This window comes from Elephas maximus, chromosome 2 (genome assembly GCF_024166365.1).
Source record: "Elephas maximus indicus isolate mEleMax1 chromosome 2, mEleMax1 primary haplotype, whole genome shotgun sequence".
Lineage (NCBI taxonomy): Eukaryota > Metazoa > Chordata > Mammalia > Proboscidea > Elephantidae > Elephas > Elephas maximus.
The window spans coordinates 148423928-148568106 of record NC_064820.1 but is presented as its reverse complement, the minus strand read 5'-3'; the positions used below and the strand labels follow the sequence as shown (position 1 = coordinate 148568106).

At 44.7% G+C, this 144179-nt stretch overlaps 2 protein-coding genes across 2 annotated transcripts; one reads left to right on the top strand and one right to left on the bottom strand.

Annotated features, from left to right (window-relative positions):
* Positions 1 to 2106: 2106 nt before the first annotated feature.
* IL9 (interleukin 9) lies at positions 2107 to 5969 on the top strand. The gene is made up of 5 exons (XM_049858489.1): positions 2107 to 2220; positions 2343 to 2378; positions 2464 to 2496; positions 4160 to 4291; positions 5859 to 5969. The coding sequence occupies exons 1-5, from the start codon at positions 2107 to 2109 to the stop codon at positions 5967 to 5969; spliced, it is 426 nt and encodes a 141-aa protein (XP_049714446.1).
* A 17993-nt stretch (positions 5970 to 23962) lies between these two features.
* On the bottom strand, positions 23963 to 94833 carry SLC25A48 (solute carrier family 25 member 48). The gene is made up of 7 exons (XM_049858486.1): positions 94762 to 94833; positions 91013 to 91056; positions 81248 to 81319; positions 66984 to 67242; positions 34755 to 35012; positions 31247 to 31380; positions 23963 to 24085 (listed from the first exon to the last, which is right to left on the bottom strand). Exons 1-7 carry the CDS (start codon positions 94805 to 94807, stop codon positions 23963 to 23965), a joined length of 936 nt encoding a protein of 311 aa, XP_049714443.1. The 5' UTR covers positions 94808 to 94833.
* Positions 94834 to 144179: the final 49346 nt, after the last annotated feature.

The following is a 144179-nucleotide window of genomic DNA, read 5'->3' as shown; positions in this document are numbered from 1 at the left end:
AGGGTTCTCTATCAGCAAGAAATGGGCATAGATCTTGGGCTCTGTGGTAGAATGTGTTTGCCATAGTCTGGGAATCTACTGAGTCTTCTCCTCAGTGCTTGTGCAGAAGTCAGAGGTGCTGGATAATTTTGGGAATTTAGCAACAAGCCAGTTTCTCTTTTCCCTGACCCAAGACACCACTGCCCTCACCCAGCCCACAACAGTGCAGTCAAACACTGCTAATTCATTCTTTCTCCTAAGGAACAACAGGCAATGAAAAATAGTTTCACCAGACTTGTACCTCGAACCAAAACCAAACCCGTTGCTGTCGAGTCAATTCCAACTCATAGTAACCCTATAGGAAAGAGTAGAACTGTCCCACAGAGTTTCCAAGGAGTGCCTGGTGGATTCGAACTCTCAACCTTTTGGTTAGCAGCCGTAGCTCTTAACCACTATACCACCAAGGTTTCCGATTTGTACCTAGCGGTGAGAAAATCATATGAGCTTGTCCCTATTGGCTACTATAGCTCAAAGTGCTAAGATAAGGAACCCTCACCTTTTCTGTCTCGAGTGTATAGATGCATTTTCTCACCTGTATATACCTCCAAATATGTACCCTACAATCTAGATTTGAAAACTTATAAAATCCCAGTTTACATTTATCTTCCTTACTATTTCAAAAACAACTTCAAAGTAATCCTTTAATTCAATAAACTTTTAGTGGGAGCACACTATGCCCCAGGCCCATTCCTAAGTGGTGAGAATATAGGTATAAACTTTACGCACAGGATCCCACACTCATGGAGGTATATTCTGGTGGGAGAAGTGGACAAAAAGACTCAGAGAAGGGAGGCAGGGGGACTAAGTGCCAGACCTGAGACCCAGACTTCTGGGGTTGAATTCAGGTTCTGCTGCTTCTTGGCTGTGGGGCTTTGTGTAAATTATTTTCCTGTCTGTGCCTTAATCCCTCGTCCACAAAATGAAGATAATAATAGCGCTGGGTATTGTTATCAGGGCTATATCACTGAGATCTCTTACTGGTCTGTAGTGATAAACACAGCCCCGTTAAAGGGCTGAGATGCTAAGATACGGAGAGTGCTTTCAAAGGTAAAAAGAGGATGAGAAGTAGTACCTACCTCAAATGGTGGTTGTGCAGATTACATGGGATAATTCACATAAAGTGCTTAGACTGTAGTAAGTGCTCAATGAATGTTAGCTCTTACCCTACTGCAAGCACTGAGCTTTCACTTGATATCGCACCAAAAAAAAAAAAAAAAAAACCCAGTGCCATCAAGTCGATTCTGATCCTATAGGACAGGGTAGAACTGCCCCACAGAGTTTCCAAGGAGCGCCTGGCGGATTTGAACTTTCAACCCTTTGGTTAGCAGCCATAGCACCGAACCATTAAGCCACCAGGGTTTCACACACAGTGCTCCATAAATTCTAGTGGTCCTAAGGGATCCTCGAGGCTACTTGAACAGGCACCATTGCTGCCCTCCGAGTGCTTACAGTTGAAAATTTCCTCCTTCAGCGACTTGTACAAAAGACTTCTTCACGGATGCATTTATGTGAGTTGGGGAATGTGGTCCCAGGCATGAAAGACATCTTTAAGACTTGGGGATAAAGAAGAGTAGTTCTGAGGTTACAATTACCGAGAGAGAAAGCTGACAAAGAGCTATCCTGCAGCATCACTTGTCACCCTCACCCCCCAGCCCTCCCCTTCATGTGAGCGCCCACGACTGGCTATTATATCAGCATTTCCAATAATGTCAAGGGGGAAAATACAGACCTAGGCTTTCATGGAAAATATTCTAACTTTCACAATCAGAATCCCTGCCTTAAAAAAAAGTATGGTTTTAAGATCTTTAACTTTTCCTGCAGCATGTCAGTATTTTTTGAAGAGTATCTTTTCTGAGGAATGATATTTCCCACCACAGTGTAACACTGTCTTTGTCAAGTGACTCAGCTTGATTTTTTTTTTTTCATTATCAAGTGGCCCAAACTTACAGAGAAAAAGTGGGCTCTTGGTATCAGTTTGATGTCAGGGTTTTTCCATGTTTGGAAAGGAGCTTTAAATATGGCTTGATTCAAAGGTGCCTGCAGGTCGACTTCTAACCTCTTGTAAAGATGCTGCTGTCCACTCTTCTGGCTTCTACCCTGTTCCTCTGCTCCATGGCTGGGAAGACGTGTTTCAGCTCGTGGGGGACCAAGGATGTCAACTACCTCATCCAAAAGCTGCAGGTAGGTTTTGGAGGTGGGTGTGGACAGGGGTAGACAGCTACTGAAAATTTAAGTGAAATATAGGAGGATGAAAAAACTTATCACCCACTGTGGTTTCTTGTCTCTTTGTCCATCCACCTTAGGAACATCCACCTTCCAAATGCGAGTGCAGCGGCAATGTGAGTAAATCCTCTTTTAAGAACTTTCCCAACTAATTTTCATTTTTACTCCTGGAATCTTCACACTGAAAATTCTCTCTTGCAGGTGACTGATTGTTTGTGCCTTCCCATCCCTTCTGTAAGTAGAGTAAAAGAATAAAACCTTCATCTCGTTTTCAAGTAAAAATGAATTGCTTTATTCTCTCTTTTAAGTAAGAAACTGTTCATTTTAGTTGTGACAGACTAATATTCTCTTTTAAAGCCAAAAAACCAAAACCCAAACCCAGTGCGGTCCAGTCGATTCTGACTCATAGAGACTCTAGAGGACAGCGTAGCACTGCCCCACAGAGTTGCCAAGGAGCGCCTGGCGGATTCCAACTGCTGACCCTTTGGTTAGCAGCTGTAGCACTTAACCACTATGCCACCAGGGTTTCCCTTTTAAAGCCAGGCTCCTGAAATTCTAGACTACAAAAAGTTTCTCTGCCCCTATAGAAATTTGAACATTTTTTAATGTTTTAAAAAGAAGCTTGGCTATCTTTTTAGATTAGTGGCATGTGCAAAATTAAATCAAACGGGAATGAAGACAGAAATTGTATAACTCATACAGCTTTCTGACCGATTTGCCAATAGCTCCAGGGTTGTGAGACAAGGTAAATAAATTGACGCCACTTAATCTTTCATCCGGCACAAACTATGACTTCCCCTGAAGGCCTGTCTACTTTCAGCCTCCCTCTTTCCCTCCCTCCCTCCATTCCTTCCTTCCCTCTTTCTTTCTCTCCTTCCCTTCTCTCTTCCTACCTCCCTCTCTTCCTAGATAATTTAGGGTTTTTTTATTGCTGTGCTCAGAATCCCTGGTGGCGTAATGGTTAAGCACTATGACTGCTAACCAAAAGGTCAGCAGTTCAAATCCATCAGTTACTCCTTGGAAACTCTATGGGGCAGTTCTACTCTGTCCTATAGGGTTGCTAGGAGTTGGAATTGACTCTACGACAACAGGTTTGGTTTGGTTTTGGTTATTGCTGTGCTTTGGGAAGATAGAGTTTCTGAGATTGTGGGTGGAGGGGAAGAGAACAGGGCTCTGAGAGGGGAACTCCCCACTTTGACAGAGAAAAACGGGAGCAAAAAGGTTCTGATTCTGTTGTTCTTAATTCAAATGCCACATAGACAGATGGACAGATGGAGGAACGTGGTTAGTGTAAGGAAAAGCCACTTATCCAATTCATAGTGCTTGACTTCCTCAAACAAGGCCAGGGATGATCTGAGCTTCTCACCCCAGCTGAGGTCAGACGTCATACCCATCACGGTCCATCCATGAGATGAGTATACGATGCCTTCTGAGGAGGAAGCACACATTTATATCCTACCCCCAGCCTCCTTGGTTTATAGTCCAAGATTTTAGCTGCTGCTCGAACACTGGCTGTGTTCAACTGGCGCACCTCATCAGGCTGGTGTGAAAAGGCTGCTCCTGTCTCTGTATTTTCAAATCCACTATGACAGGACTTAGAACTTGGGAGCATCAGTTGAAAAGGAGACTCAGAGCTGGCTATTTCCAGAACCCACAGGCCTCATGTTCCCTGGATGGAATATTCAAGAAACCTTCTTCAGGGAGTGTCACTGTGGAAAACTGCCTCATCTTAAAATATTGAAGATCATTTCCTAGAATGGCAAGGGGTCTGTCTAAAAATAATGCAAGTTTGGGTTACAATGGTTCAATTAAAATAGTTTCTGAAATCATCCTCTTTGTGATTCCTTCTCAAAGCCTGTTCTCTCAATGTTTCTTTTCACAATTTCTTATTTACCAGGACGACTGCACCACACCGTGCTTCCAGGAGGGGCTGTCCCAGCTGACCGACGAAACAGTGCAAAGCGAATTCACACTGAGTTTCAACCGGGTGAAAAAAACGGTCGAAGACTTGCAGAGGAAAAACTGCCGAGTGAGTTTATTCTTCTATGTGATTTGCTGTGGTTAGTGATTTTAAAGTGAATGTTGCCATCAGTTCTATTTGAATGACAAAGGTTGATATGGTTGGAATTGGTAGTTCAAGATTGATAAGGGATGTCTAAGAAATTTAATCAGAATCAACTAGAGTTAAAGTGAGATCTGCCTCCAGAGAGCCCATTGTTTCTTCAGGTTTAAAAAGGCTTTTAAAAGTATGCTCACACCTATGTGGCCACCTATGTGCTCTCCACTTATGGAATAATGAAAGAATTCACCCTAACTGCCATTAGAAGCTAAGGTCTAGAGAATCCAGGGCTACAGCTCCATAATACTAAACTATTCTAGAGATTCAGTTTGGTTACTGAATGGATGTTGTAGCCTGTAAATTAAAGGGGATCTCTTTTTGGTTGGCTAAGGAGGTGTCATACATGGTGTTGCCATTAGTTGGAATCTACTCAGTGACAACTGGTCTTTAAGAAGCTACATAAAGAGAAATGGTTTTTAAGAAACCGTGTAAAGAGATCACAGGTGGAAGCTTGCCACTTGCCCTAAATGTCCACCAGATGTTCTTCTAGTCTTTAGAGCAAGTATTTGATCAGCGCTGACTCTGGTTGGGGGAGTGGGCCCCGTGGACCTTTTCTCAGCACTGGGCTTCCTTGAGTATTATATTAGCATTTCTACCTGAGACCAGCTCAACAGCCCTTACCTTAGCTGTTTAGCAGCATGGTGAGTAGTGAACGTTATCTTTATTGTGTTTCTACCACCAATAGCCTTCAGTTCTAAGTGTTTAATATATACAGTGAAACCTGTGAGAGCTGCAACTCAACCGGACTATCTTGTTTTTCTGGGTCTCGTAAGTTTTCTGCCTTTGACAGGGTGCCGTCTTACCACTTTTCTATGGCCATCAATGGAAAACATTTGAGTTTTCTTTCTCTGTCAGGTTTCCATCTTACACAGGTTCTGGCTTTCACACATTTTACTGTACTGTTTCATTGAGTACCTAGCTTAGGCGACATCATTAGGTTTATCACCCTCACTTTATAAAGGAGGAAATTGAGGCTCAGTGAGGTAAAATGATTTGCCTGAGGCCACATACTTAACAAGTGGGCAGAGCTGAGATTTAAACCCGGATTGGGCCTATGTGACCCTAAAGTCTCCATTCTTAGCTGTTATGCTATAGATGGGCTTGGAAGGAGAACCAAAAAAGGCAATGATACAATGTTAGGCTCCAAGGACTTCCAAGGAAAGGTTTCCTCTAATGGAGAGATTTAGGACGACTTGACAGGTATCTAAGTGTGTGTGTGTGTGTGTGTGTGTGTGTGTGTATGTGTGTATGAACAGACCCACAAAGTCAACCACCTGCACTGTCTGCACAAAATGCTAGCCCTGGACCATCCGTTTGTTCTAGGTCTCCACTTCCCTGCCTGTCCATCCCGTTTCCCACCAACACCCTCCACACCCCACCGGGCTGTGGCCAGGGTGGTTCCTGGGGCTGCTGGGTTGAGTACTGCTGGGTTGTAATGTTTTAGTTACCCTGTCATTGTCAACTTTTATTCCCACAGACTTTTTCCTGTGAACAGCCATGCAACCAAACCACAACAGGCAACACGCTGACATTTCTAAAGCGTCTCCTGGATACTTTCCAGAAAGAATACGGGAGAGGCAGAGTATGAAGATGCAATATTATTTATTCTATTTATTGAATTTAAAATGCCACCTCTTTAAGCTGTTGCAATTTTAAAAACAAAATAAACTACTCTAAATCAAAACCAGTTGTAATAATTTGTTTAAAGTTTTATGATTTATTTTGGAATAAATATACACAAAAAAAAAGAAAGCTGGTCTTTAGATTTTTTTTTTTCTTACTGTCTAAAAAAAGAAAGCTACAAATTTGGTCAATGGGCAGAATGGGTCAAGGATTTCTACAATTATAATAAGACCCTTTATCCTACATACAGATGTGAAGGCCTGCAGCACAGGTTGTAGGGTTCACAGTTATGAAGGGTATATACGGGGTTCTGGGTGGTGCGAACCAAAAGGTTGGTGGTTTGAACCCATCCACCAGTGCCACAGAAGAAAGGCCTGGTAATCTGCTTCCATAAAGATTATAGCCAAGAAAATCCTGTGGAGCACAGCTCTACTCTGAAGCACATGGGGTCATCGTGAGTTGCAATCGACTCGACAGCAATAGGTTTGGTTTTGGTTGTAGGGGTACCCTAAGAGCTGCTGCTAGGGGAGGCTGTGAGCAGGTCTGAGACCTTGCTCTCTGTGGGTGCTGGGGAGGGAGGCACAGGACTGGTGAGGGGTTGGAGTCCTGAGAAACCAACCATGCACCTGACATGGGAGCAGGCAGCACTTTGGTAAATCCAGGAGTTGGGAGATTAGACTACTCAACAAGGCGGACATGTTCAAAGTTAAGAGGAAAGTACTTGAAGCTAAACCAGGAGCAGTGGCCTGGAATAGACCAGTTGGGGTCATAGTACAAAGCAGAGAAACCCTGGGATCAAACACAGTCATCTATTCCCCTGACATGTTCCACTAGTATACACACATGCCGGGCCCAGTGACAACTGAGGGACTGACCCTAAGGGATCCTTGAACTAGGCTGTCTGGGTGGCGTACTGTGGCTGCAGCTATCCATCTCACCTTAATCCTGCAACCTGCTGCCCAGTACTTCTGGCTTCTTTTCCAGAACACTTCTTACCTTCTAAGATTCTCTCTCTTTTTTTAACGTATCATGCTTATTGTACGTTTCCCCTTGCTCAAATACCAGCTCTCCAAGGGCAGAGAACTTAGGCATCCTAAGTGCTTATATAGCAGCTGGCCGTACAAATAGCGTCTGAATGAATAAAGGCCTTTGAAATGCAACAGTGAAGTACAAACTAGTGTCTAGGTCAGGAGTGTGCGCCCCTGGAGGAGAGACAGTACCCAGAACACATTACAGGATCTCAGAAAAGGGAGGTCCTTACAAATACCTCAAGGCAGGCCTGGCCACTTGGAAGGGGGCAGACTGCCCACAACCACTCTGTTCAGCCTCCCTGGCTCTGCGTGATGGACAGGTGCAAGCAGGGTTGAGGTTAGGGTTGAGTGGTCTGACAACAGAATAGCCCACTTCCACGACCTGTGGGCGAAAAGGCTTGGGAACAGTGTCTGCTGTTATAGGATAAGGTCTACTGAGGAGAAAGCTACTGGGGAAGAGTATTTCATTTTTAGGTACTGTCAAAATGAGAATTGTTCCCTTGCCTTGTGGGCTAGGTTGTACTTGGATACTTTTGACAACAATAATATGGAAAGTTCATAACACGAAGAGACAGAGTCTCTCAAATGGCTTTGCTTGGCTTTTATTTTCTATCAGTTACAACATCAAGCAATATCTGGGTGTCACTTGCACTACAAGCAGTTCTTGGCCAAAGGTGGGATTCTCTGATGACCTAAATAACCCTGGTCCCTGCGGTCATGTGCCCCCTTAAGCTTTGCCCACCATCAGCCAACAAACCCTCTCCAGCATAGGGCTGGTGGAGACAGAGTTTTTGCAAAAGAGTCCCAGGTCAGGGAGTGTTTTATTATCTTCTCTGGTACAGAAATTGTGGGTCCACAGTGAAATCCAATCATATTTTCTAAAGCCTTAGTTGGGACAGAAGAGCAAATTTCTCAGTTATTTATTTATAGAGACATATATACCAAAGAGCAACAAACTGGATTTCTAAGTCAAGGGATTCCAGTTGTTACCTTTGTTCCCCTTCGATGCTGAAGGCTATCAGGCATCTTGGCATGGGACACAGACCTAAGACAGATAGTCACAGTGTGCTGGCCCGTCTGCTACCTAGGAGAAACATAAAACATTATAAGGTAGTGATGGGTAGGTGCATGGGTCGGGGGCACAGGTTCAGCCAAGGAGGTTTTCTGAGCTTCTCTCAGACAGTGGGTGTTATGGATTGAGTTGTGTTGAAATATTGAAATATGTATTGGAATCTCAACCCCTATACCAGTGGATGAAATCCTATATGGAAATAGGATTGTCTTTGTTATGTTAATGATATATCAGTGTAGGGTGAGTCCTAAACCTAATGACTTCTGCATTAGAACAGAACAGATTAGACAGAGACAAGCAAGAACCAACAGGGGAAAGGTAGATGTCATATGAAGACATACAAGAAACAGGAACACCGGGGCTACAGAAGCTGCAAGAAACAAGGATCTTTCCCCAGAACCAACAGAGAAAGAGCCTTCCCCTATAGCTAGTGCCGGGAATTCAGACTTCTAGGCTCCTGAACTGTGAAAAAATAAGTTGCTGTTCTTTAAAGCCACTTAGGAAATTTCTATTTTAGCAGCACTAGGAAACTAAGAAAAGTGGGTATGAGCTTCATGTTTCAACTGAATATATATACTAATTTACATACTATATATATACTAATCTATTTATACTAATGTGTATATATATATATATATGTGTGTACTAATATATATATGGAGCCCTGGTGGTGCAGTGATTAAGCATTCGGCTGCTAACCAAAATGTTGGCAATTCGAATCCACCAGACTCTCCTTGGAAACACTATGGGGCAGCTGTGCTCTGTTCCATAGGGTCGCTATGAGTCAGAATAGACTCAACAGAAACAGGTTTTTTTTCTTTTAAATATATATATATATTCTTATATATACACTAATATACATATAACCCAGAAAAAAACACAAAAAAACCAAACCCGTTGCTGTCAAGTTGATTCCGATTCATCGCGACCCTATAGGACAGAGTAGGACTGCCCTATAGGGTTTCCAAAGAGTGGTTGGTGGATTAGAACTGCGGACCTTTTGGTTAGCAGACTAACTCTTAACCGTTGCACCACCAGGGCTGTAATATACCCAATAAAAAAAATACATATTAGTATTATATATATTATATTAACCCAGTACATGTATATTGGAGCCCTGGTGGTATAATGGTTAAGCGTTCTGCTGCTAACCAAAAGGTCCGCAGTTCTAATCCATCAGCTGCTCCTTGGAAACACTGGGGGGCAGCCAGAATCTGTCCTTGCTGTGATCTCAGGTTAGCATTGCTGACGTGGGTGTCTTTGAAGCTGCTGGTGGTAAACCACGTTGAGTAACACAATGCAGCTCTGTGTCTGGGGCCACTCATTCAGAAAACCCAGTCAGAGGAGAGGAGACATGAGGACTGCCACGTGACCGTCTGTCAGGGAGTTGCAGAAGGTTCTGTCCCTCCTGAGAGATGTCCAGGGTGGGGAACCAAACAGTGCCTTTGGGAGAGTTTTTCCACTACTTGGAAAACTACGGAAACTAGATGAGTCAGAATCGACTTGACGGCAAGAGACCATAGGGCACTGAACACAGTATTCCAGGTGTGGGTGTCTTGCCTGGCTCTCTAGCTGAATTCCCACTGACAAGGTGCTTTCCTCCCCAGCACCTACTACTACATATGTGTGATAAACAGCAGGTGCTGAGGAAAAGGTATATCAAATAATGAAATATGACTGATGCTAATTGATGTGTGTACTAAACATAATCTTATTTCATCCCACTAATAACTCTAGGAGATAGTATCACTATGACCTCTGTTTTATAGATAAAGAAACCAAGGCTCAGAAAGGTTACACGCATTCTCCAGGATCCCCCAGTTGGTAGGAGTTAGAGCAGGGATTCAACCCTGGCTCTATCTGATTCTAAACCCTGTGCCCTCTCCAGTCTGCTCTTCTTTTATTCTGTTTCAATCAAGTGTGTAACTAATGACCTAAGGCCAGACGAGCTGTGGCTTGACATCAAGGACAAAAAAATGTAAAAAAAAGCAAGACATCATTGAAAAGATTGGAAAGAAAGAAAAGGCCAAAACTGAAGTCAGAAGAGACTCTGAAGCTTGCTCTTGAATGTAGAGTAGCTAAAGTGAATGCAAGAAATGATGAAGTAAAAGAGCTGAACAGACCTGCATTAACAAAGCAGCATCTCTCTAACTCAGGCCCCACCTACAAAATGTGGGGGAGGGGCACTCTCTCCCAAAGGCACTGTTTGGTTCCCCACCCTGGACATCTCTCAGGAGGGACAGAACCTTCTGCAACTCCCTAACAGACGGTCACGTGGCAGTCCTCATGTCTCCTCTCCTCTGACTGGGTTTTCTGAATGAGTGGCCCCAGACACAGAGCTGCATTGTGTTACTCAATGTGGTTTACCACCAGCAGCATCAAAAGACACCCACGTCAGCAGTGCTAACCTGAGATCACAGCAAGGACAGATTCTGATGGCTGATGATGGTTTCAGAACACAACTGGGAACACAACCCACTGCCACAGAAGATAGGCAGAGAAATGAGCCATGTGACTCAGCACCACAGATTAGCTACCAGCGTAGCTGGGTGGTTTCCCTCAACTTTTCTGCAAAAGTTGTATAACCCTCAGTGTACACCCCTGCAGACCAGCTCAAAGGAAGAATCCAGGGGCCTGAGGTAAGGTAGCTATTATTACTCTCCTTGCTATGCTGGCAGAGTTGAGATTTATCAAGAAGGCAACCTGGAAAAAGGGGAAGGATTCACATTTATTGAGTTTCGCTTTGTTCCAGGCACTCTGCTAAACATGTTTTGCAGAATAATTTAATTGGATCCTCACACCAACCCCATGAGATAGGCATATAATTATTCCCAGTGCACAGATGAGGAAACCTCAGCCTGGAGAGGTTACAAAACTGGCCCCAGGGCACAAGCTCACAAATGGTAGAGCCAGGTAACTGACACTAGAGCCACACTCTTAATCTGGTGAACAGAAGGTGGCAGCTCTCAGACTGTTCATTGATAGTCTATAGGGATCACTATGAGTTGAAATTGACTCGATGGGAATGGGTTTTTTTTTTAGTATAGCAATACAATTGATTTTTATATATTGATCTTGTCTCCTGAAGCCTTGGTGAACTCATTTATCGGTTCTAATAGATTTTTTTAATGGATTCCTTAGGATTTCCTATATACAAAATCATGCCATTTGCAAAATACAGATAGTTTTACTTCTCTCTTTCTAATCTGGATGCCTTTTATTTCCTTTTTCTTGCCTAATTGCCCTGGCTAGAACCTCCAGTAATTTGCTGAATGGAAGTGATGAAAACAGACATCCTTACCTGGACCCTGACCTCAAGGGAGAGCTTTCAGTCTTACACCATTAAGTCTGATGTTGAGGAATTTCCCTGCCATTCCTAGCTTGTTGAGTGTTCGTATCATGAAAGGTACTGAATTTCGTCAAATGATTTTTCTGTATCTATTGAGTTGATCATACTTTTTTTCCTTTATTCATTAATTTAGTAGTGAGTTTTTTTTTTTTTTTTTAGAGGTTAATGCTGCTTGGCTTTTGAATTTCCAAAAGGAGAGCTTCCAGCTGTAGGGATGGGAGGTAAAAGCTCTTTGAGCCATGGAAGAGAAGCCAGTGAGGAGAGGATGGCAGCAGGGGCTGGTGAGTGAATGCCCTGGAGAAGCTGCCCCGCCTGATCTCCAGCTGAGCCTTAGGGGTGGAGGGGCTGGTGGCAAGATTCCATAGTAGGGTTGAGGGCCTCTGAATGGAGGGCACCAGGGCCTCATGTCCTGTGTTATGCCTTGTAGATAACAATTCCCTGCCATCCAACACAAGGGGTGGAGTAGGGAGGACACCCTGATGTCCCTAGGAAGATGGCCTAAGGCAGCCCACTTAGCAGTTCCAATGGAAAAACAAAGAATTTTCCCACAGGGTGGAGAGGAATGTGGATGTGTCATGGGGCACTGGAAGTCCAGAGCAACCTCAGAGTTGGTGGATATGGCGCACATGGACCATATGGCCAGGGACCACATAGGAATGAAGATGCTCTGCAGAAGCCCCTATGGAGGGAAGGCCATGTCCCAGGACTAGAGAGGAAGACCTCCACGACAAGACAGAGATCTCCCCAGAGCCAGAAGCTCATATCCTAACCCCCTAGAATGTAAAGTCACTCCAGAGGATTGGGGAGAATGGGAAAATTTGGAACTGACTGGATTTAACTTGGAACTTCTGAGTTTTACCCTAAATTGGCAAAATTACTTTTTATGCCTTCAGGTAGAATGGAGGCTTGAAAGAAAACTAAATTTAGTTAGAAAAAAAAGAAGAATTCATTTATTTTTTGCACACCTGAGGATGTGGTTAAACTCATGCAACAAACGTAAATTAAGTTTCAGCACCGGCCAGGTGCTGGAGCCAGAAAAATTGTGCGCAAATCACAGTTGCTGGCCTCAGAGAGTCCACAGGTGGGGGCAGGAAGAGAGAGACACCTGATCTTCACTCAGGGAGGCAGGAGGCCCAAAAGGAGACGGGTACTTGTGACTAGCTGGGGTGACCGAGTCCAGAGCACGCTAGCCCCTCCCACTCTCAGTCAGAGGACAGAACCAACATTTCTCTGGATGTTTTTCGGGCTCCCTGGTCCTCACGGGCTGGACTCCCCTGCTGGACTGTTTCCTGGAAGCCACTCTGATGTCAGCTTGGCAGAGAGAAGCATTGGGGCTCAGAACCCTGGAGAGTTAAATCGATGACTCTCAGGCACCCCGGGCCTCTGGAGGGTCATGTCAGCATTCGCATTCACCCCTTCCCAAACAAGCCTATCTGATGCCCACTGGGAGGCTCAGTGGTTTCTCCATGCAGAGATAAGGCCCAGGAAAGACCGCAGCAGCCATCTTCGTCCACTCCCCACAAACTTGCAAACAACCCAAACTCACAGAGAGGGATGCGGAAACCAAAAAAACCATACAGTGTCCCCCCTTCCTCCAATTCGTATGTTTTGCAATTTACAGTTTATGGAATCTATGGAAGCCCTGGAAGGTATGCAGGGGAAGCCCAGGGTGGCCATTGTACAGATGAGGAAACAGGCCCAGCAGGACAGCAGCTGACCAAGATCACGCAGGTTGCCGATGGCAGAGCTGAGGCTGGAACCCAAGGTGAAGTTCTCCTTCGTCTGAGGTTCTTTTCTCCCACAGAGAAGGAAATGGACAACATAAAGAGATAAGGTGTAACCCAGGAAACAGGAAGAGAAATATCACTGGTTCCAGATGTTCTCATCACTGAGGCCAATGTCACCAACTGCCAGAACAGGCACCCTAGGGGCTTAGCTGACCTCTGCTGCCACCAAATGGCGATTCTGTAGCTTATCAGCCAAAAGGCTGTTCTCAATAACCTTTAACCCATTGCCATAGAGTCAATTCTGGACTCCATAGGACACAGTAGAACTGCCCCATAGGGTTTCCAAGGAGTAGCTAGTGGATCCACTGCTGATCTTTTGGTTAGCAGTCGAACGCTTTTAACCACTGCCCTACCAGGGCCTTTAGATGATGGATTTTTTTTTTCTTGTAGAGTAGTGGTTCTCCAAGGGAGAACCATAGGCCAAAACTATTTTTGTGTAACACTGAGACATTATTTGCCTTTTCACTCTCATTTTATCATGCAGTCACAGCGGAATTTTTCAATGGTTGCTATAGGGTCGCTATGAGTCAGAATCGGCTCCATGGCACACAAAAACATACAACAAGTGAGAGCACAATGGATTGAAAACAGGAGTAGGTTTGGGAATCTGGTTGTCATCTATTAAGTCAGAGATTTGAAAAAATGTAAAACAATGTCATTCTTTTTTTTTTTTTTTTAATAAAATTGCTTGAACTGCTAAAAAACCAGGCTTAAAGACCCATACTCAGACCATAGCCAAGATAACATACGAAGCCATTGCAGAACTGACTGCTTGCCTCGCTCATGCTACCTGCCCTGCACTCTGGACACCTGTGCTAGCCTGCTGCCCCTGTTGACCCATAAACTGGACGTGGGTGCCACTGCCACCACCTCCAGAAGATATTCCACTGCTTCTAGTTCCTTGTATTATTGATTCTTGATTCAAATTACAGGGTGGCTGTATCTGATTGGGCAAACAGAGAGCACAGGCCGTTACCATAAACACAAGGAAAATTGAAAAAAAAAAGCATATCCCAAATTATATCCTGTACTGAACACCACACTGTGCTTCTCAAATTCTCTTTCAGTACTAAAATGAATATTCCCCCAGCTTCTGAGAATGATGCCAGCTAATGTCCCTGATAGCCCTCACTGTCAGCCCTCTTGAGATATTGCCCTCAACTGACAATAGCAGGCTGGCCCAATATCATAACCCCTCTCTAGGGACAAGTTAAAGAGCCCTGATGGCACAGTATTTAAGTGCTCAGCTGCTAGCCAAAAGGTCAGTAGTTTAATCCTACCAGCTGCTCCATAGGATAAAGATGTGGTAACATACTTGCATAAACACTGCAGCCTTGGAAACCCTAAGGGGCAGTTCTACTGTGTCAAATAGAGTCGCTCTGAGTTGGAAATGACTCAATTGCAAACAATAACAAGGGGCAAGTTGAATCCAATGACTGGAGTGTTGAAGGGATGGAACAGCCCAGCTTCCTTGGCCCAAATCAAGGCAACTCTGAAGGGCCATGTAAGTTCCATGAGCCAAGTTTAGTTCCAGCTAAAACTTTTTTTTTTTTAATTGTACTTTAGATGAAGGTTTACAGAACAAACTAGCTTCTCATTAAATAATAGTGCACATATTGCCTTGTGACATTGGTTAACAACCCCACGACATGTCAACACTCTCCTTGGGTTCTTTATTACCAGCTTTCCTGTCACCTCCTGCCTTTTAGTGCTTGCCCCTGGGCTGGTGTGCCCCTTTAGTCTCATTTTGTTTTATGGGCCTATCTAATCTTTGGCTGAAGGGAGAACCTCAGAAGTGACTTCAGTACTGAGCTAAAAGTGTGTCTGGGGGGCATACTCTTGGGGTTTACCCCCATCTCTGTCAGGCCAGTAAGTCTGTTTATTTTTTGTAAGTTAGAATTTTGTTCTACATTTTTCTCCAGCTCTGTCTGAGACTGTCTATTGTGATTCCTGTCAGAGAAGTCAACGGTGGTAGCCAGGCACCATCTGGTTGTGCTGGACTCAGTCTGTTGGAGGCTGTAGTAGATGTGGTCCATTAGTTCTTTGGGCCAATATTTCCCTTGTATCTTTGGTTTTCTTCATTCTCCCTTGCTCCTGAAGGGGTGAAACCATGGACTATCTTAGATGGCTGCTCACAAGCTTTTAAGACCCCAGATGCTACTCACCAAAGTAGATTGTAGAACATTTTCTTTATAAACTATGTTACGCCAATAGACTATGTTATGACCCGAGATCATGATCCCCAAAGCCCTCAGCCTAGTAATTTGGTCCCTCAGGGAGTTTGGATGTGTCTATGGAGCTTCCATGACCTTGTCTTGGACAAGTTGTGCTGGCTTCCCCAGTATTGTGTACTGTCTTACCCTTAACCAAAGTTACCACTTATCTATTACAATGCCATTCTTTTTGATAATTTTTTGCTTGGAAAAAAGTTTCCTAAGAATATGTTGTTTAAGTAAACATGTATGGGTTTATTCCTATATCTTAAATGAATAAATATTTTTCAAAATTCTCTGTTTTAAATTCTGGTAAATGATGATAGGTATGAACCACAGAAACAAAAGTTCTTTGGGGCCCTCAATAATTTTTAAGCACGTAAAGGAGTCCTGAGACCAAGGAATTTGAGATCCGCTATATTGTGGATTAGGAAACCCTGGTGGCATAGTGGTTAAGTGCTACGGCTGCTAACCAAATGGTCAGCAGTTCGAATCCGCCAGGCACTCCTTGGAAACTCTATGGGGCAGTTCTACTCTGTTCTATAGGGTCGCTATGAGTCGGAATCGACTCGACGGCACTTGGGGGTGGGGAGGATTGTAGATTAACATTACTGCTGTTCTTTACACCATCCCCAGTAAGACAGGCAGGATGGATCTGAGGCCATCCAACACCAGGATACAGACACCAAAACTAATACTTGGCTTGGAATTCTGCTCTGTTTTCAGACTTTCTTAAAAATTTAGTTCCGTTTGTTTAAAGACATTCCTTTTGGTGACACGGAAATCATTGTCAGATATTCACAGTACCAGGCACAGAATCAGACTCAACACATATGAATGAGAGAGAGGCTACAATATGTTAATCGAGAATTATCTATTCTCCAGATTATTTTCTCCAGAAAAGCCCAAGAGAAAGCAGGGACCATTGCTGGCTGACCCCTCCAAGCTATTGGCTACAAAGTGAGATTTGTATGGGTTGGGGTAAAGTTTCTTTATTAAGTTGGATTATTTTCTTTTCCAGATCAGGTGCTCTTGAAAGATATTTTAGTATTTTAGTAACCTAGTGCCGTCGTAACAGCCTTACCACATACCACAAGTGGGTGGCTTTAAAGACTAGAGATATATTTTCTCACAGTTCAGGAGGCTAGAAGCTTGAATTCAGGGCATGGCTCTAGGAGAAGGCCCTTCCTTGTCGGTAGCCACATGAGGCCCTTGACACTCCCTGGTGTTCCTCAGTTCTGTCTTTCCCCTGTGTGTGTCTCTGGGTCTGCTGTCTTTATAATCAGAAGTGATGAGGTTTAGGATCCACTCTGCTCTGGTATGACCGCATTAACATAATAAAAACCCTCTATTTCCCAACAGTGTCTCACTTACATGTTCAGGGATTAGGATTTCAACACATATTTTGGGGAAACACAACTCATTCCATAACAGAGGGATGAAGAAAGTGAGCTGGAGGTGTGTATGACCAGCATGGGGGAGGGGGCAAGCAGGGCAGGGCAGACGAATGTTGGTCTCTCAGAGGCTTGCTGAAGTTCAGCAGCAAAGTAGAGCCAGCCAAGAGCCTAGAAAGCAAGTGTCCAACATGGAACCCCAGCTCTGAAAAACAATGTTGTTTATTAAAAAAAATTATAAGAACGATATATGCTCACTGTAAAAGAATTGAAACACTATCCATCATCCCCTGCCATCCATTCCGACTCGTAGTGACCCTATAGGACAGAGTAGGACTGTCCATATGGTTCCCATGGCTGTAATCTTTGCGGAAGCAGACTGCCACATCTTCCTCCTGTGGGGTGGCTGGTGGGTTCCAAAGGTGAATTGTCCGTTGGCAGCCAAGCACTTTAACCGCTGCACCACCAGAGCTCCTTTTTGAAACACTACGGTGGTGCACAAAAAAACCATCATCATCGAAGTAGAAATTGAGAGCCTTCCCTCAATTCCACAGCTCAGAAGTAGCCACTATTAACAGTTTGGTGTGTACTCTTCCAGACTATTTTCAGTGCCTATATAACTTTTTTTTATATATAACTATTCATATATAAAAATGGGTGCCTATATAATACATATGAAAGAAAGAAAACAAACAGCATGCATTTTATTCTGTAACTTCCTTTTTTCACTTAATATATTGCTGACAATATATTTCACTGACAATATGTGTAGATCTACCTCCTTCTTTTTAGTAGCTGCACGATACTGTTTTAGAGGATGGATGATGCACCTCCATTTATATAACCCCTTCTTCTGTTGCTGGGCATTTACAGAGTGTCTAATTTTTCGTTATTAGAAACAATTGTCGACTGACATTGTTATGCCTCTGTTTGTACCCACTCCTTCATGCTTCCTTTATTGCAAACACTGTCCATGATTGCTGCTGACCAGGCTCTGAAGATGAGAAGATTCAGTCTTGGCACAGGTGGGCCCTGGCACGTGAGAGCGAGATATGCAGTAGTGACTGTAGCACAAGGTGGGACATAGTGCCATACAAGTATATGGGTGAAAGGACGTGGGAGTTGCCGGGGAGAGAGGGAGACCCAGGGAAGTGGAGGCTGGAGCATTTGAGTTGGGCCTTGGATAACAGGGAGTGCTCCCATTCCTAGAGATGGGAGTGAGGGTGTCCAGGCTAAAGAGAAGCATGGAGGAAGGAAAGCCTGGAGGGTATTAGGCAGGCAGCAACTGGCCCAGTGTGGTCTGTTCAATCACTCAGTCTTTCCTTCAACAAACACTTGAGTGCCCATTCTGCTCCAGGCACTTTGTTTGGCCCTGGATGGGATGAGATAAAACAGTTGGAGCACAGGGATCCTGGAATGGAGCAATAGGAGATGAATGGGAATGGGTAGCTCTGGGAATGGGTAGCTCTGGGAAGGGCAGCTGTGATGTGGAATATGGAGGTTTGAGACTCCACACTTATGTGTCCCAATGACTTTGTTTTGTACACTGCCAAATGGGCATCACCAGTGTGGCTGGTGATATTCCTGGGATGGACAGCAGGGAGCAGTGTAGCCTCTGGAAGATTGTCTAGTGGAATTGGTGGCCCAAATCCTCAGCAGGAGCTCAGGTATGTTGAAGCCTCAATCTCCTCATTTGTAAATTGGGGCCAGCACTGCTCCCCTCTTACTTCCTCCTATTATCAAGAGACCCTGGGAGGAGTCTGACACTTGAATAAAGCTGTAGTTGGGTCTCAGTCTCTCATCAGAAGCAGCCTGTAGAAGACCCCAGCAGGCCTCGCGAACACAACAGGACTTCCTGACAAACTGGGCAACCCAGACCAGCACCGGTATAATGGCCTAGTTGAGGCAGGCTTAAGAAATACATTCTAGGACCTTGGGTTTATCAGGAATGCCTAGGCCCCAGTGAACACCTCTTCCCTGCATCTGCAGTGCCAGCCCAGTGATGCTGGAGTGGGCAAGCAGACCCCCTCTCCTGTGGCAAACACCAGAATGGAAGCTGTCCCCGACACCTTGGGCATTACCTGCTCATAGTAGGTGCTCAGCAAAAGTTTGAAGCCTGAATGAATGAATGAATGTCCCCTGCTGGAGGGATGGAGAGCTTGGATGGCAGCCTGCAGAGATGCCTGGAGACCCTGTAGAGCCAGGGGCTGTGCAGGAGAAGGATCTCCAAGGAGGGCATAGCGGAAGGCATGTATGTATAAAATACATAGGTTTTTTTTTTTTTTTTTTTTTATAGGGTCTTTCTTCAAGGAAGGACCATTTTGCTACAGTTACAGGATTTAAACTGATGAGAATGAATGTGTTCACCTTCTTTGTGCTAGGACAGTGCTTTGTCTTCGTGCGGTGCCTGTCAGAGGAGAGGATTTTCAGACATGCCCCAAGTCACTCATGCAGGAGGGAAAGAAACCAAGGAAGACCCTTTCAAGGGAAAAAAAATAATAATTTGAGGACATTTCCCCCTCCCAGGTGTTAAGCCAGAGATGGCAAATAGCTTTACCTTAAATGCCGATTCTGACTGGCCTTGGTGGCTGTCCAAGCACTATGCTGGGAAGGACTTGGAAGCTACTTTCAGCTCATCAGGGCAGGGTTCTATGATTGATTAGGGAAGATTGTTGTAGGCACAGCATTGGAAGTGACATCACAGCCACAGGCCACATAGCAGCAAAATAACAATGTGCTCCCCACACAGTTTCAGTGAGAAATGAAATCAGAATAATGCAGTCATTCTGGAAATGAGACTATGGACAAAAATTACCATTATTATTTGCTTTGAAAATAAGGCCCAGAGAAGGCCTGCACCACCCATAGCTCAGTGCCCTGTTCCTGGGAAGGGAGAGCTCCTATAAGGTGTTCTCTCCCTTGCAGGTTTTTTCAAGCATTAGGCCCTCTCCTGCCTACCTTACGCATCTGGGAAAAAAGATAAGACTGCCTTCCTTAGTTCTCCTGCCCATCTGTGGGGAGAGGATTTCCATCTGAGCTGGCAATGTCCACATAGGTCTGAGAAGTACGAATGAAGGAGACAGACAACTGTCTTTCGGAAGCCTGGAAGAAGCATCTGGTACAGAAAAACCCTGAAGAAGTCCTCAGCATTTTTATTTGGAAACTTAGAGACAAGTCCAGCTCATCCAGTGAACTTCTGTAAGTTGCAATGGTCACGGGGCAGGGTCTATTTTACCCGCTTTCCCCAGGGTGCAAGTCCAGATCTAAACTAGGTGGTGACCCAACACTGCTCCACTCTCACTCCTAAGGGCAGCAGCTCATTGGCCCCTGCCAGGGCAGAGTCTGGGGGTGGGGGGCAGAGCCCGGGGGTGGGGGGCAGAGTCCGGGGATGGGGGGCAGAGTCCGGGGGTGGGGGACAGAGTCTGGGGATGGGGGGCAGAGTCCGGGGGTGGGGAGCAGAGTCTGGGGGGGCCTTCACCAGCAGAGGTAGCCCCTCCTTCCCTTCAGTGGCTTCACCACCTCTGGTTCTGGAGACACTGTCAGCATCAACATATCAGAGGAACGGGATTCTGGTCAGGTGACATCAGCCCTGGGAAAAAGGAGGAAAGATAAGGACTTCATCTGACTGGGGTTATGGGTCAGCAAGATGATGGTGCAAGCAACCAGTTTGGTGCCTGTTTTTGTGAAGCAGCAATGGGCAGATTATCTCCATGACTGCAAACTGGCTAGGGGCTGTGAGGGTTGTCTGTGGTTATTTAAACATGTTTTTTTTAGAAAAATAGTCTAGAAAGAATATATCTTCTGTCCTTGGAAATGAATGTTCCTGAAATTGAAAGTAGGCCAATGAGGTCTGCAGGATGAATGTCGCAGGGGAGGACAGTTCAACATAACACCAGGAAGGTTCTGGGGCAGGGGGTCCTGGTGGACCGGGAGGGATGGTGCAGCTGGATTCATAGGCCTCCGACAAGCCTGAAAGCTGACCCCTGGCTTCTCTTCTACCACCAAAGGCTGTCTCCTCGGATTGCCTAATTCTGGTTTCCCCATGCAAACAGATAAAACTGACTACAACCACAAAATGATAACTTTCTGTGATGTTTACCGGGTTTTGAATAGCCCTCGGGTCACTAACATGTGCAGCCTGGGAGAAAACCAGTTAGTAGATGAATGATAAGAAGCGTTCTTCCTCCACAGGGCTCTGTGTTGCTGAGGGAGAGCTCTGTACTGGGTATTGGAAGGACTGGATCTTCTATTCTCTGCAGGCACTTGGAAACGATTTCCAAGTAATCCCCACCACAGGCTGCCTGAGGCTCTTGAGATAGTCACCCTCCACTACTTCTTAGGAAATATAAGGCTCACGAGTTCTCTAATACGCTTCATCTCACTGTTTTCAGTCTGGACTTTTCAAAGAGTACAAGTTACTGCTGCTCGGCACATGACCTGCCCAAAGTCTCAGAGCCACTGGGTAAATTCAAGTCCAGGATGTGCTACGAAGCCTTGAGGCTCTGGGGTTAGAGCAAAGGTTGAATGCCTTGGGGAAGGTTTGTTCAAGATGAGGGTCCAGAAAACTCTCCAGAGCCTCTTTCCTCTCCCACCCAGCAGGGACCAGCCTCCTCCCCGACCCAGCAGAGGACAGGGAGATGGACATCTGCATCCCTTGCACAAGAGTGCTTTCAGAAGAAAAACCACTCCAACGGGACTGATCACTGCTCTCACAGACCAAATCTAGGACATTGGCTTACTAGAAACTTCCTCCTTCCTCCTGAAGTAGCGAATCACTGCCTGATCAGTGCCCAGCCACTGCTGGGACAGCGAAGTCTGGGCATCAAAATGATCTTGTAGATTTCATGACATGTAAGAATGGTCCTGAGCTATTAAATGACAGAAATGGGCTATTAAACATTGTGTAATGTTATTGTTGTTAGGTGCTGTCCAGTTGGGTCTGACTCATATCGACCCTATATCTACGACAGAACGGAACATGGCCCAGTCCTGCGCCATCCTCACAATTGTTGCTATGTTTGAGTCCATTATTGCAGCCTTTGTGTCAACTGTTGAGGGTCTTTCTCTTTTTCACTGTCTACTTTACCAAGCATGATGTCCTTCTCCAGGGACTCGTCCCTCCTGATCACATGTTCAAAGTATTTGAGATGAAGTCTCACCATCCTCACTTCTAAGGAGTATTCTGGCTGTACTTCTCCAAAGACAGACTTGTTCGTCTTCTAGCAGTCTGTGGTATATTCAGTATTCTTCGCCAACAGCATAATTTAAAGGCCTCAATTCGTCTTCGTCTTCTAATTCATCGTACAGTTTTCACATGCATATAAGGCGCTTACGTAATGTAGGATCCCATTTTGGGGATATACATAAACAACACTCAGAAAAATAACAAGGTATTGGGATTATAAGTATTTTTATTTTGTTCTGTTTATTTGTATCTTCTATTTTTTCTACAATAAAAATGCACTGATTTTATTATAGGAACTTTAAAAGAATTATTTTATCCGTTAAAAGGGGGGAGTGGCTGATATCTGAGCACAGCTTTAAGAACAAGTAACTTCTCTCCCCTGCCCTGGACATAACCCTAATACACTAACTCTTCACCCAAAATGTTTAGATTATGCAAAATGTGTTGTTTTCCTTTTCTTTTTATAAGAAAGGGCAAAAAGTGAGAAAAGGTGTGAAAGTTGGAGCTTTAGAAAAAAGTTAAACACTTGTTATTTAAAGTAAACTGTTAGGGCCTGTCCTGGGCTTGCTCAGGTCAGCCTGATTGACCGTGCCGTCTCCGGACATCTATCTTCTATGCTCTCTGTGAATTCCAGAGGAACTCTGCTGCCCACAAATGGTCTGCCAGCCCAGAGGGAAGGAAGTGGTGAGGTTTTTAGATATCCTGAGGAAGGTGGGTATGGACCCAAAAATTTGAGGGAGAATTTGCAGTACCAAGGTGGAAGCAAAATGGTTTCTTGGTTGACTAGAAAGTTTAGTGACACCCTAGTTTGTTGTCTGAGCTTTGTAGGCAACTAGTTTGAGGCCAGAGAAGGAGACACCAGGGAGAAGAAGCAAGAGGAGGGGGAGAAGGATCCAAGGGGCTATTGGAGGTTGATCATCCATCCATGCCCCAATGTTTCTGAGTGGCCATGTATGGGCCAGGCTCTGTGGTAGGCACCTGGGATACAAAGGTGAGAAAAGTCATTGCAGCTCTCCTGGAACTCTCACACTGGCTGGGAGTGAGGAGGGTAATCAGGCAGGTGTAATGCAGTGTGATGTGGGAGGGTATGAAAACGGGCTGTGGGAGGGAGCCTACAGCAGGTGCGATTCATTCCAGCTGAGACATCAGGGAAGGGTTCCTGGAGGAAGAGACTTCTAAGCCAAGGCATGTATGATAAAGAGGAGTTGGTGATGCCAGGGGCAATGGGAGGAGGAGGGAGAAGAGGGTGTCAGGCAGACACAACAGCATGAGCAAAGCCCTAGACATAAGAGAGAAGATGATATGTTTAGGGCAGTGGTGAGAAATGAGGCCGATGCTTTATCTGGAGGGCAAAAGGGAACCATGGAGGGAGTTTGAGCAAGGAAGTCGCTTGATCAGATTTCTGCTTTTAGAAGATCTCCCAGACTGCAGTGATCTTTCTGCAGAGAGCAAGGAAAAAGATGTAGGAGGCAGGGAATGATGGCAGAGACCTCCCTCCAAGGCTTTGGGCACCTGTTGGTGGCTCTCAGACTCGGGCTCTGATGCCCCGTGTGAGCACTGGGTGGGCACCCTGGCTCGAGTCCTCACTTCTGAGCCTTGGTCATTGAATTTGTACGGTGAAGCTAAAAGCACTTTTCTCCAAGAGCTGTTAAAGCTTCTGCGTGGGAAAACAGGAGCTTGTGCTAAACAGGTCAGTTTTGTGCCGGCTCAATTACTGAACGTCTAGTACCTTGACCATCACAGGTGGGCATTTTAGAAGTGCTTTCTGATGACCACAAGGGTGGCAATTTTAGCTTAAAACTAATACAGATTAGACAAAAATGAGACAGAGGTAGATTTCAGAGAGTCAAAACGTTTTTAAGACAAAGAAAAGAGTTTGAAGCCGTGGAAGCCCCAGTGGCTGGGAGGGAAGCACACTGACCTGGGCTTACGGGTCTGTCACTGTGTGGTCCCCGCGGATTGCCTGCAGCGAGAGCTCATAGCCAAGGAACATGGCCGCACTCATGGGGAAACCCCGAACAGCGTTCACGGTGATGCCCCTGAAAAACACCTTTGCACAGGAGGCCAGATTATTACAGGGGACTGGCCCTCACTCTCTGTGGGGCCACCTCTGCAGGGTGGAAGAGGCTGGGAGGCTGCCCCACCCCCGGCCCGTCTCAGGCCGGATCCCCAGAGCTCAAAGGACCTGTTCAGGTGGGGACTACACCCCATTTGACTCCTTCCCTGACCCATGTCATGTCTGATAGCTCTTTTTCTCCCAGACTCTGGCGCTCTATCCTCTGCTATAGGCAAACAGTTGAATCCTGCTCCCTCTCTGTCACTCTCATACACACACACACACACACACACACACACACAAAATTCTCTGGACTGTGGAGGTCCTAACTCTCCACTCCACTCACTCTGCAATGACGGACAGAACACTAGCCATGACCAGCCACTGTCACAGCTGCTTCAAAGTAGCAGCATGGGGAAGAACTCGGGCAGTGCTTATGACTCTGCAGACACCGAGCTAAGGTACAGCTTTGCCATCTAGTAGCCATGTTACTTGGGCAAGTTTCAAACACTATAGACCTCAATTTTCCAAACTGTAAAATGGGGATAATGATAGTGTTTACCTGATAAGATTTTTGAGGGAATAAATGAGATGATGCTTTTAAAGCACCTACACGGTCCCTGGCATGCCGCAAGCATCATGAACTCTTAATGTTCACCATCATCATCATTATCATCATCAAAGTCAATACAATATTTTTACACAAATAATGCACACGCTGTACATTTTTTTGCCAACTTCGTACCACCCCGTGAGGTATTTTCATAAGCATACTATGCTAATTTATGTACAAAAAAAAAAAAACCAAACCCGTTGCCATCGAGTCGATGCCAACTTATAGTGACCCTATAGGACAGAGAACTGCCCCATAGGGTTTCCAAGGAGCGGAGCGCCTGGTGGGTTCAAACTGCTGACCTTTTGGTTAACAGCTGAACTCTTAACCACTATGCCACTAGCAACATGTAAAAAAATTGATACAGTGTGCTTACAAAAATACTTGGGGCAGGGGAGGTGCAGCTGGCAAACAAACGTTATTTACATAAAAATATGGTAGTCCAGACTAGGACTCAACCCTGGTTATTAGTATGAGTACTGAGGAGTAGTGGCCTGCCTCTATGAACAGCTAAACCCTGCCTTTAATGCTACCAGAGCCTACATTTTTCTTCCGTCCTCTAGGAATAAGATGCTTCCCAATTCTTCCCAGGATCTTCCTTTCCTCCCTGCTCGGTGCTAGGAGCACACTGACAAATGTGCTATGTGGTTCTTGCCCTCGTGCAGTTCATAACCTACCAGGGGAGGGAAAAAAAAAAAAAACCAAACTCACTGCCGTCGAGTCGATTCCGACACATAGCGACCCTATAGGACAGAGTAGAACTGCCCCATAGAGTTTCCAAGGAGTGCCTGGCGGATTCAAACTGCCGACCCTTTGGTTAGCAGCCGTAGCACTTAACTACTACGCCGGGGGAAGCCCACTATAAAGAATTACACTAAGATCCAGAAAGTGACGAGAACAGAGAAGAGCTTTGGGAGGGGCTGGGAAGGGCTGTCCTACAATGTATTCTCTGGGGAGAAATACAAAGCTAAAGGCAAGTCCCCACTCAAGCACAAATGACCCAAGGACTGTCAGACATGAGATATAAACCTGTTACCTGACTCCTGTGTAATTTACTAAGTTTAAGACATAGAACAAGAGCTGTGATTTTAAAGCAGTAGACATCCAGCCCTTTGCCTGTCCCCAATTTCCCAGCCGGTGGCCACTGTGGGGTTTGGGCAGTGGTTGGCTGGAGTCATCAGCCATGACATCAGGTGACCTCTCTTTAGGGAGGTGGCTTCACCTTGAGACACTGTGGCAGACTTGAAGATGCCAGTTAAACAGGAAGGGGGTTCTTGGTGGAACCTGGGGGGTACCTTGGCTCCAGGGCACAGAGCTGATGAACTAGGGCCCCAGAGGTGAACTGAATGGCTCAGCCAAATCCTGGAGCCATTTAGGCAGAGCTCGAGAAGGATCCTTGTAACATCAGCACCCCTCTCTTAATGTCTAACTGTTCTGGAATTCCACAGGTTCACCCAGGGTAACTGAATAACAGCGAGGAACTGGGTCAGTCTCCGAGAGGAAAATTCCATGGGGGTGCCCATAGAGGCTACCTGTGGGCTTGGGCTTGGTGCCGCTCCAGGAGGCAGAGCCAGGCAGGACCTCCCTGGGAGTGTGAGTCTCTGGGCCCTGCAGGAGCCCTGGGCCATTTCAAGCCGGGAGACACGCCTGCCCTCCAGCAGCTGCAGCCAGGCCCAAAGAAGGCAAACAAAGTGCAGACAGGCTGCCTATTACCCTGCACCATCAGGACACAAAACCACCAGACCAAAGCTCTTCCTAAAGGCTCAATGACTCCCCAGCACCAAGGTCACATCCACACCCCTTCACTGGCCTGCCAGGCCCAGCACCTGGTGGTTCTGCGCCATCTCTAGGCTGCCTTTTCCACCTGACACACTGGGCAGGCTAAAGGTCTGTCATTCCTCTACGGCACCTGCTCTCTCTGACTGGGAGGTCCCTCCAGCCTGGAATGCCTCCCAAATCTGACCGGAGGATTCTGGTAGCCTTCCATGCCACCCCAAGTGGGATATGGCCTATCACCTCTGAACACTCTCATCATAGCTCTTCCCACTCTGTCCTCCGATCGCCCGGGGCTTATCTGTCTCCCTGTTAATCACAGTGGTCAGTTCAGGGAGAGAGGGTGGTCTGCAGGGTTTGCCTGGGAATCCTCAGCACCCAGCACGGTGCATGGCCCAGAGCAGACCCTTCCTAAACATTCATTAAATGAATCAATGGGTGGATGGTTGAGCAGATGAATGACTGAACTCCCAGACACGAAGAAGGAGCAGTCTCTGAGCTAAAAGATACAGTCCAGAGGTGGAGGGGAGATTCCTGGAGGTGGGAGAAGGTTTTGACCCTCAAGGGGCTGAACCATAGGGGGGCTGACCCAGGTGCCTCAGGAAGCTTGTCTACCTGCAAATGTTCCTCTAGGTCCCTTCTTAGAGTCATTCAATCTCATTCTCTCATCAGATGCTCCTTCACAACAGTCACCACTGTAAAGCTTAAAGGACACCACTGCCTCTCCTCCGGACTCCTTATATGATAACTCTCCCAAGTATGGCCCATTGCCCATGTGGTCCGAGAGGACCCTCATGGTGGGCCCAGAATGGATCCACAACTACCAGGCCTTCCTTCTGTGTTTATGCAGGAATGGGCCACAAGTCCGTGGACTCTCAGTTACTGTTAGACTAAAGACGGCTCTACTGGCAATCGTGGAGCCCTGGTGGCACAGTGGCTAAGAACTCGGCCGCTAACCAAAAGGTTGGCAGTTTGAATCCACCAGCCACTCCTTGGAAACACTATGGGACAGTTCTACTCTGTCCTATCGGGTTGCTATGAGTCGGAATCAACTCAACGGCAACTGATCTTTTACAGAGAATCACGAAATGTGTTACAAAGAGTTATTAAAATTGGGCACCATTTTCATTATTTTATTCCTTTTCAATTCTTTATGATCACTAGGTTCTTCCATACGAAAGTCGAACAGGTTGGGTAATGAGAGACTCAGGGTTTCTTGCCCTGCCTCGATGAGCCACAAGAAAAAATGTTTAAGAATGGGTGCTCTTTTAAGCCAGAGCCCAATCCAACTGGGACCTGGCGCCATCCCCTGGAAGCTGGGAAAAGGCACTTCTCTTGCTGCAGCTGAAATATGCCTTCGAGAAAATCCAATTTTCCAGGATTGTATTTATTTATTTATTTTTCTTGTTACTATCTATGCTTATGGGTCCCTGGATAGCACAAACGGTGTGTGCTTGACTACTAGACTAAGGGCTGATAGTTTGAACCCACCCAGAGGCCCCAAGGAAAAAAGACCAGGTGATCTGCTTCTGTAAAGATTATAGTCAAGAAAACTCTATGGAGCAGTTTTACTTTGTAACACGTGGAGTCACCATGAGTTGGAATGACTCAGCAGCAAGGGATTATCTATGCTGATATGCACTCGTACATACAAACATACATACATCTACATACCCACATATATGTGCTTCCACACGCTGACAGTATTTTTGAAATATGCCACAACAAACTCCTAACAGTGGCTAGATTTGAGGACAGGAATGAAGACCTCAGGAAGGGCACTCAGACAGTACAGCCTCTTGTACCTTTTGAAGCTTTCCACGTTCATTTTTTGCCTACTTTTTAAACTAAATAATAATTTTTTTTTTTTAATTTAGAACCATCTGGTGAATGAGGTGGCCAATCAAGCCGAGCATTATACTATCTCTGCTTAAAACTTGCCACTGAATATTCACTGCAGATCCAACACCATTGACATTAAGACACTGATCATCTGGCCTCAGCTTCCTTCTAGGACTTTGTTTTTTACAGAGTACAGTAGCTTTGGGAGGAAATAACATCAGCAATATATATTTGCCTCTACAGGCTTTTTAGGATTATGACACATTAGTTCTTTGGAAAACCAACAAAAACATCTCAAATAAAAACAGCACATCACAGTGTGAACCTCTCTTTTCTGTCCCTCTGGATTTGTTGGCTGAATCGCAAACTGTGCTTCTGCTCAAAAAAAAAAAAAAAAGAAAAGGACAATTGAGGCTGTACACTTCTGCCAAAGCAGCTCTTATAAAAAGAAGAAAAAAATTAAATAAGAAGAATGAAAAAAACTCTAAGTTTATCCATCCTTAAAATATAAAGACAGGAATGAAATTCTCTCTTTATCATGTTGTTTTATACTAAACAATCTCATTCCCCAACCTCTCTTCATAAGACGTGATGGCCAAGTCCTCATCTTCATCCTGGGGCACAATCAGTGTCGCACTTAGTGAGTGGTAAGCAAAGGTAAATGACATTCCAGCTGTGAGCTGATCAGGGCAGAGACTTCCATCTCCCTTACTGTGCCCTCTATATTTCTACTAATGTGGCCTGGGGACTAGGTCCCACTGTTGGTTCTTTAGCGTGTGAGCTTCATGAGAGCATGGACTTTGCCTCTTTTATTCACTGCTGTGTCCCCAGCTCCTACAGCCATGCCTAGCACATGCCAGGTGCTCTAAAAATAAGCATTTGTTCAATTAACGTTGAACTTGTGAGAACTAAAGCCCTCAGGCATTTTTCTCCCAGGAACCATTGTGAAATCAGATGGCCCCATACTCTACAGGGCAACTGATTATTTAATACTAAGGCAGGACTATGCATTGACTTCTTGTAATTCTGCCCTTTATATCTGGCCTTTGATCTACCTTTGGGGGTCATTTGGGGGTCTTTCAAACAGCAAATTCACTATTTTCCTCAATAATGGGTTATCTAAAACTGGATCTTTCCCCAAGTTGGAGGGAGAAGTAAAACAGGAGAGAAGTAAGACAAGGCCTCATGGCACCTTCCCTAGCAAGAGGTGAAGAGGCAGGTGGTGTGTAAAAGTGCCAGGAGGGGTGGGTACAGGAAAAGAGCAGTGGAGGGGATGGGTTCTGGGGACAGGAGGTGGAGAACTGTGCTCGGCCTTGAAGGATGGGTAGAGTTTATCTGGTAGAGCTGGGGCGAGGGAGCCATGTGAGAAAAGGCTCAGAGCTCAGCAATAACACTAATGCAAATAAAACTAGTACTACTACTAAGCCAAGATGTCACTTTGAGGACTAAGATGCACCTAACTCAAGCCATGGTGTTTTCAATCATCTCATACTCATGCTAAAGCTGGACAATGAATAACGAAGGCTGAAGAAGAACTGATGCCTTTGAATTACGATGTTGGTGAAGAATAGTGAATATACCATGGACTACCAGAAGAACAGACAAATCTTTCTTGGAAAAATTATAACCAGAATGCTCCTTAGAAGCAAGGGTGGCAAGACTTCGCCTCATTTACTTTGGACGTTTTATCAGGAGGGACAAATTCCTGGGAATGGACATCATGCTTGGTAAAGTAGAGGGTCAGAGAAAAAGAGGAAGACCCTCAATCAGATGAATTGATACAGCGGTTGCAACAATGGGCTCAAACATGGCAATGATTGTAAGGATGGCACAGGACTGGGCAATGTTTTATTCTGTTATACATAAGGTCACTATAAGTTGGAACTGACTCAACAGCACCTAACAACAACAACAACTAATAATAATTCATATTAATACTGATTACAAATGTTTAACTCTTTCCAAATGTTTCCTATGTGTTATGCATTAAGCTAAGCACTTTTTATGTGCATTATTTAATCTGATCCACACACAACTGTGTCCTTCATCATAGGGATGATTACCCTTGGAGAAACTGAGGCCCAGAGAGGTGAAGCAGTTGCCTAGATTTCCTCACATGTGAGAAGATGGGCCTGCCTTTGAACTCAAGTCTGCTGCCTCCAAGAGCCATGTCAAGAAAGAAAGGGGCCTAAATGAGGAAGAGTGAGTAGATGGCTTCTCTGCAGGGAGCCATTGGGAGTCATGGTAGGCAAGGTAGATGGCAATGAACTCATTTATAACCCTTGGACAGCAGATATGGAAGTCTGCTTTGTTCAGGGACAATTTGGAGGTGGAGAGGTATGATCAGACTTGTGTTTAGGATCATCCCTTTGGCTGTGAGGAGAACAAAGAAAGGAGACGAAGCCTAAGGAACCAGGCTGGAGGCTTGGAGGCTGTCTCAATAGCTAAGACCAGAGATGATGAGGCCTATACTCTGGTGGAGTGCGAGAGCAGAAGACAGATCAGAGCTGGTGAGACGTGATGACTGAGGGATAGAAGGGTGGGAAGTGGTGCTGGAACCTCCCACCTGGGGGAGGAGAGAGGGTGAGTAGTGAGTGAGGCCAGGTGTCCCACCCTATCTCGATGAGACTGCAGGCTTTGGTGACAGACAGACATGGGTCCAGGACCTGGCTCTGCCATATATCAGCTCTCCTCTCTGAATCTCTGTCAGTGGGGCACACACCTACCTCCTCAACCTGCCTGGGGTGAGGTTAGACGGATAACACACATAAAGGTCTTGTTGCAATGCCTGCATGTAGTGTTTGAAGATGATAACCATCACCCCCTTGGTTTCCAGATCCCCTTCTCTGTCATCTCACATTCCCCCCAATGACTGAACCACCTTCCAGGGACTGGAATTGACCCTGCATGACTGCTGTAGGGCTTACTTTAAGACCTTCCTCTCGGTAACTCTGGGAGATACAGTCCAGGACACCTTTGTATTTGCTGAAATAAACCCCATCAGCCTGGAGTCGACTTTTCACAACATCCATAGGAGTGGCTGTCCCCCAAGAAATTGCTCCTGTAAAAAGAGAGAGAGAGAAGCTAGGACCTGGGAAGGCTGGGTCCTGATCCTCCTTCCACCCCTTGCTGTAGGGCTTGCATAAGCCTCTGGCCTCCTCTGAGCCTTGGGCCCCTCATCTGTACAATGGGGCGGCAGTACCTAGCTTCTTATTGCTGTGAGGACCAACTGAACGATGCACATAAAGCAGCTAGCACAGCGGCAGGTACACAGTCAGTGCTCAGTAAGTGGCAGCTTTGATTAGCAGTTTTTACTGGAGAAGCAATAAGTCCCTCCCCTCCATTGCCATCAAGTCAATGCAGACTTACAGCAACCCTACAGGACAGAGTAGAACTGCCTGTGTTTCCGAGGCTGTAATCTTTACAGAAGCAGACTGCCACGTTTCTCCTGCAGGGCAGCTGGTAGGTTCAAACCACTGACCTTTCTATTAGCAGCTGAGCACTTAACCACTGAGCCACCAGGGCTCCTTTGAAACAATAACAAGCCCCATAAATACCCTGCAGCACCATTACCAGGAGAGAGAGCCCTGGGTGAGGCTAAAGGTTTGCTGCTTCCCAGAGACAGGATTTACTCCAAACACAAAAAAGCTAAACAAACACTTGCAGATAGGCTGCATGCCAACGAAGGGCCAGCCAGACTGTAAAAAGAGCAAGGGTGGATCTTTAAACATCTCTTTCCCAAATACGTGGGATAGAAGCCTTGGGACCATGTGCCACTGTGTCACCCTCACAGAACAAGTCCAGGTGCCCTAGTTTGGAAACTTCTGCGACTTTAATGGACTCTGGGGAAACAGCACCAGCTTACTGTGTAAACACATAAATTGACACATTCTTTGGTGGAGAGAGAAAAACAAACTGATGTGAAAGTCCAGGGCAGCTGGTTTGCAGGGTTTTGTAATTACTGCCTTCCCAAAAGAGACCTCAGCGAGCCCTGGGCCCTCTGCCCATCCAGGATCCAGCCCCCTGGGACTCCTGCCCATGGCCCTCTGGGAGGCCCTCTGGACCTCAGCACCCTTATCTGCAGGGATAAGGGACCACTTCCCCAGGAGTCAGCCCAGAGGCTGCCCTGATATGTTCATCTGTCCCCCAGCCCATGGCTGGGAGTACCTCAAATGAGATTTGCCTGCCTGGCCACCCACACCTGCTCTCAGCAGACATTGAGAGCAGACAGCAGCCTTGTTTGCCCTCTCATGGAGCACCCACTGGGAGCCACGCACCATCCAGGCTTCAGAAACATGGGGGCAGAGTGAGAACCCTGCTGCCTGGTGGTGAAAATGTAGACCTTGTAACATGTTTGTTAGGAGTTTAAAGTATAGCTTAGGAGGAGGAAGAGGAGAGCTCAGTATTTCAACTTTCTTCTCTCTACTGGATCTTCCCATCAGCATCAAACACACTATGATATCAGCCTGCTTAACAAGCAATCCTCTCTTGACTTCCCTGTCCCCATTATGGCAAAATCCCTCAGGAGTTTTCGTACACTTGGTTTCTCCAATTCCTTTCATCTGCATGAAAGGAACGGGATCCTGCATCCCACTCGACATCGCTCCTAGGATGTCTAACTGGCATTTCACTTGATTCCATTTCAATCAGATTTTCACATCCTTCGCTCCACCAAAATGGCTTTTGTCAAAGTCCTTGCAAACTCCACGTTCTACATCCAATGGTCAATTCCCTCCCTCCCTCCCTTTCTTCTCTCCCTTCCTCCCTCCTTCCTTCCTTTTTCCTTCCCTCCCTTCCTCTCTGCCCACTCATTCTCACTCATCATCTGCCCCTTTGTGGGGCCTTATCGTCTGCCCACGTCCAAAGGCTGTAGTGCTCCAGGGCTCTCTCCTCCACCCTCTACCTCTTCACCTAGCTGGTCTCCCCAGTCTCATGATTCTAAATACCATCTTTATGCTGATGACTCCCAAACAGCCCAGGCTCCTCTCCTGAGCTCCAGGATCCCGCATCCTCCTTGGCATCTCCCCTAGGATGTCTAACTGGCTTCTAGAACTCATGTGGCCCAAACCAGCTGCTCACTGGCCCCTCCCCATGCAGCCCCATCTCAGTTAATGGAAATCCATCCTCCCAGTTTCTCAGGCCAAAATTTTTGGAAGCATCCTTGACTTCTCTTTTTCTTTCATAATTTACACACAGTCCTAGAGAAAATCCTGCTGACTCGACCTTCAAAATGTATCCACTGCTTTTCATCACGTCCACTGAAAGATAATTCCTGGGTCTGAGCTCCCAATAGCTCTTGCTTTGATTACTGAAATAACTTTCTACCTGGTGTTCCTTGTTCCCCTAACATCGACTCTTCTCACAGCAGCCAGGGCAATCCTTTAACAACACAAATCCTGAAATCACAAAGCACTCCCCTACTGAAACCCCTGCACTACCTCTTATTCTATTTAGGGTAGAAATCAATGTCCTTGCAATGCTTTTCAAGGCCCTCCATGACCTGGCTCCCTGTTACCTCTCTGATCTCCTTTTCTACTCCTCTCCCGTTACTCACTCTGGCACAGCCACACTGAACTCTTTGCTGCAACTTGAGTATGCCAGGCACTCTCCTTACCACAGGGCCTTTGCACTTACTATTCCTGCTGCCTGGACACTTCTCAAGTTTGTAAGCAAATGCTATCTCAGGGAGGCCTCTACATATTTTTTGAATGAATAGATGAATAAATTTATTCCATATTTATTTTGATCCAGGTACTTGATCACCCACAGCCTTTTTGGAATTCACACAACAACCCTACCACACAGCTAATAATATGCTGTCCATTTTAGTGATGAGGAAACTAACCCACAGGGAGGTTAAGTAGCCAGCCCATGGTCACAAAAAAAAAAAAACATGTAGATTCGAACTTTGATCTTTGTGACTACAGAGCCTCACTATCCTATCTATAATAGCTGTGTGACCTTGAATTAGTTACTTAAACTCTCCAAACTTTATTTTCTTTGTTTGAAAAAAAGGGGAGATTGATTCCTACCGAACTAACAAAATCCACACGCTAGAAAGATTTACAGTGAGCAGATATTCCGTAAAGGTGAACCATGATGACAGACTTCCTTATCAAAGCTCAGTAATGCCTGACACAAATTAAGTGCTCAAAATGTATTTATTGACTAAAAGTTGAGTGAGCCCAAACAAGGACTTGCCATCTCCATAGCTCCAGGGGACAGGGAGTGGGAAAATGTGAGGGCACATTCCCCATTCCTAGCCCTTCACCTGCCAGACAGGCCTGGCACATAGTAGGTACTTAGCAAAGAACTGTTGGGTGACTGGCTGGGTGAGTCCTGCCCTCCCCAGGGCTGAGAAGGGCATGGCAGACTCCCCGGCTGTCACACTGCAGTAGCTGTGCAGCAGTGGGCTCCAGTCTCTGTTGCCCTTACCTGCCATGCCTCCTGCCAGCCACACAGCACAGGGGCTGGGGCCTGCGCAGGCCTCAGGGGTGATCCACTCGTTCAGGAACACGTAGGGGATGAAGTAGAGGCAATAGCCTGGGACGTCCCTCAGCAGCATGGCGCTGGCACCCCGGTACAGGCCCCCCAGGCCCTCACTCCGCACAATGGTTGCCATGCAGTGCACAGGCCCGTGATAGGCTGGCTGCCTCCCCAGAGCCACTGCCCTGGGCTTCAAATGCTGATTGGCTGCAAAGACAGAGGAAGAAGATAGCAAATGACCCAGAGGGCAAGATACTGGCCATTCCCTGTCCCTGGACCCAGTCTCTGCCATTGATAATTCTCATTCACGTGGCTCACTGATTTTTAGCAAACGCTCTGACCTCCTTGGCAGCTCATACCGGGACTCTGAAGTCATCACAAGGATCCCCTGCCAACATGCACAGCCAGAATGGAGCCAATCCCGGCCAGGTGATAACACACCAGTTGCCTTGGGATATCCGGTGGTTTCTGGCCAAACTTCACTACATCTTTCTTCACCCCTGTGCAGCTAACTGCTTAGGAACAAATACATTAAACTAGACAAAGGTCTTCTATTTTTTTGAAGAAGAGGCTGTCAAATCAAACAGGCTGCATGCATGTGTATACCGGTGTGAAGGCAGTGCAGTGAATTGCTCACCGTGGCCCTTCTAGCCATGGTCTTTGTGACTCACACACAATGATTGAGTGGGAGTATTCAAATAAGGTACATGGATACTGTGATAGTTGGGGTTATGTGTCAGCGTGGCTAGGCCATGATTCCCAGTATTGTGTGGTTGTCCTCCATTTTGTGATCTGATGTAATTATCCTTCATTTATGTGTTGTAAATTCTAACCTCTATCTGTTAATGAGGCAGGATTAGTGTGGAGTGTATCTTGAGTCAGAGCCTTGCAGGAGGGCATGACTCAAGTCTCACCTTTACTCAAGTCCCACCCTTCCCTGGGGTGTGGCCTGCAACCAAGGTATACATGCAGATGCTCTGGTGGGGTGCTCTTTCTCCCTCTGCTTCTGGATCCTGCATCTGTTTCATCACTGTCTGACCTCCAGTTCTTGGGACTGAAACCAGTGGCCTGCTGTCTGACCTACCAATTCTGGGATTTGCTGGCTTCTGAAGCCCGGTGGGCCAGCAGCCTATCATCTGACCTGACTCACCAGCTTCTGCAGCCTTGTAAGCCAGCAGCCTGTGGTCTAACCTACCGTTTTGGGTTTGTCAGCCCCGGCAGCCACATGGGATGAGAGAAGCCTATGCCTGACCCACAGATTTGGAACTTGCCAGCCTGCACGACCACATGACCCATTTCCCTGATATGGTTCACAAGTTCTGTGAGATGTTGCAGCAAATTACAGAACCCAAGGACGGGGGTGCGGAGAGTACTAAGGGGAGAAGGAGTAGTTAATGTTAGAGATGATGGAGTGGGGTAGCATCTTGGAAAAGCTGGACATTTGGGCATCTTTAACCTCACCTTACAGGAACCAGCTTTGTGCTGATCCTTCTAGAAGAAATTATTTCTTTAGTGTATGTGTGTACAGTGTGGCAAAAAGTAAGGAAGATTTAAGTCAAACTATATGGATTCCAAATCCCAGTTCCACCACTTACAAATGTTTTGACCTTGGCAGGCCACATTTTTCAGCCTCTGTTTCCTTATCTTTAAAAGAGGGGACAGGCTGTTGTGAATCTAAATAAGGTAATGCATGCCAAGTGCTCAGCATGGTGCTTGGAACACTGTAGAGGCTTAGTAAGTAATGAGCAGGGTTATTATTACAAGGCGGTCAGCATAAACCCCATGCTGGCTGTAGGGCGGAGCATATTCTCACTGGTTCACTTCATCCCTGGCCAGGCTGTGCCCTGAAACAGGTTATAGGGTAGCATTAGTATCCTTGGCCCTGCCAAGTCAGGGACCACAGGACCTACTGTCTCCTTGACTGAGTTCCAGGGGTCTACAGCTAGTCCCCGATTTATGACGTAATCGAGTTACAATGAACTGCACTTACACCATCCTTTTTTTTTTTTTTTTGGTACATCTTATTGTTAGTAATATGTACTACATACAATGTTGCAGCACGTACATTGCTGATGTTATCATTCTCAGATGTTCAATTTTATGATTTACTGTTCAAAACACTGGTGTATACCAGGCTATGGCCTAGTCTATAGTGATGTTGGTGTCGGGAGTCGTAATGATAGAAAATTGGGCAATGTTCAACTCTAATGACATATGACAATTGAACTGCACTGGCACCCAATGGCCATTATGACTCTGACTTCATTGGTAGGACACTATAGCATGATCTTCTTCAGCATTTCATACCATAAGGAACAACAGTTGTTCATTTAAAGCTGAATCGTTCAGGTTTCTCTAATTGTAACACCTGCACTGCTTATACGCCAAAAAATAAGTCTAGCAAAAGAAGTCATGACACTGAAAATTCTAATCCAGAAAAGAAGGCAAGGAACGCTCTAGACATGAGGATCATTAAGGTCTATGGTAATGGAAAGAGAGTTGGCGAAATAGCACATGAGGAAGGATTGCCTCATTCTACCGTTTTGACAATCATTAAGGACAACAATAGATTCTGGAGACAGCTAAAGAAGTGATTGACATAAAACTAACAATTGTACAAACAAGAGGCAAGGGCTAATCCACAAGACGGAGAAATTGTTGATGATTTGGATAGAAGACCAAGTCCAGAAGGGGATTCCTATGCGTTTACTGACAATTCAAACAAAAACATGCAGCCTTTTTGAAAACCTGAAGGAACAGCAAGGAGAAGATGACCATGAGTATTTAATGAAAGCAAGGGCTAGTTTCATCACTTCAAATGTAGATTCGGCTTACGTAACATGCATTACAACCGAAGAAGCAGAGATCACCAACGTTGAAGCTACTGAAAACCTCAGTGATGAGCTGGACAAGATAATACAAGATGCAGACTATCTACCAGAGGAAGGAGAGAAATTGTCAAAAAATTTTACAGTGAAAGGATTAGCTGAAGTTTTTTCTAAACTAAATCAGTGGCTTCAGTTGCTTGAAAACATGAACCCAAATGCTACTCGCTTTGCTAAAGTCGATAGACAAATTCAGGAAGCAGCGAGGTGTTACCACAAAATAAATGAAGAAAAAAAGAAAAGGACCGCATAGATAATGCTCACCAATTTTCTGACTAGAAATGCCATCCTCATTCTCAGGGATATTCCAGATGGTCAAGAACCTTCCTCAAGTGGAATTATTACTGCAACTGACAAAATGCCAACGTCCTGCAACTCTTCTACATTGTCAGAGTCAATTTTTATGATTTGTTTATTTTTTTTACATATGTATACATACCGTAGCTATGAGTTGGAATCGACTCAACAGCCAAGGGTTTTTTTTATTAAAATATATCTAAGTTTATATGTAATGTTTCCAACCCTCAAGGACAAATAAAGATTGAGTTTGTAAAGATATTGATAATAAAAGGCAATAATAATGAAAACCAAAAAAAAAAAAAAAAAGGTATATTTGACTTGTGTCAGAACCAACTTATGACAAAGTTTTAGGAATGGAACCCATCATAAGTGGAGGACTATCTGTTTGCTGACAGTTTCTTCTAGGGTCGCAGTTCCTGGCAGAGACTGCATCTCTCTCCTACTTAGTCCTCCCACTTGCTGCCTCCTGCCTTCCTCTCTGATGCCCTTTTCTCCATTTTTCCACCCTTTAGTACCACTTTGACTCATGGCCAGAGGAACTTCCCAGCTCCAGTATAGAAAGATCAGACTTTGTTCTCAACTCTCCTTCTTGGGGGAATACTATGACATGAGGAGGGTAGAAACAGAATGAAGTCTGGCTGTGACCACAAGCCAATTTTGCCAGCTAAGTTTAATTTCCCATACACGTGCCTCCATCTGGTTTTACACATGCTGGTGAAAAGGCAGATCACTTTCATCACATGGTTCAACTGCCAAGTCCCCCACACAGTCCCATCTTTATCAGATAAAAGGTTAGGATCACACACTCAGCTTTATGGCTCCACAGTCCTAACTGAAGATTTGGCCATAAAGTGCAACCTGTACTTTCACCCATTCCAGAAAGTAGGTGAGGTCCAGGGTGAGGCTTCTATTTGCCTGGGAAGTGTGTTGGAACAAACTCTTTTCTCCTGTGGAGTGGCTACGGGGTTCAAACTTCTGACCTTTTGGTTAACAGCCAAACAACCATCTGTGTGTGCTGAAGACAGCAAATCGCTGCCATCCACAGTGGACCAAACGTGCATGGGCAGGGGGCTGAGTCCCAGTCACTTCTTCCTCAGTGGATCTCACAGGTGATGTGCAGGGGTGGTGCCCACTTCTGGGGAGTAAGATCAGATGCCCACTGTGAGGTCAGCAGACACGCCTTTCTTTCCCAAGCCAGCTATCACCCAGGTCATATATATTAATACATTATCTATTATGCATGCCTTAGGTCATCCTGAAAAATTTTGCCATTGGACATAATAGATGTCATTGGCCCCAAGTATATTGCTTTGTCTGTGCTACGCTAATGTCCATGTAACAGTGACCTGTCCCAGGAGTCAAGATTCTCATGAAAACTGCTATGGGTACGAGGATTCCAGGAGTTGCTGATTGAAAGAGAGTGTCTTGATAAAATCCTGCTTGTCTGGATGTGCAGATGTTGGAAAAATACTTGCCAAATGTTGAGCCAGCCTTGTCAACAACAAGAGCCAAACAAGAACTAAACCTGTACAGATAGGCCCCATCTTAGGATGGGGTTCCATTCCGATGACCCTGTCATAAATTGGTGCCACAGACTGAATTGTGTTCCCCCAAAATGTGTATCAACTTGGCAAGGCCATGATTCCCAGTATTATGTGACTGTCCAGCATTTTGTCACTGATGGGATTTTCCTATGTTGTAAATCCTACCTCTGTGATGTTAGTGAGGCAGGATTAGAGGCAGTTATGTTAATGAGGCAGGACTCAATCTATGAGATTAGAATGTATCTTGAGTCAATCTCTTTTGAGACATAAAAGAGAGAAACAAGTGGAGAGACAGAGGACCTCATATCACCAAGAAATAGTGCTAGGAGCAGAGAGTGTCCTTTGGACCCAGGTCCCTACACAGAGAAGCTCCTAGACCAGGTGAAGATTGATGACAAGGACCTTTCCCCAGAACCAACAGACAGAGAAAGACTTCTCTGGAGCTGACACCCTGAATGCAGACTTCTAGCCTCCTTGATTGTGAGAGAATAAATCTCTCTCTGTTAATGCCATATACTTGTGGTATTTCTACTGTAGCGGCACTAGTTAACTAAGATAGTCGGTTCTGACTTAAGTCAAACACATCGTTTTTTTAGTTTTCATTATTATTGCCTTTTATTATCAATAACTTGATAAAGCTGATCTTTGTCTTTGGGGTTTGGCATAAGAATGATAACATCAGCAAATTATGCACTGCAACATTGTATGTAGTACATATTACTAAGGATTAAAAAAAAAAACCGATGCCATTGAGCCGATTCTGATTCATAGTGACCCTATAGGACAGAGTAGAACTGCCCCATAGAGTTTCCAAAGAGTAGCTAGTGGACTCAAATTGCCGACCTTTTGGTTAGCAGCCAAACTCTTAATCACTGAAAGCCGATAAAAACAGAGAGTTGTGAGTGCAGTTTGTCCTAACTCCAATACATCATAAGTCGGGGACTACTTGTACTTGTTTTTCCTTTTCTTCTGAGGCTAAATAAGCTATAAGGAAATTCCTTCCCACACACATACATACGTAATTTTATTTTATGAATCATTTGAGGGTAAATTGCACACATCATGGTGCTTTACCTTTTGGCCGTGAAGCATGTGTGTGACCACAAACCTATTTACCACCTAGGTGTAATTCCCTACCCAATGTTTACATATTTCAGTATGGATTTCCTAAGAATAGGGATATTATTTTATGTAACCACAGTACAGTTATCAGTTTCATTAGTCTACATAGACAAGACTTCTTTCTAATCTACTGTCTATAATCAAATTGTTGTTTGATCTCATCACGTCCCTTATAGAATTTTCCCCTCCAGGACAGAATCCAGTCTAGGGTCACAGACTGCATTTAGTTGCCATGTCTCCTTAAAAAAAAAAAAAAAATCTGGGACATTTCCACTGCTCCCCTTCTTTTTCCTATAACTTTCCTCATTTTGCGTTTGCCTGATCAGTCATTCTCAAGAGCACTTGGTCTTCTCCTCTTCTGGTCTCCTATACTCATTTTTGTCAGTTTATTTGTTTTTTTTAACTGAGGAATAATTTGCGTGCAGTAACATGTATAGCTCTTAGCTGTCCAGACGATCAGTTTTAACTGTATGTACCAGTGTAACCACATCCTACCGAGAAAACGGTCACAGTCCACTTAGGCAGAACAAAGAGTCCACAGCCCACCTACCCCCTCCTGCTTTTCAAGGTAAAAGAACTTGGTGATAACAATAAAGTATCACCCATTGAGAAGCAAATCTTTTCTCCCGGGCAGTGGCTGTTAAGGGTCCATCTGCATTAGCAATTGTGGTGTGGATGATTCATATTGGGACCACAGAGCAGTACGTCATACAGTCTAATTGCTACAATTCTTGGCAAACATATGCCTGACATAAAAAATGCATCAAAACAACATCATTGGTTAGTCAAAAAACCATAAACACCTAAAATGGCAATGATGAATCTAAACTAATACTTATTTTTAATTGAATAGCAATAGGAGGAGAAATGGAAACCTATGACCAGCTCAAAATAACACTGCTGATGAATGAATACTAGTGCTTTCTTCTAGAAAACAGCAGAAATTCTTACCAGTTGCTCATGTGCTGCCAGGAGGGGCTCTTTGGCATGGCTGGGCGTGGCAGCCAGACTTCTTAGGGAAGTTGTTCTTGTTAGTTGGTGTCTAGTGGTCTCCAACTCATGGGGACCTCATGTTCCATATTTTATGCAGACAATGCACACATTATATGTTTTTTGCCAACCATAAACCCCTCCCTCCTCTATTTTCGTAAGCAAGCTATGCTGCAGGTTGTATGTGTGTGGGCGCGTTATTTGCTAAAAAATATGGTATAACAGAACGAAACTTTGCAAAGTGCTGAATCACAAATCTTGGTAACGAGCAATGGGCTAATGTTAGTTTATGGAAATGAAATTTTAATAATCCTCAAAAACTGACTTGGGAGATTACTGGCAAGTAGCTCTCGGTTGTATGCACAATTGAATCTGTGGACTTGCATGTAATCTGCCCAAAGAATCTGAGAAAAGACATGAGGTAGTTGCTGGGTCATGACTCAGTTTGCATTGAATCACCAACTCCCAGGCTTCTGCTCCTGAAACTCCAGTGTTTAGTCTTGTGGTGTACATGTGTATGTGAAGGGATTGATGTTAAACATTATTTTCTTCTCAAGTGAAATTTATTTCATTTCTCTAATCAGAATTTTTTGTTCTGCAATGAGGATAAAAATAAGAATCAAATTTCGATCTTTTCTTACAAGAGTACTTTGCCCTTGAGGCCATTTTGTGGTGCTGACTCTAAATCAATGGTTTATGACCTTTCACTATGAGTATCCCCCACGTGTCCAGTTTGTCATACGGTGTGGGGGGGGCAGGCTTGTGTGTTGCTGCAATGCTGGAAGCTATGCCACCAGTATTCAAATACCAGCAGGGTCACCCACGGAGGACAGGTTTCAGCTGAGCTTCCAGACTAAGACAGACTAGGAAGAAGGACCCAGCAGTCTACTTCTGAAAAGAATTAGCCAGTGAAAACCTCATGAGTAGCTGTGGAACATTGTCAATATAGTGCCAGAAGATGAGCCCCCCAGGTTGGAAGGCACTCAAAAGATGACTGGGGAAGAGCTGCCTCCTCAAAGTAGAGTTGACCTTAATGACGGGGATGGAGTCAAGCTTTCAGGACCTTCATTTGCTGATGTGGCATGACTCAAAATGAGAAGAAACAGCTGCAAACATACATTAATAACTAGAACCTAGAGAGTACAAAGTAAGAATCTACAAAAATTAGAGATAGTCAATACTGAAATGGAACACATAAACATCGATATCCTAGGTATTAGTGATCTCAAAGGGTCTGGTATTGGCCATTTTGAATCAGACAATCATATAGTCTACTATACCAGGAATGACAACTTAAAGAGAAATGGTGTTGTATTCATCATAAAAAAGAAAATTTCAAGATCTATCCTGAAGTACAATGCTGTCAGTGATAGGATAATATCCACACACCTACAAAGAAGACCAGTTAATATGAATATTATTCAAATTTATGCACCAACCACTAAGGCCAAAGATGAAGAAGTTAAAGATTTTTATTAGCTTCTGCAGTCTGAAACTGATCAAAAAAGCAATCAGGATGCATTGATAATTACTGGCGATTGGAATGGGAAAGTTGGAAACAAAGAAGGAGGATCGGTAGTTGGAAAATATGGCTTTGGTGATAGAAACAATGCCAGAGATCAAATGATAGAATTTTGCAAGACCAACGGCTTCTTCATTGCAAATATCTTTTTTCACAAAAAAATGGTAACTATACACATGGACTTCGCCAGATGGAATACACAGGAAACAAATTGACTACATCTGTGGAAAGAGATAATGGAAAAGCTCAATACCATCAGTCAAAACAAGGCTAGGGGCCGACTGCAAAACAGACCATCAAATGCTACATGCAAGTTCAAGCTGAAACTGAAGAAAATCACAGCAAGTCCACGAGAGCCAAAATACTACCTTGAGTATATCCCACCTGAGTTTAGAGACCATCTTAAGAGTAGATTTGATGCATTGAACACTAATGATTGAAAACCAGGCGAGTTGTGGAATGACATCAAGGACATCATGCATGAAGAAAGCAAGAGGTCATTGAAAACGCAGGAAAGAAAGAACAGACCAAGGTGGATGTCAGAGGAGTCTCTGAAACTTGCTCTCAAACATCGAACAGCTAAAGCAAAAGGAAGGAATGATGAAGTAAAAGAACTGAACAGAAGATTTCAAAGAGCAGCTTGAGAAGACAAAGTAAAGTATAACGATGTGTACAAAAAGTTGGAGGTAGAAAACCAAAAGGAAAGAACACATTCAGCATTTCTCAAGCTGAAAGAAATGAAGAAAAAATTCAAGCCTCAAGTTGCAATAGTGAAGGACTCTATGGGCAAAATACTGAAGAACGCAGGAAGCATCAAAAAAAGATGGAAGGAGGATGCCCTTTACAATCGCTCTTATTCAACATTGTGTTGGAGGTCCTAGCCAGAGCAATTAGGCTAGACAAAGAAATAATGGGCATCCGGATTGGCAAGGAAGAAGTAAAATTATCTCTATTTGCAGATGACATGATCTTATACACAGAAAACCCTAAGGAATCCTCAAGAAAACTACTGAAACTAATAGAAGAGTTCGGCAGAGTCTCAGGTTACAAGATAAACATACAAAAATCAGTTGGATTCCTCTACATCAACAAAAAGAACATCGAAGAGGAAATCACCAAATTAATACCATTTACAGTTTTGTTTTTTTTTTTAGCACAGTAGCCCCCAAGAAGATAAAATACTTAGGAATAAATCTTATCAAAGATGTAAAAGACCTATACAAAGAAAACTACAAAATACTACTGCAAGAAACTAAAAGGGACCTACGTAAGTGGAAAAACATAACTTGCTCATGGATAGGAAGACTTAACATAGTAAAAAATTCTGTTCTACCAAAAGCCATCTGTATATACAATGCACTTCTGATCCAAATTCCAATGACATTTTTTAATGTGATGAAGAAACAAATCACCAACTTCATATGGGAGGGAAAGAAGCCCCAGACAAGTAAAGCATTACTGAAAAAGAAGAAGAAAGTGGGAGGCCTCACTCTACCTGATTTTAAAACATATTATACAGCCACAGCAGTCAAAACAGCCTGGTACTGGTACGACAACAGGCACATAGACCAATGGAACAGAATTGAGAACCCAGGTATAAATCCATCCACATATGAGCAGCTGATATTTGACAAAGGCCCAGTGTCAGTTAATTGGGGAAAAGATAGTCTTTTTAACAAATGGTGCTGGCATAACTGGATATCCATCTGCAAAAAAATGAAACAGGACCCATACCTCACACCATGCACAAAAACTAACACCAAGTGGATCAAAGACCTAAACATAAAGTCTAAAATGATAAAGATCATGCAAGAAAAAATAGGGACAACATTAGGAGCCCCAATACAAGGCATAAACAGAATACAAAACATTACTAAAAATGACGAAGAGAAACCAGATAACTGGGAGCTCCTAAAAAGCAAACACCTCTGCTCATCTAGAAAAAAACTTCACAAAAAGAGTAAAAAGACCACCTACAGACTGGGAAAAAATTTTCAGCTGTGACATCTCCAACCAGCGCCTGATCTCTAAAATCTATATGATTCTGTTAAAACTCAACCACAAAAAGACAAACAACCCAATTAAAAATTGGGCAATGGGTATGAACACACACTTCACTAAAGAAGATATTCAGGTGGCTAACAGATACATGAGGAAATGCTCTCGATCATTAGCCATTAGAGAAATGCAAATTAGAACTACGATGAGATTCCATCTCATTCCAACAAGGCTGGCATTAATCCAAAAAACAGAAAATAATAAATGTTGGGGAGGCTATGGAGAGATTAGAACTCTTATACACTGCTGGTGGGAATGTAAAATGGTACAACCACTTTGGAAATCGATCTGGTGTTTCCTTAAAAAGCTAGAAATAGAAATACCATATGACCCAGAAATCCCACTCCTTGGAATATACCCTAGAGAAATAAGAGCCTTTACACGAACAGATATATGCACACCCATGTTTATTGCAGCACTGTTTACAATAGCAAAAAGATGGAAGCAACCAAGGTGCCCATCAATGGATGAATGGATAAATAAATTATGGTATATTCACACAATGGGATACTACCTATCGATAAAGAACAGTGAGGAATCTGTGAAACATTTCCTAACATGGAGGAACCTGGAAGGCATTATGCTGAGTGATTAGTCAGATGCAAAAGGACAAATATTGTATAACATCACTATTATAAGATCTTGAGAAATAGTTTAAACCGAGAAGAACACATTCTTTAGTGGTTACAAGAGGGGGGAGGGAGGGAGGGTGGGAGAGGGTTATTTACTGATCAGATAGTAGATAAGAACTACTTTAGATGAAAGGAAGAACAACACTCAATACAGGGGAGGTCAGCACAACTGGACTGGACCAAAAGCAAAGAAATTTCCTGAATAAACTGAATGTTTTGAAGGTCAGCGGAGCAGGGGCAGGGGTTTGGGGACAATGGCTTCAGGGGACATCTAAGTCAATTGGCAAAATAAATTCTATTAAGAAAACATTCTGCATCCCACTTCAAAGTGTGGCATCTGGAGTCTTAAACGCTGGCAAGCGGCCATCTAAGATGCATCAATGAGTCTCAACCCACCTGGATCAAAGGAGAATGAAGAACACCAAGGTCACAAGGTAATTATGAGTCCAAGAGACAGAAAGGGCTACATGAACTAGAGACTACATCATCCTGAGACCAGAAGAACTAGATGGTGCCCGCCACAACTGATGACTGCCCTGACAGGGAGCACAACAGAGAATCCCGGAGGAAGCAAGAGAACAGTGGGATGCAGGCCCCAAATTCTCATAAAAAAACCAGACTTAATGGTCTGACTAAGACTAGAAGAATCCCAGCAGTCATGGTCTCCAAACTTTCTGTCGGCCCAGGACAGGAACTATTCCCGAAGCCAACTTTTCAGAGATGGATTGGACCGGACAGTGGGTTGGAGAGAGATGCTGATGAGGAGTGAGCTACTTGCATCATGTGGACACTTGAGACGATGTTGGCATCTCCTGTCTGGAGGGGAGATGGGAGGGTAGAGAGGATTAGAAAGTGGCAAAACAGTTATGAAAGGAGAGTCTGGAAGGAGGGAGCAGGCTGACTCATTAGGGGGAGAGTAAGTGGGAGTATGTAGTAAGGTGTATACTAATTTATATGTGAGAGACTGACTTGATTTGTAAACGTTCACTTAAGCACAATAAAAATTATTAAAAAAAAATAAAACTATTAAACATGGCCCATGCCATGTAAAAAAAAAAAAACATTTTTTAGCAAAAAAAAAAAAAAAAAGATGGAAGGAATACACATAGCAGTTATACCAAAAAGAATTCGGCCATTTCAAGAGGTAGTATATGATCAGGAACTGATAGGACTGAAGAAAGAAGTCCAAGCAGCACCGGAGGCATTGGTGAAAAAGAAGGCTCGAGGAATTGATGGAATATCAATTGAGATGTTTCAACAAACAGATGCAGCACTAGAAGTGCTCTCTCATCTATGCCAAGAAATTTGAAAGATAGCTACCTGGCCAACCGACTGAAAGAGATCCATATTTATGGCTATTCCCAAGAAAGGTGATAAAACCAAATTCAGAAATTATCAAACAATATCATTAATATCACACGCAAGCAAAATTTTGCTGTAAGATCATTCAATAGTGGCTGCAGCAGTATATTGACAGGAAACTGCCAGAAATTCAGGCCAGATTCAGAAGAGGACATGGAACCACAGATATCATTGCTGATGTCAGATGGATCCTGGCCGAAATCAGAAAATACTGGAAGAATATTTACCTGTGTTTATTGACTATGCAAAGGCATTCAACTGTGTGGATCATAACAAATTATGGGTAACATTGCAAAGAATGGGAATTCCAGAACACTTAATTGTGCTCATGAGGAACCTGAACATAGATCAAGAGGCAGCTGTTTGGCCAGAACAAGGGGATACTGAGTGGTTTAAAGTCAGGAAAAGTGTGCGTCAGGGTTGTATCCTTTCACCATACCTATTCAATCTGTATGCGAGCAAATAATCTAAGAAGCCGGACTCTACGAAGAAGAATGGGGCATCAGGATTGGAGGAAGACTCATTTACAACCTGCATTATGCAGATGACACAACCTTCCTTTCTCAAAGTGAAGAAGACTTAAAGCACTTATTGATGAAGATCAAAGATAACAGCCTTCAGTATGGATTAATCTTCAACATAAAGAAAACAAAAACCCTCACAACTGGACCAATAAACCACATCATGATAAACGGAGAAAAGATTGAAGTTGTCAAGGATTTCATTTTACTTGGATCCACAATCAACACCCATGGAAGTAGCAGTCAAGAAATCAAAAGATGCATTGCACTAGGCAAATGTCCTATAAAAGACCTCTTTAAAGTGTTGAAAAGCAAAGATGTCACCTTGAAGACTAAGGTGCGCCTGACCCAAGCCATGGTATTTTCGATTGCATCATATCCACGTGAAAGCTGGACAAGGAATAAGGAAGACTGAAGAAGAACTGACAGCTTTGAACTGTGGTGTTGGCAAAGAATATTGAATATACCATGGACTGCCAAAAGAACGAACAAATCTGTCTTGGAAGAAGTACAACCAGAATGCTCCTTGGAAGCAAGGATGGTGAGACTGTGTCTTACATACTTTGGACATGTTGTCAGGAAGGATCAGTCCCTAGAGAAGGACATCATGCTTGGTAAAGTACAGGGCCAGAGGAAAAGAGGAAGACACTCAACGAGATGGATTGACATGGTGGCTGCAGCAACAGGCTCAAGCATACAACGATTGTAAGGATGGTGCAGGACCAGGCAATGTTTCGTTCTCCGGTACGTGGGGTCACTATGAGTCGGAACGGACTGGACAGCACCTAACAACAACTATGAGTGTTGTCGAGTTGATCCAGACTAACAGTGACACCTTGTGACAGAGTAGAACTGCCCGTATAAGGTTTTCTCTGTTGTAATCTTTACAGAAGCATATCTCCAAGTCTTTCTCCCTTAGAGCTGCCAAGTAGGTTCGAACCAGCAATCTTTCAGTTAGCAGCTGCGTGCTTAACCATTACACCACCAAGGCTCCTAGGGATATCTCAAAAATTCAAGATGTGTGTGTTTTCTTTGTTTTCCCAAATTCAGTTAGGTAAAACTAAGCTCCTGCACCCAGATGGGCAGGATGTTCAATTCAATAAAATCGGCTCCCACCCGGGTCCTAACCTCTGCCTAGGAGTGGAGGAGGGCCTGCACTGTTCTAAAAAGAGCCCCTCCCTGGTCCCTCAGACTTGTGCAGTTCAGTCCCAGCCATTGCTCCTTACATCACACACTATGGCTATCAGGCACTACTGCTCTGCTTGAAGTGGCCAACACCTTGCTTGCTGGCCTCCTGCCTGCATCAGGAGAACCCTCTGAAGTCAGGTGCCTCTGCAGGAGGCTCTTTGGAGGAGAAAGATTCCAGATTTAGCCAGTCCTAACAAAAAAAAGGTACCTGGAATTCCCTGGATGGTACAATTGGTTAATTCACTCAGCTGCTAACTGAAAGGTTGGAGGTTTGAGTCTACCCAGAGGCACCTTGGAAGAAATGCTTGGAGACCTATTTCCAAAAAATTACCTATTGAGAACCTTATAGAGCACAGGTCTACTCTGATACGCATGGAGTTACCATGAGTTGGAATCAACTCGATGGCAATTGGTTAACAAATGCTTTTGAAGCCACCCCCTCGGGGGTCTTCTTCCTCGGAGGGACTGAACTGACTCAGGCTCAGGGCTGTGGTCCCCACAGATCTGCCACCATTGTCCCTCTCCTCAGAATCCAGGAACCTAGCCAGGGCACACTGCTGTGCACAAACACAATAATTTCGTTTCTCTCCCTTTTCAGATAATGCTGTTCAAGCTCTTCAGTGGGCCATGACCTTGGACATGGAACAGCTATCTGACACATAATGGCCAGTTACTGATCCACCAAGATAAGGAGGCCCAGCCCTCAGGAACTCAGGAGTGGCCAGGATCTGGAAGGAAAAAATGTCATTCAGGCCTCCTCCATGTGTGTGCATGGGTGGGTGGGGAAGTGAGATGGGGAACTCAATGCAGTTTCTCAAAAGGTCAATTCCAACAGAAAATCCTTGACAAATCAGCCATTCACAGAGGCCCTGCTCGTTCCTAGTAAGTGTCATTCAGGTTTAACAACTGTTCCCTGGACAAATAGGTCTAGGCCAGTGGGCTCTTAAACTGGAAGTTGGGAGCATGGGGTTATTTCAAGGGGCCCAAGAATCCATAAGCACGACGGGTGGACAGAATTCCTAAAATATCTCACATATACATGTATGACCACTTTTATCATATGTTAAGTAACACAGTAAAAAGTTTTCTTAAAGATGTTACAAATCCACAGTAGCTTCTTGTCATATGGGTTTTCTTAATCTGTAGACATTTAAAAAGCAGCTACTGTTCTGAGTTGAACCACATGTTATATATTCAAAAGGCATCCTAATACTAGGAAAAGCCAGAGGCTGTTATTGCTGCTGCTGTTTTCTAGCACGTGGTTTTTCCCCTAACCAAGGCATTGATTTTCCTGATGGTGGGGATCACACACTGTGGCCTGTCCCAGAGCCCTGTGACCCCTTGGCTGAACCTCAGGTGTGTATCAACATCCATCCAGTGAGCATCAGAACATCTGCTCTGGGCAGGTCTCAGCCCTGAGGACTCCCAAAGACTCCTACACTCAGCATTAATCAAAGGCTGGCCCTGTCTGAGCCTTGTGCCAGAGGCTTCAGATACTCAAAGAAACTCCAAAAACACAGTCACACCTACAGCACTGGTCTAAGATGCCTATGGAGGCAACCCAAAGACCTCAGGAGCACAAGTCCTCCAGCATAGCCTCGTTGGGTTGGGTTTCAGTGGCTGGTGTCCCCCTCAGTTTGCTTCCCCAGGATATTACCAACTGGGAAGTTCTTGCCTACTTCCCATTTCTAAAGAGTCCAGCAGTTTCTTCATGACTTGAAGCAGCCCTGGATTTGAGTTCTTGCTTAGTCACTATTTACTGTATAACCCTGTGCAAAGGACTCGACCTTGTTGGGCCTTTATTTCCTCATCTATAAAATGGGAAGAATAAGTGGCCTGTCCACCTCATTTGGCTTTTGTGACAATTAAATGAGAATGTTAATGTTGTTCTTTACTCTTGTATTTTACTCAAGTGAGTGGTGTGCAAATGTGCTTTATTCAAGACAAACAGCCATCGTTCCTATTCTTACTATTCTGTCCTGACGTGACTCTGAATTCCAGAAGTGCTGAACCTGCCAACCTCAGGCAGCTGTGGCCTGCAGCCAAGCCTACTATGGGTGACCGTTGATGACCACTCAGGGCCAAGAGCTGCCAGTACAGATGTCAAGCCCAGAAATTAGAACAACAACTTGCTTTTGTGAATTGATTTACAGAAAAGGTGAATGTGTCACCAATGGACGACTTGCACAATGGTGTGTTATGTTGCATGTCCCTTCATTAATCCCTGTTTGCTATGTGGAATCACAGTTTGAAAATGAGCCAGTTCAACTGCCCAGAACTCAAAGGCTCCTTTTGAACTGCGTGGCTGTATATTTGGCCTCTGCATTCACCTCCTCCCTCTACTCCTGGGCTGCCACTGCTCCAGCCCTCACTTCCCGTTGGCAACCTAGAGCCTGTTTGAGAAGAAGCCTCAGTCTGCATAGTGGTCTGGCTTGTCTTCAAGTTTTTGTGCCCCTTGTTATGCTCTAAGAGTGCCTGCCATTCCATATAGGCTTTTACAGCATTAGGGTGGAGGAGTATGTGTCCTTCCAGAGAGTTTGCCACCGGTAATCCCTATCCCATAATGGGAAAGTCCTGGAAAATCCCCTGTATCAGAATACTGCTCATCCTCCAGGCCAGCTTGCCTGGAGAAGAGTAACTTCCTTGTCAGATGCAAACCTTTATGGTGGCAATAAAACTATGCCATGAAAGAGACAAAGTCTGAGTATTTTAGGGCCTCTGAGGCACAGCTGATGACCTTCTCAACTAGGTTTATCTGAGGATTTAGGGAGACCATAAAAATAGTTTTGCCCCTTTTCACTACCACCCAGATCCTAGACTCAGATGGGCTTAGTACTCTGGTGTGTATTTGATGATCATCCCTGACCAGATCTACCATATACTTGTCAGTTTATTCTACTGTTGTGGCTTGCATGTTACTGCAATGCTGGAAGCTGTGCCACCATTTTTTCAAGCACCAGCAGGGTCTCTCATGGTGGACATGCTTCAGTGGAGCTTCCAGGCTAAGACTGGGAAGAAGGACCTGGCACTCTACTTCTGAAAAAATTGGCCAGTGAAAACTTTATGAATAACAGTGGGACACTGTCTGATATTGTTGTTGTTGTTGTTGTTAGGTGCTGTCCAGTCAGTTCTGACTCATAGTGACCCTATGTACAAGAGAACGAAACACTGCCCAGTCCTGCATCTTCCTCATGACCGTTGTTACGTTTGAGCCCATTGTTGCAGTCACTGTGTCAATCCATCCCATTGAGGGTCTTCTCTTTTTTGCTGATCCTCTACTTTATCAATCATGATGTCCTTCTCCAGGGACTGGCCCCTCCTGATAACATGTCCAAAGTAAGTGAGACAAAGTCTCACCATCCTTACTTCCAAGGAACATTCCAGCTGTACTTCTTCCAAGACAGATTTGTTTGTTCTTCTGGCAGTCCACGGTATATTCAGTATTCTTTGCCAACACCATAATTCAAAGAAGTCAATTCTTCTTCACTCTTCCTTATTCACTGTCCAGCTTTTGCCTGTATATGAGGTGATTGAAAACACAATGGCTTGGATCAGGGGCACCTTAGTCCCCAATATGACATCTTTGTTTTTTAACACTTTGATCTGTTGCAGCAGGTTTACCCAATGCAGTATATCATTTGATTTCTTAACGGCTGCTTCCAGGGGCATTGACTGTGGATCCAAGTAAAATGAAGTCCTTGATGACTTCAATATTTTCTCCATTTATCCTGATGTTGCTTATTGGTCCAGCTGTGAGGATTTTTGTTTTCTTTGTGTTGAGGTGTAATCCATACTGAAGGCTGCAGTCTTTGATCTTCATCAGTAAGTGCTTCAAGTCCTCTTCATCTTCAGTGAGCAAGGTTGTGTCATCTGCATATTGCAGGTTGTTAATTAGTCTTTCTTCAATCCTGATGCCTCCTTCTTCTTCATATAGTCCAGCTTCTCAAATTATTTGCTCAGCATACAGATTGAATAGGTATGGTGAGAAGATACAGCCCTGACGCACACCTTTCCTGATTTTAAACCACACAGTATCCCCATTGTTTTGTTCAAACAACTGCCTCTTGGTCTATGTACAGGTTCCACATGAGCGTAATTAAGTGTTCTAGGATTCCCATTCTTCACAATTTGTTATGATCCACACAGTCAAATACCTTTGTATAGTCAATAAAACACAGGTAAACAGCCCCTGGGGTTGGAAGGCACTCAAAATACAGCTGGGGAAGAGCTGCCTCCTCAAAGTAGAAATCCAAGCCAAACCCACAGCTGTCGAGTTGATTCCGACTCATAGCGACCCAGTAGGACAGAGTAGAACTGCCCCAAAGGATTTCCAAGGAGCAGCTATGAATTTGAACTGCTGACCTTTTGGTTAGCAGTTGAGCTCTTAACCACTATGCCACCAGTAGAGTTGACCCTAATAACACGGATGGAGTAAAGCTTTTGGGACCCTCATTTGCTGATATGACATGATTCAAAATGAAAAGAAACAGCTGCAAGCATCCATTAGTAACCGGTACGTGGAAAGTACCAAATAGAAATCTAGGAAAGTTGGAAAGTTGGAAGTTGTCAAAAATGAAATGGATGCTTGAACATTGATATCCTAGGCATTAGTGAGATGAAATGGTCTGGTACTGGCCATTTTGAATCAGACATCACATGGTCTGCTATGCCGCAAATGACAAATTGAAGAGGAATGGCTTTGCACTCATTGTCAAAAAGAACATTTCAAGATCTATTTTGAAGTATAATGCTGTCAGCAATAGGATAATATCTGTATTCCTGCAAGGAAGACCAGTTAATGCAATGATTATTCAAATTTATACTCCAATCACTAAAGCCAAAGATGAAAAAATTGAAGATTTTTACCAACTTCTGCAGTCTGAAACTGATCAAACATACAATCAAGATGCATTGATAATTACTGACGATTGGAATTTGAAAATAGGAAACAAAGAAGAAGGATCGGTAGCTGAAAAATAGAAACAAAGCCAGAGATCTCATGACAGAATTTGGCAAGGCCTACGACCTATTCATTGCAAATACCTTTTTACGACAACATAAACGGTGACAATACACGTGGACCTCACCAGATGGAATACACAGGAATCAAATTGACTACATCTGTGGAAACAGATGATAAAGAAGCTCGATATCGTCAGTCAGAACAAGGCCAGGGGCCGACTTCAGAATAGATCATCAATTGCTCATATGCAAGTTCAAGTTGAGGCTGAAGAAAATTAAAACAAGCCCACGAAAGCAAAGGTACAACCTTGAGTATATCCCACTTGAATTTGGAGACCATCTCAAGAATAGATTTGACGCATTGAACATTAACGACCAAATACCAGAGGAGCTGTGGGATGACATCAAGGAAATCATATCTGAAGAAAGTGAAAGGTCATTAAAAAGACAGGAAAGAAAGAAAAGACCAAAACGGATGTCAGAAGAGACTCTAAAACTTACTCTTGAATGTAGAGTACCTAAAGCGAACAGAAGAAATGATCACATAAAACAGCTGAAGAAAAGATTTCAAAGGGTGGCTTGAGAAGACAAAGTAAAGTATTATAATGAAATGTGCAAAGACCTGGAATTAGAAAACCAAAAGGGAAAAACACGCTCGGCATTTCTCAAGCTGAAAGAACTGAAGAAAAAATTCAAGCCTCGACTGCAATACGGTCGCTGTGAGTCGGAATCGACTCGACGGCACTGGGTTTGGTTTGGTGTTTTGGATGGGCAAAATATTGAATGACACAATAAGCATCAAAAGAAGATGGAAGGAATACACAGAGTCACTGTACCAAAAAGAACTGGTTGATATTCAACCATTTCAGGAGGTAGCATATGATCAAGAACCAATGCTATTTAAGGAAGATGTCTAAGCTTCACTTAAGACATTGGCGAAAAACAAGGCTCCAGGAATTGATGGAATACCAATTGAAATGTTTCAACAAATGGATGCAGCACTATAGGTGCTCACTTGTCTATGCAAAGAAGTTTGGAAGACAGCTACCTGGCCAACCAAATGGAAGAGATTCATATTTGTGTCCATTCAAAGAAAGGTGATCCAACAGAATGCAGAAACTCTTGAACAATATCATTAATATCACACGCAAGCAAAATTTTGCTGAAGATCATTCAAAAGCAGCTGCAGCGATATATCAACAGGGAACTGTCAAAAATTCAAGCCATATTCAGAAGAGGACGCAGAACCAAGGATATCATTAGTGATGTCAGACGGATCTTGGCTGAAAGCAGACAATACCGGAAAGATGTTTACTTGTGTTTTATTGACTATGCAAAGGCATTCGACTGTGTGGATCATAACAAATTATGGGTAACATTGCGATGAATGGGAATTCCAGAACACTTAATTGTGCTCATAAGGAACCTGTACATAAACCAAGAGGGAGTCATTCGAACAAAACAAGAGGCTACTGTGTGGTCTAAAGTCAGGAATAGTGTGCATCAGGGTTGTATCCTTTATTCAATCTGTATGCTGAGCAAATAATCTGAGAAGCAGGACTATATAAAGAACAAGGAGGCATCAGGATTGGAGGAAGACTTATTAACAACCTGTGATATGCAGATGAGACAATCTTGCTTGCCGAAAATGAAGAGGACTTGAAGTACTTATTGATGAAGACCAAAGACTACAGCCCTCAGTATGGATTGCACGTCAACATAAAACAAAAATCTTCACAGCTGGACCAATAGGCGACATCACGATAAACAGAGAAAATACTGAAGTTTTCAAGGATTTCATTTTACTTGGATTCACAATCAACGCCCATGGAAGCAGTAGTCAAGAAATCAAATGATGTATTGCATTGGGGAAATCTGCTGCAAAAGACCTCTTTAAAGTTTTAACGAGCAAAGGTGTCACCTAGAGGACTAATGTGTGCCTGACTCAGGCCATGGCATTTCCATTCGCCTTATATGCATGTGAAAGCTAGACAATGAATAAGAAAGAACAAAGAAGAATTGACTCATTTGAATTATGATGTTGGTGAAGAATACTGAATACAGGCAGTGTGCAGGTTATGAACATCTGACTTACATACAACCTGTAGTTATGAACCAACTATTATAAAACCTATTACCTTGGTAATCTGGAGACTGCCTGTATACTAAAACAAAGATTTGACTAATTAACATTAGATAGGAACTGTACCTAATCATTCTGACTTAAGTACTCATTCCACTTAAAAACAGACTTGCAACAGTATTTGTTTGTAACCTGGGGACTGCCTGTATACCATGGACTGCCGGAAGAATGAACAAATCTGTCTTGGAAGAAGTACTGCCAGAATGCTCCTTAGAAACAAGGATGGTGAGACTTTGTCTCACGTACTTTGGACATGTTATCAGGAGGGAGCAGTCTCCGGAGAAGGACCTCAGGCTTTGGAAAGTAGAGGGTGAGCAAAAAAGAGGAAAACCCTTGTCTTAGTTATCTTCTGCTGCTAAAACAGAAATACAAGTGGATGGCTTTTACAAAGAGAAATTTATTCTCTCACAGTTTAGGAGGCTAGAAGTCTGAATTCAGGGTGCCAGCTCCAGGTGAAGGCTTTCTCTTTCTGTTGGCTCTGGGGCAAGGTCCTTGTCATTAATCTTCCTTGGTCGAGGAGCTTCTCAGTACAGGGACCCAGGGTCCAAAGGACACAATTCTCCTGGTACTTGTTTCTTGGTGGTATGAGCTGCCCACATCTCTCTGCTTGCTTCTTTCTTTTATATCTTAGGACTGATTTAAGACACAATCTAATCTTGTAGGTTGAGTCCTGCCTTATTAACATAACTGCCGCTAATCCCACCTTATTAACATCCTAGAGGTAGGATTTACAACACATCAGATGAAGAAATGGTGGACAATCACACTGGGAATCATGGAGTAGCCAAGGTGACACTGAAATTTCTGGGGGACACGATTCAATCCATAACGACCTCAACTAGATGAATTGACACAGTGTTTGCAATAATGGGTTCAAACACAGCAATGATGGTGATTGATGGCACAGGACCACTATTTCCTTCTGTACTACATAGGGTTGCTATGAGTTGTAACTGACTCCCTGGCAACTAACCACAACAACTTGCCCAGATCCACCCCACAGCTGGCCCTTTATGCTGCTCACAGTCCAGTCCAGCTTGTCCCCTCTTGGTGTATCCAAAAAATGAGGACCTTTTTCTTCTCCTCAAACCCTGGCTATGCTTTTCTGTCCTTTTTATTCTATTAAGATTATCTTGGACAGGGCGAAGCCAGGTTTTCTGATGTGAATTGTCTCAACTTTCTTCCTCTTGCTCTCAAAAATCTCTCTGCATTTTCACTTTCCTTCTTCTTCTCTCCCAACTTGGAAAAAAAAGCCTTTCCTTGTCCACTCCTTAGTCTCTCCCAATTTTGCCCCAACTTCAGTAAATCGCCCCTCCTCACTCTCCTACATCCTAGATGGTGACACCAGTTCTCACGACTCTGTTTCAATGAAGTTGGACAGCCTGGGGTAATTCCCTGCCTCACTGTGTAACAGCTGTGTAAGCATGGGCAAGTTGCATAAGCCAAGCCTCAGTTTCCCCACTTGTACAATGTAGCTAATAATAGCACCTATTTCATAGGGTTGCTGTGATGATTAAATAATGGAATATGTATTAGCAGAGTGCATATGGCACAGTGCTCAATCATTGTCAGCTACAGCTATCTGAGTCATGATAAAACTCTGCTCCTTCCCAAACTCCTTTGCTGGGTCTCCTCATTGCTGTCTACCCTCTCCTTTTTTGTGGCACTCCTCAGCATTCACATATAATGTCACAGCTCTCACCATCACTTCTATGTCTATCACACCCATGTTTATACCTCCAGCTCTGACACTTCCGGCTCCAGTCCCACAGGCACCTCACACAACATGAACCAAGCCAAACTCACTTGTTCTCACTCAAGTCTGCCCTCCCACCCAGGCTCCAAAGCAGTAGCGGCAGCAGTGACAATAAGTACTTACTGATCACCTGCTCCATGCCAAGCTAGTCTTACACGTTTGCCATTTAATTCTCTAAGTGAGAGATCCCACCTCCCTCACAGTTATCCAACTTTGAAACCTTGTGTCATTTTTGACACTTTACTCTGTCCTGCTTGCTTCTCATGCTCAGCCTGGTGGTTCTATATCATCAATGCCTCTTGAATGGTTCTATATTACCGATGCCTCTTAAAATCTGTCACTTCTCTCTGCTCCCAAGCCCACTGCTCTGAGTCAGGGCTTCTTAGCCTCCAAAACTACCTACCTGCCTCTAGTATTCCCACCAGCTTCCACCTTAGGAAACTTGAAAAAGAAGACCAAGTAAAATTCAAAGTAATCAAAAGACAAGAAATAATAAAAACTAGAGCAGAAATCAATGAAACTGAAAATAGAAAATAAATGGAAAAAAAAAAAATCAATGAAACCAAAAGCTGGTTCGTTGAAGAGATGAATACAAGTGCTAAACCTCCAGCCAAGCTAACCAAGAGAAAAAGAGAGAAGGCACAAATTACTAATACCGATTCCATGGACAATAAAAAGATAATGAGTATTTTAAGTGAAACTCTTCTGTACGATACTGTAATGGTGGCTACATGACAGTATGCTATGTGACACAAAGAGGGCACCCTAATGTTAATGTAAACTATGGACTTTAGCTAATAATGATATATCAGTATGAGCTCATCAGTTGCAACAAATGCACCACATAAATACAAGATGTTAATGGGAGACATTGCGGGGGGGTGGGGGGAGGAGGGGTGTATGAGAACTCTTTGTACTTTCTGCACAATTTTTCTATAAACCTAAAACTTCTATCAAAAAAAAATTATTAAAAACCAATACAAGAAAACAAACCACACAGAGTGAGTTCACACAGGGATGATAGTCAGCCCTTGGCCTCCGGCTGGGGCTGGTGAGGCTACTTGGATGGTCAGCACAGAGTTAACGCTGAGTCCTCCTCTGAGTCCCCAAACTCTGCCCTCCTGTTGTGCTGGGGCTTTGTGATCTGCACATTAATTAGGCTTGTAATGAAAACAGAGGCCTGAAAGCTCCCAGAGAGGGAGGAGTGTCATTGGCCATTGGCCTCCAGGATGTGTCTCGGCCCAGGCAAGCCTCACGGGACCACAACCCCAACGTCCAGGTCTGGCCCAGCAGGGTGCCGAATGTGACTCATGCCTACGCAAAGTGCGATCATAATTTAAAAAGGGAGAGTACCTTCCCAGGTGCCTTAATAAGAAGGGCACATCTGACTGAAACCTGGCCAGTGTTCCCTCACTTGCCAAGTGGCAGAGGCCCCAGAGGAAAGCCTGTTAAGTTGGAAGCGTTTACAAGGGGCATGACTGGCATTTAATATGCAATGGTGATCAGTGTCAAATGGAAATTCCCTGTAACTTCCGTGAGCACTGGTGCAATTTGGTAAAGCCCTTTTAGATAATAACGTTACAATATATGTTGAAAATCTTAAAAATGGATTTTATGGGTTGATTTGTGCCTCTCAAAAAGATATGTCCAAGTCCTAGCCCCTGGTACCTGTGAATGTAACCTTATTTGGAAATAGCACCTTAAATTAACATTAGGTCATATTGGAGTAGGGTGGGCCCTAATCCAATGGTACTGATGTCCATATAAGAAAAGAAGAGATAGACAGACAGACAGATGCAGAGGGAATATGGCCCTGTGAAGATGGAAGAAATTGGAGTTAGGCCTCTATGAACCAAGGAACACCGGGGGCTACCAGAGCTGGAAGAAACAAGGAAGGATCTTCCCCGGAGCCTTCGGAGAGCATGGCCCTGCTGGCACCCTGAATTTGAACTTCTAGCCTCCAGAATGGTGAGAGAATACATTTCTGTTGTTTTAAGCCACCAACAGCAGCCACAGAAAATCAATACAACAGTCATACCCTTTGGCCACTTGTGACTCAAAGTGCCCACACGGTTGGGGAAATAACCCTAAAAGAAAGCAGCATTTTATGGACAAAGTTGCTGATTATATCATTATTTTAAGAAAGGGAAAACTATAAACAAACTAAGTGTTCACCAGCAGGAAATTTGTTAAATAATAAGTTTAATATTTTTTTAAAGTTTTCAATGTGCCAGGCTTTGTGCTTAGAACTTTATGTATCACACAAATGCAAGATGTTAATGAGAGTAACCGCAGGGGGAGAGGGGATATACGAGAACCCCTTGCACTTTCTGCACAATTTTCCTATAAACCAAAACTGCTGTAAAAAATAAAGCGTATGAAAAACAAATTACAAGAGAACAAAACACAAAGAGTGAATACAGTACAGCACCCCACTCCATCCTAGCCACGAAATAGCTACTATTGCTATGCCTGATTTCCAGATGAGTGAACGGAAGCTTGCTGGTGCGAGGTGAGTCATCGCAAGTTGCTCAGCTGTGGTGGACGTAAAACTGAAGCAGGTATTCTAACCCCAGAAACTGAATTCTCAACGACATGACATTGGCTGTCTCGATATGCATGTATGTGTGTGTGTGTGTGTGTGTGTGTATTTGATGGACCATTTCACATCTATTTTAAATATTATACTTCTATTTTAAATAATTTTATGTGCCATTTTAATAATATGAAAAATGTTCCTTTTATAGCATTAAGTTAAAAACAGGATATTCATTTATCTATATAACGTGAATACAAGCTCTTAAAATCTTTAATCTACATACATAGGGTGGAAAAAGGAAACCCACCAATGTGTTAACAGCAGCTGTGTTTGGGACGACAAGCATTTTCTCCCTCTACTTTCAATGTCCTATATCTTGTACATTTTAAAAACAATTTTTTTTTCATGAAAACCCAATGTTTAAAAATCACAGATAGCAGGAGCCGTCATCAATTGCTGCTAAAATTTAAGTTGGTACAGCCACTGTGGAAAAGTTTGGTGGTTCCTCAAAAAACCGAACTAGCTTATGACCCAGCAATCCCACTCCAAAAAGACCTGAACGCAGCGATGCGAACAGGCATACCCATACCAGTGTTCATTGCAGCACTGTTCACAATAGCCAAAAGGTGGAAACAACTGAAATGTCCATCCGCATATACATACAATGGACTAGTACTCATATATACATACAATGGACTAGTACTCAAACAGCAGGAGAAATGACGCCTTGATACACGCTTTTGCCAGTACAGTAAAACCTGTGAAAGCTGGAACCTGTGTAAGGCAGAAACCCATCAGAGAAAGAAAACTCAAATATTTTCCATTGAGTAGAGAGCAATAAAAAAAGTGGTAAGACTGCACGTTGTCAAAGGCAGAAAACTTGTGAGACCTGGAAAAACAAGTTCCGGCTCTCCCAGGTTTCGCTGCACATACTCAGCCGTAAAGAGGAATGAAGTCTTGATGCAAGTCACAACATGGATGAACCGAGGGGACATGATGCTGAACAGATAAATCAGACACCAAAGGACAAATACCGTATGATATCACTTACATGAAATAAACAAATATACAGAAACCGTAGGTAATTAGTGGTTACCAGGGGTGGGAGGGAGGGGAAAAACGGGGGCTTTTGCTTAAAATACGTTGAATGTATGTTAACGGCGATGGGTTAAACTGGAAAAAGACATCAAGAATGGTAGCGCAACTTGAAGAATGTACCCAATGTCACTGAAATGTACATGTAGAAATTTGTGAAACATTTTTTTGTACATATATCACTATAATAAAAACAAAACAAAACATCAGTCACAACTAATGCACAATTGTCATGAACTCACCGCTAGGACATTTTCAAGTAACTTAACCAGAGGAGCTGGGCTCTCACCTCAGCTCATCATATGCCTCAAAGCAGAGAAGCCGGAGGCCTCCAGCACCCTGCTTCTGAATGTGGGCGCAGTCCTTGCTGCCTTGGTTACAACCCAGGAAGTGTACTGGCAATTCTGTGGTAAAGCCACAAGCCGCAAGCAGTTCCACAGGCCCTGCCTGAGGCTGCCTTTTCAGGGCCTGGCCCAGAGCAGAGACCACAGTTTGCACTCAACCCCACCACGTTCTGTCTAGGCCACACAGCTTTGAGCTGCATACTGTTTTGTTTGTTTGTTTTTAATTGATTTACCTGACAATTTCCAATTGAAAGTTCTCACAGAAAAGTAGCTTTCTGCCTTTTCTTGAAAATCAGCAGCTCTGACCACATCAGGCCACAACGCAACAGGCAGCTGGAGCAGGGCTGCAGACACCTTCTTGGACAAGGCACAGATAGCTGCAGTCTCCACTCCCTCTTGCCTCTCAGACACCAAAGGTGACACGTTGCACGAATACTACAGCTTTTCTGATATCAGGATTATGCAGAAAGTGAAATATGTCCATGTTTCAGTCAAAAGAAGAAAAACAAAACAGGTTTGGAGAGCTGTGGGTTTCAAGAGCAGCAATGGGAAAGGGTACAATTTCTAGGTACCTCTGCTCCGTTGTGTTACCTCCCTGGTCTAAGTGAGCATTTGCGTTTTCTACCTCTGGTCTAGAGGGTTCCTGAGGAACAAGTAAAAGCCAAATCATGTTCCTCCTCATTTTCTGGAGAGCTCCCCGGCAGAAAGTATTGCCTGGTGACCCTTTGCCTGCCCTTCCCCACCCCCACCCCCACCCCCTCCGCCCCTTCCCCAGTAGTTCATCCTGCCTGTAGTCACCAAAGACCTTCCCCCAAGCAGCTGGGGTGGGAGGTGAGAAGGGTGGACCATGCAGGGAGGGGCAGCCCAAAGCCACAGATTTCAGACCTTGGAACCCAAGAGCCACATCCATTACTTGAACAACATTTTGGAGACTTGCTCCCAGAATACCCTCCTCCCCTGCTCCTTAAAAAACACCAAGAAGAAACCACTTCCATGCATGGTAATTTTGCGCAAAGGGCTAGGTGGTCCAACATTAACCAAAGTTGTCTCAGCCTCAACTTCTGCAAAATTCTGGGGCAGAAGCAAAATCAGTGGGCTGTAAGTCACACTATCTGGGCCTGAGTCTCAGTCCACAGGGCACTAGGGCAGTGACCTCAGGCTCCCATTTAGGGTGTTAGGAAGATTAACACATGCATAGCTCTTAGCATAGTGCCTGGCATATAATAATGGCCAAATAAATACTGCTACTCAGCCCTCATTGTGTGACTGTTACTGGCTTGACCTCAATCACCAAAGCGTGTGGATCCTCCAGTCTAGGTTCCCACGCTTCTCCCTCACTCAGGTACACCGTTTTTGTCTTTGTTCCCGTAGCTAAGCCTCTGGGACCAGGCGCTAATGACTTTGAGCTTTGCAGCACTGAGAAATATTTGCCTTTCACTAAGAACCTTCTCTGTGCTTTCCAAAGGCCAGTTCCCTGGTACACTGGGGAAGGACAGAGCAAACACATGTTCTTTTTCTCTTGCTGCCTCAAAGGGTTTATTGAAGAGAACCGTTTTTCTCCTGGCACCAAGGATGAGTTGACAACCTGCAATGGGCAGGTTCTAATACAGGAGTTGTTAGTTGCTCTTGAGTCGGTTCAACTCATGGTGATCTTATGTGTAACAGAACGAAACGTTGCCGAGACCTGTGTAATCTTCGTGATGGTTGGTATGTTTCAGTCAGTTGTTTCTGCTATCGTGTCAATACAATACAGGAGCAGGGTCAGGAAGTCATGTCCCTCTTGAGACACTGTCAGTGTCTCCCATGGTGGTGAGGGGGTCGGGGAGCGGGGCAAGGAGGGCACACTAGTCCCCACGTTTCACTGTTCAGAGAACTTATCAAAGAGGAAAGGTCTTAGAAGGATCCAGACTTCTCAGATGGGCACACATGGAGAGTCCTAGCCAGGGTGGGACATGCCGCAGGCATCACAGCCCAGGTAAGGCAGCCTGGGTGACCCTCAGTGCTCAGGGTCTGCTGCCCTGCTCCCCTCCAACTCTAGCCTGCCCCCAACTTTTCCTGACCCCAGCCTGCTGAGCACCTGTTCCACTCCCTCTCTGTCCCTCCATGTGCAGTGACCTAGCTCCTGTCTGTCCATCTGCTGGATGGAGCACTGGAAGAAGGGCAGGGCTGAGTCTTTACTCACCACTGTGGTCCCAGCACCTGGCCCTGTACCTGGCACGCAGTAGGTGCATAACTATATCTGCTGGATAAATGAACAGGGATAACCATCATGCCTGCCTCACACTGTCGTGGTGGCTATTAAAGAGATGACGCGTGAACAGCTCTTCACTCAGTGTCTGGCACACAATGTGTACGAAACAGCAGTGACAGCTACTAAGTTGGCTGAAGATGCACATCTAGCTTTGGGGTCCTTCTTAGGTCTGGCTACTCCCCTGGCTGCCTCCCACCCTCCCTCCAGTCTTCAGAGGCTTCCAGCCTGGCCTTGGACCCACTATCGCTAAGGTCGTGGCCTGCCAAGTCAGTCACCTCTGAAGGGCAATGTAGGGGTGGGTAAGGAAGGGCAGCAGCCAAACACTGTCAAGAAAGCTCACCAATTAATTTGCCTCCAAATGTCCCAGACTCTGCAGGCTCTCCTTCCTGTATGTGCAGGCTGGCGGAGTCCCCCTCCCCATCTCCACCCACCCACCCACATACACACACACACACACACACCTTCCCCTATTTCCTCCCTGTTCAGGGGTGAGGCACCCAGGTTGTGAAGGAGGCAGAGTAGCCCAGAGGAATGGAGGAGCCTTATCACAGAGACTCTTCCAACCTTAGGACTGCAGAGCGTTTTTTGGGACCAGATTTCCTCTTCATCAGAGACTAAGACAAGATTCTCTGAAGTAGGCAGTCTACAGCAAAGAACTTAGCATAGGTGTTGGGACTCCTGAGCCTACGCATGAGGCCCTCCACTCCTCTATGTCTTTGCTTCTGGGGTAAAAGCAGATCAGCAAGTTTCAAACATTCCTTGAAGGTGTAAGGAGCCCTGGTGGTGCAACACTTAACTGCTTGGCTGCTAACTAAAAGGTTTGCAGTTTGAACTCACCCAGGGGCTCTGTGGGAGAAAGGCCTAGTGATCTGTTTCTGTAAAGATTAAAGCCTAGGACACCCTATCTGGCAGCTCTACTCTGTTACATGGGCTCGCTAGGAGTCGGAATCGACTCGACGGCACCCAGCGTCAACAACTCAAAGGTATGACACTTTGATCAAACTAACTTGTACCGAGATACTGCTACTCAATGTGTTAAGGAGGTGAAGGTGGGACACCTCCTGCCTGGCATCCCAGGTGGCCCCCAAGGGGGTGCACTTTGCAACCCTCTGGAGCAGCAGACAGTGTGTTGTCCTGCATCTCCCCAAGTGCAGGCAGTCTGGTGGCCTGGGCACTGAGTGCTCCAGCAGGCTTCATCCCCAACCTTGGAGCAGCCAGTCCCAGCCCCGTTTGCCCCAGGGAGCATCAGCTCGGAGGAAAAGCGACCAGAATCAGGCACCTAGAATGAGGCTGGGGTGCTGGGCTAGGATAGTCCTGGGTGAGCTTTCTGGATCTGGCTGTGGGCACAGTGAACCCCAGCCTCTGTGGGCACAGGGGTCACATGAAGCCATTCCAATGGGCCGCCAGGGAGAGGGGTCTTACTCACAAAGACCAAGAAGCAAGCATGAGACTGTCAGCCCCACTCAGATGTCTGAGGTGACAGGAAGGGACCCTAGAGACCCTGAATCCAGCCCTACCATTATATAGAAAAGGAAACCACAGCCCGGGAAGGGGCAGCATCTTGTCTGAGGCTACAGAGTGAAATTAATGGTACAGCTGAGATGAAACCTCAAGGAATTGAAAAAGGTCTTCTAAAACCCCAGTTCTTCCTTCCTCTAGCGCTGGCTACCTTTACTTCACACTGACAGCGCCCTCCTGTTCTTTCCATTCTCGTTTATCAAAATCACTCCCAGGAACAGCTGTAGAAAACCTTTTCTCAGACAGGAGAAAATGGGGACGTGGCTGGCTGATGGTGCAGAGCCCTGGTGGTCCAGTGGTTAAAAGCTCGGCTGCTAATCAAAAAGTTGGTAGTTTGAATTTGTCAGCCACACCCTGGTAACTCTATAGGGCAGTTCTACTCTGTCCTATAGGGTCACTATAGGGTCACTATAGGGTCGCTATGAGTAGAAATTGACTCGTTGCCCTTGGGTTTGGGTTTTTTTTGGCTGATGGTACAGAGAGTAGCTCCGTTTCACACCAAGAAATGAAGCTCTAACTGGAGTATTGGGAAGGGTAGGAGAGGGGCGGCCCCCTTCCTGCCCCTGTGGCCAGTCCAGTGTGAGGCTTTAGAAAAAGACAGATATGGGTTTGAGTCCCCATGAAGCTTGCTCTGGGCTTCATGGGGATGAGACCTGTGCAGTCGCCTAGAGCCCCACGCTTGGTTTAAGGTTCTGGTGCCGTTGTTCTAAAATTTTTAATAATTTTTGAACAAAGGGTCCTTGCATTTGCATTTTTCATTATATACCACAAATTATCTAGCTGGACCTGACTTTTCAGCATGAATTGTGTGTCCTTGAGCAAATAACTTAATTTCTGGGGGCCTCAGTTTTCTCACATGTAAAATGGAGATAGTAATGGTACCTGCCTCGAAGAATTATTATGAAGATTAATTAAGAGAACTGATGCAGAGCTCTTAGCAGGGTGTCTGGCACATAATAAATACTAACCAATGGTAGCTACTGTTGTCGTTGTTAGGTGCTGTCAAGTCAGTTCCAAATCACAGCTACCCTATGTACAACAGAACAAAACGCTGCCTGGTCCGGCGCCATCCTCACAGTCGTTGCTATGTTTGAGCCCATTCTTGCAGCCACTGTGTCAATCCATCTCATTGACAGCCTTCCTCTTTTTTGCTCACCCTCTGCTTTACCAAGCATGATGTCCTTCTCTAGGGACTGGTCCCTCCTGATGACATGTCAAAAGTAAGTGAGATGGCATCTCACCATCCTGGCTTCTAAGGAACTCAGTAGCTACTACTACAGACTAAATAATAATTAAAAAAAAATAATAATAATTACAGACTGTTAATGTGACAAAATAGATGCCTTGCTCAACAAAAAGGATGTTAACAACGCATCCCAGATCAGGCAAACCAGGAGAGGGTCACAAGCCCCTAGACACCAGGCCCCTCCTCCCCTGGCCTCTTACCTTCTCGAAAGGGCTGTGTTTGCATCTGCAGACGGATCTTGATGAGGTCCACGGGCCCGCCCAGCCCAACGGAGACCACGCCGGCCACCATGCTGGCCAGGAGCAGGTCAGACAGGGTGTGGGAGGGGCTGGCCTCGAGCTCCCTGCAGCGGCGCTGGCTAAGGAACCTCTGTGTGTTACTGAAGACCCCAAACACCACCGAGTTGTAGACGGCGATGCTGGCGAGGGGGAAGGACATGCCCTTGAAGAAGCCAAACACCTGTGGGAAACCCAGTGGGAAGAAGTGTGAGGATCCAAGGCTGCTACAACGATGGGACAGTCCTTTGCCTGCAGGCCAGGAACGAGCTCCCCTGCTGCCCCTCACGTTCCTCCAGGGCACCCAGCCAAGACTCTGCTTTGAGGAGCCCACGGGCTAAAGGGGAGACACCCCATATATGGAAGCCAATGTGTCAGTGAGGAAACTAGGAGAGGATGTTGACACGCTAGGAAGACACAAGGAGTGGGGGCAGGGGGTAAGGAGCTTATTGCGGGTTGAGTTGTGTCCCCCCAAAAGATATGCTGAAATCCTAACTCTTTAGCTATGAATGTAAGTTTATCTGGAAGTAGGGTCTCTGCAGATGTAATCGAGTTAAGATGAGGTCATATTGGATGAGGGTAGGCCCTAAACCCAATAACTGGTATCCTCATAAGGAGAGATTCAGAATCACAGACACACAGAGGGAAGAAGGCCATGTGAAGATGGAGGCAGAGACCGAAGTGATGCAGCCTGAAGCCACAGAATGCTGACTTCTGCTAGGAGGAGACAAGGAAGAATCCTCCCCTGGAGCCTTCAGAGGGAGTGGGGCCCTGCCGACACCTTGATTTTGGACTTCTAACATCCAGAACTGTGAGAGAATAAATTTCTATTGTTGTAAGCCAACAGTTGTTGTTAGTTGCTATCAAGTTGATTCCCACTCATGGCAACCCCAGTGTGTCAGAGTAAAACTTCTTCATAGGGCTTTTAAGGCTGTGACCTTTCAGAAGCAGATTGCCAGGCCTGTTTTCCGAGGCACCTCTGGATGAATTCAAACCATTATCCGTTCAAGCGCTTAACCATTTGCACCACTCAGGGAATCCTTCATTAGCCACCTAGTTTGTGGTAATTGGTTGCGGCAGCTCTAGGAATCTAGTCAGGGCTGCTCTAGATTAAGCAGCAGGGCGTTCCCACCTGAGGAGGAACCGGCTTCTGCATGGCATTCTGGCCCTTGCAGCGAGGTGCCCAGACAGTGTTTTAATCACGCCTGGAAACCTGACTTGCCACTACAGTGGCAAGGGGGTGCCCATGGAGGCCCTACTGGGACAGTCGGCAGGCCAAGTCCCTCACACCCCCTCCCCATTTGCTTCTCAAACAAAAGCCTTCTCCAGGCACCTGCCATGGGCCCTGCCCTGAGAAACAAAAATAGAGAGGACCTCTACCCTCACTGAGCTCACAGTCTGGGGACTGGGGTGTGGGGAGGCATACAAACTGACAGGTAATTACAATACAGTTGATACATCTGGTAAAGGGGTGGGGAGAGGGCACCATGGCCCCCAAGGGGCCACCTGGGCCAGCCTGGAAGTGGGTGCCTCTGAGCTTGGGTGTCTCCTGACTAAAGTAGTTGGAGAGGGGAGCTTGGGCAGGTAAGCAGGAGGAGGCTTATGCACACACAGGACACTGGAGGCTGAGGTCAGGGTTCTTTCTATACTGCCTTCTCAGTGAACACCACAGGCATGCTGAAAACTGGAAAATTCCACAGGTTTTGGGGGAGTTCAGGACAGCATGAACGCTTTGGCCCCTGTGCCAGTCATTGTACATACTCCAGGCTGTACAAACTGCTAATTCTGACTGGCGTGGGGCGTTACCCTATTTGCCAGGGGCAGGACATCACACACACACACACCACACACACACACACACACCCCACACCACACACACACACACACACACACACGCTCCCTGCTTCAGGATCTTCCTCTACCACAAAGTCCTTTAGATAACGTGGGGCATGGCTTAGCCTTGAGCTGCTGTGTCTCAGAGAAGTGCCATAGTCCCCACAGAAACCCCACACCTGGGACGTGGCTGGCAGACACTGCTGGGGATGTGTGCCAAAAAAGAGATCAACGGCTGCCTTTCAGAGGACTGAGAATCACACAGGATTTCCCTGGAACACCAAGTCCTAAGTTCGCAGCACTCGCCTTTGTTTTTAAAGCAGCCGATCAGTAGAATTAAAACAACAAGCTGAAGCAAGACACATCCTAGGTACAAGCAGGAGGCTTCCACGCTCTGAGGCACTTCTTAGGATGGAGCCTGTAGCAACATGGCAAACAGTGGGGCCACATTTCCAGGGCGTGGGGAAGAGCCATCTGCCACAGGGCTGACACCTGGCCATTTATTAAAACAAGTAGGTTATTTTATCTGAAAAAAAATTTTTTTTGGCTTTAACAAACAGAAATTTATTTTTCTCACAATTTAGGAGGCTAGAAGTCTCAATTCAGGACACCTGGGAGAAGGGAAGTCTTTCTCTCTCTGTTGGCTCTAGGGGGAAGGTCCTTGTCTCTTTAGAGCTCCTGCTCCTGGGCAATCTTCTTGTGCCTTGGCATTTCTCTTCCTCTCTCTGCTTCTTTCACTTGCTTGTTTAAGCTCTTTTATACCGCGAAAGAGATTGACTCCAGATACACCCTACACTTTGAGTCAGAATCGACTGGACAGCGCTGGGTTTACTGGGTTACACCCTACATTAATCTGTCTCATTAACATAACAAAGACAACTCATTCCCAAATGAGATTATAACCACAGGTGTAGAGGTTAGAATTTACAACACATATTTTGGAAGGATGCAATACAGTCCATAACAATCTGGAAAAAATAATAACATTCAGAAATGTATGTCTGCTTTGTTATATTTATGCTGGCAATTTAGATTTATTTTCTGAAAGAAGAACATGGTCTCATTAACGACGCAAAACAAAAGAAAGTGTAGAAAGACTTTTTTTTTTTTTTAATTATTGAATTATCTAATCTGTTCATTTTCAGTCATTAAAGTGTTTCGGTAACTACCAGATATAAGGTTCCTTTGGTGCCCGGTAAACCCAGAGCTACCTTGCGGATATGATTAGCTACTGTAACACTGCATTGGCTTTGCATATACTTCCAAGGTAGTTTTCTTTTTCAATGGTCGATTTCCAGATAACTGAGGAAAATTTAGAATTTTTGCAACTTGGCACAGTATTTTAAGGTTAGTACCGTGCAGTACAACCATATTCTTTCACAAAATGTCCTTTGAAACTTCTGTCAGAGATAGAATCCTTTGCTGGATAGACTCTGGTCCAAGCCAGTATGATGAGTTATGTATTTACATTCATGAGCTCAAATAATATGCAAAGAGTGTCTAGAGACCTGGAACAAATCCATGCAGGAAAAACCACAAAGGAGTGTATTTATATGTTTAAAATTAGTGTATTTATATGTTTAAAATTAGAAAGTTAAATACTTCATTGAGTTGATCGACTCATTCATTTGTTTTAGGGTTTCTTGGCATTTTAGGGCCTTGGGTATCTTCATTTAGACAGTTAATATCCTACTTGCTATTTGCTTCCTGTGTAATCTTGAGCAAGTCACTTAACCTGTCTGAAAAGGGAGGTAGTGCTACATTTAGTTTGATGATACAGTAAGTATAATATGCTTAACATACAGAGTAAGTCTTTAATAAATATTAACCATGATTTGTTGTACTAAAGTTTAAAAGGAAATCTATATCCATTTCAGATCATTAAAATATCTCCCATAATTATCTTTCATGAAGCATACCTTTTATTTATATGAAACAAAAATAATTGAGGAAGACAATTCCATGAAAATAGAGGTGAAAAGAGTTGTTTGCATTGACTATTTAATTTCATTTAAGTAATTGTTTTGGGTTCTGCTCATCTCTGTGGCCACAGACCAGGTCAAAAGTAGATTTAGCCAAGTACATGGTTATCTCCATTCTAGTGCTCAGAACGCAATAATGGATGAGATTTCACATTCATTTATGATCACACATTCAAGTCCGAAGGCCTATGTTTTTAAATAAGAACTTGGCATTCAAATATTCTACTGGCAATAATCACTATAATGTAATAAATCATCTGAACCCTACTGACCGCATTGAAAATACATCCCGAAGCCACTGGCGGCAGAATGATAGCATGTGATTATAAAACAGCAGCGGCCCCTACATCTGCTTTCCCACTCTTTGGGGATTTAACGAAATGTTTGTGATGTTTCTACCAAAAAAAAAAAAAAAAAGCTAATTGTTAAGCTATTACTACAGTGTAAATATAGTTGGTAATTTCATGATGATGAATACTATGATTACATAGCGGTAGTTTCGGTCTAGACGTATAATGATGGTGTGTATTTCTTATAAACTCTTGTAAATGAGAGTAGAAGAAAGGGAAGAAGGGGGACTTTAGGTTTTGTAAGCAACGTGGGCAAAGTAATACATAACCGGCACCTTAGATTGTATAAAATAGAGCCTGCGATGATTATTTTAGTTGCAGAAAAATGAGAGATACACTGACTTCCCAGAAGGAGCTGCAGAGCCCATGTTTTTGTCTATTTCTTTGTACTTTCAGTAAACACTCATGGTCCGACTCATTTCATATTCCACGTTAATTAAATAGAAACAAAACTATATACAATGCTTTAATCTATTTTCCTACTGGATAAAATTTCAAAATAATTCCCTTTCCATGCAAAGGGAATCTTAGTGTTTGTTTCAAAGAGGGCATTGCATTCTCTATTATTTTGACTTTCATAACAATGCCAGAGTTGGTGGACCACAGTAATTTTTTAAAATTGTGGTAAATATATATATGTAACAAAACATTTGTCGTGTCAACATTCTTTGCATGTGCAATTCATTGACTTTGATTGTGTTCATCATGTTACGCAAGCGTCACCATTATCCATTGCCAGATTTTCCATCGCCTTTAACAAAAGCTCAGTGTACCCTAAGCAATGAGGTCTCTTTCCGCTCCCTCCTGCACACCTTCTGTAACCACTAACAGGCTTAAAAAAATAGGCTTAGGTCTGTATATATTTGCTTATACTACGTATTTTATATAAGTGGAATCAAAAAATGTTTGTCTTTGTAACTGACTAATTTCACTTGGCGTAATGTTTTCAAGGTTTATGCATGTTGTAGCATGCATCAGGACTTCATTTCTCTTTATGGCTGAGTAATAGTCTGTTGTATAGTCTATACCACATTTTGTTCATCCACTCATCTGTTGATGGACACTTGGGTTGTTTCCACCTTTCAGCTATTGTGTATAGTGTTCCAATGAACATTGGTGTACGAATATTTGAGCCCTCGCTTGCAATTCCTTGGAATATATACATAAATCTGAAATCGCTGGGTTGCTATGAGTCGAAATTGACTCAATGGCCATGGGTACGGTAGTTCTGGAGCCCTGGTGGTGCAGTTGTTAAGCATTTGATTGCTAAACAAAAAGCTGGCAGTTCGGATCCACCAGCTGCTCCTTGGAAACCATATGGGGCAGTTATACTCTGTCTTATAGGATCGCTATGAGTCAGAATTGACTCAACAGCAATGGGTTTGGTATTTTTTTTATACTAGTTCTAGATTTAACTTTTTGAGGACCCGTCAAACTGTTATTCACAGCAACTATACCATTTTACATATTCCTACCAGCAATGTATGAGTGTTTCAATTTCCAAATCCTCACCAATACTTCTTATTTTCCTTTTTAAAATTATTATTATAGGCATCTTATGGGCATGAAGTAGTATTTCCTTGTAGCTTTGGTTTGCATTTCACTAATGACTAATGAGGTTGAGCATATTTCCCTGTTGAATGTTGGATTTTTTTTTTTTTATTGTGCTTTAAGTGAAAGTTTACAAATCAAGTCATTCTCTCACACAAAAACTTATATACACCTTGCTACATACTCCCAATTGCTCTCTCCCTAATGAGATACCCCGATCCCTCCCTCCACTCTCTCTTTTCGTGTCCATTTCACCAGCTTCTAATCCCCTCTACCCTCTCATCTCCCCTCCAGGTAGGAGATGCCAACATAGTCTCAAGTGTCCACCTGATCCAAGAAGCTCACTCCTCACCAGCATCCCTCTCCAACCCATTGTCCAGTCCAATCCATGTCTGAAGAGTTGCCTTTGGGAATGGTACCTGTCCTGGGCCAACAGAAGGTCTGGGCGCCGTAACCACCGGGGTACTTCCAATCTCAGCCAGATCATTAAGTCTGGTCTTTTTATGAGAATTTGGAGTCTGCATCCCACTGCTCTCCTGCTCCCTCAGGGGTTCTCTGTTGTGTTCCCTATCAGGGCAGTCATTAGTTGCAGCAGGGCACCGTCTAGCTCTTCTGGTCTCAGGCTGATGTTATCTCTGTTTTATGCGGCTCTTTCTGTGTCTGGGTTTTCTGTCTCTTGGGTTCGTAATTACATTGTGTCCTTGGTGTTCTTCATTCTCCTTTGATCCAGGTGGGTTGAGACCAATTGATGCATCTCAGATGGCCTCTTGCTAGCGTTTAAGACTCCAGATGCCTCTCTCCAAGGTGGGATGCATAATGTTTTCTTAATAGATTTTATTATGCCAATTGACTTAGATGTCCCCTGAAACCATGGTCCCCAAATTCCTGCTCCTGCTACGCTGGCCTTCGAAGCATTCAGTTTATTAAGGAAACTTCTTTGCTTTTGGTTTAGTCCAGTTGTGCTGACCTCTCTTGTATTGTGTGTTGTCTTTCCCATCACCTAAAGTAGTTCTTATGTAATATCTAATTAGTGAATACCCCTCTCCCGCCCTCCCCTCTCTTGTAACCATGAAAGAATATTTTCTTCTGTTTATTCCTTGAGTTCTTATAATAGTGGTCTTATACAATATTTGTCCTTTTGCAACTGACTAATTTCACTCAGCATAATGCCTTCCAGGTTCCTCCATGTTATGAAATGTTTCACAGATTCATCACTGCTCTTTATTGATGCATAGTATTCCATTGTGTGAATATACCATAATTTATTTATCCATTCATCCATTGATGGGCACCTTGGTTGCTTCCATCTTTTTGCTATTGTAAACAGTGCTGCAATGAACATGGGTGTGCATACATCTGTTCATGTAAAGGCTCTTATTTCTCTAGGATATATTCCAAGGAATGGGATTGCTGGGTCGTATGGTAGTTCTATTTGTAGCTTTTTAAGGAAGCGCCAAATCAATGTCCAAAGTGGTTGTACCATTTTACATTCCCATCAGCAGTGTATAAGTGTTCCAATCTCTCCACAGCCTCTCCAACATTTATTGTTTTGTGTTTTTTGGATTAACGCTAAACTAGTTGGAGTGAGATGAAACCTCATTGTAGTTTTGATTTGCATTTCTCTAAAGGCTAAGGATCATGAGCATTTCCTCATGAATCTGTTAACTACCTGAATGTCTTCTGTAGTGAAGTGTCTGTCCATATCTTTTGCCCATTTTTTAATTGGGTCACTTGTCTTTTTGCAGTATCATGTAGATTTTAAAGATCAGGTGCTGATTGGAAGTGTCATAGCTAAAAAGTTTTCCTAGTCTGTAGGTAATCTTTTTACTCTTTCGGTGAAATCTTTGGATAAGCTTAGGTGTTTGATTTTTAGGAGCTCCCAGTTGTCTAGTTTTTCTTCTGCATTGGTAGTAATGTTTCGTATACTGTTTATGCCCTGTATTAGGGTTCTTAACATTGTCCCTATTTTTTCTTCCATGATCTTCATTGTTTTAGATTTTATACTTAGGTCTTTGATCCTTTTCGAGCTTCTTTTTGTGCATGGACTGAGGTATGGGTCTTGTTTCATTTTTTTGCAAATCGATATCCAGTTATGCCAGCAGTATTTGTTAAAAAGACTATCTTTTCCCAATATAACTGTTTTGGGGCCTTTGTCAAATATCAACTGCTCACATGTGGATGGATTTATGTCTGGGTTCTCAATTCTGTTCCATTGGTCTCTGTATCTGTTGTTGTACCAGTACCAGGCTATTCTGACTACTGTGGTGGTATAATAGGTTCTGAAATCAGGTAGAATGAGGCCTCCCACTTTGTTCTTCTTTTTCAGTAAGCTTTACTTATCGGGGGCCTCTTTCCCTTCCATATGAAGTTGGTGATTTGTTTCTCCATCTCATTAAAGGATGTCCTTGGGATTTGGATCAGAATTGCATTAAATGTGTAGATCGCTTTTGGTAGAATAGCCATTTTTATAATGTTAAGTCTTCCTATCCATGAACAAGGTATGTTTTTCCACTTATGTAGGTCTCTTTTGGTTTCTTGCAGAAGTGTTTTCTAGTTTTCTTTGTATAAGTCTTTTACATCTCTGGTAAGATTTATTCCTAAGTATTTTATCTTCTTGGGGCTACCGTAAATGATATTGATTTGGTGATTTCCTCTTCCATGTTCTTTTTGTTGGTGTAGAGGAATCCAACTGATTTTTGTATGTTTATCTTGTATCCCGATACTCTGCTGAACTCTTCTATTAGTTTCAGTAGTTTTCTCAAGGATTCCTTAGGGTTTTCTGTGTATAAGATCATGTCATCTGCAAATAGAGATAATTTCATTTCTTCCTTACCATTCTGGATGCCCTTTATTTCTTTATCTAGCCTAATTGCATTGGCTAGGACCTCCAGCACCATGTTGAACAGGAGCAGTGACAAAGGGCATCCTTGTCCGGTTCCCAATCTCAAGGGGAATGCTTTCAGGCTGTCTCCATTTAGGATGATGTTGCCTGTTGGCTTTGTATAAATGCCCTTTATTATGCTGAGGAATTTTCCTTCTATTCCTATTTTGCTGAGAGGTTTTTATCATGAATGGGTGTTGAACTTTGTCAAATGCCTTTCCTGCACCAATTGATAAAATCATATAAATTCTTGTCTTTTGTTTTAGTTCTGTGGTGGATTACATTAATTGTTTTTCTAATGTTGAACCATCCCTGCATACCTGGTATGAATCCCACTTGGTCATGGTAGATTTTTTTTGCTATGTTGTTGAATTCTATTGGCTAGAATTTTGTTGAGGATTTTTGCATCTACCTTCATGAGGGATATAGGTCTGTAATTTTCTTTTTACTTTTCAATCTCTTCTTTTGTTATGGGTCAATTTAGTTGTTCTACCTCTGTTTGTTTTAGTTTAGGTAGGTAGTGTGTTTCTAGGAATTCATCCATTTCTTCTAGGTTTTCAAATTTGTTAGAGAACAATTTTTCGTAGTAATCCGATATGATTCTTTTATTTTCAGTTGGATCTGTTGTAGTATCGCCCATCTCATTTCTTATTTGGGTTATTTGCTTCCTCTCCTGTTTTTCTTTTGTCAGTTTGGCCAATGTTTATCAATTTTGTTGATTTTTTGAGAGAACCAGCTTTTGGTCTGTTAACTCTTTCAGGTGTCTTTCTGTTTTCTATTTAGTTCTGCTCTAATTTTTATTATTTGTTTTCTTCCTGTGCCTGAGGGGTTCTTTTGTTGCTCTCTTTCTGTTTGTTCAGGTTGTAGGGATAATTCTTTGATTTTGGCCCTTTCTTCCTTTTGGATGTGTGCATTTATTGATATAAATTGACCTCTGGGCACTGCTTTCACTGTGTCCCAAAGGTTCTGATAGGAAGTATTTTCATTCTCATTGGATTCTATGAATTTCTTTATTCCACCCTTAACGTCTTCTATAATCCAGTCTTTTTTGAGCAGGATATTGTTCAGTTTTCAAGTGTTTGATTTCTTTTCCCCGCTTTTTCTGTTATTGATTTCCATTTTTAAGGTGTTATGGTCAGAGAAGATGCTTGTAATATTTCAGTGTTTTGGATTCTGCTAAGGCTTGCTTTATGACCTAATATGTGGTCTATTCTAGAGACTGTTCCATTTGTACTGGAAAAGAAAGTATACTTGGTTGCTGTTGGGTGGAGTGTTCTGTATATGCCTATGAGGTCAAGTTGGTTGATTGTGGCATTTAGATCTTCCGTGTCTTTATTGAGCTTCTTTCTGGATGTCCTGTCCTTCACCAAAAGTGGTGTGTTGAAGTCTCCTACTATTATTGTGGAGCTGTCTATCTCACTTTTCAGTGCTGATAGAGTTTGTCTTATGTATCTTGAAGCACTGTCATTGGGAGCATAAATATTTAATATGGTTATATCTTCTTGGTATATTGTCCCTTTAATCATTGTGTAGTGTCCTTCCTTATCCTTTATGATGGATTTAACTTTAAAGTCTGTTTTCTCAGAAATTAATATGGGCACTCTTGCTCTTTCTTGATTGTTGTTTGCTTGCTATATTGTTTTCCATCCTTTGATTTTTAGTTTGTTTGTGTCGCTAAGTCCAAGGTGTGTCTCTTGTAGGCTGCATATAGACGGATAGTGTTTTCTAATCCATTCTTCCACTCTCTGTCTCTTTATTGGTGTATTTACTCCATTTACGTTCAGGGTAATTATGGATAGGTATGAATTTAGTGCTATCATTTTGATGTCTTTTTTTGTGTGTTGACAGTTTCTTTTTCCCACTTGACTTTTTGTGCTGAGTAGGTTATATATTGTCCTTTCCTCATATTCGTTGTTGTTGATTTTCTTTCTGCTGAGTCTCTATTTTTTTCTTGTATTTTATTTTGATGAGTAGGATAGTTTGTCTCCTTTGTGGTTACCTTATTAATACCCCTATTTTTCTAAATTTCAAACTAATTTTTATTTCTTTGTATTGCCGTATCTTCCTCTCCATATGGAAGATCTATGATTACATTTATTAGTCCCTCTTTATTATTTTAATGTTGTCTTCTTTTATATAATAACATTGCTGTTACCCTGTTTTGAGCTTTTTTTTTTTAACCTTGCTTTGTTTTTTTTATTTCCCTGTCTGGGGTGATTTCTGATTGCCCTGCCCAGTGTTCTAGTCTTGGGTTCATACCTGATATTATTGATTTTCTAACCAAAGAATTCCCTTTAGTATTTCTTGTAGTTTTGGTTTGGTTTTTACGAATTCCCTAAACTTCTGTTTACCTGGAAATGTTCTAATTTCACCTTCATATTTAAGAGACAGTTTTGCTGGATATATGATTCTTGGCTGGCAATTTTTTTCTTTCCATTTTTTAAATAAGTCATCTCATCGCCTTCTTGCCTGCATGGTTTCTGCCGAGTAGTCTGAGCTTATTCTTATTGGCTCTCCTTTGTAGGTGACTTTGCATTTATCCCTAGCTGCTCTTAAAATTCTCTCTTTATCTTTGGTTTTGGCAAGTTTGATTATAATATGTCTTGGTGAGTTTCTTTTAACATCTACCTTATGTGGAATTTGATGAGCATCTTGGATAGATATCTTCTCATCTTTCACAATATGAGGAAAGTTTTCTGCCAACAAATCTTCAACAATTCTGTCTGTATTTTCTGTTATCCCTCCCTGTTCTGGTACTCCAATCACTCATAGGCTGTTTCTCTTGATAGAGTCCCACATGATTCTTAAGGTTTCTTGTTCACAGTGTGACCCCCTGCTGCAATCAGATACCGGTACATACACCAATCACCTCTGCCCCTCTAAGACTGTAGGACAGAGCCTGTACCACACACTTGATGATCAGCTACCTGGACACTTGAGCTGAATTCATACAAGAAAATTGATGGACTCCCAGACGGATATACCTGATAACAGCTCTAGCCATCTGGGGACAAGACGTCAGAGCTCCAAAGGTGAAAATAATCAAGCTAGCTCACTCAAGGAACCCATTTGGGCATATCAAAACAAATTCTTTTATCTGATTTTTCTTCAAATATATTAGTGCCAAGTGATTTATCTTCAAATTCAGAAATTCTGGCTTCTACTTGCTCAGTTGTCTACTTCTGTAAATTTATTGTTAATCTTCTGAATTTCTTTTTTTTATCTGTCTACAGATTTTTCCAGCTTATTAAATTTTTCATTATGTTCCTGAATTACCTTTCTTATTTCTTCAGTTGCTTTATCTGCATGTTCTTTGGCTTGTTCTGCATATTGCCTCATTTCCTTCCTGATGTCTTGAAGGGTTCTGTATATTAATCTTTTGTATTCTGCCTCTGGTAATTCCAGGAATGCACTTTCATCTAGAAGATCCCTGGATTCTTTGTTTTGAGAGCTTGTTGAAGTGATCATGGTCTGTTTCTTTACGTGACTTGATATTGACTGTTGTCTCCAAGCCATCTATAAGTTATTGTATTAGTTTATGCTTGCTTACTGTGTCATAGCTTCTTGCTTTGCTTTGTTTTGATATGCCCAAATGGGTTCCTTAAGTGAGCTAGCTTGATTATTTTCACCTTTGGAGCTCTGACGTCTTGTCCCCAGATGGCTAGAGCTGTTATCAGGTATATCCGTCTGGGAGTCCATCAATTTTCTTGTATGAATTCAGCTCAGGTGTCCAGGTAGCTGATCATCAAGTGTGTGGTACAGGCTCTGTCCTACAGTCTTAGAGGGGCAGAGGTGATTGGTGTACGTACCGGTATCTGATTGCAGCAGGGGGTCACACTGTGAACAAGGCAGGGGGCTGAGAACTGACCCCCTGGGTGTCCCTACAGGGTGCAGGTGGGTCGGTTCTGCAGACAGACCATGGGCACCCAATGTTTTTGGTTGTAAGGACTGGGAGGTACCAATTATCCTTGGACCTCTGTCGTGGGTGGCTGGTGACCTGAGTGGAACTACCAGTCCTTAGGACCCTGGTGTGGGAAGGTGAGGACCCTGTTTAATAAGCAAAGCAATGTCAAACATCAAACACCCACCTCTCCACCTCACAGCTGAAATGGTTGGAGTCTGCCAACAAGGGCCTATTCTCTGAAATAGGCCCACACAGGTCCATGCAGAAGGGAAAGATGCTTAAGGTCCATGGATGGTTTATGCCTGGACAGGAGCCGCTTCTGTCCTGAGCTCCCCTGGTTAGTGGAGCTGGCAAATAATCTTTTCCCCCAGTTGCAAATTTTTTCCTTCTCCAAGGCCGGGACGATGGCTCTAGGTGCTTATCTCAGGCCCAGGGAATTCAGCTGCTGAAGCTGGCTTGAGGGGTGGGGAGGCACGGTAAAATACATGGAAGTACTTAGGTTTTGCCGAGAGCACCGTTCTTCTCTGGTTCTGGAGCTGTGAGTAGGCCATGTGGCTGGCTGCTTCTCCCTGAGGAAACTGCTGCCAAATGCAAGTACCAGCCAGCCACTGCTCCTGGGAATGGTCCCTGAGGGCTCCCCTCAATTCAGGTCCGGTAACTCCTCTCCTGTTCTGAACCGTCTCTTCCTCCCACTGCCCCTCTGTTTTCTAAGCTTGCCTTTGATGCTCAGTGCTCCTAGCTTGTCATAAATATACTCGTTTCACTTGTTTTATTGGGTCTTTGTTGTAAAGAGGGCTCGAGGGAAGCATCCGACTGTTCCACCATCTTGGCTCTGCCTCCATTTTATCCAATATTTTAACAATTATTTTAAATTCCCAAAAGAGGAGCCTTAAGAAGTCTTCCTGAAGCACACTCTAATTCTCAAGAAAGGGACCTGATACATCTTCTGCAAAATAGACCCATAACCTGTTGCCGTCAAACAGATTCTGACTTATGGAGACCCCATGTGTGTCAGAGTAGAACTGTGTTCAATAGGGTTTTCAAGGTCTGATTTTTTTGAAAGTAGATCATCAGGTCTTTATTCCAAGTTGCCTCTGGGTGAACTCGAACCTCCAGCCTTTTGGTTAGCAGACAAGCACGTTAACTGTTTGTACCCCCATCCCCCAGGGACTCCTGCAAAATAGTATTCTGTTTTTTGTTTTTTTCCCCTTTGAGCAGAGGAGCCTTGGGTCCCCTGGTCACCTGTAGAGCAAGCCAGCTGTCCAGGTGGCAACTAGGATGGGAAGTGCTGGCTTCAGCCAGCCTGACCACCCAGATAAAGGGAAGCCTGTGAGCTCACAGTTTACTAGCCACTCATTCAGTTTTGAAAAACTGACAGGTCGCCCTGTTTTTGCAGGAATTTTCCACACTGTGGTTCTAAATTCCTCAGAACTTCCCAGAAAGTTTACATAAAACCATTTTTCCCCTAATACTGTTGCACTAGGTGACAGGGATAAGTTCAGGTAATGTGTAATATTGGAAGTGTGGTGTGCAATGAGCAGGGAAACAAAAGCCGAGTATGGTAGGGGAAGAGAAGACCTCTGGCTGACATGTTGGTGTGAAGGCTCTGGCCCCGGCGCAGGCCTGGACTTGGCCGTCTGTGGGGTGCCTTGGCGGCTGGCACTCATACCTGCCCAGGGGGCACTTACACTCTCCCTCCTGTACACCATGCGGATGCAGCTGAGTGTGTTCCCATAGCCCACGCCGGCCTGCAGGCGAGTCTGCGGAGAGAGGCAAGAGCAATGAGGGGAAGCCAAGACCATTCACACCCCCACTGCCCAAGAAGACGCTGAGCTCCGAGGGTCATTCAGGTGCTGAGGGCCAGAGGGGACGGCCCTGTGAAGATCACATGGCCAGTAAGGAGGCAGGTTTCCATCCTGGCCACAATCCCTTCTGTCCTCCACATACACAGCCTCCCTCTAACAACCCAGCCACACTTTGCTGGATATGACCGAAGACCTTCTTGTCTGAGAGAAGAACAAACAACTTGTGCAAAAATAGTGGTTATTTGGGGATGTGGGATTCTCTCAAGTACAAGAAGCTAAATCACAACACGAACAAGGGCAACTATTGGCTCTGCCCTTTCCGTTGTCCATAACTCCACCCTCCAGATGTCCTCAGGAGCCACCTTTTCTTCTCACCTCCACCACTACCACCTCGGTCCTGGCCACCATCATCTCTTACCTGGTCTCCTCACTCCCTTCACATTGTGCCTACATAACAGTCAGCGTGATCTTTCCCAGATATGCTATCAACTCATTTCAGTTCAAAGCCCTCCAGTGGCCTCGTATTTGACTTAGAATATGACCTACACTCTTTGTTGGAGTCCAGAGGTCCAGCCTGCTTCTCACTCCCCCATGCCATTCCCTTCTCTCACCCTATGTGCCTGACACATGGCACATTCCCAGGCCCTGGAACACCAATTCTTTCCTGCCTCCAGATCTGTGCACGTGCTGTTCCTCACCCTGGAGGGCTCTTCCTCCAGCTCCAGATCATCTTTTGGGTCTGGGCTTAAATGCTGCAATTGGGTTGTTTGTTCATCTGTTAACTTAAGGTGTTTGTGGGGCTGCACCAATCGGGCAGGGCAATCTGTCTATGTCTCTCCAATCCCCAGAGCCTCACACAGCCCCTGGCACAGTGGCCCCTTTGGAACTGGCTGAATGAGGGCTGGATGGGGAGAGGGTAGAAGTCTCTAATGAAGGCTGGCTTTGGTGACAAGGGATAGCAGTTGACAGACACAGAGGGTCTGAGTAATTCCACAAAACTGCCTAGAACATCCCCCTGGCCTGATTTCAGGGCTTCCACTTCCTTTTAAGATGTGCAGCCCATCAACATCACGAGTCATTAAAAAAATGCAAGTCAGAGCCAAAACGAAATACCGCTTCATATTGTCTAGGATTTCTATTTTTAAAAAAGGAAAATAACAGGGTAGGAGAGAATTTGGAGAAATTGGAACCCTCATGTACTGCTGGTGAGAAGGTAAAATGGTTCAGCATCTGTGGAAAACAGTTCAGCAGTTCCTCAAAAAGTTAAGCAAAAATTACCATGTTGTTGTTTTACATGCTTTCAAGTCAATTCCAACTCTTAGTGATTCTACAGGAAAGAATAGAGCTGCCCGATAGGGTTTCCTGGGCTGAAACCTTTACAGCAACAGATTATCAGGCCTTTTCTTCTGCAGAGCTGCTGGTGGGTTCAAATCACTGACCCTTTATTTAGCAGCTGAGTGCTTAACCATTGTGCCAGCTGGGCTCCTTAAAAATTACCGTAGGACCTAGCAATCCCATTCCTAGGTTATATACCCAAAAGAACTGAAAGCAGGGACTCAGACACATGCACACAAATGTTCATTGCAGCACTACTCCCAATAGTCAAAAGGTGGAAACAACCCAAGTGTCCATCAACAGATGAATGGATAAACAAAATGTGGTATATACATCTAATGGAATATTAGTTAGCTGTAAAAAAAGTTAGGTTGTGACACATGCTAAGGCATGGATGAACATTATACCGAGTGAAAGAAGTCTGACACAAAAGGACAAATACTGTGCTGTTAGGTGCCGTCGAGTCATTTCCGACTCATAGCGACCCCAGGCAAAACACGACGGAACACTGCCCAGTCCTGCACCATCCTCACAACTATTGCTATGCTTGAGCCTATTGTTGCAGCTGCTGTGTCAATCCATCTCATTGAGGGTCTTCCTCTTTTTCGATGACCCTCTACTATGTCCTTCTGCAGGGACTGATCCCTCCTGACAACATGTCCAAAGTATGTGAGACATTGTCACGCCATCCTTGCTTCTAAGGAGCGTTCCAAGACAGGATTGTTTGTTCTTTTGGCAGTCCATGGTATATTCAATATTCTTCGCCAATACCACAACTCAAAGGAGTCAATTCTTCTGTGGTCTTCCTTATTCATTGTCCAGCTTTCATATGCATATGAGGCGATTGAAAACACCTTAGTCTTCAAGGTAACATCTTTGGTTTTCAATACATCAAAGAGCTCTTTTGCAGCCGGTTTGCCCAATGCAATGCATTGTTTGATTTCTTGACTGCTGCTTCCGTGGGTGTTGATTGTGGGTCCAAGAAAAATGAAATCCTTGACAACCTCAATCTTTTCTCCATTTATTATGATGTTGCTTATTGGTCCAGTTGTGAGGATTTTTGTTTTCTTTATCTTGAGGTTTAATCCGTGCTGAAAGCTGTGGTCTTTAATCGTCATCAGTAAGTGCTTCAAGCCCTCTTCACTTTCAGCAAGCAAAGTTGTGTCATCTGCATAACGAAGGTTGTTAATGAATCTTCCTCCAATCTGGTTGCCCCATTCTTCTTGATGTAGTTCAGCTTCTCAGATTATTTGCTCAGCATGCAGATTCAATAGGTATGCTGAAATGATACAACACTGACACACACCTTTCTGAATTTAAACCATGCAGTATCTCCTTGTTCTGTTCGAACAACTGCCTCTTGATCCATGTATGGATTTCTCATGAGCACAATTGAGTCCAGAATTCCCATTGTCTGCAATGTTATCCATAATTCGCTATGATCTACACAGTCAAATGACTGAGCATAGTCAATAAAACACAGGTAAACATCCTTCTGGTATTCTCTGCTTTCAGCCAGGATCCATCTGACATCAGCAATGATATCCCTGGTTCCACGTCCTCTTCTGAATCTGGCCTGAATTTCTGGCAGTTTCCTGTCAACATACTGCTGCAGCCGCTTTTGAATGATCTTCAACAAAATTTTGCTTGCGTGTGATATTAATGATATTGTTCAATAATTTCCGAATTCGGTTGGATCACGTTTCTTGGGGATAGGCATAAATATGGGTCTCTTCCAGTCAGTTAGCCAGGTAGCTGTCTTCCAAATTTCTTGGCATAGATGAGGGAACACTTGCAGTGCTGCATCCATTTGCTGAAACATCTCAACTGATATTCCATCAACTCCCGGAGCCTTGTTTTTTGCCAGTACTTTCAGTGCAACTTGGACTTCTTCCTTCAGCACCATTGGTTCCTGATTCCATGTTACCTTCTGAAATGGTTGAACAGTGACCAATTCTTTTTGGTACAGTGACTCTGTGTATTCTTCCCATCTTCTTTTGATGCTTCCTGTGTCATTTAATATCTTTCCCATAGAATCCTTCAGTATTGTAACTCGAAGTTTGAATTTTTTCTTCAGTTCTTTCAGTTTGAGAAATGCTGAGCTTGTTCTTCCCTTTTGGTTTTCTATCTCCAGGTCTTTGCCCATGTCATTATCCATGCTAAGGTATGGATGAAACTTGAATACCTTATACTAAGTGAAAGAAGCTTGACACAATAGGACAAATATTATATGATCCCACTTATGATATATCTGGAACATACGACAACATAGAGGCAGAAAGTAGATTAGTGGTTACCAGGGGCTGGGGGAGGAGAGGTGTGGATTAAGGGGGGGTGGAGGGAGAAGATGTCCCTCCTATAATTGCTAAATCAAGTCAAAACACATTCTCAGGACCCACGGCATGCCAGTGCCCTAGTAGAAAAGAGCCATGAGAGCCAAAGGGGAGGGAAAGCATGCCCCTGCCCCACAGAAGCTAGTATCTCATAGGGTGCTAAGGCCCAGAGAGACGGGCTAACACTCCACACAAAGACCCTGAGCTCAACTTTGTAGACAGGTGGAGAAGGTCCTGGGAGAGTACGCTCATAAAAATGAGGGTCTTGGATGTCCGTATTTGTGGATGATATGATACTTTACATAGAAAACCCAAACCATGAGAAAACTACTGGAACTAATAGAACGATTCAGCAGAGTAGAAGGATACAAGATAAACACAAAAATCGGTTGGATTCTTATACATCAATAAAGAGAACGATGAAAAGAAAATCGAGAAAACAATATCGTTTATAATAGCCCCTAAAAAAATAAAATACTCAGGAATAAATCTAACCAGGGATGTACAAGACCTATACAAAGAAAACTACAAAACACTACTGCAATAAAGCAAAAGAGACCTACATAAATGGAAAAACATATGTTCATGGTTAGGTAGATACAACATTGTGAAAATGTCAATTCTACCCAAGGCAATCTACAAATACAATGGAATCCCAATCCAAATACCAACAGCATTCTTTATAGAAGGAAAAGTTAATCATTAACTTTATATGGAAAGAGAAGAGGCCCCGGATAAGTAAAGTATTACTGAAGAAAAAGAATAAAGTAGGAGGATTCACACTACCAGACCTCAGAACCTACCATACAGCTATGGTAGTCAACACAGCCTGGTACTGGTACAATGACAGACACATTAACCAATGAAACAGAATTGAGAACACAGATGTAAATCTATCCACCTACAGTCACCTGATATTCAACAAGGGCCCAAAGTCCATCAAATGGGGAAAAGGCAGTCTTTTTTAACAAATGGTACAGGTAAAACTGGATGTCCACCTGCAAAAAAATAAAACAGGACCCATGTCTCACACCATACACAAAAACTAATTCAAAATGAATCAAAGACTTAAACATAAAACCAAAACTATAAAGATCATAGAAAAAAAATACGATCAACCCTAGAGGCCCTAATACATGGCATTAACAGGATACACACCATAACTAACAACACACAAACTCCAGAAGATAAACTAGATAACTGGGATCTTCTAAAAATTAAACATTTATGTTCATCAAAAGACTTCACCAAAAAAGTAAAAAGAAAGCCTACAGGCTGGGGAAAAATTTTGGCTATTACAAATCCAACAAAGGTCTAATCTCTAAAATCTGCAAGAAAATCCAACACCTCTACGACAAAAAGACGAATAATCCAGTTAAAAAATGGGCAAAGGAAATGAACAGACACTTCACTAAAGAAGACATTCAAGGGGCTAACAGACACATGAGGAAATGCTTGGGATCACTAGCCACTAGAGAAACGCAAATCAAAACCACAATGAGATACCATCTCACCCCTGGCATTACTGGCACTAATCAAAAAAAAAAAAAAACCCAGAAAATAACAAATGTTGGAAATGCGTGAGGAGACTCTTAGGCACTGCTGGGGGGAATGCAAAATGGTACATCCATTCTGGAAAACAATATGGCACTTCCTTAGAAAGCTAGAGGCAGAAATACCATATGAGCCAGCATTCTCATTCCTAGGACTACATCTTAGAGAAATAAGCTGTCACATGAATAGACATATGCACACCCATATTCATTGCAGCATTGTTCACGATAGCAAAAAGATGGAAACAACCTAGATGCTTATCAACAGATGAATGGATAAACAAACTGTGGTACGTGCACACAATGGAGCACTACACAACAATAAAGAACAATGATGAATCTCAGAAGCATCTCACGACATGGATGAATCTGGAGGGCATTGTGCTGAGTGAAATAAGTCAATCACAAAAGGACAAATATTGTATGAGACCACTACTATAAAAACTTATGAAAATGTTTACACACAAAAAGAAACAATCTTTGATGATTACAAGGGAGGGCAGGGGTGGGGTTGGAAAAACACTAAATAGTAAAGTGGTAACTTTGGTGAAGGGTAAGACAGTACACAATACTGGGGAACCCAGCACAACTTGTCCAAGGCAAGGTCATGGAAGCTCCACAGACACATCCAAACTCCCTGAGGTACTGAATTACTGGGCTGAGGGCTAGGGACCATGATCTCAGGGGACATCTAGCTCAATTGGCATAACACTGTTTGTAAAGGAAATGTTCTACATTCTACTTTGGTGAGTAGTGTCTGGGGTCTTAAAAGCCTACATGTGGCCCTCTAATATACTCCACTGGACTCACCCCATTGGGAGCAAGGGAGAATGAAGAAAACCAAAGACACAAGGGAAAGATGAGTCCAAAAGACTAATGGACCATAAGTACTACTGCCTCCACCAGACTGAGTCCAGCACAAAGAGATGGTGCCCGACTACCACCACTGACTGCTCTGACAGGGATAACAACAGAGGGTTCCAGACAGAGCTGGGGAAAAATGTAGAACAAAATTCTAACTCACAAAAAAGACCAGACTTACTGGCCTGACAGACACTGGAGAAATCCTGAGAGTACAGCCCTCAGACAACTTTTTAGTTCAGTACTGAAGTCACTCCTGAGGTTCACCTTTCAGCCAAAGATTAGACAGGCTTATAAAACAAAACGAGACTAAAGGGGCACACCAGCCCAGCGGCAAGGACTAGAAGGCAGGAGGGGACAGGAAAGCTGGTGATTGGGAACCCAAGATCGAGAAAGTATAGTGTTGACATGTCGTGGGGTTGGTCACCAATGTTAGAAAACAATATGTGTACTAATTGTGAAATGAGAAGATAGTTTGTTCTGTAAACCTTCATCTAAAGTAGAATAATAAAAAAAAGAAGAAAAAAATACCCCCAGAATGTGCCTTAGGGTGGGAAAAAATGAGGGTCTTGGAGGCGAAAATCATGGGTGAATTTGATTTTTTATATTGAACTTTTCTACGTTTCCCAGCTTTCCTATAATAAACAGATGTTACTTTTATTTTTAGCTTATACAATTTTAAAAATAAATTTTAAGTGCACAAATAATATAGAAATGTTGTTAGTTGCCATTGAGTCGATTTCGACTATTGGCCACCCCATGTGTTCTTTTAATAAAAAACATTTCAGCATTATGTGTTAGGCTGAAGCCCCCTTTGAATCACCCTATCCTGCAGCCCTCCACCTCCTCCTGCCCCACCCTGAGCTAACTGTGGTCGATAGCATGGCTAACGGTTTGATAGGCATCCTTCTAAATGTGCTTATAGACATATATAGCCATAGAAAATATATGTGGGATATATTGTATATGTTGTATTGTAATTGCTCATAAACATTACTTTTATAATCCAAGAAATGTATTCATTTATTCAACCAATATTTACTGAAGAAGAAAAACAATAATTGCCATCAAGCTGACTCTGATTCATGGTGACTCACGTGTGTTAGAGCAGAACTGCACTCCATAGGGCTTTCATGGCTGATTTTGGGAAGTAGATTGTCAGGCCTTTCTTCTGAGGTATTTCTGGGTGGGCTTGAACCACAATCTTTCATTTAGCAGCTGTATACATTAACTGTTTGTACCTATGTATAGCAGTCACTGTTCCAGTCTCAGAGAATTCAGCAGTGAGCAAAACGAAGCCCCTGCCCTCGTGGAACTTACAACCTAGTGGGGTCAAGTGAGACAGCCAATAAGAAATGATTCCCAAGTAAATACATATGTCAGATGGTGACAACAAGGAGGAAGATAAGGGATGGGTTTTAGGAAGGAAACTGCAATTTTAAACTGGGCGGTGGAGAAGGGTCCCTGGGAGATGTAGCCAGTCGAGAACTGGGCCTGCCTGGTCTCTTTGTTAAGCAGAACCATAGAGGTCGGCCTTGGAGTGGGAAAGGTTCCCCAAGCAGGACAACGATGTGGCTCTGGGGAGGGGTGGTGCAGGCCTCTCTCTCTGCCCTGTTTAAGGCTGGTATGAGGTCACTCTCTCCCTTGGGCCTCAGCTCTGTCCAGGTTGCTCCTGGGCAACGAATCTATAAAATGGTTGACCCCTTCCCAGGAGGGATCACGTTCCCAGTAAAGGTTGAGTGATCAGTCACTCAAGCAAATGGTACATGAGGGAACTCAACGCAAGAGTAAAACCCAGATCACAGAATAATTTTCAAAGCGATAGAGCTAAGGTCTGCCAGCCTTCCTGAGTGCCCAGGGAAGCTGGCACCGAGGCCAGCAGCAAAGCCTAGATCTACAGGGTCTCCTATAAGGTCCCTGGATGGTGCGAACAGTTTGTACATGATTACTAACTTAAAGGTTGGCTGTTTGAACCCACCCAGTGACACCATGGAAGAAAGGCTTGGTGATCTGCTTCCATAAAGATTGCAGCCAAGAAAACCCTATGGAGCAGTTCTACTCTGTAACACATGGAGACACTGTGAGTCAGAATTGACTCAAGAGCAGCAGGGTTTCTTTGTATGTTTGTTTGTTTGTTTATAGGGCTCCCAATCTTTTTTTTTTTTTTTCAATCATAGCTGGAGCTAGCATTTAGTATGTACCTACTGCATACTTGGGAAAACACTGGGCATCTCACGTAACTTACCTCACTGAATCTCTCAAATGCTATGAGGCAGGCACACTCTCCCCACTTGACAAATGAAGGACAAGTTCTCAAGGGGAGAGAGGAGAGGCATCTGGAGCTCAATGCTGAGAGCTGGGCCACTGCCTGGTCCAAGCCACAGACCCCACTGAGCTAACAGAGCAAGCGTACCCTGGCTGGCATAAGCCAACATGCATGCCAAAGGCTGGACAGGACAGTCAGTGGGCAGCCTGACATGGCAGGGATCATGCTGGATTAAGGCAAGAAGCCCTATCAGGGTGGTCATGAGAGAGAGGCAGACGCTCCACAAAGCCAGCCCACTGAGCCCAGTCTAGCTGGTCCAAATGCAGCTGAGCTTTGATCAGAAAACCTGGCCATGTTGAATCAGGCATTGTTGTTGCTGTTGTCATTGAGTTGACTCCTGACTCATGTCATCTGAGACAAGCCCCTTCCCCTTTCTGGGCCTCAGTTTTTACATCTGTAGAACAAGGGGGATGGGTGATCCCAATGCCAGATTGCCCTATCAGCTCCGGAGTCCTCAGACCCCATGTACTTCATCAAGTTGAAATGGTTTCCCATTCCCAACCCATGTCCAAACTCCTAACCTGACATCCAAAGCCTCTGAGCACTGACTGCCAACTGACCCTTCCTGGATTCTGACCCACAGCTGTTGTCAGACACCCGATGATACCTCAGCAAACCTGGCAATGCTGGCCCATCCCAAGCATGGCCCCCACCCAGCTTCCCCACCTCAGTGCCTTTGTCCATGCTGTTTCCTGTGCTTGGGTATCTTTTCTATCACCTGGAACCCGGCCTTAAATTTGTGCCTCAAATGCCGCCTCACACTTGAAGCCTTTCATGATTCCTCAGCTCCACAGGGACTTAGAGAAGGACACTCACCAGCCCTTTGGCCCTTCCCCACCAGTTCATGTCAACCTGGAGGCAGGAGTGAGCATTCACAAAAACAAAATCTCTGCCAGGTAATGAAGGTAGGGCCACTCCAAGCCAGGCCCCCTCGCACCCTGACCTCCATGGGCTGGCCACACCTCCTCGCACCCTGACCTCCATGGGCTGGCCACACCCCCTCGCACCCTGACCTCCATGGGCTGGCCACACCCCCTCGCACCCTGACCTCCATGGGCTGGCCACACCTCCTCGCACCCTGACCTCCATGGGCTGGCCACACCTCCTCGCACCCTGACCTCCATGGGCTGGCCACAGAAAGCCTGTCTGGGCTGGAGACTCTCTGGGGGACGAGAAACAGCAGGTGCATTCCTGGAGGCAGGCCCCTTTCTAAGAGGCAATGGACAATGTGGTACTGTACCTTGACTGTGTCCAGAGGGTGGCCAACAATGACACTGGCTGCACCTGTGGATGAAAGAACACTTGGTCACTCAGCTCCTGGCCTCCTGTCTTGCACCAGTTGGCTCATGGGACAGGACAGAGGACTCAGGAGCACCCATTCATTCACTCAGTCAGTGGCCAGTTGCTGGAGACCCCCATCATGCTAGGCAACATCCTAGGTACCAAGAGAGGCAGAAAAAATCCAGTAAAACCTGGGTCCTGCCCCAGGACGCAAGTAGCCCAAAAGAGGGGAGTGAAGGGAAAACTCAGAAACTGTTCACTTACCTGCAGGTTACTTAACTTCTCCATGCCTACTGTCATGGATTGAATTGTGTCCCCCCAAAAAATATGAGTCAACTTGGTTAGGCCATGCTTCCCAGTATTGTGTGGTTGTCCTCCATTTTGTGATTGTAATTTTATGTTGAGAGGATTAGGGTGGGATTGTGATACCACCCATACTCAGGTCACCTCCCTGATCCAGTGAAAAGGGAGTTTCCCTGGGGTGTGGCCTGCACCACTCTATCTTTCAAGAGATAAAAGGAAAGGGAAGCAAGCAGAGAATTGGGGACTTCATACCACCAAGAAAGCAGTACCAGGAGCAGAGCATGTCCTTTGGACACGGGGTCCCTGCACCTGAGAAACTCCTCGACCAGGGGGAGATTGAGGACAAGGACCTGCCTCCAGAGCCGACAGAGAGAGAAAGCCTTCTCCTGGAGCCTATGCCCTGAATTTGGACTTGTAGCTTACTAGACTGTGAGAAAATAAATTTCTCTTTGTTAAAGCCATCCACTTGTGGTATTTCTGTTATGGCAGCACTAGATGACTAGGGCACCTACTCTAGTGCATATGTAGAGTGTGAAGTGGGCATTATAATCGCACGTACCTCATTCTTCCACTGTAAGGATGAAATGAGATAACCGATGTATTTAGCGGAGAGCCTGCAGGTGCAGATGTAGGATGCTCAAAAATGGGTGCTGTCACTGCTGAGTTTGTTTGCTTGTTTTTAAGAGGACCCATTTGAAAAGGTGAAGCACACGCTGGATGCCCATCCACACATTGCTCAAAAAGCCTGTACAATTCTGGAGGGAAGCAAGGCCACCCTGAAGTCACCCAGATTATGAAGTCCTTGTTATAGAAGTCAGTGACGGAAGCTGCTCTCCAAGACAAATTCTCCTTCCCACTGCTGAGGAAGGAAATGTCTGTCAGCAAAGGTGATTTAGCTAGGCCAGGGCAGCTAAGGGGTCCTGGCATATTAGATATCTACAGGGGACAAAGAAACCAGCTACCTTCAGAATAAATTTCCCCTTGGTTTAAAACCTCCAGACCCTTCTCATCCCCTCCTTCCCACAGAACCTGGCAGAGGTAGACAGGAGATGGGCAGTGGGAATCTGGAGCTTCCTGGTGGCCAAAAGTCTCACTCTACAGGAACCCCTCGCGGCAGGGGAAGGACTGAGCTCTGACGGCTTCACCCGGCTTCTCCCATAGTGAGTGCAGGTATCCCTCAGCCTAGGGCAGCAGCCCCGGGTCCACCCTGAGCCAACTATCTTTCTGCCTGCTCATTAGCCAACCCATCTGAAAGTGAGAGGTTCGAGATAAAGATGGGATTTTCACGTCAGTGGTTTCCAGACCTTGGGTCCTCAGACACCTGTAAGATTTTGAACCAAACATGAAGGATGTAAGGGTGAAATGTGTCATGCAAGTTCATTAAGAAAGAAAACAGCTAATATTTGCTCCTAAGAGGTTATAAATGAGCACATGGGAAAAGATGGCAGCCTGTGGTGCCAGCCTTCCAGATGCATGGCCTTAGGCAAATCACTGCGTTTCTCTGTCTCCATTTCCCCATCTGTTAAATGGGCATATAATAATAATACCTACCTCACTGAGGTTGTTAAAATAATTTCAAAAAGTAATATATATGACCAGACACAAAAAAAACAAATCCAGTGCCGTCAAGTCGATTCTAACTCATAGCGACCCTATAAGACAGAGTAGCACTGCCCCATAGAGTTTCCAAGGAGCGCCTGATGGATTCGAACTGCCGACCCTTTGGTTAGCAGCCGTGGCACTTAACCACTATGCCACCAGGGTTTAAGAGACCATATGTTGTATAATCCCATTTATTTAAAATGTCCAGAAAAGGTGAATTTATTATAGAGACAGAAAGCAGATTTGTATTTGCCTGGAGCTGGAGGTGGGAACAGGAATTAACTGTAAATGAGCATGTGGGATTTTATAAGGGGAACAAATGTGTTCTAAAATAGATGTATAGTGATGGTTATACCACTCAGTAAAGTTACTAAAAATCATTGAATTGTACACTTGAATGTAGTTTATGGTACATAAAATATACCTTGATTAAAGTTGTTTAAAGAAAAAAAATACATATAGCACTTGCAACAGCACCTGGGACCTAGTATTTGCTGTTAGAACGCTCATCATTTCGTAGGAGCAAAGGAAAAACAAAAGGCAGGCTAACATCCTCAAAGAAAGGACAAGCTCTGAATAAGGTACAATCTTCTACTTGCCTGTGAGCTGGGGAGGATCCTGGGGAGGACCCTCACTGGGGAGGGTCTCTTTGTAATCTGAGGCCTTGAGCTGATCTGACTCATCCCACCCTCCAAATCAAGCCAGTCCTTCTGAGGTTGTTCTGGTTACTCTGCCCAGAAGGTGTGAGAGCCAAGCCCTGCTGCCTCCTCCGTGTGGGGGTTGGGGGGCTGATTACCTATGTGGGAGGGGGTACCGGAGGGGAAGGGCCTGTTATCATACCTAGTTTGTTGCTCTTTTCTTTTCTTTTTCTCCCTTGCAAATCTCTGGGGCCTCTTTCATGCCTAGAATATTCTGTGGGGCACAAACATGCCAGCAGTAGCCGCTGCCTTAGCACCCCAGTATTTTTATTTTTTCTTTGGAGAGGGGGTTGCATTTGTTAACATCCTTTTTTTGACGACTCTCTTGGATGGGGCTAAAGGAATGGTAAGTTTTTTTTTACAACAAGTAAAGTCCCTCAAATGCTCCCCCTCCCATCACCACCACCAAATACCAGAGAAAGGAGGAGGGATAGATGTATTGGAAAGAGAAGAATAGAGAAGCCGGAAAATAAATGCAACTGTTGCCCAAACAAACCCATCCCAGGCTCGGGCCAACAGTGCCTTGAGGGGAGGCGATGGATGATAGCCGCTAAAGAAAGGGAAAGTTTCTCTTAGCTGGCAGTCTACCAGCACTCCCAGCACTGTGCGCTCTGCTCCCTTCCGTTGAGGATCTTCTTAGGGGCCTCCCACCACCCCACCCCGAGCCCTGGGGCCAGCAGCCAACTGCCACCCTTACACACAAGTTCCAGCGAGCCGCGTCCCCAAATTCAGGTGCGAACCGAGTCACCGAAGGGTGTGTGCACGCCTGGACGCTCCATTGGTTGTCTGCTCTGAGGCGCGGTTTAATCATTACCGGATCAAGTTCAATGGGTTCTAACTTTGGGGCAAATCGGAAGCTCGGGTCGAATCGCTGTGAAGTTTTCAGAGTTAAGCTCCCACTGCAAGCTGGGAAGACCACCCAAGAGGACGCGCCGCGTCGGGGGACTCCCAGCAGCAGGCGGCGCGCACGCCAGGGCGCGTGGTGGAAGTGCACCCGGCGCAAAGCTTCCTAACACAGAGCAGTGTGTGCAAACTCGGCCAGCGCAGCGCTAGGCCCGGTCCCTCTTTGTCTTTCTGGCCCAGAGGGTTCCTGAAGCGCACTCACCTCCGATCCAGCCAGCCGCAAAGTCTTCCAGCTGGAAGCTGCCCATGGCCAGTGCCGCGCGGCGCCTCGTCCTCCCAGAGCAGGGTCAATGCCCGCTCAGTGTCCGCCGGGCATGGTCCGCGCCGAGCGCTCCAGGAAGAAAAGTGGTGACTTGGGCACACTGCAGATACTGCTCCAAATCCAGTCACCAAGTCAGTCACCCCCTGTGATCGCTGCTGTGCTCACCTCTCCAAGTGCCTGCAGGACTCTGACATCACACTCCCAGTGGACTTTAAAGGCGCAGCGAGCAGCCTGGGCGAAGGCGGTACATCCCAGGCCCAGAGAGGCTGGGGCCACCAAATGAATTTCCTTAACCCTTTTCCCTGTCTTCCTCTCCCTTGACCACTGCTGAGCCTCAGCGTCTGTGAGGCCAAAGAGCCAGCCTGTGCCTGTAATCGCGCACATTGTGTCCCACACCTGAACGACATTTTTGCAAAATTCATTACAAGAGGTAGGGAGGAAAACTTTGCCCAGAGAGGGCAGGAAGTGTTTCATTAGAAACTCCTAGGTCTTTCTGTAATGTGATTATTTCCCTGTGAAGAAACACCCAAGCTTAAGCTAAAACAGCACTGAAAGAATTCTAGCTCATGTCTGATTCTAAATCAGAAGTTCTTTCTGATTGAAAGCCGTTGACAGTTTCAATATAAAATACACACCACATATGATTTTCCAAACCAGTTTTAGAGTTTAGGGACTCTTCCCCCACCCCTAGTTTCTCTATAGCCCCCAAGTTCAGAACTCTATCTATTAATGGATAATTGAAATAATGCGTGGAAAGCAGAATGCCAAAGGTCAGGCTGGAAGTCAGCTCTAAATAAGTATTCCTGTTGCCATCAAGTCAATTAGGACTCACAGAGACCCTACAGGACAGAGTAGAACTGCTCCATAGGGTTTCCAAGGAGCAGCTGGTGTATCAAGCCACCAACTTTTTGGTTAGCAGCCGAGCTCTTAACAACTGCGCCACCAGAGCTCCCAAATAAGTGTTGTTGTTGTTGTTAGGTGCCCTGGAATCAGTTCTGACCCATAGCGACCCTATGTACAACAGAACAGAACAAAACAAAACAAGGGCGTCAATTCTTCGGTCTTCCTATTCATCGTCCAGCTTTTGTATGCATATGAGGCGATTGAAAACACCATGGTTTGGGTCAGGCGCATCTTAGTCTTCAAATGTTAGCTATCAATAATGTCCAAAATTTTCTAAGCAATTAATATGCTACTCACTGTGCCTAAGCTTTGTCCGCACAGCAACTCTGGGAGGTGAGTGCTATCATCATCCTTACATCATAGATGAGGGAAATGATGATATATTCAGTATTTGTCTTGTATATTTACACATCATCATAATATATATAATATGTAGATCTTAAACTTTTAGATTGATAGACCCTCAATCAATCCCAATGGAAGCAACAGCCAAGAAATCAAACAATGTATTACATTGGGCAAATCTGCTGCAAAAGACCTCTTTAAAGTGTTCAGAAGCAAAGATGTCACTCTGCGGACTAAACTTTACCTCACCCAAGCCACCCAAGCCACGATATTTTCAATCACCTCATGTGCATGGGAAAACTGGACAATGAGTGAGGAAGACTGAAAAAGAATTGATGCCTTTGAATTATGATGTTGGTGATGAATATTGAATATCCCATGGACTGCCAGAAAAACAAACAAATCTGTCTTGGAAGAAGTACAGCCGAAATGCTCTTTAGAGGCAAGGATAGTGAGACTTTATTTCACATACTTTGGACATGTAATCAGGATTGACCAAAACCTGAAGAAGGACATCATGCTTGGTAAAGTAGAGCGTCATCGAAAAAGAGGAAGACCCTCAGTGAGGTGGATTGACAGAGTGGCTGCAGCAATGAGCTCAAGCATAACAACGATTGTGAGGATGGTGCAGGACCGGGCAGTATTTCACTCTATTGTACATAGGGTTGCTCTGAGTTCGAACAGATTCAAGGGCACCTAACAACGACAACAATATAGATATAAGTATGATACAGAGTGGAGCAGTGGTTAAGCAATTGGCTGCTGGCTGAAAGGTCAGCCATTTGAACCCACCAGCTGCTCTGCAGAAGAAAGATGTGGTGGTCTGCTTCCGTAAAGACTATAACCTTGGAAAACCTATGGAGAAGTTCTACTGTGTCCTCTATGGTCGCTATGAGTCGAAACCAGCTCAACAGGAACAGGTTTGGTTGTCTCGTTTTGTTTTGGTTTACTACTTCTGTTTCTCTTGTTGAACCCTGACTGACACACTCATCTTATAAATAAGGAAACTAAGGCTTAGAGAGGTTAAATGGGACCCCATCAAGTCAGGGAGTGTCATTTCCACAGTCATAAAGTGGTGGAGTAATTTTAGGAACAACACAGAGATTGCTCTGGTCCTCTTTGGTCTCTCCCCACAACCCTCTCTTATCCTGCCCCCCATCCCATGCAGCCACCCCTCCTGAATTGGCCTTTGGTGGGTTGTTCACGTTCCCCTGTGCCTGCGCCTTCAGGCCCAGGCAGCTGTGGACTCTCTCTTCCCATACCCCACTCTTGGGCAAACATGTCTTTTTGCCCACCCCAACTATGTCCACCCAGTGCCCTAGGCCCAGGACAAGTGCCTGGTGGCCCAGAGTCATATCTAACTTTCAGGCCTAGCTCACCCAGCTTCCTGGCACAGCCTGTACTGTCTATCATGAGCCAGCCTGGAAGGCAGAAGGGAGGGGGTCCTTTCTTCCTCAAACTCCCTCTCTGGAGGCAAGTGCTGCATGCAGTCAGGCCCCAGCTGGAGCTTCATCCTCACTGGAGGATGTGGCCTGGTGTGTGCAAGAGGCTTTTGTTCTGACAGGAGATTCCTGGCTTTCTCTTTCCAGCCCTCCACCCCATACCAGAAGGGTGATGACTTGATGTCCTTCAGTAGTATCCTTCTAGTTTCCAGCAGGTATTCAGCCTTGGGTCCCAGCCCAGACATCCCAGGATTGCTGAGAGTGGTGATTGGTATGGTCTGGAGGAAGGGATCTCTCCCGGGCCTGCTTTGCTCCTGGTTGGCACCTCCACGTCATGTTACTCAGGGCAGTGTGCAGTAGCAGCTGACCAGGCTTTCTTCTTCCAAAGCAAGAAGGCATCTGACCATGGGTGCTTGATCCTAAAAGGACCAGAGAGGCCTATTGAGGAGCGGGGGCTTGAAGCGGAGAGAGGCCATCCTGCAGACCTCATGGTACCCCTGGGCGCACAGAAAACCAGTCCTCTGAGGAAAGAGCCCAGATGGAGCTGCAGGTCTGGTGAGGGTGGAGTCTTGCAAGTCCCTCAGAAGGAATGGAAAAGTCATAGCTCATTCCTGAGCCTCAGCTCCCTGCTGCACAGGGTGACTACTTGGCCTTGAGGTTTCAGAGTTGCCATCATTGCCAACTCCCAAGCCCTGCCCTGCCATGCCTGGGATGCACTCTGGGACGGTCAGGAAAAATGAAGAGAATCAGATCTCTAACATTACAAAGAGTGGTGCTTAGTGGACTCACAGCTGGAGCACATCTCCACTTCCCCAGTCTCACTCTTTTGGGGGACCATCTAATGAGTGCCAGGAGCTTGTTGTCCTCTCAGTCCTGTGTCAGCACCAATTAAAGTGGTCCTGAGTTGGCGGGCAGTGTCTCCAGCAGCCCTGGGCTGGCCTCCCAAGCCCAGAAAGCTGCTGCTTGAACTGCTAATGAGCTGGAACAAAGCAGAAGAAATGGGGTCATTTCTAGAGTGAACCACTGCACTCCACGCGTAAATGTGTGCCACGAATCTGTACTTAAGACACATCACCTGAGGGAGCATGGGGAGGACCCAGGTCCAGAGGCACCTGTGGGCCAGGTCAGAGAATCCCAGACCACCTGGCTGTGGGCCCCAGCAGAATGCTGAATCTCGGAGAAGGAGTCTGAGCAATTACTTATTCCTGGCTTCCGTTTGTAGTATTGCCATACACATTTATATTCTACCATTGGGAGACAGCAGGACAGCTATTTTCCCCATTACACAGGTAAAGAAACTGAGGCACACAGATATCAACACCCTGGATGGAGACAGGCAAGCTAGTGCCAAGGCCAGAAAGAGCTCTGTTTCCTTTCTCCCTCCATTTCTTCCCCAAAGGCAATCTCTCAGAGCATTTTCCGCTTTAGTCGGGTCATGCAGACGGGATATGCTAATATCATTTGATAACAAATGACTACTTTCTCATTTCTCGTTCGCTGTCTCGGGCAACAGAAGTTTCCTGAGCACCTAGTTTGTGCCCATCTCTGCTTTCGGGAAGGTCTTTGTCAGAGAAATCAATGCCACATGGAGACGGCCGTGAGAGCATTGGACAGGGAGTCTATTGTGAGCCAGGGCAGTCAGGGAAGGCTCCCAAGGGGAGGTGGAAACAGGCCTGGAGTCCCTTTCCTGCACCCTGAGTCTGTCTAGTCCCATGGTCCCCAAAAGCTCAAGCATTCTCTCAGCCAGGCCCACAAACCCCTAGCCATGCCCACCTGCTACTCCTGAGCAGCAAAGCCCTGGCCAGCTTCTCATGCCCGCCCTCCCTGTGGCAGATGACCCTGCCCTTTCTTCCTTGTCTTCTGGAAGCCTGCTGCCACCTGATTTTTCTCCTCCTTCTCTAGCTATTCTAATCTCATCTCTTGGTGCCTTATTTTCTGGGGTTCCTCATGGCCTGCTTCACGACCCTCACCCATCCCCACCCACCATCTTAGCTCACAGCCTCCAGACCGCTGTTCCCAACCCAGACCTCACTTTTCTCTACTCAACATCCCCACTTGGATGGCCCCATGTCGTCTCTAACTCAGCACGGCTGTCTTAGTTTCCTAGTACTGCTGTAACACAAATGCCACAGTAGGTGGTTTTAATGAACAGAAATCTGTTTTCTCACGGTTTAGGAGGCTAGACGTCCAAATTCAGGGCAGCAGTCTAGGGCAAGACTCTCCTGGACCATGCTGGGGGAAAATCCTTGTCTCAGTTTCTCTAGCATCCTTCTCAGCATTCCTTGGTTCCTTGGTGATCTCCACGAGGCACTTATCTTTCCCCAGTTTGTGTTTGCTTGCTAAAGCACTCAGCTGCTAACCAAAAGGTCAGTGGTTTGAACCCACCAGCAACTCCATAGGAGAAAGATGTGGCAATCTGCTTCCGTAAAGATGTATAGCCTTGGAGACCCTAGGGGGCAATTCTACTCTGTCCTATAGGAGTGCTATGAGTTGGAATCGACTTGACAGCAATGGGTTTTGTTGCCTAATCTGCTCTTGTTATATCTCAAAAGTGAGTAGGTTTTTAGACATATCCTACCCTGATATGGTCTAATCATTACAACAAAGAAAACCCTATTCTCAAATGGAATTACATCCACAGGTATAAAAACCAAACCAAACCTGTTGCCGTCGAGTAAACCACAACTCATAGCGACCTTTTAGGACAGAGTAGAACTGCCCCATAGGATTTCCAAGGAGTGGCTGGTAGATTCGAATTGCCGACCTTTTAGTTAGCAGCCTAGCTCTTAACCACTGTGCCGCCACAGCTCCATCCATAGGTATAGGGGTTAGAATTTCAACACATATTTTGGGGGGACACAATTCAACCCATAACAACAACCCTTAATGAACTCTGTGTGTAACTCCTGAAAAATGTTCCTTCTTCGGTGCCCCTTCAACTTAGGGAAAGGCACCTCCATCCAGCCTGATGTCATTCTTGATTCCTCTCTCCCGCAAGACCTGTCCCACACCTCATGCCATCAGACATCAAATTCTGGAAGTTCTATCTCCTCAACGACCTTAAAACCCTGCCCTCTGACATCTCCTGATGTGGCTCAGCCCAGGCTCCTGGTGCAGTCAGCCTGGGTCATGGCAGACAAAGGCCCCAGGTCCCCCTGCCCCAGTCCTCTGTCCATCATTGAGATCCTGCTTCCTTTCTTCTCCAGCAGGGTCCTATAAGCCAAGGCTGGCTCTGTGACCATCTGAGGCCATGCTGGATTTCCTTGGCCTTTTTTCTCAGCTGATGAGCACAAGTGGGTGATCCTGAGGACAAATGGAGGCCTGATAGGTCAGGGGACAGTAACCTGGGCAGGAGAATCTAGAACTGAGGGGTTTCTGGATGAGAAGAGAGGTGAAGGAGACAAAAGGAGCCATTCTAGCTGTTGGAGTCACATCTAGAAGCACCTGCTGAACACCTTCCATGTGCTAATGACCTGGGATACAGAGAAGTTTGGAATTCAGACAGTGAGAGAGGAGTTTGTGTTTGGGAGTGTGCTAGGATTCTAGCTTCTGAAGCCCAGAGTCTGCTCAGGCCCTGCAATGTTTGATGACCTTCAATGACTCCCTATGGCCTTCAGAGTGGAGTTCCAATCTCCCAGTTTAGTGAGATAAAGCTTGTGGTGCTAGACCTGCTGCCTGTCTACATCTCACCTCCTACTGCCAGCTGTCTCCTCAACCCGGAACCCCATCCAGGCAGTGTTTCCTCTGTGCACCACATTCTCTTCACGTGCGAGACTGGCACATGCTATTCCCTTGCCAGGAGCACTGTTCTTGGCCCCTTCTCCCATGGCCAACCCCTACACCTTACTGCTCTTGTAGACCTGTGGAGCTTGGCACAGCTGAGCCTTAAATGAAGGGGACCATGGAGCAGAGTCCAGAGACAAAGGGCTGAGTGAGCTTCTCCCTGGGCATTTCTTGGCCTGTCACAGAATCCTCGCTTTTTTGGGGCCACCAAATGTACCAGGCTCCTTTCTACCTCGGGGCCCCTGTTTGGTGCTCCTTCTCCCCACCCTTTCCAAGGCCACCACTTACCCTCCTTAGGTCTCAGAAAAAACATCCACAGCATAGGGGGTTCCCTCCAGACCCCTCAGTTGAGGTCAGGACTTTGTTACACCCTCTCAAGGTCAGTTGTCGTGCAATGTCCATAATGTAGGACCCATCCAACCTGTCCATCATGGCTGCCTTCTTGGCCTCTACCACAGCACAGTGATTGCTGATGATTGAATGCAAAATGAAAGAATGAAACAGGAACAAACAAATGTATTTTCTTTCTTCCTTGGTCATTTGTATTACCGCATCACTCCTGCATTTGCCTCACAAAATGGAAGGTCTGAGGTCATCACGAGCCGGAATAAACTCAATGGCAACAGGGGTTTTGGGGGAGTTTTGAGATTCCTCCAATGACTCTGATGGAAAGGAAAAGGAGCATGTAGTAATTTTCAAGGTGCGATTTAGCTTCTCATTTAGAGCAGGATTCCTTCCTTTACTGAAAGTTCTTGAGAAAACATTGTCAGAACACATTCAGTCTGTATTTGGCCCATCACCTATTCCATTTGAGATTTGAAAATCAAGAGAAAAAAGACAGAAGCAGGTAGTCGTGGAGTCACAGGGCAAAGCAGCTGGTCGGCTAGGCTGCCTGGGCTGCCTGGGCCGTGGCCCTGGTACTTCTGCTGATGCACGGGGCACTCTGGGTAAGTGCAGGCCTTAAATTCCCTCATCTGTCTTTTGGAGGGCAGGAGTGGGTCACCTCCTAGGTGGTGTCCAAGGAAATCTGGACTCCCCAAAGCCCCACCCGTTGTTGGTGTCTTGCCAAGATGTGCCAGCAGAGGGCACTGCTGCATAACACTTGGAGCTCTCAAGCGGATAGTCAAATTTGGTGGCCCACGTGTGGAGTCTTCTGATGCATTTTCCCTGGCATTGGGCTGATGGAGAGTTGGGCTCAGTGTATACTTGTAGAATAACAAGGATGACTGAACTGGTGGGCTCAGAGAAGCCTGGGAATGTCAGAGTGAGCCTTTGAGGAACCTTGATGGGGACCCACCTGCTGCTTCTTGGGAGCTGATAGTGTGTATGGAGTGGAGAGCAGCCCAGTAATGAGAGGTGATACCCCCAATTTCTTTACCTGCCTTCACTTATCAAGGCCTCACCACAGCCAGCCACAGTGTTATATACTCCACCTACATCACCTCATTTAATTCTGTGAGCAATTCTCTGTTTTACAGGGGAGAAGAATGAGGCTTAGGGAGGTTAAGCAATTTTTCCAAAGCCACACAGCCAATAAGTGGCACATTAAGGATTTATACTCTCTGTTTGACTCATGAGCCCAACCTCTTAGCCAAGGTGCTACAACTCAGAAAGTGGAAGCAACTTTTCGAAAGGCCTTGCCCCCCACACCCTCGGCACACTGTCCTAACTTCTCTGCCTCAGTTTCTCCTCCATCAGTGAGATGCTATGAACATTTGCCTACTGCATTCATAAGGAGCCCTGGTGGCACAATGGTTAAGGGCTCAGCTGCTAACCAAAAGGTTGGTGGTTCAAATCCACCTTGTGGCTCTGTGGGAGAAAGACCTGTCGATCTGCTTCTGTAAAGATTACAGCCTAGGAAACTCTAGAGGGCAGTTCTACTCTGTCACATGGGATCACTATGATTCAGAATCAACTTGACAGCACCTAACAACAACAACAACTACATTCAAATTTTTAGGGCTCCTGGAGCAGATGACTCTTTAACCAAGGGGAGAAAACACCTTCCCTGGAATGCCTGGGATGCCCTGTGTCCTTTCTTCCCCAATAGGGTCCTGTGGGCCAAGACTGGCGCTGTGGACATCTGAGGACAGGAAATGGCTGGTCCTCCTTGGCCTTTTCTTCTCAGTGGATGGACTCAAGTGGGTTTGTCCTGAGGACAAACAGAGGCCTGATGAGTCAAAGAACAGGAAACCTTGGTGAGGGGATCTGGAGCTGAACAGTTTCTGGGTAAGAAGAGAGGTAAGGAAGGCGGAGCCATTTAGCTATTGAAGTCACATCTAGAAGCACCTGCTGAGCGCCTACTGTGGGCTAAGCGTTCTGGAATACCAAGACGTTTGTGATGCTGACAGTGTGAGTGGAGTCTGCGCTGGGGAATGTTCACGCCATCCTCTGCCATACAGTGGGTCTCCTCCATCGTGCATTTATTACACACTTGCTGCAGGGCTCTGGGGGCAGGCTGGTGAGCCTGGGCCCATCCTTGACCCTAAAGAGCACAGAGGCTAGAGGTACATTGGAGAGAAAGTCTTGAGGACAGAACTCAGAAGCCTTGGGAAAGAGGTGGTGTTGAGCTGGATTTTGACCTGTGGAGGTCGTGAAGAGGGCAGAGCAGGCAGAGGGGACAGCCTGAACTAGTGTCAGGTGGGAGAGACAAGGGGAGCAGTGGGCAGTGTTGCTTGCCCAGAGCCCAGCTCCTTTGCTGAGGGAGAGGATGCTGGGCTGCAGTCTGCCTTAGTTTACTAGTGCTGCCATAACAGAAATACCACAACTCTACAGATTTAAAGAACAGAAATTTATTTTCTCACAGTTCTGGAGGCTGAAAGTCCAAATCAAGGTTTCAGCCATGTTGATTCCTTTCTAATCGGTAGCCCCAGCATTCCTTGGTTCCTTGGCCTGCAGTAATCCTCACGTAGTGTCTGTCTTCCCCCATGTGTCTCTGTGTCTATTCCGATCCTTTTATAACTCAGCAGTAATTAGGTTTAGGATCCACCCTATACTGGTATGACCTCAATAACATAACAAAAGAAAACCCTATTTCCAAATGGGATCACATCCACAGGAACAGGCGCCAAGACCTCAGTGTTTGGGAGGATACAATTCAATCTGCAGTAAAGTGATTACTGAGAGCCTGGAGCAGCAGGTGAGTGGATAGACCATGATCCTGTGGGCGGTGGGACCTGCAGGTCAGCGACAATCCTCAACCCTCCTGCTGCTCTCTGTGAAAGGACAAAGGGCCCACATCGGGCCCCAGCTGTGTCTCACATTGGCAAGCCCCTACAGTCCACTCTGAGGCACATTTGGGCTCCTAGCAAATCAGCCTTTGCTCTTTACCAGGACCTGGTGGGCTCACTGGTGGGAAGCTGAGGCCTCCCTCCAAAGTTCTGTGCCCTCCCCCCGCCACACACACACCCATCTGACCATCTGAGATAAGTCAGGACACCCTCACCCCAGGACACACACCCAGTGGTTTCCAAATCCCTGTGAGTGAGGGGGGAGGAAAGGGCTGGGGACATGGAAGTAGGGGGGAGGGGGATGAGGAGGACTCAGGAACTGAACCAATCACCATTGCCAGAGGCTGCAATACTCTCATTAGCCAGGCTTGAGCCACTTAACAGACCCATGGTGTGGGGTTAATTATGGACCTAGTAGCATAATTAGGCAATAGTGGACAAGTGGTGGGCCAAAGGAACTGGTTGACCACAAGTGCAAATGGGTGTCCATTTGAGCTTATCAGTGGGCCAGTTGTAGAGATAAAGGACTCAGAGTCCCAGGAATGCCAGATGTCATTTGTGTTCCTCCAAAGCAGTCCCTAAGGTGAAGATTTGGGTGCAAGTAATTTATGTATCCCAGTAGTTTGACGGAGGATTGGAGAAGACAAGGGAAGAAGGAAAGTCAATTAAGGGAGTGTTGATGAGCAGGCCACCATTGTGGAATTTCTCTCCCCATCCTCTTTCTCAACTTCCCCCACACTCAGGAAGAAGAATGGTGAGCAGAGGAGAGTGTCCTGGACTAACAGTCCTCCCCAGTAGGAGGGAAGGAATCCAGCTGTCAGAGGGGTGTATATCAAAGGAACAAACCAAGGAAGGGTCATGAGACCAGCCCCACAGGACAGCATGGCTCTGAATGTGGGGCCTACATGTACGACTGGTTGCCAAAGAACTGTTTCAAGCAGGAGCCAACATTCCCTGTCTGTTATTGGGAGTGGGCAGGGTCAGCACACACCATCATCACCATACTTGGCCTCAGCCATGGGCCATCTGCCAAGGTGGAGTAGGAGCATGGAGATGGAAGTCAGACCTGAGGCAACAGACAACTTGTGTCCACAGAGCCCAAGAAGGTAGGGCCCTAGTAGATGTGTGCTGTGTCACTGTCCCCCACCTCCTGCTGTAAATGTCAGGGGGCAGAGGCAGGGGTGTAAAGAGTAGCAGAGAGGCAGCGAAGGAAAGAGAGCAGACCTAGGTCCAAAGGAGGCCTGGCAGACAGCACCTGGCCTTTTTCTTGCTGAGTAGACTCACTGAGGTGGGAGGTAGTGGGGAAGTGGGGAAGCACACAGGCCCGGAGTTCAGGAAGACCTGGCAGTGAATCCCGGCTCCACTGCTTGTCAGCTGTGTGAGCTTGGGCAAGCTGCTTAACCTCTCTGAAGCTGTTTCTTCATTTGTAGAAAGGAGATACCAGAACCTACCTCTAAATATTAATGGATATGATCTTTGTAAGGTGCCTTGTACACAGTGAAACTTCAACAAATGGAAGCTGCAAGTATTATTCTAAAGCAGCAAATTAGGGCACCAACTCTGACCTTTGTAATAACAATTTATTTACAAAACCAGTCTGTGGCCCTTTGCACCCCTCAGTTGCTCAGGCAAACCCTGCTCTCTCTCTCGAGCTTGGGGCAGGCTACAGAAGGACCAGTCAGAAGGCCTGAGTGCTGGACAAAGTAGACATTCCTTTTGTGGAACCACCACTGGGGGCTGCTATTCTCCACTTCACATTGGGTAGTTTTTCCAGCTAGGAAAACAAGGTGGGAGGAGCCCGGGATGAGATGGGCCACTTCCTGGTGTTGGGGACGAGGAGTGGAGGTGGAAGGGTGGGGCTGAATGTGGGGCACAAGGCTGAGCTTCTCCCCTCTGCTCCTCCAGGAGAAAGCCAAACCCCAGACCTGTAGAGTGGAACAGCTGAGGTGGAGCCTGTCTGTGGACTGAGGGGATGGGAGAGCCTGCTGGTTAGGGAGGTGGGACGCCCCTCACAGTGGCATTGGGGCACTATGGCAGGGAAGAACTAAGGCCTGCAAGTTCAGTTCCCAGGTCACCTTAGGCCTCAGAGGTGAACTGCCTGAGCTATGGGACCCTCACCTCTCAATGACCAGTTCTTCAGTGGCTCTTGCGCAGCCAGGAAAAGGACAGGTGGAGGTGGGCCCAGGTGCGGCCTGGCAGATAGTGCCTGGCTCTTTCTTGGCTGTGTGTAGACTCACTGAGGAGGGGTGTGGCAGGGAGGATGTCCTCACAGTGTGGCTGCACCAGGCCTGGACCACTCTCCTGTCAGTCTCAGGGTCCCCGGCGGAGATGCAGGAGGCCCAGGGCTGGTGCGCAGTCCTTCCTCAGGAGTCCTATAATAAGGCACAAATCCTGAGGCACAAAGGGCATGACCCGTGAAGATGGCATCGCTGAAGAGAGGAGCATCCAGGCATCTGTCACGGGAGTGCTCTGCAGAGACCAGCAGGCGGGGACAGCAGGCCAGTGAGTGTGAGGACGAGGCAGTGAGGCGCAGGCCTGCCGAAGCCGTCTGGTTGGAAGGAGACAAGATGGTCAGCCAGGTGCAAGCCCTGCCTTCCCAGGTTTGGCCCAGATACCCAGGACTGGCCTATACCCAAAACACCACAGTGGGCCTGGGCCTGTTCTACAGATGGGACAGTACTCAGCAATGCCAATAAGGTCCTCTAGCTGGAGGGGTGTGTTTGGGACTAGAACCCACAGATCTCACCTTCTTCAACATCCTTATAGGAACTGATGTCCAGCTTCGAGGTACTGGTTGGGGTTTTTAATAATGTTACAGAGAACAGGCTTTGGGGCTCAAATCCAAGGTTTGCCATTTTCCAGCTATGTGTCCTTGGCCAAGTCACTTAACTTCTCTGAGACTCATCCATTAAATGGAAATAGTAATGAGACCTACCTCAAATCAAAGGATTATTATTATTGGGATTAAGTGAGATGATGCCTGAAAACATTTCTCTGGGTGTCTAGCAAGTCATCAGGACAGCAAGTGTGAGCTCCTTTTATTTTTATGGGCTGACCCCTTTAGGTGCATTAGTGTGTGTAATTCTCACAATAACTCTAAGAATAGCTACTATAATTCTCTCTGTTATATAAAGAAACAGGACTTCGAACCAGTTCAGACATGGCCAATGAAGCGAAACCAGAACAGGCCCGAATTGTTAGAATTCGGGTGATCTGGGATGACAACGGAATGGGGAAAATTGCGAGTCAAAGCCCTGGAATGGGAGACTCAGGAAGAGGTGTAATGAGCCCTTTCAGGAGCCTGATGCGTGAGATTGGATTGTTGGCAGGGCTGTGTAAAGCAACACACATTCAAAGCACTGTGGTCAGCCACCATCTTTGAGCAGAGCACCGCTGTTTCTGACTCTCCTCAAACTCCAAAGGGCAAGAGATTTAGTTGCTATGCAACGAGTATGCTGCCCTTGTTTTCTAAGAGGGAGATTAGATTTCTAGTGGGGTTTTTCCAATTCCAGTTACTGCTCTGGTTCACCCAAATTTTAAAAATTCAGATCTATTCTGGTTTTGCTTCCTCGGCCATAACTGAACCACAAAGAACTGGTTCAAAGCCCTGAAGAAAACTGAGGTTCGGAGTAAACACATGCCCCAGGCACCCTACTAGGAAGTAGCTGAGCTGGGACTGAGCTCAGGTAGTTTGGCTCCAGCCTCTGAGCCCTTATCCTATGACACTATCCTGAGAGTCCTAGCAGACCTCAGGGGACTGGCTAGTGGCCCACTGGGGTCTGGGGCCCTGGGACAGAGTCTGGGGGATGCTAGGTAGAGGACTGGTGCTACTGTTCCCCACCCTCCTGTGACCCCCTCCCCCAACTTACAGAGCATTCGTTACTGAATGTTATCCTGCAGAAGCAGCCAGCCTGTGCCTCCCTCCCGGTGTGTATGTCTTGAAATCCTCCACAGCATCTGCCAGGAAAGGCCAGACTGGGAAAAATCTCTTCTTCTGAGCGGTAACAAGGGAAGAATCCACTGAGCGTTGTGGAGTCTTCCAGGAAGGGCACCTGTCTAATACCTTGGCCTCCTTCTTGGTCCCTAAAAGCCTCAGGCTGTGGGGTCCTCTCCTCCTCAGTCAGCAGTGGTCCATTGGTGTGGAAGAAAGGCAGGTACTCTAAGGCCACGGTGACCTCTTCTAAGAGGCCATGGGAGCCGAGGGCCTCCCTTGAACTAGTGGCCTGAGTTTGCTGAGGAAGGGACTCTGGGGCCTCCTCCTGAAGGCTCTGAGAGGATGAGGCTCTGCGTTCAGGCCTGAAGCTCTGTTGGGATATCTGGAAAGAGAGGGGTATTCCATGTGTCACCTCTCCTTGACCCTCCCCAGCCATTCTGGCTCCCTGCCTACATTGGAGGCCAGAACGGTTTTTCTGAAACCCAGACCTCCTCTGTTAAAACCCAGCAATGGGTTCATCCTGTGGTTAGGTTACACAGGATCCTCAGTTACTCTGGCCCTGCCAATAACTGCAACCTCATCTTGTATCCTTCTCCCCCTGCTCACTGCGCTGCCTCCACGCAGGCCTCCATGCCATTCTTGGTGAGCCAAACTTGGTCCTGCCTCAGGGCCTTAATCCACGTCCTCTCCTTGACTGTCAGCACACAGGAGTCTTCCTCCCCAGCCCCCAGTGTCCCGCCACCCCGGGTAACATTGCATCACTTTATTTTTCACTTCTCCTCCGCTGAAATGCTCTTCTTGGTCCGAGGCCTGTCTGCTCCATGCGTGTAAGATCTTGTCTGTCTGGCACTAGCCTAGCACATGGTAGGCTCTCAAATGATATTTTTTTAACAAATGACTGGTCTGATCTGCTGACTTTCGGCCCATCTTGTATTTCCTTCCCTCTGTCCTGTCCACCCACCCAGACCTTCTCTCCTCACTTGCCAAGCATCTTCCTGTCGCAGTGCCTTCGCATATGCTAATTCTTCTACCTGGAATCTCTTCCCTCTCTTTTCTTCCTGGCTGATGACTTCTTCAGCTCTTAGCTCAATGTCACTTCCCTGACCTCCCTGGCTTAGTAATACAACCTTATTTTTTGCTTCCATACCTTGATACTGTTCATTCAGAGCACCCTCTCCTCTGCTATGAAAATGTCTCTTCATGGTTACTTGTCCCACTAGTCTATAAATTCCACCAAAGCAAGATCCATATGTCAGTATCCTTAGGGCTTAGAATGTTGTCATTAGCTTCCATCAAGTAGGCCCCTGACTCATGGTGACCCCATGCACAACAGAACCAAATGCTGCTCAGTCTTACACCATCCGCATGATTGTTGCGGATAATTGTGATCCACAGGGTTTGTATTGGCTGATTTTCAGAAGGAGATTGCCAGGCTTTTCTTCCTAGTCCATCTTAGTCTAGAAGCTCCACTGACATACGGGTGGTGGCTGCACTTGAGATGCTTTGGCCAGGAATTGAACCCAGGTCTCCTGCATGGAAGGTGAGAATTCTACCACTGAACCATAGGCCTTATATGTTGTAGATACTAAATATTGGAAGAAAGGAAAAAAGGATGGGAGGGAAGGAAGGCAAGAGAAATAAAGAAACTATTAAACTGGCCTTGGTCAGGAGCTAGGTTCTTGCCAGACTCTATGTTGAAGAGACGGAGAAGCCATGTCCTTTGGGTGGCAGAGGGGTGGGAGTTGAGGAATAATTTTTTTTTTAATTGTGCTTTAAGTAAAAGTTTACAGTTCAAGTTAGTTTCTCATATAAAAATTTACACACACTTTGTTATGTGGCCCTAGTTGCTCTCCCTGTAATATGACAGCACACTCCTCCTTTCCACTCCAGATTTCCCATGTTCATTCAACAAGCTCCTGTCCCTTTTTGCCTTCTCATCTCGCCTCCGGACAGTAGCTGCCCATTTATTCTCATGTATCTACTTAAGCCAAGAAGCACTCTCTTCACAAGTATCATTTCATGTCTTATAGTCCAGCCTAATCTTTGTCTGAAGAGTTGGCTTTGGGCATGGTTTTAGTTTTGGGCTAACAGAGTCTGGGGGCCATGTCTTGTGGGGGTCCTCCAGTCTCAGACCATTAAGTCTGGTCTTTTTACTAGAATTTGAGTCCTGCACCCCACTTTTCTCCTGCTCCATCAGGGACTCTGTGCTGTATTCCCTGTCAGGGTGGTCCTTGGTGGTAGCCAGGCACCATCCAGTTCTTCTGGTCTCAGGCTGATGGAGTCTGTAGTTTATATAGCCCTTTCTGTCTCTTGGGCTCTTATTTTTCTTGTGTCTTTGGTGTTCTTCATTCTTCTTTGCTCCAGGTGAGTTGGGACCAACTGATACATCTTAGATGGCTGCTTGCCATCTTTTGAAGAACATTTTCTTAATAAACTTTGTTATGCCAGTTCATCTAGATGTCCCCTGAAACCATGGTCCCTAGACCCCTGCCCCTGCTCTTCTGCCCCTTTAAGTGTTTGGTTGTATTCAGGATATGTCTTAGCTTTTGCGTTGTCTTTTCCTTCACCTAAGATAATTACCCCTCTCCCTCCCTCCCCACCCTCGTAACCATCAAAGAATGTTTTCTTCTGTGTTGAAACCTTTTCTTGAGTTCTTATAATAGTGATCTCATACAATATTTGTCCTTTTGTAACTGACTAATTTCACTCAGCAAAATGCCTTCCAGATTCCTCCATGTTATATTTCCCAAATTCATCATTGTTCTTTATCGATGCATAGCATTCCACTGTGTGAATACACCATAATTTATTTATCCATTCATCTGTTGATGGGCACCTAGGTTGTTTCCATCTTTTTGCCATTGTGAACAGTGCTGCAATGAACATGAGTGTGCACATATCTTCATGTAAGGGCTCTTATTTCTCTAGGATATATTCCAAGGATTGGGATTACTGGATCATATGGTACTTCTATTTCTAGCTTTTTAAGGAAGCGCTAAATTGATTTCCAAAGTGGTTGTAACATTTTACGTGAGGAGTAAGTTTTCTTTCCCAGAAGAATTTGTAGAATATCTGGTGGTGAAAAGTCAGCCCATTCCTTACCTGTAGACGTTGCCTGTCTGGGCCAGGCCCAGGGCCCATGAGTATGTGGTGGGGACAATTGACCCTGAGTGAGCAAGCACTCAGGGTTGTTCCACTTGGGGACCCCAGCCTTCCTGATCCCCACTGGAACTTGTCGGCCTTGAGCCTCCACCGCACATGCCCCTGCCCATGCCCTTCTCTTATCATCTCCCCCATCTGTCCATGGTCTGTAATTGCCCCTAACACGCTGTGTATAGCGTGATTATCACAGTCCCCATCATGAGTCCTAACCCTCCGGGAGGAGTGTGCTCCCCACGAACTATGTGCTCCTAGGGAGCATGGATCAGGCACTGCCTCCTCAGAGTCCCAGGTGCCCTGCTTATGGCCATCAGAGTCAAATATGCACAATGCCTCTTTGCTGAGTGCCTGCCATTTCCCAGACACCTCGTGGGCACTCTGTGGTCCTTTCTCATTTAATCCTTAGGAGGCCCTGCAAGGCAGAACTGCCTTTTCAACTCTGCTGTGCTGAGGAAGCAAGGGAGAGGCTAAGTGCAGCACCAGGGTTGAGCCCAAGTTTGCCCCCTCCAAAACCTGTGTTGGGTGGCTGGTTGTATGGACGAGGGGGTTCTGCAAAGGAAGATATGGCCCTCCCTGTACTACCTGGTGAGCAGCTTTCAGGGAGAGGCCCATTCCCATGACCATATCCACATTGTGGGCTGTGCCCTGGTCCAAGGCCTTACCCTTTCAGCCATCCAGCAGTGACTGGCTCAGGGTAGATGTTCCTTGTGATAAGTCAGTGCCTCTCTCACACCTCAGGCGTACCCCGCTGGGTCCTGACTTCTTCACCACCGAGTTCTGGGCGGAAGGAAGACAAGTGCTCCGCCACCAACACCCCAGCAAAGTGGTGCGTGCACACTGACTTGCACATTCTCCAGGTAACACCCCCTCTGGCATCCAGTTTGGAGTCTCCAGGAGCCCCGAGTCATGACAAGATTAAGCTTAATCTTCAAATTTGGGCTGAAGGACAAAGCATTGCTTGGCAGGTTTCTTTCTCCTTGCCTCTTCTTCACCCAGCAAATCCCCCTCTGCCTGTTGGGAGAAGATTCCACTATGAAGTCATAAGGCCTGGTGCCAACAAGAAAGCCAGATGGCTCTGTTACCATGGAGTCCTCTACTCAAGCACCTGACACCTGGGATCATTACCTGTCTCTTAATTCAGCTTGATCCAGATCTCCCCAAGTAACACAGGGGAAACAAAGGGATGCCAACATCTTCCGGAATCAGATCATCTCTCCATGATTTCGGGCCAGTAAGCTTTCCCAGGAACACCTACCCAGAGACTCTGAGAATGACCCTGCATCTTCCTTCGCTTCTGGTGAAGGTGAGGAGGGGTCTCAAGGATCTGTTTTGATAAATCTGGGGAACTGGAGCATGTTGCATGGTGTCTGGGATCAGGAGGCCTATCCTTACCTCGGTGCATCAGCCTCAGACTCCTCAGGGCTGCGGCACAGACATGGGTCTCTACTCTACCCACCCCCACCCCATTTCAGCTACCTCTCCTCTGTGGTTCTCCACCAAGTCACTTGTGAGCATGAAGCCAGGGCAAGCAAGACAGTTATGGAAGGATGAATTATGCTAAATGCCCAATCTCCCTAGGAACCACCATCCCCAGCTCCTTCCCAGGTCTGGTGTTCATGCTCAGAAGAAAGGAGATCATGATTTGTTGGTACCCACTAAGTGTCAGTTATTGGTTGGGCAATTTCCACGTGGTATCTCATGCAATTCTCACTAGAAACTTCCAAGTCAAGGAGTGCACCACTGTTATGCCATTTTACAGACTGAAGAGTTGGGGCTCAGAGCTAGGATAGGAAAGTGAACCAGCCTGGAGAAGAGGGCTTCAGAGCCTTAGGGCTCAGGCAGGAGAGCCCCAGCACACCATCAAGGCCACAGGGCCTGGACATCCCTGGACCTCAGGCTTCCCCAGAGCAGGGATTTTCTGGGCCCAGGCAGGGCTCCCTCCACCTCCCCACCCTGTGCTACAGACCCTGGAGCCTATCTATTGCTGGGCCATTTAAGTTAACTTTTCTTTTTTACATACTTAACTTTATTAATACACATGGAATTTGTTTTTTCTAAGTGGTTAAAGATAGGCCCTAATTTTATATTTTGAATGGTTAGTCAATTGACTCAACATCATTTGTGAATAATTTATTTCTCCCCTAACCCAATTTGAAATATCAAAAAAACCACATTCTAAAATCTTAACTATCTCAAACTCAAGCTGGCTTTTAAAATTTATTTATTGTTCTATTCATCTCCTTGCCTCTTTTGGTACCAATACCATACTGTTTTAATCTCTGTAGTTTTGTAAATCATTTAAATTCAAGTTATATAGTCACCATGAAAAAATCAAATTTATTGAGGTATAGTTTACATTCCTCAGGAAAGGTGTGTGTAGGGTTATATACTTTCACCACACCTATTCAGTCTGTATGCTGAGCAAATAATCTGAGAAGCTGGACTATATGAAGAAGAGTGGGGCATCAGGATTGAAGGAAGACTCATTAGCAACCTGCATTATGCAGATGACACAAAGTTGCTTGCTGAAAGTGAAGAGGACTAGAAACACTCACTGATGAAGATCAAAGACTGGAGCCTTTAGTATGGATTACACCTCAACCTAAAGGAAACAAAAATCCTCGCAACTGGACCAATAAGCAGTGTCGTGATAAATAGAGAAAAGATTGAAGTTGTCCAGGATTTTATTTTACTTAGATCTACAATCAGCACCCATGGAAGCAAGAGTCAAGAAATCAGAAGGCACATTGCATTGGGCAAATATGCTGCAAAAGATCTCTTTAAAGTGTTAAAAAGCAAAGATATCACCTTGAAGACTAAGGTGCACCTGACCCAAGCCATGGTGTTTTCAATCGCCTCATATGCATGCAAAAGCTGGACAATGAATAAGGAAAACCGAAGAAGAAGGATTGATGCCTTTGAATTGTGGTGCTGGTGAAGAATATTGAATATACCATGGACTGCCAAAAGAACAAATTTGTCTTAGAAGAAATACAATCAGAATGCTCCTTGGAAGCAAGGACGACAAAACTGTGTCTTACATCACATACTTTGGATGTCTTGTCAGGAGGGACCAGTACGCAGGGTCACTACAAGTCGGAACCAAGGCAGCAGCACCTAACAACAACAATTTACATAGCTGAAAAAATGGCCAATCTATACACTTTGGTTAAACCCCAAAATCAATATATCGTAGTGCCTCTTTTCAGGTAGATTCCCGGCCCTCCTCCACCCCCACCACACACACACGCACACACACACTTCTCCCCAACCCCAGGCAACCACTGATTTACTTTATTTTATTTTTTTACAGATTAATTTTGCCTGTTCTAGGTTTTCATACAAATGGAATTATGCAGTATGTACCTTCTTTTACTCAACACACTGTTTTGAGATTCATCCATGTTGTGGCATATTGTTTGTTCCTTTTTACTAATAAGTACTATGCCATTGTATGGATATAACACAATTTGTTTAACCATTCACCTATTTATAGGCATTTCAATTGTTTCCATTATGAATAAAGTTGTTTTTTATAGTTATTTACAAGTCTTTGTATGGACATAGTTTTCATTTCTCTTGACTAAATATCTAGGGTGTGAACAGCTTGATCATACAGTAGGTGTATCCTTAACTAAATAAGGAACTGCCAAACTGTTTCCAAAGTGGCCGTACCATTTTTACATTCCCAACAGCCATTTTGAAAGTTCCAGTTGCTCCATGTTCTTGCCATCACTTTTTAATTTTAGCCATTTTTTTTGGCGGGGGGGTAGCAGGTGTTAGGGTCGCTATGAGTCAGAATTGACTTGACAGCAATGGGTTTTTTTTGTTTGTTTGTTTCAGTGTGTGTATAAGGAACCCTGGTGGTGCAATGGTTAAGTGCTCAACTGCTAACCTAAAGGCCAGTGGTTTCAGCCCACCCAGCAGCTCTGCAGGAAAAAAGACCTGGTGCTCGGTTCCTTTAAAATTTCAGTCTAGGAAACCCTATGGGGCAGTTCTACTCTGTAATATCAGGTCACTATGAGTTGAAATTGACTCAACAGCACAAAACAACAGTGGGTGTACAATGGTATATCATTATGGTTTTATTTTGCATTTTCCTGATGATTAATGATGTTGAGCAGCTTTTGATGTGCATATTGCCAACATGGATATATAGATTTGTATATCTTCATTTGTGAAGTGTCCAGATATTTTGCCCATTTGAACAACTTTATTGAGTTCGTAATTAAAGTACAATAAACTACATATATTCAAAGCATACAACTTGATCAATTTTGATAATATGTACACACCAGGGAAAACCATCACCACATTGAGGATACCAGACATTTCTATCAATCCCAAAAGCTTCCCCATGCCCTTTTGTATTCTATCCCTCCCTACATTCCCATCTGTAGGCAACCATTGGTTGCCTTTCTGTCAGTATAGATTATTTTTCATTTTCTAGAATTTTATGTAAATAGAGAATTTGGCACCCACAGAATCATACAGTATGTACTTTCACCTGGCTTCCCTTACTCAGCATGGTGATTTTGAGATTTATCCATGTTGTTGCCAGTGTCAGTAGCTTGTTACTGTTTATTGCTGAGTAGCGTTCCATTCATGGAGCCCTGGTAGTGCAGTGGTAAACGCTTGGCCCCTGATAGAAAGATCGGCAGTTGGAACCCAACAGCCGCTCACAGGAGAAAGATGTGGCACTCTGCTTCCATAAAAATTTACAGCTTTGGAAATCCTTCGGGACAGTTCCACTCTGTCCTATAGGTTTGCTACGAGTGGGAATCAAGTTTACGACAACTGGTTTGGTTGGGTTTTAGTGTTCTATTCTATGGACATACCACAATCATTGCTACCATATATGTAATTTTTTTTTTTTTAATCTACAGCTGTTCGGGTTATTTTTTCCTTATATTTGGTTTTCAGCAATTTGATTATGATGTGTCTAGGCATGGTTTTCATTGATCTTAGCCTAGTTGGGGTTTGCAGAGTCTCCCAAATGTGTAAATTTATGTCTTTCACCAAATTGGGGAAGCCTTCGACCTTTATTTCTTCAAATTTTTTTTTCTTCCAGTCTATTTTCTCCTTCTGGGACTCCAAGGACATGTATGTTAGTTTTTTTTTTATATTATCCCATAGGTCCCTCTGCTAATTTTAATCTTTTCTTTCTGTTCTTCAGATTGTACAATTTCTATTGATCTATGTTCAAGTTTACTGATTTTTTTCCATCGTCGTTTCCATTCTGCTCTTAAAATCATTTAGTGAATTTTTTACTTCAGATTTTGTGTTTTTCAGTTCTAACATTTCCATTTGGTTCTTTTTATAGTTTCTGTTTCTCTGCTGAGAACCTCTATGTTTTTATTCATTCCAAGTGTGTTTTCCTTGACCTCATGGAGCCCAGTTACAATTGCTTACTTAACACCTTTGTCTCATAATCTCAGCACATGGGTCACCTTCCGCTTGGCGTCTATTGATTGTCTTTTCCCTTGAGAGTTGGTGACATTTTCCTGCCTCTTTGTACATTGGGTAATTTTGGATTTTTCTGGACATCGTAAATGTTATATTGTGTAGACTTTGGGTCCTCTTTATAATCTTCTAGAGATGCTTTTGCTTTAGCAGGCAAAGAAAACTGCAGGTTAGCGTCAAACTGCGGGTTTTGTCTTGCCTTCTATATGCGGTAATTCAAACCTCAGTTCGGTTCTCTAAGTCCTGCTGTTTTGGTTTGGGTCTGTCCTGAACATGCATTATTTAGCAATTAGGCTAAAAGATGTGTTTGTGAGGTTTAAGTGTCATTTTAGGTCCCAAAGCTTTGCTATACTGGTTTAGGTTTGTCCCACTCATGCGTAACTCAAGGGTTAGGCTGAGACTTGTGTGCATTTATAGAATTAGGGGACCATCTTCTCTTTATCTTTTCTTCTGGATTCTCCCCCACACCCTCTATCCTTCAGGTGTCCCCACTGATCAGAAAGATGGAGTAGCTCCTGGACTTTTAACTGTTCTTGTTGCCACCACTGCCTTGCTGCTCTGCAACAGGGAGAGGGAGAGAGACAGACAGACAGACAGACAGACAGACAGACAGACAGAACCTGGGAAACTTTCCCCTGCATGGGTCACCTGCCCAAGTTTTGACCCTTCTCCATAATCTGTTTTTGTCTACCTTTTAGAATTCTCAGGTAGTTGGAGTTTTTTGTTGTTCATCTTTTAAAGTTATCATCAATGGGAGGAATGATCTATGCTAACGTGCTTGTGCTGGAACCCCTTTTTGCCCATTTTTCATAAAGTTGTTTGTCTTCTTATTGTTGTGTTGTAAGAGTTCTTTATATATGCTGGGTATAAGTCCTTTGCCAAAAAACACCTATTGTGATGCACAAAAACTAACTCAAAACGGATCAAAGACCTAAATATAAAATCTAAAATGATGAAGATCATGGAAGAAAAAATAGGGATAACTCTAGGAGCCCTAATACATGGCATAAGCAGTATGCAAAACTTTACTAACAATGCGCAAACATCAGAAGAGAAACTAGATAACTGGGAGCTCCTAAAAATCAAACACCTATGTTCATCCAAAGACTTCATAAAAAGATTAACTAGAGACTGAGAAAAAGTTTTTAGCTATAACATTTCCCATCAACGTCTGATCTCTAAAATTTACATGATACCACAAAAAGTCAACAACAAAAATACAAATAACCCGGTTAAAAATTGGGCAAAGTATATGAACAGGCACGTTACTAAAGAAGACATTCAGGTAGCTAACAGATACATGAGGATATGCTCATGACCATTAGCCATTAGAGAAATGCAAATCAAAACTACAGTAACCTTGGAATATATCCTAGAGAAATAAGAATTAGAGAAATGCAAATCAAAACTAGAGTGCCATTGGAATATATCCTAGAGAAATAAGAGCCTTTACACGAACAGATATATGCACACCCATGTTCATTGCAGCACTGTTCACAATAGCAAAAAGATGGAAGCAACCAAGGTGACCATCAACAGATGAATGGAGAAATAAATTATGGTATATTCACACAATGGACTACTAAGCATCGATAAAGAACAATGAGGAATCTGTGAAACATATCATAACATGGAGGAATCTGGAAGGCATTATGCTGAGTGAAATTAGTCGGCTGCAAAAGGACAAATATTGTATAAGAACTTGAGAAACAGTTTAAACAGGGAAGAGAATATTCTTTGATGGTTATGAGATGGAGGAGGGAGGGAGGGAGAGGGGTTTTCACTAATTAGATAGTAGATAAAAACTATTTTAGGTGAAGGGAAAGACAGCACACAATACAGGGGAGGTCAGCACAATTGGACTAAACCAAAAGCAAAGAAGTTCCCTGAATAAACTGAATGCTTCAAAGGCCACTGTAGCGGTGGCAGGGGTTTGGGGACCATGGTTTCAGGGGATATCTAAGTCAATTGGCATAATAAAATCTATTAAGAAAACATTCTACATCCCACTTTGGAGAGTGGCGTCAGGGTCATAAATGCTAGCAAGCGGCCATCTAAGATGCATCAATTGGTCTCAACCCACCGGGACCGAAGGAGAATGAATAACACCAAAGATACAGGGTAATTATGAGCCCAAGAGACAAAAAGGGCCACATAAACCACAGACTACATCAGCCTAAGACCAGAAGAGCTAGATGGTGCCTGGCTCCAACTGATGACTGCCCTGACAGGAAACACAACAGAGAATCCCTGATGGAGCAGGAAAACAGTGGGATGCAGACCTCAAATTCTGGTAAAAAGACCAGACTTAATGGTCTGACTGAGACTAGAAGGACCCTGGAGGTCATGGTCCCCAGTCCTTCTTTTAGTCCAAGAAAGGAGCCATTCCCAAAGCCAACTCTTTAGACAAGGATTGAACTGGACTATGGGATAGAAAATTATACTGGTGACGAGTGAGCTTCTTGGCTCAAGTAGACACATGAAATTATGTTGGCATCTCCTGTCTGGAGGCGAGATGAGAGTGCAAAAGGGACAGAAGCTGGCTGAATGGACACGGGAATACAAGGTGGAGAGAAGGGCTGTGTTGTCTTGTTAGGGGGAAAGCAACTAGGAGTAAATAGCAAGGTGTATGTAAATTTTTGTATGAGAGACTTACTCGATTTGTAAATTTTCACTTAAAGCACAATTTAAAAAACAAACAAACAAAAAAAACCTATTGTGAATATTTTCTCCCAGCTATGCTTTGCCTTTTCAATTTCTTAGCACTGTCGTACTAGGAGCAGAAGATTTTTATTTTGATGAAACAAATTTATCAATTGTTTTCATGTGTGGTTTTGATATTTTGCATAAGAAATCATTGTGTACCCCAAGATTGTGAAGATTTCCCCCTATAATTTTTTCTAGAAGTTCTATAGCTTCAGCTTTTGTATTTAGGCTTATGGTTCTTTCTCAGTTAATTAATTTATATGATTTGAGGTGGGATCTATATATACATATTTTTTTCATTTGGATAATCAGTTGTTCCAGCACCATTCCTTGAAAAGACTTTGCTTTCCCCATTAAAATACCTTGGCACCTTTGTCAAAAATCAGTTAATCTTATATGGGGGGTGGAGGGCATACTGGACTGTCTGTTCTGTTGCATTGATCACTGTCTTGATTACTATAGATCAAAGTTTCTCAACCTTGGCACTGTTGATATTTTGGGCCGGACATTTCATTGTTGGATGTTTAGCAGCATTCCTGGCTTCTACCCACTAAATGCCAGTAGCACCTCCTCACCCCAGTTTTGACAACCTAAAATGTTTCTAGACATTGCCAAATGTTCCCTGGGGGGCAAAATTGCTCCCAGTATAACCAGTGCCATAAATTTACTGTATGTTTTAAAATCGGTTAAGTCTGACAATTTTGTTCTTTTTAAAAATAGTTGACTATTTTAGGTCCTTTGCATTTTCAAGTAAATTTTAAAATTAGCTTATCCATTTTTATTTTTAAAAAAGCTGCTGACGTTTTCACTAGATTTTGTTGAATCTCTAAATCAATTTGGAGAGAAACATTATCTTAACAAGACTGAGTCTTTCAATCCATAAACATGGCATATCTCTCAATTTATTTGTTGTTGTTGTTAGGTGCTGTCAAATCGGTTCCAACACATAGTAACCCTGTGTACAACAGAACAAAACACTGCGGGGTCCTGCGCCATTTTTGCTATGTTTAAGCCCATAGTTGCAGCTGCTGCGTCAATCCGTTTCATTGAGAGTCTTCCTCTTTTTCCTTGACTTCTACTTTACCAAGGATGATGTCCTTCTTCAGGGACTGGTCCCTCCTGATAATATGTCCAAAGTAAGTCTTACCATCCTCCCTTCTGAGGAGCATTCTGTCTGTTCTTCTTTCAAGACGGATTTGTTCGTATTCCAAGACAGATTTGTACTTCTGGCAATCCATGGTATACTCAATATTCTTTTCCAACACCCTAATTCAAAGGCATCAATTCTTTTCTGGTTTTCCTTATTCATTGCCCAGCTTTCGTATTGCATATGAGGTGATTGAAAATATCATGGCTTGGGTCAGGTGCACATTAGTCTTCAAGGTGACATCCTTGCCTTTTAACACATTAAAGAGGTCTTTTGCACATATTTGCCCAATGCACTACGTCCTTTGATTTCTTGATTGCTGCTTGCATGGGTTTTGATTGTGGATCCAAGTAAAATGAAATCCTTGACAACTTTGATCTTTTCTCTGTTTATCATGATGCTGCTTATTGGTCAAGTTGTAATGATTTTTGTTTTCTTTATGTTGAGGTGCAATCCATAGTGAAGGCTGTGGTCTTTGATCTTCATCAGTAAATGCTTCCAGTCCTCTTCACTTTCAGGAAGCAAGCTTGTGTCATCTGCATATCACAGGCCCTTAATGAATCTTCCTCCAATCCTGATGCCGTGTTCTTCTTCATATAGTCCAGCTTCTCAGATTATTTGATCAGCATAGGGATTCAATAGGTATAGTGAAAAGATATAACCCTGACCCACACCTTTCCTGACTGCTTCTCGGCCTATGTACAGGTTCCTCATGAGCACAATTAAGTGTTCTAGAATTCTCATTCATTGCAAAGTTATCCATAATTTGTTATGATCCATACAGTTGAATGCCTTTGCACAGTCAAGAAAACACAGGTAAACATCTTTCTGGTATTCTCTACTTTCAGCCAAAATCCATCTGACATCAGCAATGATCCCTTGTTCCACATCCTCTTTTGAACCTGGCTTGAATTTCTGGCAGTTCTCTGTCGATGTACTGCTGCAGTCATTTTTTAATTATCTTCAGTAAAACTTTACTTATGTGTGATATTAATGATATTGTTCAAAAATTTCTGCATTCTGTTGAATCACCTTTCTTTGGGATGGGCACAAATATGGATATCTTCCAGTCAGTTGGCCAGGCAGCTGTCTTCCAAATTTCTTGGCATAGATGAGTGAGCACTTCCAGCATTGCATCCATTTGTTGAAACACCTCAATTGGTATTTTGTCAATTCCTGAAGCTTGTTTTTCTCCAATGCCTTCAGTGCAGCTTGGAGTTCTTCCTTCAATACTGTTGGTTTTCAATCATATGTTACTTCCTGAAATGGTTGAACATCAACCAATTCTTTTTGATGCAGTGACTCTATATATTCCTTCCATCTTCCTTCGATGCTTCCTACATCATTCAATGTTTTGCCCATACCAAACCAGCCAAACTTGTTGGCATCGAATCTTTCAATACTGCAACTCAAGTCTTGAATTTTTATTCAGTTCTTTCAGCTTAAGAAATGTTAAACATGCTCTTCCCTTTTGGTTTTCTAACTCCAGGTTTTGCACATTTCGTTATACTTTGTCTTCTTTGGAAATCCTGGTGGCATAGTAATTAAGAGTTCAGCTGTTAACCAAAAGGTTAGCAGTTCAAATCTACCGGGCACTCTTTGGAAACCCTAGGGGGCAGTTCTACTCTGCCCTATAGGGTCACTATGAGCTGGAATCAACTCAACAGCAATGTTTTTTTGTTTGTTTGTTTTCTTGAGCTGCCCTTTGAAATCTTCTCTTCAGCTCTTCTATTTCATCATTTCTTCCATTTGCTTTGCTTTAGCTACTCTATATTCCAAAAGCAAGCTTCAGAGTCTCTTCTGACATCCATTTTGGTCTTTTCTTTCTTTCTTGTCTTTTTAATGATCTTTTGCTTCATGTGTGATATCCTTGATGTCATCCCACAACTCCTCTGGTTTTCATTCACTAGTGTTCAGTATGTCAAATCTATTCTTCAGATGGTCTCTAAATTCAGGTGGGATATAATCAAGGCCATACTTTGACTCTTGTGGACTTGTTTTAATTTTCTTCAGCTTCAATTTGAATTTGCATATAAGCAACTGATGGTCTGTTCTGCAGTCAGCCCTTGACCTTGTTCTGACTTATGATATTCAGCTTTTCTATTGTCTGTTTTCACAGATGTAGTCAATTTGATTTCTGTGTATTCTGTCTGCTGATGTTCACCCCTACTGTCACCATTTATGTTCTTGAAAAAAGGTATTTGCAAGAGTAAGTCCTTGGTCTTGAAAAACTCTATCATGTGATTTTTGGAGTCATTTCTAACAATTAGGCCATATTTTCCAACTGCTGATCCTTCTTTGTTTACATCTTTCACATTTCAATAACCAGTAATAACCAATGTATACTGCTTGCATATTTGATCAATTTCAGACTTCAGAAAAAAAAAAAAATCAAACCCATTGCCATCAAGTCAACCCCAACCCATAGCAACCCTATAGGACAGAGTAGAACTGCCCTATAGCATTTCCAAGGAGTGGCTGGTGGATTCGAACTGCTGACCTTTTGGTTAGCAGCCTGAGCTCTTAACCACTGTGTCTGTCACTAGGGATCCTCAGATTTCCAAACTTGGTAAACATCTTCCATTTCTTCATCTTTGGCATTAGTGGTTGCTGCAGAAATTTGAATAATAGTCATATTAACTGGTCCTCCTTACAGGTGTATGGATAGTATCCTGTCACTGACAGCATTGCACTTCAGGATAGATCTTGAAATGGTCATTTAATTTATTTTGGTAGTTTTAAATTCTCTCAGTAATATTTCATAGATATTGGTGTAAAGATTTTGTGTGCATATTGTTAAATTTATCTAAATATTTTGGGCATTTTATGTTTCTCTCTCTCTTTTTTTTTTTTTTGGTATAATTGAGATACGTCGTGGATGGAATTATGTCCCCGCAAAATATCTGTCAACTTGGCTAGGTCAGACTCCCAGTATTGCATGATTGTCTGCCATTTTGTCACTGATGTGATTTCCCTATGTGTTGTAAATCCTATCACTATGATGTAATGAGATGGATTAATGGCAGTTATATTGATGAGATCTACAGGATTAGATAGTGTCTTAAGCCAATCTCTTTTGAGATATGAAAAAGAGAAGCCAGCAGAGAGATACCAAGAAAGCAGCACTGGGAGCAGAGCGTGTCCTTTGGACTGGAGGTTCCTATGCTGAGAAGTTCCTAGTCCAGGGGAAGATTGATGACAAGAACCTTCCTCCAGAGCAAACAGAGAGAGAAAATCTTCCCCTGAAGCTGATGCCCTGAATTTGGACTTCAAGCCTACTAGACTGTGAAAAAATAAATTTCTCTTTGTTAAAGCTATCCACTTGTGGTATTTCTGTTATAGCAGCACTAGATGATGAAGACAAGGTATAATTATATACAGTAAAATTTATTCTTTTTAGGGTATAGGTATAGATCTGTGAGTTTTGTTAAATATATCCCATCATGTAAGCACTGCTTTAATCAAGAACAGTTAATTATTCCATGTTCCCTTTTGCCCAATGGTGTGCTATTAAACCAGCTCTGAAAAAACAAACAAGCAAAAACAAAACAACAACAACAAATCCCCATTCCAGAGATGTGGCAATTGAGGCCAGTGAAGTTAAGTCCCTCGTTCCAAGGTTGAGCTGGGATTTGAAGCCAGGTCCCTCTGACTTGAGCTTGTGCTTTTAGTTTTAGTTTTAGAAAACTAGAAAAATTAAGCCCTGGTTGTAGTGTTTTATAATTTCTGTGGTGTGAATACTCCCATCCTGGCCAATTTTAACCTATTAACATGGCATCATTAAATGTGGAGTTGGGAAGAGATGTGCAGATTTGGGTCTCATGAAGTGGTACAAGCTTGCTCTGGGACATCACTCATTGTGCCCCTGGGAGACAACCCTTCTTCCCACCCCCATGCAACTGCAGATCTCTTTTCTGCCTCTGTATTTTTTTTTTTTACTTTCCCAAAATGTCACATACATGAATCATGCATGAGTTCCAGCTACCTCATCCTCCTCAAACATCGATGTCCACCTTCTCGACTCAGTGAGACCCTTGTGAGTTTCCCCTTCCCTGTTGTATTCTAAAGAATGTCTTCATACAGAAAGCTGGACTGATTTTAGGGCTCACCTCATTTATTCCCTTTCTCTCCTGGATCACTCTCCTGTATTTTTCTTTCCATTGCCTCAACATAGCTGTTTCCTCTTTTTGCCCCATTTTCTAGTTGCTTACAATGGGAGGCAAGTCTAGTACCAGCTACTTCAACATGACTAGGAAGGGGAGTATCCATAACTAGCTGTACAAATTACCTTTATTTTAGTGCTTATTCTGTGCAAAAAACCATGCTAATCACTTTTCATTGATTATTTCCTCTTAATAATCCCATCAGATAGGTAACATTATTATCTCCATGTAAAGATAAGGAAATTAAGCTTAAAGAAAAAAATGTAAAAAAAAAAAACCCATTGCAGTCGGGTCAAATCCTACTCATAACGACCTTATAGGACAGAGTAGAATTGCCTCACAGGGTTTCCAAGGCTATAATCTTTGTGGAATCTGACCGTCACATCTTTCTCCCATGGAGCAGCTGGTGTGTTCGAACTGCTGATTTTTCAGTTAGCAGCCAAGCACTTAGCCACTGCGCCACCAGGGCTCCAACCTTAAAGAAGTTCGAGAAATTACTGAGTAAGAAATGGCCAGTCGTAAATGGCAGAGCCAGAACTCAAATTTTGGTCATTAGACTATGAAGCCACAGTATTCGCTCACTTTGCCAGTTGTCTAAAAGCATTGTGTGAACAATTATTTTAGTTTGCACACAGGGGAGCATTGTTTTAGTTTAACAGCAAATATATTCAATTTCATGTGTATTAGAACAAATGTTATTATCACACCAAAGCCATGATTTCACAGATATCATTGCCTGGGACAAAAGTAAAGTAGGTTTTGTTTTCAGTAAAAAGATGAGTCTACTTTGATACCTGCAGTTCAGGTTGTAATCAGGTGTGAAAGAGCATGCAGGTGATCTGAGAACATCTGCAATATAGGGCAGGTGCACTGTGCCCTTCTGGTCTTGTGAATGTGGTTCTGGGCTGGCCCTGTGTACTTGTGTATGTGTAGATACGGATGAACACAGCTAATTCTACCCAGAGGGAATCATGCATCGAAACCTGCTTTCTTCATTCCATACCATACGATGGACATTTTCCCTTACCTGTAAATACAGAGTGTTTAACGTCAGCCCATCAGGCCTTTCTGTGGGGTCAAGATTCTTCTTTATCTGCAAGAAGCTTTGGGTGCCTTTTAAATGCCTTATCATCACGGTTGCTGGGAAAGTCAAGGTTCCTGGGGTTTCCACAGCCAGCACTTAGTTATCTCATCCAGCACAGAGCCAGGAGAAAATGCACCTAGTTTGCGGTGTAAACTGGAACTTTGTCAGACTGGGAGCAAAAGGCCTGTACTCAGGTTTTCAGTAAGCAAAACTTCCACCTTCACCTTCGGGGGCCCCACCAGTTCACAAGGCAGTTACCTTCCTCAGCCTCCCTGAGTCCTACTGTACCTTCACACCTGTGGACCAGCTGGCTATGGGATCAGAGATGAGGATCAGCCATGACTTGTACAGGAGTCATACAATGGTGGTCAGTTAGGAACCCCACCAGGCACTGTGCCGAGGAACATGTCAAACATACCCTTGCTTGTAAGCCTCCCAATCCCAGAGCAGGGATTAGGATCCCCATTCCAGAGATGTGGCAATTGAAGCCAGTGAAGTTAAGTCCCTCATCCTAAAGCTGAGCTGAGATTTGAAGCCAGGCCCCCCCTAACTTGAGGCTGTGAAAAAGAGACTGCTCTCTCCCGGACAGACTGCAGAGTCTGGCTCAGGGAAGGGGGTGATGCTAGCCTTCCTATGCCCCTTCCCTCCTCTTTGTGACAGGGTCAATCTGACCAGTCTTGGCAGGAGCAGGTGAGGGCAGTGCAGGCAGGATCTTTGAAATTACGACTGTCCTGGCTATCCAGGAACATGGGATCCCCACACTGCTGGGTGCAGTGGGGGTTCTGAGACAGCAGAGATTAGTGAAGGCCACAGTAGTGGGGGAAGGCTGTCTGCAGGAGGCCAAAATTGCAAACTCATTGCTGTCAAGTTGAAGAATAGAATTGCCCCATAGGGTTTCCCAGGCTGTAGCCTTTATGGAAGCAGACTGCCATATCTTTCTCCCAGAGTAGCTGGTCCATTCTAACTGCTGACCTTCCAGTTAGCAGATGAGTGCTTAACCACTGCGCCACCAGGGATCCTCCTGTGGGAAGCAGATGGCCCGAATTGGGTTAGCACCTCCAGGGGATGAAGCTGAGGGACAAATTCCCAACCAAAGGCAGCAAGGGGGACGGGGCAGGGAGAAGGTCCAGGAAGCAGAGACCTACATGGGGATGCCAACACAAAGGCCCTCATGGGCCAGAGACCTTACACACGGGAGGAGGAAACATCAGACTCAAAACCTGTGGCTCAACTACACTGCGGATTCCATTTTGACTGCCAACCTTGTTTTCTTTGTTGGGAGCGGGTAGCACTCACTACCCTTGTGCCTCAGTCCACAATGGCCCTCAGTGTTTTTCTTCTTCTGCCTGGGGACAAAAAAAAAAAAAAAAACCTTTGCCGTCGAGTCGATTCCGACTCATACCGACCACATAAGACAGGTTGGAACTGCCCCATAAAGTTTCCAAGGAGTGCCTGGTGGTTTCAAACTGCTGACATTTTGGTTAGCAGCCATAGCACTTAACCACTGCACCACCTGGCTTGAGAGATGTGACCACCTAAAGCCACTGGGAGGGTTTGCTGTGGTTGCTTTGTAAGGGGAGAAATGATGTCATTGGTCATGATTCATAGGCTCAGTGTCCATCACAGGCAGAATCTCCCTCTTCCTCTTGCCGTTTCAGAAGTCTTCCTCCCCTCCTCCCAGGATTTTCTCATTTTCTAGGGAAAAGTTCCCAGAAACTTCCATTCTAAACCATCCCAGAGAAGAAGCATACTAAGATTCCTGTGGCTTTAAAGGATGTAAAAATCACCCAGTACCTTGTATGTCTTTTGCTTTTTCCTAAGTAGATGGATGATGCGTTGAATTTTCCCTTTCTGACAGGCTGCCAGATGACCTCTTTTCTAATCCCCTCTTCCAATTCAGATACGTATGACAAACTTTCACTTAGAAGTCATGTCTGCTTTTCAACTCTGGCAGATCAAAGTCGTGGTTTTACAGACACCAGTAATCATACGATACTGGACGTCACCTCTGGGTTTTACAGCTATTACCAGAGCCTCCTACTCTCTGCAACCCTCACGTCCCTCCCCAGCTCTGGCCCCACTGTCTCATGCCAATCAGACAGTGCCGTCTTGGTCCCTTGTGCACAGCCTCAATGTCACCTGTGTGCTCATTACTTCACGGCGTTCCACTCCTGACCCTTCTCTCCTAGTCACTCTATTCCGACCTTTAAACTCTGATAGTGGACAAATTGTAGCATCTCTCCAGGCCCCAGTCTCCAAACACTACCCCCCCCCACCACCTTGCCTGCTGCCAGACCTCTCTTTCTAAAGGTCTTATTATATCCATCACTTTCTTGCTCAAAACCTCCTGTGGCCCCCTTCTTTCTAGGGAACCAAATCTAAACTCTTCAGCCTGGCATCCAAGGCCTCTATAATCTGCCTGCTTCTCTTCACTATTCAAACAAGTCCCCGACTCAGGCACCCTGGATGTACTAGGCCCCTATCAGATTTTCCTTTATGTCCCAGCTCTGCCACTTGTCAGCTGTGTGACTTTGGACAAGGTACTCTGCCTCTTTGAGTCTGTTTCCCTAGCTGTAAAATGAGGATAATCAAAGCATAGGCATATTATGAGAATTAATTTAGAGACTAGTAATAATGTATAGTGCCTGAAATATGGTAAACTCCCCAAAATAACAGCAATTATAATTGTTATAGAGTCCCTGGGTGGTGCAAGTGGTGAACGCACTAGGCTGTCAACCAAAAGGCTGGAGGTTTGAGTCAACCCAGAGGTGCCTAGGAAGAAGGGTCTGGAGACTTATTTCCAAAAAATCAGCCCCTGAGAACCTTATGGAGCACAGTTCTACTTTAACACAAGCGGAGTCACCATGAGTCCAGAATCAACTCAACAGCAATTGTTACCTCTCTCATGAGTCCACAAGCTCCTGGTCCGTGACTTCCTTATACAACTTGGACTTCTCAGTTAAGGACATCTAGACAGGGGCTTTGAGACTGACTCACCTAACGCTAATGAGGTTGCCCATTGCTCTAGGCACTTGGGGCAGGGAACACTAAAACTTTATATATGTATGTATATATCTCACAGTGGTTCAGAGCTCGGCTGCTAACCAAAAGGTGAACAGTTCGAATCCACCAGCCACTCCTTGGACACCCTATGGGGCAGTTCTACTCCGTATATATAAAACATAATCATTTCACTTATGTAATATGTACTTACTATCACTGGAGACCTGGTGGCGTGGTGGTTAAGAGTTCGGCAGCTAACCAGAAAGTTAGCAGATCAAATCTACCAGCTGCTCCTTGAAACTATGGGGCAGTTCTACTCTGTCCCATAGGGTTGCTAGAGTCCCAATTGACTCGATGGTTTATCATTTTTAAATGAGAAGAAAAAAATAACACATACCCCAGGATTCCCTCCGAAGTCTTACGTGTAACTTTTAGTGGGGAAAATAAGGTACTTCCCTAGTCATCCACAAGGGGGAAGAGTGATTCCATTTCTTCTGGAAGATGCCCATGAGGTCATCACCTAATGATCATTTAGAACTGCTATTTCTGTATTTTTGTGACTATTCCCTTCAAAGAAATAAAATTTCTCTATGCAAGGAAGATGCCATTTTTTTCAGCTGACAACTTACAGATGGCCGTGGATTTGAAAACGTATTTCAAATACACATTCTCCCTGCAGTCAATCACTGAGGATTGTAACAAATGCCACATTCAGAACCTAAGAACTCTGTGGTCTCTCCACTATAAAGTCAAGCAAATTAGTTAAATTCACAGGAAAGAAAGACCTTTTTTTCTTTTCTCAACATCAAACAGAAAACATTCTCTCTTTGAAAATGTAAATCTTTTAAACATATTCGAGAATTTTAACCAGCATTGAAGAGAACGATCCCAATTCTCTTTGAAGCCCTTAAAGAATTTTCTTAAAATAGTTGCAGGCTAGTCAGGGTTAAGGAGGGGCTTAAGTGACAAAGGAGGTGGAACCTCTGTACCAGGGCCCCCGTGAGTCCCCATGGATCTTCTTCCAGAAAGGAAAAGCAGTCCCGGGAGAATCACTAGGCAAATGTAGGGGGAGTGGGGAAATCTTCTAAAAAGAGCAGTGCTCAGGATCATTTCCCATCTGTTTTGCATCTGGGGTGAAATAGGACACACAGCTCTGAACTACAGGAGAGCCTCCAAGATGTTAAGAACAGAGGGTTGTGCAGAACGTGGACCTCTCATCTGCCGGGCTCTTCCCTCCAAGCCTCGGCCAGGTGGAGGGCCATTCCAAGAGGATGTATTGGAGGGACAGGCAATCCAGAGGTCAAAAGTGATTTGATGGTCAATGCTCGTTTGAGCTAATAACCAAACATTAGCTTCCGTTCAAGGAACCGGACTCCCGAGGAGGTCATAAAAACAGAAGATCAAGAAGGTACCAGCAATTTCACTGAAAAGAGTTTTTCCTAAGAAAATAATTGAAGATATTTTCAGAGATATGGCTTTAAGGTATTTATAATAGTGTTTTTATAACAGCAAAAACATAAATAAAAAATAATTTTTATTAAAAAAGGAAACAACCTAAATATCCAGTAATGGAGGTTTGGTCGAATAGATGATGTTATATCCACAAGTGAATATTGTGAAACAATTAAAAATATGACATAGAAATGTGTTTATTGCCAGGCATAAAGAACAAAAATATGTTGGTAGGTGAAAAACAGCTGGTTACGAAATGGCCTGTACAGGATGTACGTATCCTGGTAGACTTACAGGTGCCTTCAGTTCTCTTTTTGCTCATGTTTATTTTCAGCCTATTAAAATAATGTGCAAAACACATGCTAGCTATGGAAAAGTTACCTTTAAAAAAAGAGACAATACCCAATTCCTATCAAAATCCAGCAAGATTTTTTGTACACTGCGGTGGATTTATTACTTCTGTGTGTGGCCTTTAGAGCCACGGACTTGTAGCTCCTACCCAGTGATGGTGCGATAGGGTAATTGTGGCCTACCAAGGAGATTGGTCAGTTTTTCCCTAAAAGAGAACCAAATCCAGAGCAAAGAGGAGAGCCCACCAACGACCAAGGAAGGAGAGACCCACAGCAGAAACTGGCAGCAGAGACTCACAGGAGAAGGCACAGTGGGCTTCCCGGCCCACAGAGCGAGACAGCTAAGTGCCTTTGGACAGAGACTGAGGGCCAGGGAGAAGTCTACACCTGACCCACGAATTTGGAACTTGGCAGCCTCCACAACCATGTGAGCCATTTCCTTTATATGGTTCTTAAGTTCTGTGAGGCGTTGCAAGAAATTAGGGAACCCAAAGATGGGAGGGAGAGTACTGAGGTGAGAGGGATCAGTTGATGGAGTGGTACAGTAGCTTGGAAAAGTGGGGCATTTGGGACATCTTAAACCTCTGCCTCATAGGAACCAGCTTTGTGCTGATCCTTAAAAAAGAAATTACTCATTTATACATATAGAGAAATTCTTAAATTTATATGGAAATACAAAGAAACTAGAAAGGCTAAAATAATTTTTGAAAAAGAAGAGTAAAGTGGGAAGAACCACTCTATCTGATTTCAAGACTTATTATATAGCTACAGTAATCAAGACTCGGGTATTGGAAAAGGGATAAACACACAGATCAATGGAACAGCAGAGAGGACCCAGAAAGAGACCCATACACACAGTCCCAGCTGATTTTTGACAAAGGTGCAAAAGCAAACCAGTGGAGGGAAGCGAGCTTCTTCAGCAAATGCCACCAGAGCAAATGGCATCCACGGGCAAAAAAGGGACCCCAGCCTAAGTCTCACACCTTATATAAAAACTAACGCAAAGTCAATCACAAATCTAAATGTAAAACTATAAAACTTTTACACACACACAAAAAAAAAAAAACAAAAGAGGAGAAAATTTTCAGGGAGTGGGGCTAGGCAAAAAGTTCTTAGACTTGACATCAAACACATGAGCCATAAAAGGAAAAAATGATGAACTGGACTTCATCAAAATCAAAAACTTTTGCTGTGCTTAAGCCTTTACTAAGTACATAAAAGGACAATTACAGACTCGGAGAAAATGTTTGCAAACCACATATCCAGCAAAGACTAGTATGTAGAATATGTAGATAACTCTCAAAACTCGACAGTAAAAACTAAAACAATCTAACAGAGACACAGTGAGGGGCGGTTTAGAGTGGGCGTTTGCCCCCAGGCATACATCAAAGAGGGGGCCAGATGAGGTCCACCTGCAAATCATGCTCCCGCCCCAGTCAGGGGGTGGGGGGCAGTTTAGAGATTGCCCCTGGGCCCTCATTACTCTCGCTACGCCTCTGCAATCCAGTTAGATAATGGACGAAAGACATGAAGAGACATTTCACCGAAGAGGATATACAGATGGCAAATAAGCACATGAACTATTTTCAACATCATTAGCTATTAGAGAAATACAAATTAAAATCACAATGACATGCCATCACACACCTAGACAGAGAGTGAGAGTCGTTATTTTGAATAGCTATCGTTTTTCAGAATGGCTAAAATAAAAAATAGTTACAACACCAAATGCTGACGAGGATGCAGAAAAACTAGATCACTCATGTATTGCTGGCGGGAATGTAAAATGTAAAACGGCACAGCCACTTTGAAAAACAGTTTGGTAGTTTCTCAAAAAACAAAATATGCAAGTACCATATGACCCAGCAATCACACTCCTGGGCATTTATCTTAGAGAACTGACTTATGTTCATATAAAAAAATTATGTGTGAAGGTTTATAATAGCTTTATTCATAACAGCAAAAAACTGGAAACAGCACAGCTGTCTTTCAGTGAGTAAATGGTTGAACAGACTGGGGTCCATCCATACCTTTGAATACTAATCAGCAGTAAAAAGGAACGAAGTATGGATTCATGTAATGACCTAGATGACTCTTCAGAGAATTACGCTGAGTGATAAAAAAACAACCTTGATAAGTTATACACTGTATGATTCCATTTATATCACATTCTTGAAATGCCGAGATTATAAACGAGAACTGTGTAGTGGTTGCCAGGTTAGGGGTGAGAGAGAGATGGGTGTGGCTATAAAAGGCCAACCTGAGGGATCCTTGTGGTGATGGAAACGTTTTATATTTTTACTGTATCCATGTCAACATCCTGGTTGTGCTATAGTGTTGTACATTGCTACCACTGGAGGAAACTGCGTAAAGGATACACAGACCCTCCCTGTATTATTTCATACAACTGCGTGTGAATTTATAGTGATCCCAAAATTTAAAAAAAAAAAATCATGAGACCGTTTCTGGAGAACTGGCTGACGTGGGTTGTGTCTGGTGCTTCCTGGGCTTCATCAGAGCCCTCACACTGCACATGGGGTCTGATGCCTGAGGCATGTCATCAGGTGTGCTAGTGCCTCAGCCTCAAAGTGGCACCTTGGTGGCAAGAGTCAGGGCCATGAGGGGAGTCCCTTTTAAGGACTGAATTGTGTCATCAAAAAACATGTGTTGTTGTAAATCCTAACCCTGGGGCCTTCATGGCACAGTGGTTAACAGTTTAGCTGCTAACCAAAACGTTGTAGTTCGAATCCACCAGCTGCTCCTTGGAAATCCCATGAAGCAGTTCTACTCTGTCCTATAGGGTCACTATGAGTCGGAGTAGACTCAAGGGCAAAGGGTTTGGTTTTCTGGTTTTTGTGCCTGTGAAAGGAGCCCTGGTAACGCAATGTTTAAAGTGCTTGGCTGCTAAGCCAAAGATTGGTGTTTCGAACCCACCAGCCACTCCACAGGAGAAAAGACCTGGTGATCTGATCCAGTAAAGATTATAGCCTAGGGAATCCTGAGGCAGTTCCACTCTGTCCTATAGGTCGCTGAGTCAGAATCGACTTGAGGGCACCCAACAACAACAACATACAAGTGGATACAATCCCATTTAGGACTTTTTTGTTATGTTAATGAACCATATCAGTGTAGGGTGTGTCTTAAGCCAATCACATCTGAGACACAAAAAGAGCAGATTAGGCACAGAGGGGCGAGCACGAACCGAGGGCAAAATACACTCCACATGAAGATTGCCAAGGAACCAAGGAACAAGAGCTGAAGAGACAAGGACCTTCCCCCAAAGTCCATAGAAATAGCCTTCCCCTAAGAGCTGGTGCTGTGAATTTAGATATCTAGCCTCCTAACCTATGAGAAAAGAAATTTCTGGGAAAGCCACACATTGTGGTATTTCTGTTATAGCAGCACAGAGAAACTAAGACAGTCCCCAAGGGCCCGTCAGGCCCCTGGGACCCCTGAGGGCACTCCCTCCTGCTGTGCTCTCAACAGCCCTGAGGGGAAGGGGAGGAGAGGACGCTGCACAGGAAAAGTGAGGGTGCTTCTGCAGGCTGCTCTTGGCTTGGGCAGTCCAGGCTGAGCCATTGTGCCAGGCTCCAGCCCACAAAGCCTTTGGCAGCTGTACACATCTGCACCAACTTTGCCCAAAGGCAGGATGAAAGAGTGAGGGTGTCTCTTCACAGGTGAGATCTGGGTGTCAGTTAATGTCCAACAGCAATCAACAAATGAGGAGATATGGCTTGTTAAGAGCTGCCTCTCTCGGAGCTAATGGCCTGTTTAGTTAAGAATCCTTAACGAAAGCAGCTTTCTCCAATTAAATAACCACAGGCAGGTTTTTTTACAGACCCTAGCACTCCACCTTAGTAACCAAGAGGTAAACACAACATGATTTATCACTCTGCAAGGTCCAATAAATGCTATTTTGATCTGTTAACTGCCTCTAATGAGGACACGGTGATCAGAGATGTAAACAAGCCATCATACTGAGGGTACTGGGCGTTTGGAGGGAGCATTACATTTAAAAGAGCTACTGTTTCTACCACCAGGATCTGCCATATGCTGCTCCCTGTAGCGTGCAAACACAGGTGGCTGTGAAGGGAAAGTATAATCTCAGTAGCAAGGCAGGGGATAGAGCCCAAGTAGACGACCTGAAGGAGCCTGGATGGTGTAAGTGGTTTGTAATCAGTTGCCCACCTAAAGGTTCGTGGTTCGAACTCACCCAGCAGCTCCGTGGAATAAAAGTCTGGCGATCTGCCTCCATAAACATTACAGCCAAGAAAACCCTATGGAGCAGTTCTACTCTATAACACATGTGTCACCATGAGTAGGGGGTCCGACTCGATGACAGCTAATAGCAACAACAAGATGACTTGAGGAAGTGGAGGCAGGCTATCTGAGTGATGTAGGCTAGGAATCCCATTGAGCTCTCTTTTTGCTCTAAAGAGCATTTCCTGGACCTAAAATAAAACCCAGGCCCATTGGCCCTCTTTCTGCTGTTTTCAAGTCATAGGGTTGTTTTCCACCTCAAGGCCTTTGTACTTACTGTTCCCCACCTGAGTGCTCTGCCTGCAGATCTTTGGCTAGCTGAGTCCTCAGTTTCTGCTGGGTCTCAGCATACCTGCCTCTGCTTCAGAAAAGCCTTGCCTGACTACTCCCTCATGTTGGTTTCCTGTCCCCACCTCCACTCACACCTGAGGGGTGGCTCTAAGGGTTGTGGGCCAGAACAAGGCAGGCAGCCCTCTGACGTATGACAGCTGTTAGAGCTCATACAAGCCACTTCGGCACCCTGAACCTCAGTTTCCTCATTTGTAACTGAGGATGATAATAGCAACTGATGGGATTGAACAAAATGATGCAAAAATATGCAGAGTGCCTGGAACAGAGTAAATGCTGAATAAATGACAGCTCTTAGTAACCTGGAAACCCTGGTGGCATAATGGTTAAGTGCTACAGCTGCTAACCAAAGGGTCGGCGGTTCGAATCTGCCAGGCGCTCCTTGGAAACTCTATGGGGCAGTTCTACTCTGTCCTATAGGGTCACTATGAGTCAGAATGAACTCGACGGCACTGGGGTTTTTTTTTCTTAGTAACCTGCTGCTACTGCTCCTGCTGCTGCTGATGATGATGGAAGAAGAGGAGGAAGAAAAGGGAGGAGGAAAAGAAGAAGAATTCACATTGAAAAATGCAGTGAAGGGAATGGTCTATGGTTGTGCCGTTGATAACACAAAACAGTGTTTGCAGGGGATCTGGGCTTTAGGCTTCTTAGAAAACGGAGCGTTGATTTAGCCAGAAGAATGCAGAAAACTCCAGCCGTGGGACAGTATATGCCTGCCCCGAGGAAGCATTTTAATACCAGACATTTCTAGAGCTCAGCAACATTGAGAAATTACAGAAATAACCTAGATGCTTGCTTCCGAGTTAATTCTGGCCCTTCCAAGTAATCATGTGGTGGCCGTTTATGGTGTGATGAGTCAATCCCAGAAGCCCCGCTTTGTGAAACCGAGTGGGCCATTAGAAATGATGCCTATGAAGGCTGCGTAGTAATGTGGGGCAAAAAAAAAAAGGGGGGGAGGGGGGAAGCAGATTGCAAAATTGTGTTATGATTACAGCTATTTAGAAAAAATGTCTGCTTACAGACAGACTCTGGAAGGCAAGATTAAAAACAGTTGATTTGCTTGAGTGATGGGATTCGGGGTGATTAAAGCAACATTTCTGTTATGGTTATTACACTGTGGTTTGTGCCATATTTTAAGTAAAAAAGAGAGAGAGGACTGCAGGAAGTGTGGGGGTCCCTAGTGCTGCCCCCGCGTGACAGAAAGCTGCAGTTGCCACCACTCTGGATATAGGCCATTAACACCAGCCAATGCCCCTTCTCTGCCTCTCTTTCTCTCTAATACTCAGTATCTCCCACTCGCTAGCATTCAAAATGACTCCAGCTCCAACATGGCCTATGGAAGGGAGTTTTTTGCAAACTTGTAGTACCTGACAGAAAGCTAATTTAAAAAATTAGCCAATTAAAAAAATTATTGGTGGGCTTTGTCATAAAGGTTATCAACACAATGAGGAGTTTAACTTAAAGAGACATAGGGTAGATGGAGAATGGAGGGGAGCCAGGCCACGCTAACATGTGCTTGCAAGGAGCCCCATGCATCAGGAATCCGTCAGCCCCCAGGGGAGCCCCGTGGTGCTGGCCACTTCATCAGTCAGGAGACACCCAGCCATGCAGGCCTCTTGGAAGAAGAACAGGTATTGGACAGTGAGCAAAACGGTCACTTAAGGCGATCATGTCCATGTGGTTGGGCCCTATCTGGGTGACACTCTTGTGGGCAGACAGGGTAGCGAGCTGTGTTCCTTCTGGACCATATATGGACTCAGCCTGGGAGAGGCCAAAGGAGGTGGAGAGCCTAAGCCCCATCAAAGTCGAGCTAAGGTACTGTCTGATACCACCCAGGAGCAGAGCTCTGGATATGAGGGACAGCAGGGACAAGGCTGGCATTCCGGAGCACCCCGGCAGTTTGGATGATGATGGGGCCATAACTGTTGTTGTTCAAACACGAGTGCCGACCACAGGGCCAGTGGTGTTCTAAACATGCATTATTTAATCCACTCCTCACAGCTAAAAAGGAAACACTATTATGAACCTCACTTCACAGGTGAAGAAACTAGGTCTCAAAATCCAAACAAAACAAGTACGTTGCCCAAGATCCTGATAAATGACAGAGTATGACTCAAGCCTGCACCATTTTTCCTGTCCTGCATAAAGAAAAGTATAAAGGTGTAGTTGAGTGCCTGGAAAGGGAAAGGAAATAAAAATCCCAGGCAAAATTCCCTCTGCCTATCTACACACCCACAGGTCCCTCAGATAGCCCATTCACATGATCACACCGCCCAGAAGGGACCAGCTGCTGCTAAAATTGTGAGAAGCTTGGGGGAAGATGGCGTGGAACTTCAGATAGACAGACAGACCCAGACAGCCTGTTTTTATGTAGAGCGAGCACTAATGAGAAATGTTAGATCTGGAAGACAGAAGACAACAGATTCCTGATCCATGGCCATTCAATTAGTGTGTTTTTCTACAGATTCAGAAGAAGACGTTTGATTTTATACTTGTGCTGTGCTCTGGGCCTTCTGGAATTGTTGACAACAGAGCAAAACCACAATATACAATTTCTCTTCAATGTGGAATCCAGAGTCCTGGAGACTAAACTCTTCACAGAGCTGCTTTGGAGCAGGCTTGGAGGAGAGGGGGTCTCCAGGACCCACATACCTGGGCTGGATGCCCTCTCTGTTGGTCATTTCTGGTTTTCAACAATACGGTGCTACAAAAGCACATCTTATAATAATCGAAGAGGAATTCCAGGGCACCACAACTGCATCTCCTTTGGTCTGTGTCCAGGTTAATCTTCCCAGGGCTTTGGCAAGATCCGAGTGAGCCAGGCAGGCTGTCGGCAGCTTTTACACTCATTTGGGGAGAGCAGATACCTGTACTGATTGTGCCATGCTCAGATCATCTAGCCGGTGGCTTGCAACCAGCTTTAGCTGTGGGGTCCTTTTGAAAGGCAATTTTATATGCGCCCCAATATATAATAAGACAGAAGTAGAGCAGCTGTAGTTAAAATGGGGATGAGTGCTCAGAGCCCTGTAACTACGCCCCCCTCAGCTACCTGCCCTAAGAGCACCCCTTCCTTCCAACATATTTTGTACCACTGATACGCCCAAGAATCCTAAGATATGAGGCAGGTCAATGTCAGAGGTGGGCCTAAGCCATCACATCCACCTCTTCCACCTCCAGGAAGAACCAAAAATGTAGGTTTCGTCCTTCCCTACACAACCCTGCTCCACTCCCCATTTTTGCTGGTGAATCCAGTGGTTTCTGCACCGAGATTATCTTCCTCTTTCCCTTTCTTGATCCACCGTGGTATCTCTCTGTGTATAAGGGACAGTGGGAGAGAATCCTGTGACCAGGATCCTCCATGGCTGAGCTGGGCTAGCTGTGCATGGGCATGGGCATGGGCACTTGCCACAGGGGTTACCAAACTCTCACTGTGCAGCAATCTATTCTGAGGAACCCACTATTATTCAATATTGGAGTCAGCAAATGTTGGTTTCACAAGGACTACTGATTCCTGTGAAGAGTCCTTTTACTCCTCCGAAGCCGTATCCTGAGTCACACGAGCTGGTCAGTCATGGGAGCGGGCAGGCAGATTAGGTGGAAGAGCACTAAATGGTGTCAGGAGAGGACACTCTGTTGAAAACTTGCCAGCATTTTTGGACTCATCATCACCTTTCTCGGATCTGGACTCTTTCTACCAAAACCGAACCAAACCCAAACCTGTTATTGTCAAGTCGATTCCAACTCATAATACCCTATAGAGCAGAGGAGAGCTGCCCCCACAGGGTTTCTAAGGAGCGGCTGGTGGAATCGAATTGCTGAATTTTGGGTTAGCAGCTGAACGCTTAACCACTGCGTCACCATGGCTCCTCTCTCTATCAAGGGGAATCATAATTCCCACCTCCCTCACCTCACTGGTTATACAAGAAGGGGTGAAACAAGGTAAAAGTGTGAAAAGGCACTTTGGAGTGTAAGGCTGCATTGTGTGGAGCTTAGTTTCTGTAGTTGAACAGACCTGGGTTGAAGTGTGGTTGCAGCACTTGGCGGCCGTGTGAACTGCAGCAATTTCCTTCATCTCTGTGCCCCTCGTCTACAGCACGAGATGAGAGGAGCACCTCGTGGGGCGGCTGTGTGAGCTCTGGGGGCTGGGTGTTCTGTGGAGCACTCTGTACAGGGCCCAGGGCCCATCACAAGACTCCTCGTCCTCCTTTCACAAAGGAGCCAGCCAACCCTTCCACGCCAACCAAGGCCTCCACACTTGCTTAAAAAGCACCCCAGCTGAGCCCTGGTGGCAGAAAGGCAAACGGACAACGCAGATCTGTTTCGTGGATGCGGGAGCGAATCTACCTCAGCCTGCCTCAGACTCAAAAATGGACCTTACGTATGAGTCTGAACCACCCAGGGAGGGATGGGGGGCCCTGGGGGAAAGCACTGTCCCCCTGCTTTAAGGAGCTCAGCTGCACACCAAGATGAGTGGGGATAGGAGAGACTTCTGGCACTTGTCAATCCTCAACCAACAGAACAGTGGAATGGAGTACGCTTAGCTTTCAAAACAAATGGCCTTTGAGGGGGGACACAATACCTAGCTGACCTATGAGCCCCTTCAGAGTGTGGGTCAGGGGAAGCCTTTCGGAAGAGACTGTAGCCAGGCTCTGCCCCTGCACTCACGGCCTCCTTCTGAGTCACTGCAGAGACAAGATATTGTCCCGCCACATGAGAATTGCAGCATGGGGGGCGACTTAGTGCCTCCCCACTGGGCCAGATGTACAGGAGGCACTGGGTCAATGCAGGTGCAACCCACAGAAATGCTGACAAAAGTCCCTCCCTAGCCCTCCTCAGGGAGAAAAGCAACACTCTCAGCCTTTGAGCAGGACCAGCAATGGATGCCACTTCCCTTTTCTTCTTCCTCTGGTTCCAGCCCCTGGCTCGCTCTGACCCTGCCCCACACAGCCCTCCCATACTGGGGCCTCATTCCAGAGCAGGCACAGGCACGTTCCCCTGATTGAAGGTTCCTCAGGCTGTCAGCTACAGCTGGATCCCTCTCATGTGGCTGCATGAGGGCACCTTCCCTTCTTGCCCCTACTGCTCCTTTGAAGCTGCATCCCCAGGGGGTCGGGAGCTGCATCCTCTGTGTCCCTCCATTGCCTCCCCCTCATTCCTTCCCTTGGGGCTACACAAAGAGGGATGGAAGCCAGGTTTCCATACACTGGAGAAGCCTGCCCCCATTTCTGCTCTCCAGCATGCCTGCTCAGCGCCCCCCAGTCCACCCCCAAGACACATGCACACACACATGCACACAACACATACACACATGCTCACACACATACACACACGGGCTCACATACATGCACACACACGTGCATACACACATGCATGTACACAGGCTCACACGCACGCGAGACTCATGCATACACACGCACACACACACATGCTGCCTCTAGTACACAAGTGGGTTCATTTTAAATCAATTTGACTCAATACAATGAGATAGTGGACCCTAAAGAAATCCAAAAGGGAAAAATCAACCCTAGCTTTGTAAAAAGGAAATAGGCTGTTCAATTTATTTTTGTTTACATTTCTATTTTCAAAGTTAACTATTTTTTAAATTAAAGTTTTATTTTGAGATAATTAAAAATTCACATGTAGTTATCAGAGCTGATACCCAGAGATCTGGTATACCCTTTATCCAGTTTCCCTGAAGGATAACATCTTGTAAAACTATCCAAAACCAAAAACCAGTGCCATTGAGTCAATTCCAACTCATAGTGACCCTATAGGACAGAGTAGAACTGCCCGATAGAGTTTCCAAGGAGCACCTGGTGGATTCAAACTCTTGGTTAGCAGCCATAGCACTTAACCACTATGCCACCAGGGTTTTCTGTAAAACTATAACACATACAATATCAGAACCAGGAGACTGATCTTGTTCAGATTTCCCCAGTTTTGCTTGTACTCATTTGTGTGTATGTATATTTAAACAGCTGTTGAATCGATTCCAACTCATGGCGACCCCATCTGTGTAAGAGTAGAACTATGCTCCCCAGGTTTTTCAATGACTGATTTTTAGGAAGTAGATCTCCAGGTCATTCTTCCAGGCTGCCTCTGTGTGGACTCAAACTACCAACATTTCAGTTTGCAGCTGAGCCCGTTAACCATTTGCAGTATATTTAGTTCTATGTAATTGAATCACATGCATAGGTTTGTGTGTCAACCACCATAGTCTAGATACAGGACAGTTCCAAAATCACAAGGATCCTCTTGTTGCCCTGTTACAGCCACACCCAGTTCTCCTCCTGCCTCTCACTCTCGGGAGCTACTAATCTGTTCTCCATTTCTAAAGTTTTATCATTTCCAAAAATGTTATGTAAATGAATTATATAGTATGCAACTTTTTGCCATTGGCTTTTTCCGCTCAGCATATCTCTCTGGAGATTCATTCAAGTTGTTATGTATATCAGTAGTTCATTCCTTTTGTTGCTGAGCAGTATTTAAGGCTGTTCATTTTAACAAAATGATTTTTTGCTTTACAATAAGGATCATAACAATAATAACAGCAAAAGCCTTTATATTCATTATTACTGCGTGCCAGGCATTGTACTGAACTCTCCACTTGCATTAGCACATTTAATGCTCATATCAACTGAGAGATGGATATTATTATTATCCCCATTTTACAGGTGAAGAAGGTGAGGCAAAAAGGTTAACAAGGGTGATCTTCAAATAAAGAGCTTCCCCCGAGATTATTGTAACCTATGTGGCTTGGGATGAGTTACATCACCTCTCTGAGCCCATTTCCTCACCACTGACTTACAAGTTTGATGGGAGGAATAAAGCTTAGTAACCTGAGCCTAAAAAAAAAAAACCCATTGCCATCGAGTTGATTCTGACTCGAAACTTGAGCCTAGAGCCCAGTTATTATTTTTCGCCAAGGGTAGGGGCAACTTAGGTTCCAGAGCACCCCATGAAGCAAAGCCTCTTAGGGAGCTATGAGGGTTCAGCCTATGTCTACTTTCCTCCAAAGCCGGAAGGTCGCTTCTCAGAAGGGTCCCAGAGCCTACAGCTCAGTTCCAGTAAATCGACTTTTTAAATTTGACATGCTAGAGGATCAGTGGTGAGGAAAAAGACCCTTTACCTGATCTTTCCCTTTACCTGCCCACAAAGACCTCACAGCATGCCCTGGTGGTGGGCCAGCCTTGGGTCAAGGCATCCTGGGTGACGACTTCAAGTGGAGCACAGAGGTGGCATTGGTGGATCACCTGCCACTTGCTTATGGGTTCTTAGGGCAGAGGAAACAGGTAACCTACTCTCTGTGGTCCCAAGAAGAAGAACTGGGACCAGTGAGTGGGAACTACAGGAGGATCCATTTCTTGTCATCCTAAGAAATATCTAACCACAGATCTGGCCATCTATGAATGGGCTTGGCTGCCCTGAGAAACAGAAAGGTAGTGAATGCCCTAATACTAATGACATCTGTGATCATCAAGGTTGTGTGTCAGCGTGGCTGGGCCATGATTCTCAGTGGCTTGGCAGTTATAATGTAGTTTGGCAGTCGTGTAATGATTTTATCCCTCTGTGTGATCACCTCCATGATGGGATCTGCTGTTAGTAGCCAATCAGTTGAAAGGAAGTTTCTTGGGGGGTGTGACCTTTCTGGCAAGGCTCATGGGCTTTTGCTCGCTCTGGATCCTGCAGCTGGCTCCTGTTCATCTGGCTTCCAGTTCTTGGGAATTGAGCTAGCAGCTTACCTGCTGTCCCACCCATCGATCTTGGGATTTGTTGGCTTCCAGAGCATGTGAGCCACAGGCCTTTTGTCTGACCTTCCGATAGATTTTGAATTCGCCAGCACCTGCAGCTAGGTGAGTCAGGAGACGCCTCCAACCTAATCCACAAACTTGGGATTCTCCAGCCTGTTCAACCACGTGAGCCATTTCTTTTATATAAATCTCTTTCTATATATATTTATATGCCGCACGGGTTTTGCTTCTCTAGAGAACCCACCCTAAGACAACAGCCAAGTAGAATTCAGATAGCTGCCAATCAGAGAGGCTATAGAACATACTTTCTCAAGGAGGGCAATATCATCCCCAACAGAACAAAAATGGGCTCTTGGGAGGCAAAAAGTAATAGAAATTTCAAATGCTGTGGTCCTCCAGAGGGCCACATTACATAAACAGATACACAGTATATCTGTGGTATTAAAATTTCATATTGGGATGGTTAGAAGAAAAAAGTCTAAATAGACTCCTTGTGGAAAGTCTATATAAGGAATGCTGTACTGGAAGAGCTTCAGGTAAATAGTCTCAAAGCTCTTCCTTCTTAGTCCAGAGCTTCTGGTACTCCCAACTCATGTTGTAATTAATATTTCTGACTCAACAACTTCCCCAAATTGACCTTCAACATAGAATAAGGGACTGCCTTTCTGTCACACTATCAGGGCAAGATTCTGCTCTTTACCCCCCATCTGCTCAGAGATGCCTGAAATCTCTTGAAGAAGAAACAATGCTGGTGGCCTACCATGACAGAAGCTTATTATGCAAATTAAGCGGCAAACTCATTCACGCTAAGAGTAAAGGAATGATAACCAATGGA

Excerpts from the sequence above, each read along its gene's own strand:
- IL9 (XM_049858489.1), top strand. The coding sequence starts at position 2,107 with ATGCTGCTGTCCACTCTTCTGGCTTCTACCCTGTTCCTCTGCTCCATG. Across the intron at positions 2,221-2,342 it reads ACCTCATCCAAAAGCTGCAG|GAACATCCACCTTCCAAATG; the intron begins GTAGGTTTTGGA and ends CATCCACCTTAG. Across the intron at positions 2,497-4,159 it reads TGTGCCTTCCCATCCCTTCT|GACGACTGCACCACACCGTG; the intron begins GTAAGTAGAGTA and ends CTTATTTACCAG.
- SLC25A48 (XM_049858486.1), bottom strand. The coding sequence starts at position 94,807 with ATGGGCAGCTTCCAGCTGGAAGACTTTGCGGCTGGCTGGATCGGAG. Across the intron at positions 35,013-66,983 it reads AACACAGCCCTTTCGAGAAG|CCAATCAGCATTTGAAGCCC; the intron begins GTAAGAGGCCAG and ends CTGTCTTTGCAG. Across the intron at positions 24,086-31,246 it reads ACCGAGAGGAAGGTCTTAAA|GTGTTTTTCAGGGGCATCAC; the intron begins GTAAGCCCTACA and ends TCCTGTGCAAAG.